Genomic DNA, 121,896 nt, shown 5'->3' with positions numbered 1-121,896 from the left:
TATATAAACTCCAACATTTGCATGGCCCAAGAGAGCGTATGTGCAGCTAGTGGAGAAGACACCAGACCTGGTGGATAGGATGATTCGGCTGCAGAGGCCCGGGTGCAGCTGGCCCAGGGCAAGGGCAGAGAACTTCCCGAGTCCCTCAGCTGGGCACCAGAAGGTGACAGTGGCCAAGAAATTTGTGGAGAAGAAAACTTTATAAGGATAGCCAGACCATTCCATTGTTTTATTGGAGACATTAAATAAAAGAACCAAGAGGTCTCATGGTTTATGTTTGGATTTTGTTTGTGTGTTTTTATAAAAAAGTTAACACATCACCAGTTCCCTTACAGGTTTCTTCTCTATGGAGCAATATATACAGCTTTTCATATATATATATTTATATATAATATATATTTTCAATAGATAACTACATTCAAGTAACAAAACATGGGATTTACAATCTCCCTCCTCAACCAGAGGAGTAGAAAATTCACACATGATTCACAGAGGAAGGTACCTAAAACCCCAACCATGCAAAAGCTCTGCTGCCTATGGGCACGGAGGCAGCCAGAGAAATAGTTACAATCACACTGTTGCATATTATGGGGGTCCAGGACAGGGCTGAGAGGCGGTCAGGAGAGATCCTAGCCCTATTCACCCTGGGGGACTGGTACACATAGCTAGCTAGCACTGGTGGGCTTTTGACCAAGGGGGCAGAGGGTTCAACAGAACACTCATTTCTCCAGGAGCCGCTCAAATTTGGGATTGACAAAGGAGAAGCCGGCAAAGGCTGACTGGTCCATGGAATCGATGAGGTTCTTGTCACTGAAGGAGAGGCGGGCCTTCTCGCTTAGGAACTCTCGGTCAAAATTGTTGTAGTCACCGGCTGACTTCTGTGATAGGGGGTATGAAGATAAGGAGTAGAGTACGACAGAGGTCAGAGTGAGTAGGTGGCAGGACCCTTAGGCCAGGAGAAGGCCATATACTTGTCCCATAAGTCCCCAGCATGACTATGGCCATGATCCTAGAACCTCTCTTAAGAGTAGGGTATGGTGGAGGGAGAGGAAAGGAGGGCGCTAGGTACCTAGGAGAATGAGCAGATATGGGAGACTAGAAAACCTCTCTAGTTTTCTGCACCTAGCCTTTCAACAAGATGGGCAATCTCTGTTCTAGACATGCTCCCTCCTTTAGTTATGAAAACCTCTAGCTGTCCTGTTAGTTCCCCACTTGTGACATCAATGGTAGGAAGCCAATCTCAGAATGTGAGATACCCTTCCCTTCCCCATAAAATCCTCTATCTTTTCAGCAATCTAGAGAAATGCCCTCTAGAACGATAATAGATACAGGAGTTCCATCTATTAACCCCCAGAGGAGTGGTGAGAACATGGCCCAAGTACCATTGGGTAGCTTCTCTAGGGAATATGGTGGATTCCCTCCTTTTGCCCTGGCCTGAAAACCTCATGCCCTAAACTCTGGTTACATTCCTGCCCCAACCTTCAAGTCCCACTTTTGGATGTATCAGCTATGGCTCCTTTGTGGAAGACGGCTGCTGTTCTAGCTTTGGAGGTGGTGGCTGATGTCCTACTTGGGCAGGGGGGATAGTGGGTACCGTATTAGTGTCTTTTCATTTCCCCTATTATCTCCCCCTTCTGTGCTCCCACCCTAGGGTGTCCTAAGTCAAACCGCAGATGCTTCCCTTGTATGAGTTAAAACACACTACATAAAGGCCTAGTGCTTTGCACAGAATGGCTGGTCTAATTCTTATGTGAAGCCCAAGTACCAGAACAGAGGATAACTCTAAGGCAAGTAATAAGAATGCAATGTCACAGAACAGCATGGATTTGATTGAGCCCCACATCATCTCCTGTGTAGGAGAGCTAAACCTAAGATAAATGGAATAGCAGGGAGAAAGAAAAAGAATGTGTCGAAGGGGCTCGATGGTGGTGGTGGTGGTTATACATCTTATACAGATATATAACTCTTGCAATGTATATGGCTTTTCACGTACATTTGTCCCACCCCCTCTGCTCAGGAAAGACTGCCAGCTCTTTAAAGTCAGAGACTGGTCCCTATGTGTCTTTGGATCCTTCAGAAGATCTGGCTTGAGGCTGGGCACAAAGGAGGCACTCAATTACCAATATCTTCTAATTTAATTCAATTCAACTCATTGGCATTAATGGAGCATCTATTATGTGCCAGGCATTGTACCGGGTCTGGGGATATGAAGACTTCATGCTAAGCACATGATGGGGACAAGAAACATGTACCCAGCTGAAGAATGAGAGAGAACAGAGGGACTGAGGGAGGTGAGGTCAAAGTCAGAGAAGAGAGCAGAATGAGAACTTGAAAACATGAGAGGTGGTGGATGGAAGAAAGACAGGAAAGCCTGAAGTTTGGAGATGGATCTGGGATGGGGGTGAGGGAGAAAGGAGAGTCAGTGCCAAGCTACTACAAGGCCTTGGGACCACTTACCACTTTGGGCTTGAATGGTGGGTCCACTTCCCGCTTCTCCAGGAGAGTCCAGTTGATAGTCTTGAAGAACGGATGGACTTTGATGTTACCTGTCACCCCCAGTCTCTTAATGGGATCCCTTTCAAACAACTGTAGCCCAAAAGAACACGGTTATATTACAAAGTTATATAAACACATTTATTTAAGTTTAGGCTCAGGAAGGATTTAGGCAAGTTTGAACAGATCAGACCTACAAAAATCAATCACTGGGGGCCTTAAGTAGGGGATAGTGCGAGGAGAGCATCAGAGAAGCTGGCCATGGTCTCCCCCGACCTGGTTCTAGGTGCCCTAGCCAGAGACAGAAGCTTGATCTGGAGGCAGATGTACAGTGATGATTATGGCCTGATGAGTGAACCAAGAAGTTCTTGTTGGGAATAAGGTTCTGTTTATTTTTCTATGATGCTTCATCCTTACAAAGTACTTTTACATCCATTATCTAAATGAGATAATCTTCAAAACCATCCTGTGTTTGGAATTATTATCCCCATTTTAAAGATGAGAGAAGTAAAGCCCTGAGAAAGGGAAACTGCCTACGGTATAGGGCTTGCACACAACAGAGCTGGGGCTAGAGGGAGAAGAGGAGAAATCTCAAAAGTACGTGGCACTCGACATGGGACATCTTGAATGATGTTATTCCCACTAGTTTGGAATATTCATCCTTGCTTCTCTACCCACACAAATTCTACCTTCCTTTGGGGCTCACCTCAAAACAGGTATCTTCCAACAAGCCACCACTGACCAACCCCAGGCAAAAGTGATTTTTCTTTTTCTGGGCTCCTGCAGTCTTTATTGTCTGGACCTCTCAATCCAGCTCTTTTCTTAGTAGTGTGAGTAATATGTGGGTGAATCTTGTCTCTTGAGTAGACTGTGGGCTTTCTGAGGGCAGGCACCTATGTCTGCCAGTACCTGACACACAGGAGATAATCTGGCCACTTTGGTAATCTCTAAGATGGAGTGAGATGTGCGTAGAAGGGCTAACATGTTGTAAACTTGCATGAGCTCTCGATTTGGAATTGGAAACCCAAACTCAAATACTGGCTCTGCTACCAATGACTTGTGTGATCTTAGGCCAGCCACTTATTGAACCTTTCTGGGTCTCAATTTCCCCATCTGTAAGAAAATGATAAGATGTGGAGCTAGGTGATCACTAAGGTTCCTTCCTGCTCAGAAGTCTATGATTCTTCCAGGTAATGGGTAAAAAGCAATTGTGGTTGAAGAACCAAACATCACTGATTCGGACAAATTAACTTCAGGGGTGACGAAGCCAAGCTGGCTGGCATTAGGAATGATGGAATATTTCTAAAGACATATGGCTTTAGTATTATGGAATATATATTTATTTCTATATTCTATATAATATATTTATATATTTAATAAATAATTTGTGTGTTATAATTAACATATCTTAATATATTATATATTAAATTCATTCATTCATTCATATATATATATATATATATATATTTATGGAATAGGGGCTAACAAAGACAAGCCAGGTAGCAGTCTCACAGACCTGACTTAACGAATGGACAAGAACCAACTGCATTATTTTTCTCAATTTCTTCAGTTAAGTGCTGTCTTGGAAGTGAGTCTGAGGGCTTATAAAAGACTGTTCTTTTAAGTAGGTTAACCCCACCCTCTCCCCAGTGCTCTTGAAATGATTCCTTTGCTCCAAAATAAACTTTCCCCTCCTTTCCTGCCCCCACCACAGCCTCTCTTCACCAGACAGAACAAATCCCATCCAGCCCAGCTCAGTGGCTTGGGAGTTTAAGAGAAAGAGGTCCCCCAAGTCATGGCTCTGACAAGCATGTAGTGACCAAGGGGTCATGCTTCTGGAAGGAGCCCGTGACCAGGAATAGATGCTGTCCCTAAAGGGAAGAATAGGAACTCAGGCCCTTTCTGCTTCCTTTCCTCCTCTCATGCCTTGGAGAGTAGCATCCATGAGATCGTGAGCTCCCTGAAGGCAGGGACTATCTTCTGCCTTTCTTTGAAGACCCTGGTGCTTACTTAGTACAGAACCTTATGCACAGTAGGAGCTTAATAAATGTTTACCGATAGATCTCTAAGCAGCTAAATGACTCAGTGGTTATAGTACTGGGCTTGGAGTCAGGAAAACCTGAGCTCAAATCTGGCCTCAGACTTAATAGCTGTGTGACTCTGGGTAAGTCCTTAACCTGTCTGCCTCAGTTTCCTTACCTGTTGAATGTGAATAATAATCATACCTACCTCCCAGGGGTGTTGTGAAGATAAAATGAGATATCTATCAAGTGTTCTGCAAACCTTAAATTGCTCTATGAAGGCTAGCTTTTACTAGCTATTATCTTCCTCCAAATCTTGGCACCCTTATCTAGGCTCTCTCTTCCCCCTGACTATGTTCTCTCGCCATCAGTCGGGGTTCGCATACCTTCTCCAGGATGTCTTTTGATTCCTTGGTGATCCATCGTGGGTAGTGGGGTGTGTCCACACGGATGGACTCAAAGAGCTCATCCTCATCATCCCCATGGAAGGGGGATTGCCCAATGAGCATCTCGTACAGGAGGACGCCGAAGGACCACCAGTCCACTGAGAATGTATACTTCAAGCCCTGCAGGATCTGTAGAAGCAAAGTGGGAGAGCTGGGGTCAGGGCAGGTGAAAGCTGCCTCTGGGATGGGCACAGAATGGCGCATGTGCTGCTGGAACTCCTTTCTATTCACAGTCATACCCAGTTAGACTCCCTGAGTCCCTTCAGGTCTAGAAGGGACACTAAGAGATCATCAGGTTCAACTTCTTCATCTGACAGAGAGGGAAACTGAGTCCCAGCCAGAAGAGAGAAAAAAATGGCTCAAGGTCAACAGCAGGTTGGTGGCAGAGCTGGGACTGGGACCCATGTCTCGGGACTCCTAGATCATCCTTCCTAAGGTCTCTTCCACCTCAGACATTCTCTTGATTGTTTTCTTACCTCCTCTACTAAGGGATCAGAAAGCCAATCCCCCTGCCCCCAAAATTCAAAGCACTTTCTCAAAGCTGAATTATCCATCTGGTGGGAGCAGGAAGACATGGGAAAACGGGGCCCAGAGGGAAGGAGGTGCTCATCAAAGATTACAGAACAATCCAAGCATCTCACAGGGTGACAGTACTGAGCCAGGGACAGAAAAGAGACCACCCCTTCTCCAGCTCTGGGACACCTAGTCCAAGATGGTGCCTTCCAGCACTTAGGGCTGGGAATATGCCACTCTGGTTAGAGGTTAAAATATTTGGCACTCCCCTGGGGCCACCTGGTGACTCAGATAGGGCAGATGCTGGGAGGTCCCCAGGCAGACCTCTCAGTCCTGGGGACCAGGCTTCAGATGGTTCTGGAGGTTTCTTGTCAAGGCCTTACAGGTAGACACTGTTAGGTGATGATCAGCCTCTGGCCAAAGCTGCGTGTGGGGGACCCCTTCTTGAACCACCTCATGCTCTGGGTTTCACAAGGCAGGTCTCCCTCCTGGACTGGGGCAGGAATGCCTACTGCTGAGACCCATTCTTACCTCGGGGGCAATGTAGTCTGGTGTACCACAGAATGTGGTGGCCCTGTTCTCCCCCACCACATTCTCCTTGCACATCCCAAAATCAGCGATCTTGATGTGGCCGTCTTTATCCAGCATCACATTGTCCAGTTTGAGGTCCCTGTGGGACAGTAAGATGAAACAGAGGGATCGGTGAGCCAGCCTGATACAGCAGAGGAGACCCTGAGGCCGGGCCTCCAGCTTCCCATGTTCTTCACTCTTGGCAGAGATGTCCAGCACTTAGGGTGTCCTCTTCTCAAGTAGGGCATCAGAGGCCAAGGAGAGATGGACAGACAGACAGAGACAGACTGAGACAGACCAACACAAGCAAACAGAGACATGGGGGTGGGGAGGAAACAGAGAAGGGAGTTCTCCTTGGGGGGGTGGGAAGAGAGGGAGACAGAGACGCTTCTCCATGGAGCTGAGACAAAAGGGGTTCCCAGTGCCTCTCTAAGAGGAAGAGTGATTAAATGGATCCTTGATGGACCCTTCTTCCTCTTCCTTTCCCCTTCCTCAAGGAGATCTGCCTTTGGTCCCTGGTCCTCAGCTCTGTTGAACCTGGCCTGTCTGCCCTGGGTTCAACTCACCTTAATGAGTAAATTAGGCATCTACTGAAGGTAGAACACGGCATTTCAAACTGGGGGAACTATAACATTTGGCTAAGAAAGGTCCCTGTGTTCTTGGAGCTCCCAGTTGCTTTGTATCCCTAGCCCCTGCCCCTTGGCCACTTCCAGCCCATGACTCACCTATAAATGATGCCTTTGCTGTGCAGGAACTGTAAACCACACAGGATCTCAGCACTGTAAAACCTGTCCAAGGGAGGCAAAGGGGAAGAAAGAGAATTGGTCACTGTTAGAGAAGGTGGGGAGGACTACGCGGCAGGTCAAGGTTTTGGGGGGAGTTTAGAGTCTTGGTGGAAGACAAAAGCATGGTTCAGGGCATGCAGGGGGTTAAGGCCATCAAGGAATAAGGGATAGCTATCAGAGAATTGACTGTTGGAGTTAGAGGGTATTAGGACTATTTTGGTGGAGAGGTTTAGGGCCATGATGAGGTAGGACGGACATTAGCACCATTGGGAGGCTTAAAGCTACAGTGGCATTTAGGCTCATCAGGAAAGGTCAGGGATATGGAGGGAACGGTTAAGGCCACAAGGAGGTATGGCAATGAGGGTGGTATGGCCACTAGTGTTAAGATCACTGGGATGGAGGGTGGTAGAATAGGGTCATTGGAAAGGTGTTAGGGCCATAGAGGAAGTTACCATTATTGGAAGAGGATTAAGGCTAAGAGGAGATAGGGCCATCAGAAAGTGTTAGACCCCCTCTATTTCGGGTTTTGGTCATGGAGCAGGGGAATTAGGTTCATGACAGGAACTGACCATAAGCAGTGGGCTCTAGCCCCACTAAATTGAATACGGCCATGTCGAAAGAAGTAATATTAATAGTTATCAGAGGTTTAAGGTCAAGGGGAGAGGGTTAAGTTTATGGAGGATAAGTTAGGAGTAAAGAGCAGGTTAGGGCTCTTTTGGGTGTCACGGGAGTAGGATGGGGTAGGCTCACCCTCTGGGATGGGGTAGGGACTGTCTTAAAGATTTGCCTCTTCTGCCCTTCTGGCCCCTTTTTCATCTCAGGACCCACACCCCTACCTTTCTCTCACTACCAGGCCAACTAAAGACCATGGGGAGAAAGCAAATCTTGAATCCATATAGTAGCGTGGGAGGGTTTTTATGGGAGCCACAACTCAGACTGTGCCCCAGAGATCATGCTGGGCTAAGGGCCAATCTTATACCCAAACTCTCTTTCCCTCTAAATCACTCCAACTAAGATCGATGACTTTTTTCTCTCTCTCCTAAGACAATCTGGATGACCGAGTTCCTCAAAGGCAGGACCTGACCAAGCTCAGCGCCAAAGAATCAACCCTGGGCAGAAATCAGGAGTTAAAAGCCCAACCTCTAGTTTCATCTTGGTCCCAGCTAGATGTGTGACCATGTAATCAAATACAATAATTTATGTGAAAGTGCTATATAAACATAAGGTGTTATTATTGTCTCTCCAGGCCTCCTTCTTCTCATCTGTAAAAAGGGGATAATAGTCTCTGGCTTGACCCTTTGGGGTGAGGAGCCAATAGGAGAGTGAACATGAAAGGAAAGGGCTCTTTATGCACATAAGGAGTCATTATCATTCCTCTGCACTGCCAGGGAAGAGACAGGACATTAGAGCAGGAGAATCTGGGATTCTAAGATCAGTTGAGCCAAGTTCCCAACCCCTGACATTCTATAGATGAGGCAACTGGGAAGGGACGCCTTAAGGTCACAGTTAATCCTAGGTAAGGCTGGGACATGAAGCCAAAACTTCTGGTCCTGGGCTCCTTTTCTAATAGCTTCTAATAGGGAATGATCTGAAGGGTGCCAAGAATGCTCTATCTGTTACAAATCTTTCCTCTGTTGGCCCTGATTCGTGGGGCTCAGACCAGGGTAAGTACGGTTTCCCAGGAGAGAAAGCTGGGGTAACAGAGAAGGGTCCAGGGGCCACTACAATGCCTTCCACTACATAGGGGGAATCTCCCTCCCATCACCCAGGAATGGCTGACCCATCACTCACGTGGCTCGGTACAGGTCAAAGCGTCCCTTATCCTGGATGTGAAACATCAGGTCACCTCCATTGAGGAATTCCATCACAAAGAACAGGTGTTCCTGGCCAGGAGAAGGGAAGAGTGGTGAGCACAGGGACCACAGCCCTGCATATGGTGACAGATAGGTAGGTCCCCTACGGAGTACCCCTGTGGGCACCACTCTGTTGATGGCGGACATGGTGATTCAAGAAGCACTTATTATTTGCCAACTATATGCTAGGCACCGGGATAAAAGACAAAAAGAAACAGCCCTTTCCCCTCAGAAGGTTAAGTTCCACTGGGGCAGAGGAGGAGGGGAGTGGGAGGGATCCGACGATAAAGGAGATGGTTTGCAGACCTTAACGTGCCACATGGGTGTCCAAAAGTCTTAGTGCAGTCTTCAGCTATTAAAGCTAACTGCTCTGAGACTTTTGGGACACCCTGTATAAGTAAGCAGCTACTCTTGTTCCTCATCCTCCTATTACTACGATTACTGCTGCCGTTGCTACTACCATGGTAAGTGTAAGATAACTAAAGGTGGGAGAGAATATTACCAACTAAGGGGCCTGAGAAAGGCTTCCTGGAGGAGGTGGCACCCAAGAGCAGCCTTGAAAGAAGCTAAAAAGGCAGGACAAGGAAGGACACCAGTCTGGGCACAGCAAGAAGGTGGCAATGACTGGCCAAGTGTGGGCAATGGCTAGTCTGGTAGGAATGGAGTATGAGAAGGAAAGAAATATGAAAGTAAGGCTGGACGGTGCCAGACTGGGAAGGAATTTAAATGCCAGGAGGAGGAGTTTATATTTTATCCAAGAAGGAATAGGGAATCACTGAGAGATGAGTGTGCAGGAGGCAACTTGAACAGGAGCCGATTGTTAAATTTTCAACATGAGCATTTACATCTCAGAAATCAGCAAACTACAAATCAGGAGTTGATTTATTGTTTTGTTGACTGTCTAGACTTAAGAAAGTGGTGGAGAAAAAGTTAATAATGCTGATAAAACTTATATATGTGCATGCACATATTCCCCACACCATCACCCCGCCTCCAGAAAGCTGGTTGTTAAACATTTGCCAGCACAGCTCTGGAACCATGGAAAATTCTTGAGTTGGAAAGTGATATGGTTAGTCCTGGGCTTTAGGGGGATATTTTGCAGGTGTGTGGATGGTGTGGGGAGGGGAAAGACAGAAGGTAGATCAGGTGACAGAGAAAGAAGAACATCGACCCCAAATCTGGTTCTGAGATGTCCCATCCCTGAGGGGCAGATACGGCTCTGAACTTGGGGATCCTCCAGGCTAAGTAGGGAGGATGGGACACATGTCTGGGGAAAGTACCTTGGTTTGGAAAGTACAGTAAAGGTGCGTCAGGAATGGGTTCTCCCAGGCGAGTGCCAGCACTCGCTTCTCCACCATGGTGCACTCCACATCATCGTCTATCAGAACGACATCTTTCTTCAGAGCCTTCACGGCAAAGAACTCGCCCTTTCCCTTCAGCTCAGCCAGCAGCACCTGAGTCACCAAGGAAGAGAGGCAAGGGGCCTGAAGCAGGACAGAGGAGGCGGAAGAGACCGCACAAACAGTCTGGGCAATTTCCCTTTGGTCCCAAAGGGTGGTTGTGCAGTAGACACTTCTGCTCTAGGCACCCCCTCTTCCAGGGCCCAGCACCCTCCAAGACACCTGCCCATGTCTGACCTGCCTCCCCAACAGCACACATGCATAATGCTTCGTGCCATAGTTGTGCAGATCTGAAAAACCTGTGTGCAGACAGACACTGTGTCTATTTTCCAGCTGCCTTACAATTATGTTTTTTGAGCTGGCTCATTTCTAATGGATCTTCAATGGTTCCCATATGTTTTAGTGCCCGATTTTTCATGAACTTTCTACTCCAACTAAGACAGAGAAGATACCCCCCCCAGAGCTTGTCTCTGCCAGCTCCCCCCTTCTCTCTAATTCTCATTCGAACTCAGGATTATCTTCTTGGTATCCCCCAGAATCAGCTGATCTAATCTAACTATGCTCCATATAGAGACAGGATGCCTCTCTCCATTCCCAAGGAGCAGCTTGGATTTTAACCATGGGACCAACATTCAATTCCTGGCTTTGCAGTTTACACCTCTTTGGGACATCATTGGATGAAATGATCTCTAAGCTCGCTTCCAGCACTGGTGGCCAAAGGAGGAGGCCCCTCACCTTCCCAAAGCTGCCCTTGCCCAGGACTTTGTGGAATGTGAAGTTGTTGATGTTGAACTTGGAAGATCTGCCTTCCCAGATCTTCCCATAGGTCCCGTTATCTGTGGGAACAGAAAGTAAACACTTCAGATCTTTACTCAAGACCCTTAACCACACTCCAGCACCTACCCACATTTAACTTGTTTCAGAGGGGCATGGAGGGATTCTTAGGAAGGTGCTCCCCCAAAAGACTGGCTGTTCCCCACAGGACTGGGTGGGGGAGGGAGAAGGGGCACTAACTCCACTGGGGCCACACAGGGAGCTACAGAAATGTCCAGAACAGAACTCTAGCATCCTTATTCACAGATGGACTGTATCCACTGACAGCTGATCAGTGCAAATATATACTGTTCTCCACCAACACACACTATGCCCCTGACAACCCTCAGACTCAACATTCGATGACCTCCCAAAGCCACCTCCTCACCTCCTATTTCAATGTTGCTGAAACTGGCCAGAGGAAGTCACACAACTGCTGACTACAAATCTATGTCATCTAATCTCAACTGGCCCTCGCTGCAATGGAATGGCTAGCCTCTCATTTATTTCCTCCTGACTGATTCTCACAGTCCCAAAAGCAGCTGTTTGAAAACCTCTCCTTTCCCCAGGTTCCCTACACCATTTTTTTTCTGAGGGGGGAAGGCAGGGCAATTGGGGTTAAGTGACTTGCCCAAGGTCACACAGCTATTAAGTGTGTCAAGTGTACGAGGTCGGATTTGAACTCAGGTCCTCCTGACTCCAGGGCTGGTGCTTTACTCACTGTGCCACCTAGCTGCCCTGACCCTACACCATTCTTATCAGAACTGCTCTCAATATATACTTGTCTGCTACTTTTAATTTTTTTTTTGGAGAGGGGAAGTCAGGGAAATTGGGGTTAAGTGACTTACCCAAGGTCACACAGCTAGTGTGTCAATTGTCTGAGGCAGGATTTGAACTCAGGTCCTCCTGACTCCAGGGCAGGTGCTCTACTCACTGTGCCACCTAGCTGCCCCTTGCCTACTACTTTCAGAGGAAAATCTAAATCACTTGTTGTGACCCCTTTGATCTTCCCTGTTACACACTTGAAATTCTTCTATCTCTTCACCAATCTTCTCTTTCTTCACTCTAGTCCCTGAAAAAAGTGGCCCTCTTTCACGTCAAGGCCAGTTCCTTCCTTTGTACCCTTCTGAGAGCTTGTCCCATCAATCTTTGTGCCCTCTTTCTCATCCTCCTTCTTTCTGTATCTGTTGGATCCTTTTCCATTGCCTACAAACATACACAGGTCCCTCCCCTCCATCTTAAATCTTCACTTGGTCCCGGCCATCCTCTTAAACTCTCATTCGATAGCTCTCATCCCTTTATTGCTGAGCCCACAGGCCTCATCAACCACTCCCTTCTTAACTTTTTACAGTCTGGCTTCTGAGCCCACAACTGCCCTGAAGCTATTCTCTCAACAATCTCTTAACCTCAACCTGTTGGCTTTTTTCTTTGTCTCTATCCTCCTTCACCTCTACACCCAGCTTTTGCCTGTTGCTTCCCCTCCTTCTAGATATTCTTTTGGGAGTCCCTTGGCTTCTTTATCAGTGGTATCTCTTCCTACGTGTCCTTCCAGGATCCCATCGTCCATCACCTACCCCCTAAATGCGAGTGCCTCCCGATACTCTGGCTTAGCTTCTCTTCTCATCAGTTCCCAAGTGTCTAATTATGCTATCTGTGCAAACGATTCCCAGACCTGAACATTCGGCCCTGATCTCTGGTGAACTCTGGTCCTGCCTTTCCAATAGCCTACGGATGTTCCCACTTGGATGGCTCATGATCGTCTCCAACATAAGAAGTGTAAAATAAAACTGAACATCTTTCCCTCTTAACTTGCCCTTCCTCCAAATCTCCCTGCTTCTGTTGGGGGCACCATAGCCCTTCTAGTCATGCCGGTTTGAAGGGTAGGAATCATCCCTGACTCTCCTCTCACTCTCACCTCCCTTATCCAATGAGTTGTTAAATCTTGATGACCTCCACAGCATCTTTGCCCCTTCTCTCTCTCTCTCCATTTCCCTGGCCATACCCAAGCTCAGGCCCTTCTTATCCTTCACTTGGACAATTATAATAACCTCCTAACTGGTTATCCTCTCTCCAGACGTCCAGGGAGCTGGTGAAATACTCTCCCTGGCACAGCTTCCCATGTCACTCTCTGGCTCAAAAGCTTCAGTGGTTTCCTGTTGCCTCTGTGGCAAAATCCAAATGCCCAGGCCTCAGGTTCAAAGCCTTTCTCAGGTTTGCTTCCATCTATCATTCTAGATTTACATCATAGCATTATCCTTCTTCACCTCTATATTTCAACCAAACTGGACCACTCACAGTTTCCTGAATTCTATGCCTTTGTATAAACTATTTGGACAGAAGCAGTGATGTAACACAGTGCATGGAGTGCTGGGCCTGCAGTCAGGGAGACCTGAGTTCAAATCCAACCTCAGACACTTACTAGCTGTGTGACCCAGGGCAAGTAATTTAACCCCTCTCTGCCTCAGTTTCCTCACCTATGTCTGAAGGTCACTGTGAAGGCCAAATGAGATAATAATTGTAAAGCACAGTGCCTGGCACGTGGTAGGAGCTTCCCCGCTTCCCCTGTGCCCACCCTCTTCCTTATCTCTGAACTTCCGAATCCTTAAGTTTCCTTCAAGGTTCAGCCCAGGTGTCACTTCCTCTATGAAGTTTTTCTTGATCGCCCCAACAATGGCCTCTCCCTCTTCAAATTTCCTTGTATCTATCGGTACATACATGTATCATTCCATTGCACATACATGTACATATATGTTGTATCCTTCAAGAAGAATATAAGTTCCTCAAGGGCAGGGACCGTTTCTTTTATTTTGCCTTTGCCTCTCCAATGCATTCCACTTAGTAGGTGCCTAGTAAATGTTAGCTGAATTGAATTCTGTTTTGAAATCTCACCTGCTGAATCTTCCCCAGGGGGAACTGCTTTCTTCTCAAAGCCCTGGTAGATGCCAAAGTTTTCCGTAGACCCTGTGTCTGACTTCCGGGAAGATTTCTGGAGAAAGGGAACAAAGGGAAAGGGGTCTACAGCCGCAGCCAGCTCCACAGCACCAGGCAGAGGGAGCTGGACCCTGGTCCCCCACAACCCGGCTCCATTACTAAGACAACATCCCAGAGCTGGTTGGGGGGGGAACCCCTGTTATTTCAACAACACAGATTTACTCCATTTTATTCAATGGCGGCATGGCTGAAAAGGCTTCATCAAATCCCAGTTTTCCACTGATGTTCTCTGTCTTTCTTAGGATATGTTCATTTCACTTCTGGTGGATCTTCTGTGGCCTCCTAATATTTCTGCTTGAAGTTTCTTTTCCCACCACCCTACAAGGTTTTTCTTTTAGCTCTTTCAGAGTCCTGAAATGTTCTGGGGAGCTCTCTGAATGAAGAAACCTATAGTCCTAAGTTAATGTGAATTATCTCTTCTCCCCCCAAATCCTAAATGTTCTAGTCTGCAAATTGAGGTACAGATTTCCTATCTGTTCTTATCTGATCAATGCTAGCTAGAACCTCTTCTTGTCCTAGCAGTAAGATCCCTCCCCAGCCCACCTCCCACAGCCTGGGGGCTGATCTCCTTCCCTCCATACCAGGCTGACTTGGTTCAATGCTTCAGCTAAAAGCTTCTGGTTGATGCCGCATAAATTTGCCACTTTGTTCTGACACTTATGATGCACGTTCATCCCACAGTCTAGAAGAGAAAGTACAGGCATTCGTAACCTCCCCTGAATCCCGTCGGCCTCCTCATGCTACAGACCCAGAGCCCCAGAAGGATTGAGATGGGGCAGTAGAGAGAGCTGGTGCTGTAGTTCAAATCTAGCCTCAGATACTTATTAGCTGTGTGACCCTGGGCAAGTCACTTAACCTCTGTCTACCTCAATTTCTTCAACTGCAAACTAGGAATGCAGGGTTGTTGTGAGTCTCAAATGAGATAAATATTCTTAGCGCGGTGTGTGGCATATTGGAAGTAATCAGTAAATACATGTTTCCGTCCTTCCTAGCTCAGAGAAATGAGATTTCGGGCTGAGAAATTTACATACATCCTGACCTACACTTCTGTCCAAGAGGCATAATAAAAAAAAAGTATAATAGCTAGCATTTACATAACTCTTCAAGGTTTGCAAAGCTCCTTACATACGTTACGTTATTTGATGCTCACAACAACCCAGTGGAGAAGGCGCCATTATAGATGAGGACAATGAAAATGCAAAGGGTTAAGTGACTTATCCACGGTCATACAAATAGTAAGTATCTGGGGCAAAATTTGAACTAAGGTCTTCCTGGCTCAAAGGCCAGCACTCTATCTACTGCATCACCTAGGTGACACGAGCCCCAGGCTGGAACACTAATGAGTAAACCCACCCCCTTCCTTCTGGACACTCTCTGCCCTCAGCTTCAGAGATACTGCATCTCTAACAGCTTCTCACTATCCTCCTCAACCCCTCAGTGTGGATGTTCCCCAAGGCTCTGCCTTAGAAAAACTCTTCTCTTGCACCATTCTTGTCCTCAGTTTCTTTCACTCCATGGCTTCAACCACTGCCTCAGTAGATGACCCCCCAATCAATGAGTACACCCCTGACCTCCCTTTCTGAGCTCTAGATTTGCACCTCCAATTACCTCCAAGATAGCTTCCCCTGGATGTGCCCCGGGCAGAGGAATAGGCTTGGGCCTTTGAGTTTGGAACTGTGGCTACTCATCCCCGAAATCTCCCTCAGACCCTGCCCCCTCCCTCTCTCATTCTCTCCATCTCCCCTCACTCTCCCCCACCCCACCCCCCACCCCCGCCATGGCTTCCTGCTCACAAACCTTCACACTTTAAGCCCTGCTTCACCAGTCCCCAGAGCAGGCTCCCACAGTGGTCACAGAAGGTGGGGCTCATGTAGTTGTACACCTTGAAGCGATGTGGCATGTCTATCTTGAAGCGCTCCTTCTGGAACTGGGGAGAGTATAAGGAACATGCCGTGAGTTCCTGCCACCTCCTCCCACCTCTCTGCCCCCGCCATCCACCCTTTGACAGCCAGATAGAAGTCCAGAGTCACAGACGGTCAGGATGGTCAGAGGATTTAAAGGCTGCCTAATCCATGCCACTTCAGAGGTGAAAACAGGCCCAAAAAGAAGGGATGTGCCTCAGGTCACAGCAAGGATGGCGCTGGGGGTGGGAGGAAGCCCAGAGGAGCACCAAACCTTCTAGGGATTTCCTCATGTTGTCTCTACTCCCACCTCCTAAAGGGCATCCCTCCTGAAAAGTTATAGGAAGCCATTTCAGAGGCTGCTGGGAGCAAGCTCCTCGCCAGGAGGAGCACAGAGTTTCCCTGCAATGAAGGCCTCAGATGGGGACACCTAGCACCATTCAGAGCCTTCCCTACCACAGCTGCTTTGAAGAAAGGCTAGGTTGTATGTGGGTGCCAACCACACACATGCTGAATGCTTTCTCTTTCCCTTGAAAACAATCCCATGCCCCCCAATTCCTACAAAAGTCCTCCCAAAGGACTCTGGGGCCCCTCCCTAGCAGTTCCACCTGTTCTCGCTATGATGTCCCTAGTTTGCCCCCCTCTCCTCCATGTGATGCCCTTGCCCTGGTCCTGTCACCACGAAGGTCCCACCCTGCCCGCGACATCCCTTCTTACCATGGTATCCCTGCTATTGGCCGCTGTGCCCGTGCACCGACCGATGATCTTGTCGATGCATTTCTTGTGAATCGCCGCATTACATTCTTGGGGAGGCAAGGCCAGGGTAGGGGGGGCGGGAAGAGATGCAGGGCAGGGGGCAGAGACTGTGAGCAGGCGCCCGACACAGCCCAGCCCCCAGGCACAAAGCTTGCCGTTCTCCTGGCCTCCCACACCACTAGGGAGGCATCTGGCCCGAAGGACTGATTCTTTGCCCCTCCCCACCTCCTGCCTGCCTGGCTACCATGAGCCGTAAGGAAAGGGGGGAAGTGGGAGGGAACTAATGACCAAAGGAGGGGGCACAAAGGGGATGGGGAGGCCACAGAGGGATCCAGAGGGAGAGTGGGACCGGGCGGACAGAGAGCACCACCTAGGAGCACAGGGAGAAGGAGACCCTGAGCAGGTGTGGAGGAGGCTGGTGGCAGGGAGCAGTACAGGGCTCTCTGGGGGAGGCTACTGGACAGAAGGGGTACCTTTTCCTTTCTCCTTGGGACAGGGTTAGAGCAATCCCCTCCATAATTTACACATTCACACATTTGTACATTGGCACACACAGTTACATGTGTGCACACAAATGTGCCAGGGACACACACAAACACACACACACATATACATCAGCACACACCCCCACCCTCACACTTACGTCTGCATTTGTAGCCTTGCTTGTTAAGGCCCCTGAAAAACCAAGGCAGAGAGACCAGGTGAGGCATGGCCTTTCCTACCTCCCCTAGAAGAAGTCCTAGCCTCCAAAGGAGCTGTTCTAATCCCTCCCCCCAGTTCCTCAGACTTCTCAAGGCAGCCCCTGCCCTACCTCCCCAACTCTCCCCCAAGCCATCCTCCGAGACCCTGAGACCCTGACTCCCCTTATGCCCCTGGGAACCTTCCTTGCCACTCACCAAACAAATTCCTTGCAGACGGAGCAGAAGGTGGGCTGGCCGAAGAAGGTGGCGATGAACTCGTGGTTCTTGATATAGTGGATCTTGGCCTGCTTGATGGCCCCCCGCCGGTTCATGGTGGGGAATTTGCTCTCCTCCTCCGTCTTCATGGACTGCTTGCAATCTGGGGAGGAGACCAGAAGGGACAGTCTCACCTTAACCTGGAGATTCCAGAGTCATTAAATCAGAGCACAACAGAGCCTGGAAAGGCACTCAGAGCACTTAAGTCTCATTTTAGAGGCCAGGAGGGGAAGAGACTTATCTAAGGTCACACCATGAGTGAGTGGTAAGTTTTCTGAATAGGAAATAGGAGGTGGGGGTGGGTAGAGACAGTCCGCCTCAGAGGAGGTACTGGGTGTAGGGGAGGGTGAGGGAAGTCCACTTGGGTAATCCATAGTAGGCAACAGCAACTGGTTCCCCAAAATCTTCTGCTCCACCCACTCTAAACCAAACTGGAGGAGGAAACAGGGTGATGGTATCCTGCTAGAGAGTGAGGACCACACACAGAGCTTAGTGAGTCTAGGAGACTACATTATGAGCCGGTGTTTGTCATTCTCCTAAGCTCTCTTGTACCTCTCTTCCTGTTGCTACAGGATAGGCACGTCTACTCCCCCACCCCACCCCATTTCCAGCAGGGCCCAGGCACGTGACATGAGGCCTGGCTTAACCATCTCTTACCTGCGTCTTCCAGGAAATACTGGACAGACATGAGGACCTTGGCCTGAGGTTGCAGGTCCAGCTGAGGAGACAAGAAGAAGGTGTGCCCGTGAGGAGGGGGAGGAGTCCCCAGAGCCAGCTGGCCCTGGGCCAGCAGGCCTCCAGCCCTTGACTTCTTTCTCAATCCGGGCACTGCATTGCTAGTCATGCCCAAGCATGGGTCAGGCTCCCCTGATCCCATCCCCTCAGGCTGCAGCCCCACCAAAAATCTTCATCCAAATGGATGTCCAACGGAGAGGAAAGGGTCTTTGAAGGGAGAGGCAGGGTCCCCATCCCCCATGAAGCATTGTTACATTTGGGGAACTGAAAGGTTCTAACCCCAGCCAAGGCCCAGGGGCAGAATGAGAAGGAAGGGAAACTCCCCACCCCCACTCCCGCCCCCACCCAACAGCTGCTTCGATGAGGGGAAGAGCCCAGATGGGAGGCAGGGGGTCCTGCAGAGAGAAGGCCACCCAACCTAGAACATCACAAACACACTCTGGAACGCAGGGACCCCAGAAAGGGCACACACATCCTCTGGCTCACACATCTGGACAGTCTAACAAGCTCACCTGTTTCAGGGATCCTTCCCTTCCTGACTCTACTGCAGCCCCTCAGCCCTGCTCGCCCCAGGCTGGACTACGGTCTTGGGCACCTACGGCTCATCAGCTCCTCATTATTCTCTGGCCGTTTGTTCTCCCCAACTACATGCGAGTCCCCTTCTTCTACAGTCTTTTTGTCCACTATAGCAAGCAGAAGTAGGTGCAGAAAGAGTATTCTGTGTGTGAATTCAGGACTCTGCCCTGAGCCTCTGACGAGGTGAGAGGTCAGCGGGGGCCCTGTCTCACAGCCACCCTTTCCCCTGCTCTAGCTTGTCTGAAGTTGCTCTTAGTGGGGCTGGAGGAGTGGACAGTTATAAAGCCTTTTCCTGTTGAGACATCTCTGCTTGGGGGGAACAAAGCCCAGTGACTTTGTGTGGGTCGTATCAGCTCCAACAACATGCATCTACGCTCACACAGACACAAAGACACGTATATACACATGGATTACACACACACACACACACACACACACACACACACACACAGAGTAAGACTGCAGCTCTAGAGCTGAAAGGCACCTCTGAAACCAGCCTCCTCATTTTAACAGAGAAAGAAACTAAGGCCCAGAGAGAGTTTAGCAACTTGCCCAAGGACACAAAGGGATCATGAATTTAGAGCTGTAAAGGACCCCAGAGGTCATCTAGTCTAACCCCCTCACTTTTACAGATGAGGAAACTGAGGCTGAAGGAGGTTAAGTGACTTATCCAAGGTCATACAGATAGTCAACACACAAGACAGGATTTGAATCCAGGTCCTCTGATTCCCAAACCAGTTTTCTAAATAAAAGAACACAGAGACACATGGAGATGTGCTCAAATGTTCACACATGCACGCACACACATTCATTCATGGGCATCTACGCAGAGTGCTCAACCCCGACGATTCCCTCCTCACCCCTGAGGACAGCACCCCTCACCCAGAATTCGGCTTTGCCGCTGTTCTTCTTGCATCTCTCGGCCAGCACAGACACGCCCACGGTCACCTCCGACAGGGGTTCCTCAGCTGCCTTCATCAAGACGATCTGGATGACCCGTCCCTCGTAGATGTGGGCATCAAACGTTGATGCCCAATCTGGGTACATGGTGGGCTTCTTCTGGACCAGTGTCTTCCCTCTCTCTGAGGTCCACATAGTTGTGGGTGGGGTGGGGGGACACAAGGTACAGAACACATCTTGGAGCACAGCCCCCTTCCAAGAAGGTATCTCCCCACCGGCCAGCTATTGCTAGCTCACGCCAGCCCCATCTAATTATCCACCAGGGATAATGTGCAATCCTCATTACTAGCAAGATCTCCACCACTGCCCAGCCCCGCCCCAGCAGCTACCAGGATGCTCTGCCTTCTCCCTCCATTAAGCTAAGCAGTAGGCATGACGCAGCCAGCACAATGGAGCAGGGATGGGGTCTGGTAGATGAAGGGCAGTCTGTGACCCCCTGCAGGTTCATCCATCCTGACCTGTCCCTTCCTTCTGCCCCACCCTTTCTCCCCAGCCTGGGAATTCTGGGGCAGGAAGGTTGGCTTAGATGCCCTCCCTATTCACTTCCAGCTCTAGGATCTTGTGATTGGGAGGTTCCAGGAGTGAATCCTTTAGCTAACCCCTTTCTCCCTCATTTGAGTCCCTGGAAAGGGCTTGTTCTGGGGCTCCCTCTTACCTGTGGTCAGTGATTCTTTCATTTTGACAGCACAGAACGGTTGACAGTTTTCCTCAGGAGACTGGAGGGATCCAAGCTCATAGGAGTTGAAGGAGATGCGTAGAAAGGGGGCCATGGCTGATGACACTGGTCACACACCTGTTAGAGAAAGAGTAAGTCTGCTAACACGGACAGGAACAGAAGCGAAGAGTATTTATGGCTGTGAATAAAGACGAAAGTAAGCAATTAGTGGTGTAATGGAAAATGCCTTAGACCTGAAGACTTGGGTTCTAATTCTAGCTCTGACACTAACGGGCTGTGGGACCTTGGGGAAGTCACTCAAAGGAACAATTATCTTATAAAGATACCTTAGGCACTGTTTTGTTTAATCTCTTCCTTTTTTAGAAATGAGGGACCCAAAGAGGGTAATGAAGACAGGAGTAGAGCCGAGATTTGAACCCAAGTCCTCTGACCCCAAATTCCCTTCCACAATGCCCCATGCCTCCTACTTTTCCCATCTGTAAAATGAGGGGTGTGAACTAACTGGTTTCTCAGGCAGCCCTCTAGCTCTGAGATTCAATAATTCTAAGGCGAAAAGCAGTCATGGCAGAGCAGACAGAGCTCCGGCTTTGGGGTCGGGAGCCCGGATTAGCCCCTGACTAGCTGTGTGATCATTAGCAAGAAACAGCTTCTCCAGACTTCACTTTCCTCATGTATAAAATAAGCATGATATTTGTACTGCCTACTTCCTAGAGATGTTGTGGGGAAAGCATTTTTCAAGCCTTAAAGAGCTCTACAAATTTGAGTTACTACTATTTTTATCATCAATGCAATCTCATCAGGTCAGGAAATGGTGAAGAGGTTGGCCCTGGCAGGAGGTTGAGGTGGGGGTAGTGATGGTGGAGGGGAGGAGCTGATCCATGGCCATTCTCAGGGAGACAGACATCATGCAGTCATACAGCTGGGAGATACTATGCTTCTTCTTTCTTTTTTTTTTTTTTGAAGGAGGGGAAGGCAGGGCAATTGGGGTTAAGTGACTTGCCCAAGGTCACACAGCTAGTAAGTGTGTCAAGTGTCTGATGTCTGATTTGAACTCAGGTCCTCCTGACTCCAGGGCTGGTGCTCTGGCTCACTGTGTCACCTACCTGCCCCAGATACTATACTTCCTTTGCATATCCCAGGGAACACTCAGAATACTGGAAGGGCTCCCTTAAAACCAAACTCAACGTTCTAAGTGCGAGCCTCTCCCTCTGATGAGGGGATGGCTATGGGGAAGGTCTGATTCTTCCTGTTTTCTCTCACATCTGTGTCACCTTGGACAAGTCACTGGATTTCTCTTTGCCTGTTTCCTCATCTTCAAAATAAAGGGATTGGGCTAGGTGATCTCTTAAGTTTCCTTCTGGCTCTAAATCTTGGATCCGACCCAACAGCCCATGAGAAGGCTTAAGAAGGTCTGAAAGAGGACTCTTAGCTAGGAAACTCAGGGTAGGTCATTCAGGTGGCTTCAGGACAAAAGGATGGTAAGATGGAATCGTGTTCTCTTTGGCTGGTGTGGCGGAGACCGAAACACCAGGCTGGCCTTAGGTTTCCCCGTCTCCCCACCTGGAAGATGGCAATAACAACTCTGACCCATTCATCCATTATCACTCAGTACTTGCCAAAGTCTCCTCAGATCCACAGCATGCCCATCAGTGGGATAGGTCTATATGACTTATAAGGTCCCTTCCTGCTCAAAATTTTCACAACAGCCCCATGACAAAAGGAAGTCAGGGATAATTATCCCCATTTTACAGAATGAAGGTTCAAAGAAAGTCATACAGCAAGTTAGTAATAGGGCCAGGACTAGATCCTGGAAAGAAGCTAGTTCTTTCCAGTTTGGGCTGCTTACCACCCTGTCCCCTCACTACCACTCCTCCCAAGTCATATTATACAGTCCCTCATCCCTTTGAGATTTACATAGTACAAGTATAAATAGAGGAAAGGGGAGGGGAATAAGCATGTATATAACACCTATTGTATGCCAGGGACGCTGCCAAGCACTTTACAAATATTCTTATTTGGTTCTCCTGACAACCTTGTTGGCAGGATCACGCTGTCTGAGAGCAGATTTGAATTTGGGTCTTTCTGACTCTAAGACCAGCACTCTACCCGCCCACTGAGCTACTGCTGCCTTGGGGGAGTCTGAGATTCCTGCTTCTAGGATGTCCAGCTATTTCCTCATTAGGAAAGGACATAGGAAATACATAAGAGGTTGACTCCAGTCTCAAATACATGGGGAGTAAAGATGGATGGGGAATGCGGTGGGACCGGCTCAGAGTGATGTATGTCTACAAAGAGACTCCTAAATTTGCAATAAACTCAAGGGGAGGACCAAGGGCTCTTCCTTCAAGAAAGAAACAAGCCAAAGGCTCCACTGACCAAGACTCAGAGGTCACAGAAGCAATGGAAATCTAGCCTTAGGCCTCCTGGGGCAGGGGCACTTAAACCTTTTTTGTGTCTTGGACCTCTTTGGCAGTCTGGCAAAGCCTACAGACACTTTCTCAGAATACTGATTTATAAATAATCGAAAGACATGCTCAATTTCAGTCAGAGGTTAGTGAAGATAAAGCTGTAATTTTTTTCCTATCCAAGTCATAGACCCCTTGAAATCTATACATGAACCCTAGTTTAACAATTCCTGATGTAGGGATTGACTTTCCCATTGGACATTTCTCCTCTGGGAGGTAGCAGCTGGTTTTGGAGCACCTCCAATTCTCTTCCCTGGCTTCTGACCACTCACTTCTTGGGACAATTATGAGAGAAAGGATTTAGAAGCCAGAGGGCTGGGAGACCAGAGGTCCAGGATGGGGGATGTAACGAGTTTGGGGACCTTAGAGAGGGTGGAACCTAGGGACTCATAAGGATCTGGGGAGGTTAAGGAGCTGGTGAGGGCTCTGGGGAGATCATAACTTGGGGAGTCCAGTTAGGGGTTGTTTTGGGAGGCTGAGATTGGGTTTGAAGAGGTATAACATTGATGGACAGGCTTGGGAAACTAGTGGGTCAGTCTAGTCAGGAGCAGGTTGTGGGGACTGACAGCCCTTACCTACTTGGGTGACAGAAATGAGGTTCCTAATCTTGGATAGAGATCATGGACCAACAATACAAGGGCCCCCAAAACTGGAAGAAAAAACAAGAGAGCCATGAAGGGTGGAGATGCTGTGGTGTCAGGGCTGGAGGAGGAGACTATAATCAACCCTCAGTAGTGTTTCTTCCTGGACTGATTTCCTTGTCCCTCTCCCCTCCCCCTAATACAACTGGGGACAGACTTGCCTTCACCCTGCAACCCACCTGTCTTCAGAAAAGACTGATCATTTCAATTAAATTTTGCTTGGGATATTACTTTCAAAACTCAACATAAAGCTTTTCGGTTTATCCAGGCTACCCTTCCCCCAAAGGTAGCCTTAGGTTGCAGATACTCAGGAGAGCCTTGAAGAAAAATGCTTTCAGGATCAGTAATTTCATAAGCATGGGCATTCCCTCCAACTAACCCAGTGCCAGCCCCTTCATACTTCAACAGGCAATTTTATGAGCTGCCATGGTCAAAAAACCTTCCTTTCCTGGTTCCTCTTTGTACTTAGCAAGGCTCCCACACAGTTCTTCTCTGGGCCCATCCCCAAAGCTTTTCCAGTTTGGTGGGACCCGTCAGGGCTTGCTCTCAGCTGGCATAGCCTTTGAGAAGCCAAGGTCACCTCAAGGCCACAAAGAGACATCTGAGGAAGACCTCAGTGAAGCTCAAATAGGAAAATAAATTTTATGAGAACAGCCTGAAAGTCGGAGATGGGGGTGTGTGGGGGAGGGAGGAATGAAGGGAAGTCCCCCTCTACTTATACCACCCCTGACTTGGGTCTGATGGGGAGGGCTCCAGGCTGACACTACAGATATAAGCCTTATAGTCTTTTCAGCATTGGTGGATAGACCCATAGCCCTCTTCCCTCGTCCACCCCTCTCTTCTCCCTCCCATTTGTTTCCCTGAGTCACAGCCCAGTAACTCCAGGGTACTGCCTAGTCACCTCCAAGGGCAAAGCTGTTTGGTTTGCTGTAGTGTCAATCACAGAATTCTAGAGCTGGGAAAATTCAGCCCCATGCTTACCAAATGTACCTGGCTGCAGAAGACAAAAGGAACAGAAAATATATCAATAGAGCATGGATGCATTAAGTCTACGGAGGAGTTCCCCAGGATAAAGAAAGGTTGAAGAAATCTGGAAATCTATTTTTAGAGCAAAAAAAATTAACACTTGTAATAGCTATCTTAGATACATAACTTAAAATCCTACTCTGATACCTCATCATGAAATGGAGGGTCCTGGATTCTCTAACTGTAATAACTAGGATTTCTATCGCCTCTAACTTGTGCCAGGCGTTGTGCTAAACATTATACAAATATTATCTCCTTGATCTTGACAACAATCCTGGGAGGTAAATGCTATTATGATCCTCACTTTACAGTTAAGTGACTTATACAGAGTCATGCACTTAGTAAGTATCTGAGGCTGGGTTTAAACTCGGGTCTTCCTAACTCCAGACCCAGGCGTCTATCCACTGTACCACCTAGCTGCCCCTTAATTCTCACTAAACTCACCATAAATGAAATCAGAAGATGTAAGGAAGCTGCATCTGAATGGAAGGGTGAACCCACAGGCTCTTCTCAAGGAGGTGAGAAAAGGAGGTGATTTCATTGTGTATCCAAGGGAACAAAAAAGAAACAACTTTACGGAGCAGTGCTAGGTCACCTCTCCTTAGTGCTTTTTGTTGTTCAGTCCTTTCAGTCCTACCTGACTCTTGGTGACCCCATTTAGGGTTTTTTTGGCAAAGATACTCGAGCAGTTTGCTATTTCCTTTTCCTGGTAATTTTACAGATGAGGAAACTGAGGCAAACAGGGTTAAGCAACTTGTCCAAGGTCACACAGCTTGAAAGTTTCTAAGGCTGGATTCACTTGAACTGATTGAGCATAACCAAACAGACCGCTACAAAGATCCTGCAGTTTATGCACCTACATCTATCGTAGATGTCCTTCTAGAAACGAGGAACTTGATAGGATGCTCCAAACCAACTCAGCATTAGAGCTCAATATTCAATGGCTTCAATGTGAATACCATTCAATTTAACAAGCATTTATTAAGTGTCTGTTGTATGCTGGGCATTGTGCTAGACGCTGGGGATAGAAAGACAAAAATGAAAGCAGCTTACAAGAAGCTTACATTGTACTGATTGGAGGCAGACACAGTGAACGATAAAGGAAAAGGCTGGAAAAAAACAAGGTTTAAAATGAAGAAATGAAAGAGCCCAAAGGCCAGGGGACAATCCAGAAGCCTCACATCCGTACAGTCAGAAGACACTGGATATGGAGACTAGCAAACAGTATCACGAAAAGTGAAACTTCTATCTTTTTTAAGGGGACAATACTTTTATTATGAGAGCTTGTTTTCCATAAACTGCTCACAAATTTTTGTCCTCTTTTTTTTCCCCTTTTTCTTCTAGTCCAAAAGACCTCAACTATGGTTATAAGAGACGATGCTCAAGACCACAGACGCACCAACCACATTGGGTTTTACATAGTATTTTAATGGCAACTGACAAGATAGCTAATATAGATATCAGATTACTGGTATAACATGATTGCAAGTTATCTTCATAGGATCACAAATTTTGAGCTGGGGATCATCTAAGCCACTCTCCTTATTTTAATGAGAAAAAGCGATTATAGCTTAACAGACAGGAAATAACTAGTTATTGATAACTGGAGTCAGTCTGTGTGCAATCAGACTATTAATTTGTTAACACAAAGGTAGAAATTAATATCAAATTAAAAGAAAGGTAAAAGATGGGAAGACACTACATGTAATTATAACTTCAGCCTAATCTATCTAGACAAGCAGCTGATTCTTCTGAAAAATGGGAAATAGATAAAAATAAAGACACTGACTGATTATTACCATAAGACATGGTTAAAACAGTCACATGAAGGATCCAAAAGAGCCCAGAGACACCCTCAATTAAAAATACTGCTGACGGGAGAGAGGTGGCTGCCAAGGTTACCCTGGTTTGGAGCATACATTCATTTGCAACACCTTACACAGAAGGATAAAATAATATAACAGATATTGTCTCATAAGACATTTGAAATCAGTAGAAGATATAATTAGCTTTCAGAAAAGTTGATATGAGACCCCATTAAACCAGGTTATCCCAAGACCATTTATAGATGAAACTGGAAGGAAAGTAACAAATATAAGTGAAGCGGAATAGACCCGTCAATATTTCCCTAGCAATCTCATCAGCGACTCACCATATCTGGACTCTAAACATCTCAGTCCCTGGTGTGCCATATGAAGAAGCAGAAATGGCATTTGAGAACATGAAATCAGGGGAAATGGCTAGACCTGACCAAAGTATATATAGAGGGGCAATATGACACAGTCTTAAAGGCAGCCAGAAATAGGTTTTTGAAATATCTCCAAGAAAGAAAGACCACAAAAAGATGGAAAAATCACAGGTAGTTCTGATACACTTCCTGCCCCCAATGCTACTTCTCAGTAACTATTAATCCACAGTCAACTTTCGCATCTCTATAAAATCTTTATTAGTGTGGTCAAAATATGAAGAGCAACCTTAATGAAAACATGAGTCGGGAACAGGGCCCGCTTTTACAGACCATTCTCTTCAGCAGATGACATGCACAGTCATCTAAGTGACAAAGGAGCCCAGAGAACACAAGGGCCTACTCTTTTACTGTTGGTTGGTTGCAAAGGAGCATTTGACTCTGTAGAGCAAAACAGTCGTAAAGCTTCTCCTCCAAAAAGATGCCCCTAGCGCATGTGTTGAGGTCATTGAAGTTTCCTTGATAGGCACAACTAGCAAGGGCTTCGTTCAACAATCCTTTGACGACAATATTGACCATGAAAGAACCAGGAAAAGCACATATGGTGACTAAAGAAATGTAAACAGAAAGTACAAAAATATGAAACTGAACACTGTTTATCATGACTAAACACGGCCTCAGAGGAGACTAGAGAAAAAAGCATCTCCCTTCCTTCTTGGCAGAAAGGGGAGGAGACTCTGGGGATGAAATCTTGCATATACTGTCAGGTGCAGCTGATGTTTTGTTGAAGTCTCTATCTTTTATCTCTATTTTAACAAATCTTTGTTGCAAGGGATGGTTCTTGGAGAGTGGAGAGGGATAGGCCATATTTGAGAGGGAAGGTGAAGTAAAAACAAAAAACGCCAGTGAGAATAAGATTTTTTAAAAATTAGCAAGCATAAAACAGAGACATATGCTCTCCAGAGGTGTTTACCAGGGTTGTGGAGGATTCCTTGCACAAAATACAGAGAGAAAATTGATTCCTTGTAGATAGAAAGGTTTTCCAGGATCTCTTGTTTGTAGGTACCACTGTGCTGACTTCACTGAGCCCCAGAACGCTATTAGGCCTCCTCAGGGGCATTTCTGGCCACTCAAAACAAACCAACCTACCCAGTTTAGGTGGCAAAGTTGATAGACTGCCAGGCCTGAGGTTGGGAAGATCTGAGTTCAAATCAAGCTTCAAACATTTCCTAGATGAGTGACCCTGGATGAGTCATTTAACCTTTGTCTTCCTTGGTTTCTCTAACTGGAGGATAACAATAGCAACTCCCTTCCAAGTATGTTGTGAGGATCAAATAAGACAATATTTGTTTATTAAATTGTTAGCTCCTTGAGGGCAGGAACTATCTTTGGCCTTTCTCTGTATCCTCAGCATGTAGCACAGTGCCTGGAGCATAGTATGTGCTTAATAAAAGTTTTTTGATCAGTAGACCCTGGGGTTAGGAAGACCTGAGTTCAAATCTGGCCTCAGACACTTGACACATTTACTAACTGTGTGACCTTGGTCAAGTAACTTAACCCCAATTACCCTGCCTTCCCCCTTCCCCCCCCAAAAAAGAATAAAAGTTTATTGAAAATTCACATAGGAAAAACCAAGTGGATGACAAGTGCATATTGCCCAGCATGCAGCTGAATGGAAGCTCAATGAATTAGTGCATTGGTACCTATATCTCAGACATGTGCTGCAGTCAACTAGGCTCAAAACTGAACGTGAGAGGGAGACTGGGCTGAACTGAACTTGAAGAAAGTGCAGGGAAAAGGGAAGAGAATGAGCATTTATGTGCCAGGCATAATGCCAAATGCTTCACAAATACCTTATTTGATTCTTACAACCCCGCTGTGAGGCAGGTGCTGTTATTATTCCCATTTGACAGATTTTATAGACAGCAGTCACATGACTTGCCCAGGGTCATATGGCTAGTAGGTATCTGAGGCCCGATCTGAACTCCAGGCCCAACACTCTATGCAACGCACCACCAGGCTGCCACATGCAATGCTTTCAATCTGCTCTTAGTATATTTTTAAAAACATTAACATGCTCTCCACGATGCCATATGGCTGCAAATCATGGAATGCCACAATCACAAAAGAATAAAAATTACAGTCATGGACAGAGTGTGGTGAAGCATATTACCACGGTTGATTTGCATTTGTGGAGTGATTTTGGAAGGCGTCATCAAGAGCATTTGCGTATACATATATAAACAGACGTGGATATGTACACATATATGTATACACACACCTACATAAACCTGTATGCACATGTAACATACATATACTACAGCATATTACTTCATACGTACACCAGCTAGATAGTGCAGGGGATAGAGTGTCAGTCCTGGAGTATGGAGGACTCGAGTTCAAATATGGCCTCAGATAATTACTAGGTATGTGTGACCCTGGGCAAGTCACTTAACCCTGTTTGCCTCAGTTTCCTCATCTGTAAAATGAGCTGGAGAAAGAAACAGCTAATCACTCCAGTATCTTTGCAAAGAAAACACCAAATGGGGTTCCCCAAACGGGGAAAAAAATGACTCAACAACAACAAAACAGCAACGTACACACAGAGACATATGACTGGTAAAAGGTGGTGAGCCAGTCAGGTAGCAGGAAGAAGCAACGGCAGACAGACAGCTCAAGTGTCATCTGGCCTTTGGTAAGACATTTTACCCCTCTGGGGCTCAGTTTCTGTCTCTGTAAAATGTAAATAATGCCTACCGGTCCTGCTAACCTCTCAGGCTGTGTCGAGATTCACATGACAGAAATGGTAAGCAGGCCCTCTAAAAAGCCTAAGATGAACACAGATACAAGTTATAATTACTCCACATAGGAAATAGGACAGGTTAGCTCAAGGGCTCAGAGAGAAGCATCTTTAAAAGTGTCCTGGGCCTTATGAAGCACTCTGGGTCTGAGGCCTCGGTGCGAGGCAATCAGTTTTCAAAAGCAAGCTGGGATGCGTTTGGTACAATGGAAAGAACGCAGGCTCTAGAATCAGGGATTGTGTGTTCAAATCCCACCTCTGAGTGACTGCAGACGCTTAACCTCCAAAGGCTTTACTTTTCTCATTTGGAAAATCAGGCGATTATATTAAATACCCTTTGAGGTCCCTTCCTTTTCTATAGCTCTTGTGTAAAGGGATCAGCCCTTTTAGTACTACAGCTTTCCTCTGATACCTAAACCCCAATTCCTAGGCTTCCAGATCTTCCCGACCCTTCCTGGCCCCAGTGAGCCACAAGCCCTTTAACTTGATCGTTCCAGAGTCTTGGTGAGGGGAGTCTTAGCATCTTAGACTTCTTACTTCTCCTTCTGAAGAAGGAGGATTGCAACCTGGTGCTTATTCACAAAGGGAAAGGGACTCTACAGATTCTACAGATAATTAGAGGAAGGGCTCTTAAAATGTGCATAATAAGAACAATCCTCTCCCTGCCCTCCCCGTCCTTCATAGATACCCTAAAGTGAACTTTCTATGCTGATCCTTCCAAAGCTTCTCTAACCAAACCTGGCCTAGAACCCTTAAATAACAACTTCACTCTCAGAACCCTATCAATGTGGGAATTTAGATGCCAGGCCGATGGGACTCCACCCACATTACTAAGTAATCTCTTAACCAAATAACTGTCCACCCCCATTTCTGTCCCTCCCACACACAGCCAACAAACAAGGACACAAGCAGGCGGATAGGAGAAGGTTCCCCTTGCTTCAGAAATCAGAATAATTTAGGCCCCCGCAAAACCCTCCCCACAAAGCTCACCACCGATATGCCTTTCTTTCTATTTTGGGTTTCAATGACCCCAAGCCAGAAACTCCTGAATCTTTTTGCAGAAAGATCAAGCTCTCTGCCTGTGACCTCAGGAACTCTTTCTCTGTCTTTTTTTCCTGGTGCATGTCTGTGTTACTTGACTCCTCTCTATCCCTCTCTGTGTGCCCATCAAGTTCTATGATTCTTTCTCTGCCTCTGCATAGGACTCTCCCTCTGTCCTCCCGTGTCGGTCTCAGTTGTTCCTTTTTATGAGATTCTCAGCGTCCTGATCTGTTTGTGTCTGTTTCTCTTAGACTTTCTTCTCGTTGGCCTCTGCCTGTGTCTCTCTGTCTCTCACTGTGTCTGTCTCTCTCCCCTACTCTGGTGGGAAGGGGAAGAAGGAACCTAGACTTTCTCTCTCAGCAAGCAGAAAACAATTCCTTGCAGAGGGTGTGCTCTCCTGACAGGATTAGAGTCCATGGGAGGTTCTCATAAGGAGCCACTCACTCTCCTCAGTTCCTTGGGGGCCTTGCCCCGAAAAGTAGGGGCCCTTCCCTAAGAGGCACTAGATTATATAGACAGAGACAGACAGACTGAGATGAGAGCACAGATACAAAATGCAAGAGGTCAGAGAAAGCTAGAAACAGAAACTGAGATAAAGTAAGGGCATAGAGCAAGTAAGAAATTCCAAAGGAAGAATGGAAAGAGATGCCCTTGACATAGGTCCAGGTGGTCCCTCTCTCCAGGGCTAACAGGTGGAGTTCAGAAGGGCTACTCATTCTCTCAGACAGGCCTCCTCTCCCTTCTGATACCCTGTACCTAGAAGAGCTGGACTTCTCTTGGACCTAGAGAAGAACCACTGAAATCTCCCAGTCTCCCTTCTTTGGGGTTCCATAGTCCCAGCCCAAAGCCAGAATTCCCATCTGTCTACAAAGGATGGCCTAAGCTCAGCTCAAATCAGAGGAAAGAGGGAAAGGCCTCCTTCCCTTGGCCATCGGTCCATCAGGTCTGGCCTGTGGGGGAGACCCAGCTTATCTGACTCTGCCCACCTCCAAGGGATTTCATTCACTGCCTTCTGCCCAGACTTGTCAGCTCAGTTGAGAACCCACATGAAGCAGTATGTAGGATTTTTAGTCAAAGACCTAACTCTTTAACAGCACTATTCCTATAGAGATGCTTTAGGCAGCTAGGTGGAACAGTGGATAGAATGCTGGGCCTGGTCAGGAAGACCTGAGTTCAAATCTACCCCCTAGATATCTACTAGCTGTGTGACCCTGTGCAAATCACTTACCCCTGTTTGCCTGAGTTTCCTCATCTGTAAAATAGGGGTTGTTGTGAAAACCAAATGAGATAATAGTTGTGAAGTACTTTAGCACAGTGCCTGGTACATGTAAATGTCAATTATCGTTATTAATTTATTATTATTAATCCACCTAAGTCATGGAATATCACAATTCCCAAAGGATTAAAACTCCAAGCTGCCCAAAGCACAGTGGAAGGGTACGTGGTAGGCATATGCAGATGACAACAGCTTGCCTCCGAGGGGAGGAGTAGGAGAAGCGACTTAAAGATTGTCATCAGAGAGATGCATGACTAGGAGAGGAGGCGGTAGGCCGGTCATGTGTCCACAGCAACAGATAACCAATGGACACATGCTCTGTTAGTATCTACCCAGTATCAAGAGATCTAGAGGAAAGTGCCCAGACATTGAATGGGCTTCCTGTGGGGGATTTAGGACAGGGCATGAAGATGGTCGCACAAGAGAAGGTGACGTATAATCTCTCCAATTGGAAGGAATACCCACATTGACAAACACTGCATATCTATCAAAGTATCAAGGTACCCTCAGAGATGAGCACAGTGCTCTGCACATAGTAGGCTCTTAATAAATACTTGCGGACTTTTCTTTTGTCATCACAGAGAACTGGAAAGAAAGCAGATGCCCATCCATTGGTGAACAACTGAACCAACTGTAATAGGTGAATGTAATGGAAGGCACTATAATAGTATATAGAACATAGCGTAGGTGCAGCAAGAAAGGAGCTGGGAAAACAACGTATACAGTGGTTTGTTCAGTCATGTCCAACTCTTCATGACCCCAAGGACATACTGTCCAGGGGGTTTTCTTGACAAAGATATTGGCGTGGTTTGCCATTTCCTTCTCCCATGGATTAAGGCAAACAGAGGTTAAGTGACTTGCCCAGGGTCACACAGCTAGTAAGTATCTGAGGCTGGATTTGAACTCAAGTCTATCCTGACTCCAGGCCCAGCACTCTCTCCATTGAGCTTCGTAGCTGCCTCCTATACTATGGCAACAACAAGGCAAACGCAAAGAATAACCACAAAACAACTGAAATGTAAAATTACAAACTGCAAAAGAATGTGATTGTAAAATCATAAAAAAAAAAAGAAACCCCAAGCTTGTCCTAAGAGGAGATATGGGAAAACACTTGCCACCAATTTTCTGCAGAGATCAGAGTTCCATGGGCATGGAACTTTGTTGAATGGTTCTGCTGACTTTTTTTTTCTTTTAAATCATTCCTTAAGAAAAAAAAATGCTTTAAATCATTGCTGATGAGAGAAATGCAAATTAAAACAACTCTGAGGTACTACCTCACACCTAAATGAGAGAAAGGAAAAATGACAAATGCTGGAGAGGGTGTGGACGAACAAGGACACTCATACGCCGCTGCTAGGGTTATAAACTGATCCGACCGTTTTGGAGAGCAATTTGGAATTATGCCCCCAAAGTTATAAAACTCTATATATCCTTGGACCCAGAAATTCCACTGTTAGGTGTGTTTCCCGAGGTGATCGGGGAAAAAGGAAAAGGACCTATAGGTTCTAAAATATCCATAGCAGTTCTCTTTGTGGTGGCAAAGAATTGGAAATGGAAGGGATGCCCATGAACCGGCGAATGGCTGAACGAGCTGTGGCGTATGATTGTGATGGAATACTATTACTGGGCTGTAACACGATGAGCGGGCTGATTTTAGAAAAACATGGAGAGTCTTACACGAAATGATGAGAAGTGAAATGAGCTGAACCAAGATAACATTGTATACAGTAACAGCAACATTGTTCAAAGGATAGCTGTGAATGACTAAGCCACTCTGAGTAATACGAACGTTCAATCAACTATGAAGGACTTACGAAGGAAAATGCTATCTACCTTCAGAGAAATAACTGACATGTGGAAGTGGGTATTGTACGGGTTTCACGTACCTATCTATATTAAATGTTGGCCTTCTCTAATGTGGGCTTGGCAGAGAGAGAGGGAGGGAGGGAGACAATCTGCAACTCAAAAACATAACAAATAAAAAAACCCTACTTGCTACAATAGATGGCTCTCTAGACAGGAGAGAGGAATATTCAGGGAAGTCTTAGGGATGTGAAAACAAAAGAAAGCGATAAAATCTATTTATTTAAAAATAAAATAAATGTCTGCTGTATTGATCAGCACATTCACCCACATAACCACCTTTGGAAAACAGGTACCTGAATATACATAAATGCATATATGTATGCACCCACATGCCTATAAAACATATGTATGTATACACTTTCAAAAAAAATTTCTTTATCCTTATTGTTTTATTTTGTTTGTGTTTTCTTTTGCAACATGGCTAATATGGAAATATGTTCTGCATGACCTCACATATATAATTGAAATAAAATTGCTTGCCTTTCATAGAGGGGGCAGGGCAAGCAGGGAGGCAGAGAATTTTGGAACTCAAAATTTTTAAAAAATGGTTTAAAAATTTTTTTACATTAATTGGGAAATAGTTAACAAAATATATAAAAATATTATATACATATATACATTTATATAGCTATATACACATATACTTGCATAGACCATCTCATATATGTGTATATAATGCCTTATAAATACACACATCTTGACAGTGTGGAGCAGACATTTGCTCTTGTTTGGGGAGCACTACAGTGCTGGGAAAGGCAGGGAGAAGGAGAAGCAATGACTCCAGAAACTCTCCCTCTCTCTCTCCTTTGGACCCTTAGGATGGAAGCTGATGCCTCAGCAATGGATCCTTGGCTGCCTGATTTTGGAGTTCTTTGCAAACTGTAGAGTGCTATGAAAGAAAGGGGAGCTCTGGCTACTCCAATTTACAGCTGTCCTCTGTCTCCTCAGCTGGAATGTGAGCTGCCCAGGCTAAGGATGAGTCTTCTGTCTTCCCGACAGGCTCCTGCAGCAAGATGGGGCATACCACACAGGAGGCGCTCAGGAAGGAGCCGATGAATGACCGTGGGAGGGAGGGGCTCCTGGGAACAACAAGTTCTCCCTCCCTTCCCCCATGTGGCCAGGACACAGCAGAGAGGGAAGCCCTTGTTGGCTCTTCTGCTTCATCTAGTTCCCTGCACAGAATTGCAACACCCAACCAGGCAGGCAGCCAGCAGATGGGCGGGTCGTCAAGTGGGAGCTGCCCAGTCCCAGGAGGTGAAGGAAGCTGCCTGGCTGGGTGCCCCTGTGGGGGAGCTAGGCCTTCGCGGGATAGCCTTTAATCAGAAAGACCTTGGGAGTTCTTCAGGGATGCCCAAAATGGGGTAGCTGGGGGTGGGGGAGAAGGCAGGAGAGGTTATAGATACAATGCCAGGCCTGGAATCAGGAAGACTCATCATCCTGCGTTCAAACCTGGTCTCAGACACTTCTTAGCTGTGTGACCCTGCACAAGTCACTTCACCCTGTTTGCTCAGTTTCCTCATCTGCAAAATGAGCCAGAGTGGAAATGGCAGACCACTCCAGTATCTTTGCCAAGAAAACCCTTAAAGGGGTCATGAAGAGTCAGACATAACTGAAAAACAATAAGTCCCTATATTCATGGAGCTTACAGTCTAGAAAGCAGATACGACACCAACATATAATAAATATATTGTTAAAAATCAGGACCTGTGATCTTATGGTATAAGGAATTTGCTGGGTGTAAACTGACTGATGCTGGCCAGCAATAGGTTTTGAGGCTATAGCCTCAGTGTCAGTTTTCAAACTTTTTGGACTCAGGACCCCTTTACATGCCTAAAAATCTACCCTCCCCACAAAGAGCTTTGTTTATGTGGCTTTTATCTGTAGATATTTACCACGGTAGAAATTAAAACATCTTAGTTTATTATATTCGAATAGGTGTGACCTTGTAGGTCCTCTGCAAGAATCTTGAGGACCCTAGGTCTAGATGTTGAGAAATGCTATCTTTGAGGACTGCCTGGGGGCACTGAGAAGTAAGGAAACCAAGTCTAGGGGAAGACAGGAAATGAGACCTAGGCGCTGTCTCAAGGGAGCTCAGGATCTAGGGCCCTGTCATTAGGGGAGGGGTCACAGTCTACAGGATAGAAGGAGCAGCAGAGAACAATACAGAATAGAATGCTGTGCCATGACATGTGTTCAGATGAAAGGCTGGTTGGAGAAGGCAGGGAAGGCTTCCTTGAAGAGACAAGGCTTAAGTGTGCCTTAAGGACAGATGTAGGGTTATCGAAGTCAAGGGTGGGGAACCTGCAACCTCAAGGCCACATGTGGCCTGCTAGGTCCTTGCATGCAGCCTTTTGACAGAGTCCAAGTTTTACAGAACAAATGCTTTCATGAAGGGTATTTGTTCTGTAAAAGTTTGGATTCAGTCAAAGGTCTGCACTTGAGGACCTAGAGGGCCATGTGTGGCCTTGAGGCCCCAGGTTCACCACCCCTGAAAAGTGGAGGACACTCAGGGAACTAACTGCATAAGCAAAGCAGAGAAAAAGCCCAATGAATGGGGATCTAGGGAGCAGGGAAGGGAGGGAAGGAAGATGAAGAGAGGACCAGTGTGTGGAAAACTTAATGGTCAAGAAAGTCTGGCTGCTGAGAACATTCACAGCATCAGGGCTACCTGTGCAGGACAAGGGATTAGCCAGCACTATCGCAGCCCAGGCAAAAGGGTCAAGCAGGGCCTTGGACCAGCCAGGGAGCTTCTGTGATGGGCACACTTACCCCCTATCTACTCCACCCCTTAGGGGACACAAAGCCCTTCTCATGATGGGAGGGAGCCCTGTGCTGGCTCAGAGTACAAAACAGCCTCTGTTAAGGAGCAACAGGAGAAAACTGGCCAGAGGCTGGGATTGGGGGGACTGGAGCTAGCTGCCTCTGTGAATTTCTCCTTGAGCCACACTAACAGAGACATGCTGATGTCAACACACACACACACAAATAGGCACATGCATGGATAGACACATGTACACAAATATAAACACTCATAGATACAGTAATATACATACACACAAACATAAATAGGCATGAGCACAGATAGACACATGTACACAAATGTAAACACTCATAGATACAGTAACACACACACACACACACACACACATCTATACATCCAGAGATGGACCTTCACAGACACCCACACTCACACTCACTGGCATACACAGATTCCTATCCAGAGCCAACAGGGGGAGGGGATTACACAGCAGAGCAGCCCACCACCAAGATCACTCACTGTCACTGGCAGCCGCTCCCTCCCCCATTTCCCTCCTCCTCTGACTTTTGCAGCAGCAATAGCCCCAGCACCTTCAAGGAAAGGGAAAATGGAAAGACTCCAGGAAATCTTCAGGCCTTAGAGTCCTCCCTGTTTATAAGCACAGGACACAGAAAGTCACAAGAGGGGAGGGAGATAGAGACACATAGAAACAGAGAAAGGCACAAAGAGGGAGGGAGTCAGAAACAGAGAGATAGAGATTAAGAAAGTGAACTAGAAGAAACATAGTCAAAAGCGGAAAGAAAGAGGGAGAGAGAGAGAGAGAAAGAGAGAGAGAGAGAGAGAGAGAGAGAGAGAGAGAGAGAGAGAGAGAGAGAGAGAGAGAGAGAGAGAGAGAAAACGGCCCACCCAGGGAGAGAGAGAGACACACAGAGATACATGGATGTTGGGGGGAAGGGAGAGAAACATTTAACAGTATGGAAACAGCTCTGCAGAAATGCTGGGAGAGGGAAAGGACAGCAGAAAGAGGCCCCCTCATTCAGGTATCCGACTCTGGTTCTCCCCAGAAAATATCCAAATGAACATTTTTCCACTTACAGAGCAAAACTGAGCCTCCATCGGGAGGGGAAGAAGGGAACTTTGGGGAGGAGAGGAAAAAGGGTAGAGTAGAGAAGAGAGGAGAGAAGGATGGGAGGTTGAAAGCAGTGCCATCTGAAATAAACCCAGTCTCACAAGGCAAAGGAGTGGCCCGGATACAGTTGATATGGGGAGCTGTTCTCCTTCCCTTCCCCCTCCCCCATCGATGGCATGGAACATAGTCCATGTAGGCACCTCCAGCCAGTCTGATGAGACCAAAGGGAGCCTGTAGACGGGAAAGCCACAATTTCCGGATTCTAGGGGAAGGGAAACAAGATAGTTGCTTTCAGGACCAAGATGGGGGCCCAGTACGGGGTGGCAGTGGAGCTAAGAGACTTTGCCCACTCTGTCTAGACTCTGTACATGGACTTAGTGTCCAGGAAGAGACGGATGGCTGTAGTCTGACCCTAAGCAAAGGTAAGAAGATGAAATCAGAGCCTCCATGGACCATTTCCAAATGAGGGTCTCTTGAAGGCCTACCTTCAAAAAGAGGGGAGTCACCCCATGACTGACCACAACACAGAGACAAGATAGAGCTGTCATACATCCACAGCTATCCTGCTACCTGCTAAGAACCACCTCTTCCAGGAAGTCCTCCATGGTTTTTTTTTTTAAACAATAACCCCTTACATTCCCGTATTTCTTCACGTAATTCATAGGAGAGCCATTTCCCATTCACTCCCAGCCTTCTTGGAACCAAACTTCAATAAAAAAAAAATCTAGCCTTTCCCTCCCCTACCTCCCACACTGTCATCCCTTGCTCCTTTTCTACAGCTATCAGACTCTTGTCAAAGAGCCTAGGCCAAGAAACCGGATTTGGGCTCACAGTATCCCCAGCCCATGGGTCACTGCCCAGATCAGCTGCTTCTGTTTACCCAACATGGGCAGAGAAGTGTTCAGAATCTTCCAGAGGATGTTGTGAAATACAAACCCAGCCACAGTATGCCATGCATACACCCAAGGGGCCCCAACATCCTCGAACAGAACCTTCTTTCCTGGGTCCCCACATTTAGACACTAACCTCTAACTCTAGTTTATTCACTTGATGGCCCCATCAGAACTGAACCCCCTCACCTTCCTCAGAGCAATCTCCAGCCTTCACACCAATCCCTAGCCTAACCTGGCCCAAACCCCCAATCTTCTTCCAAACAATAACCTCTAGCCAATCCTACACAATAATGCCAAACTAAGACCGTAACCGTGACTTTTCTCCAAACAATAACCTCCAGCCCTCACCCACATCCTAATTGCCAACCTCCCTGACCCGTGTGTGGACCCAAACCACTAATATTCCTCAGGCCCTAAGCCTCAACTTTACCCTGCAGAATAACTTTTGCTGTCCCACTCCCTTCCCAGACAGTAATCCTTAATCTAGACCCCAAACAGTAACATTTAAGACCAGCGATTTAGAACTGAAAGGAAACATCCAGTCAAATCCTCTCATTTTATAGTGTTTCCCATTTCTGAACACTGCTGGATGCTGGGATTACTGCTTTCTCCCATTTCTGGGATATCAAATACAGTTATCCCTTACACATCACGGGGGGTTAGGGTGTGGTGCCCCCTCCCTCCCCCCCGCCGCAATCTGGAAAATCCACGTGTAAGTTTTTGGCCCTCCCTTCATACCAGAGAAGAAGTCTGAATTATCATGGTATTAAAAGATAAAATATGCTGATATTATACAATACTATACATATATTTTATGCATTTCTGAGTTTCTAAACTTTTTCTGTATTGTCTGCTGGCCTTCACATGTCATCTGCAGCTTCCACAAAACTCCAAGAAAAATTCTCATTTAATTTCTTATGCTGACCCATGATGAGGGAAGTCACAATGTGAAAGGGATAACGATAGGTACAAATCTATACATCTGGCTTCAGGGTCTTGGGCTCTGGTCTATTACCAACTGTGATAATTCTGTGTAACGCGCTTTGCAAACAAAAGTGCTATGTCAATGCTAAGAGTTGTTATCATCATCTGCTTTTTGGATACCTCAAACAGGATGGCCTGTAAGCACCTCCCACTCAATATATCCAAAACAGAATTCATTCTCTTTCCCTCCCCAAACCCACCCATCTCCCAAACTCCCTTCTTTCCATCAAGGGAACCACCATTTTTTGGCCTCCTCCAGGTTCTTTACCTGGGTGTGAGTTTTGACTCCTCACTCTCTCTCTCACCCCATATACCCAGCCATCTGCCATTACTTCCATTTCTACCTATACGATCTCTCTTGAATCCATTTTCTTCTCTTTACTCATGTAGCCACAACCTTGGTTTAGGCACTTGTCAACCTCTTGGTTAGACTACTCCAATAACCTCTTAATTGTTGCAAATCTCTGCCCTTGGCATCCTATCTTCCACGCAAATGCCAAATTAGTTTTCCTTAAGTACAAGTCTGATCATGTCATTCCCTGACTCAAGAAACTTCAGTGGCTCCCTATTTCCTCAAGGATCAAATAGAAATTTCTGTTTCACAAGTGAGGGCTTCATAACCTGGTCTCAACCTACCTTTCCAGCCTCATACTGTATCATTCCCCTTCTTGAACGCCATGGTCTAATCAAACTGGCCTTCTTGCCAATCCTCAAACAAAGGCTTCGTCTCTTATCTCTATCACCTTGCCTTTAATGAGAGCTCTCTTTCTTCTTACCTCTAGTTTTTAGAAGCCATTACTTCCTTCAAGACTCAGCCTCCTTCTATATGAAGTCTTTCCTCATCTTCCCCAAACTGCTAGTGCCCTTCCCTGCTAACTATTCTGTATTTAGCATTACAGATTCTGTATATATTCATATATACATATATACACATATATATATATAGATAGATAGATAGATAGATAGATATAGATATAGATATATATATTACCTCTTCTAATAGAATGGAAGCTCCTCAAGGACATGAATGGTTTCATTTTTGTCTCTGTATTTCCAGTGCCTGGTATGTAGTAGGCACTTAATAAATCTGTACTGATAGGTTGCTTGGTTGATTAAATATAGTAAAATCTCAGTAATTTGTGCTCCACTAATTCATTCTGACAGGAATGAAATTTATATTTGCAGTGGACGTATGTAACTTGAGTTTTGCTCTCTAAGCAAATAAAGAATGTAAGCAAGACTGTTTAGAAGTTGATGAAAATGGTTAGGAGAGCAAACTACATAAGTAAGAGTTAAATTCTTAGAAGAGAATAAATTGACATGCTAATCATTAATTGTTTTTATTTATTAAGTAAAGAGGTTCCTAAGAACTGCCACTAAGCCAGAGGTTTTTAACCCGGGGTCCCTGAATTTGTGTTTGTGTTTGTGTTTTTGTTTTAGTGTTTTGATAACTGTATTTCAGTATAATTGGTTTCCTTTGTAATCTTGTAAAGTTTATTTTAAAAACCTTAATTTGCAGCAAAACTCTTTTGAGAAGGAACAGGGTGAAAGGAGAGAGAGAATAGAATAAACAGGAGTGGGGATAGGATGGAGAGAAATACAGTTAGTCTTGCACAACATGACTATTATGGAAGTGTTTTGCATGACTACACATGTATAGCCTATATCAAATTGCTTGCCTTCTCAATGGGTGGGGGGCGGGGAAGGGAGAGAATTTGAAACTCGAAAGTTTTAAAAATAAATATTAAAATTGTTTTTATATGTAACTGGGGAAAAACAAATTACTAAATAAATTTTTAAAAATAAAATTAAAAAACAAGTATAAAAAACTTAATCTGAGAAGGGGTATACAGGCTTCATCAGATTACCCCCCAAAATCCCTGACACATAAAAGGTTAAGAAACCCTGCGCTAAGCAAACTATTCAATAAACTTCATTCAAGTCATTTTATATATGTGTATATATATACATATATATATATATATATATACATATGTATTTGAAAGTAGGAAAAAAATATGTATCCCCATATTCATGAAACAAATACAGATGGTACAGTGGGAAGTGCTGGATTTGAATCCCAGTTCTACCATGTCTTGGTTGTATGACCTTGGACAAGTCACTTTGGGCCTAAGTTTATTTATCTGTAAAATTAGGGGCCTACCTAACTTCTAACAGTCTCTTGCAGCTCTAAATCTATGACCTAATGATCCCAACTCCTATCTCACAACTTGGCTCCTTGCCCCAAAGTCTGCAGCCTTTGGCACACTCTCCTCAATAGTCTTTTTTCTTTAGGTTTTCAGGACACAGCTCTCTCCTGGTTCTCCTCCTATCTATCTGACAGCTCGTTCTCTGTCTCCTTTGCTGGCTCCTCTTCTGGAGCAAACAAACCCTCTAACTGTAGATGTCCCTCAGGGTTCTGTCCTGGGCCTTCTTCTGGTCTCCCTCCATACTACACTTCACTTGGTGAGCTTATCAACTCCCACAGATTAAATTACCATCTCTATGCTGATCTGCCTTTTCTGCCCCAATCCCCCTGCCAACCTCCAATCTCACATCTCCAACTGCCTTTCAAACATCTCAAACTGGATGTCCAGTAGATGTCTAAAGTGATTTTCCTAAAACTTAGGCCTGATAATGTCATTTCCCTACTCAATAAACTCCTGTGGCTCCCTATTGCCTCCAGGATCAAATATAAAACGTCCTTCATGACCTAGCCCTCTCCCACCTTTCCAGTCTTCTTAACACCTTTCTCCCCACCATGGATTCTTCGCAGCGACACTGGCCTCTTGGCTGTTCCATGAACAAGACGCTCTGCCTCTCAGCTCCAGGCCCTTTCTCTGGCTATCCCGTATGCCTGGAATGCTCTCCCTCCTCAACACTTATTGCCTTCTCTGGCTTCCTTTAAGTCCCAAGTAAAATCTCATCTTTTACAGGAAGTCTTTCCCAGTCCCTCTTAATTCTAGTGCCTTCCATCCATTAATGATTTCCTTCTTATGCTGTATATAACTTGCTTTGCATGTCCTGTCCCTGGCCCCCATTTGATCATAAGCTCCTTGAGGGCAGGGACTATCATTTGCCTCTTTTTTTATCCCCAGCGCTTAGTACAATGCCTAACATACAGTAGGCATTTATTATATATATAATATATATAATTTACTATGTATATGTATATATATATAACATGCTATATAATATAATAGTAGTCAACTGATTGGTTGACTGATTGAGGGTCTAAGGAGGAGAGGGGACCAGCATCACAGCATTGGCTCTTGGGGTCATTTACTTTTAAAGTCATTTGTATTTTTAATTCTAAGTTTGCCCCTGGGAGAAACAAGATTGGGGAGGGGGGAGGGAAGGAGAATCTTTGTAGAGATGCTGATGGAGATCCAGCCTCTTCTCCACCCTGTACACTCCTCACATGAAAGGCATAATGTAAAAACAGTGGAATGAACATGGGGTTGGGAATCAAGAGACCCGGGTTTTAGTCCTGGCTCTCGGACACTGATAACCTATGTGACCTTAGGCAAGTGACTTGGGCAAGGTCTTTTTCTATCCCAATAAAATGGATAAGGTTAGACTACATGATCTCTAAGCGCCTCGCAGCTCCAACATTCTCATTTATGAATCATGACCCCAGGAAATTACATTTTTGACATAAATAACTGAATGAAAAATCTGGGCTTTGGGGAATGGTATCTCCAGAGGCACCAAATTCCTGCCTTTACCTAATAAGCAACTTCATGGTAAAAAAGTTCCATCTGTACAGGCACCACTAGGAAAAAGTTCAGTTAATTTCCCATTACGCCTTGCTCCTAGAGTCGCAGGCTTCGGGGTGGTGAGTTGCAACACGGTCATAGCTGATTGGTCTGGCCTGCTCCTTCCCAGTGTTCCTGGGCATGGCAGGGGATGGGGGGAAGATGGACAGCATCTGCCCTCCCCCAAGGCACTCAGCCAGCAGCTGGCTGTGGCGGGTGAGGGACTGTCCATCTTGTAAACCACTTCCTAGTTCGGCCCCAAAGGGAAATACAGGCCGGAAATTCACCAGATACCTCACTCCCTCTCACCAGTATTTCCAAAATGGGGAGTTGGCTAGGCATAAATTGGAAAGCCTGCTTGAGGTGCTGATGGAGATAGCCTTCTAAGGACCTCAAGGACATGCAATAATGATAGGCTAGTGACGGCTCACATCCCTATCTCCATCTGGGGTTTACTATGCCCTTTCCCATGACAGCCTTCTGAGGGAGGCAGAGAAAGTATTATTAAACCATTTTACAGATGACAGAACAGAGGGCTCAAAAGGTGAAATGCTTTATCTAGTCACATCCCTAGCTGGGGTTAGAGTCAGGGAACTCAACCTCACTCATGACCCTAGAGAAACCCTCAGGGATTCTTCAACATAGTTTTGCCCATCTTCCAGGTCTCCATACATCTCTCACCCAGGTCACTTTGAGCCAGTGCCTTCCCCAGAGTGCCCCTCCCCCCAAAAAGAGTCCCGGGCATGTGCCTAAAAGCCGAGGATGAGAAAGAACGATGGCAGTGGCTGACACCTGCCTCCATACATCTTCTCCATGTGGGTAGAGGGGCCTCCTACAGTGCCTGTAACCACACTCCCCAAGGCTTCCTCCCAGCTCTCAGCCACCAACGGTACTCAACTGCAGCTGATGGGGGCCTTCTCCTCAAGGCGGGGAGGGGGGAACACCTCCTCCATAGCAACCCAGGACACAAAGCTCTTCTCCTTGAACACACACACACCACACATACCACATAGGCCACACACACTAACCACTCACACGTCCCATCCTCACATACCCACATACCCTATATCATGCACATACACTTTACATATATACTATATATATAAAATACCACTCACCACACATCTCCCACACCACTCACCACAAATAGAACCACACATCATATACTTCCCATACCGCAGAGTCATATACTATCCATACATAGCCACACACCACACATATCATATACATATGCCACATACTATATACCCCCAAACCACATATCCACACACATCCAAGACATATTACACATACACCCACATATAACACTACACACATACCACATATCCCCCCCAACAATCACAATACTGTTTACACATACCCACACCACACATCTCATAGACATACAGCACACACTCTATACACACCCCATATACAATACCGCACATGCCTCATTTACTACACAATCTTCTGCTCACATATACCATGTATACATAAGCACACAAGACAAATATGCACATGAAATCCAATACCATATACCCAACACAGGCCCATATACCTCACATGTCATACAATGTATTCACACAAACACGTACCATTCATGCCATATACATATCACACACAGCACATATACATGTACTGCCATACCACATGTATCACATACATATGCACCACACATACCTCATGTAAGTACCAAACACAGAGACATAGACACCACAGACCCCAGACACATACCACATACTCTTACACACACCATAATTCTTATACCATACTCACTTATCCCACACACAAACACTTGATAACCACACACCACTAAAAGATAGCAACAAAGCCCTGAGGCCAGTGGGAAAGGTGTGGGAACTATTGCTCCCTGGCCTGCTCCCGAAAAACCCTGACTGCCCCCCACAACTAGGAAGTAGGTGATACCACCCACAGAAGGGATGGACAGTTGATGTTTCTTTCCTCATCATCCCTTTCCCCACCTCCTCTCTAGCCCAGGGTCTGAAGGTTGAAATGTCATCCATATGCTGTCTCTTCTACCCCTTGAGGCCAGAGTCACCTTCTCCTCACATAGTCCTCCATCTCTATCTGAAATTAAGACCTCACCCTCCCATCCCAGGGATGGAGAACCTTGAACATTGAATTCAGATCCCACGCTCCCAGGTTTTTTAACAAATCTGAGGAGCTGCCACCTCATGCTGACTGCTTTTTAGACCACAGACTGACAGGTCTTGAGAGATCCAATCTAATCCCTTGACTTTATGGAGGAAAACCGTGAAGGCCAAGGAAGGACTGGGACTTGCTCCAGCTCACATAGCCAGTAGAAAGACAAAGAGTAGACCCCCTGGTGTCCTAACTTCTCTGCCGGGACAATTTTCCCTGCACTCCACCTTCCATCTTCTCAGAACTGCAGCATCTGATCCTGTCAGCCGCTTACTCCACTTACTGCATGAGTTACACACTCTGGCCCGGTCCTAGTTTCTTAGGTCAGTGTTTCAAGAGGCTAAAGGAAATGTGGCTTTCGAACTTCGGGGCAAAGTCTCTGTCCATTCAGTCTAAGGTAAGTTTCATCCAGAGTGGGAAGACGGTTCTTTCTCTTTTAAAACTGCAGAGTCATAACAGCAGGCTAGCAGGAGCCTGAGGGGCCCACGAGTACTGGGGAATTCTGGGAAGAATGAAAGCTTGATCATTACTATTATCACCAGTAATAATAAGTGCTGATCATTTTTATCCAGAACTAGACCAAGGGCTCTTAGCTGTTTTGTGTTTGTGTGTGTGTGTGTGTGTGTGTGTGTGTGTGTGTGTGACAGATCCCTTGGGCAGTCTAGTCTGGTGAAATCTATAAACCTCTTCCGAAAATTATAGTTTTACTTACATAAAATTAAATATACAAAGGAAACTAATTCTATTGAAATACTTAAAAAAAAAAAACAAACAAGTTCACAGATCCCAGGTTAAGAACCCTTGCATGATACAGTTTCTATCCTAGGGTTAAGAAGGCCTAGAATCAGAACCAGAGAAGCAAGAAAGTTAGGCCCTTAGAGATCATCTAGTTCAAGGACGGGGAACCTGTGGCATTCAAGGTCATATGTGGCCCTCTAGGTCCTCAAGTGTGGCCCTTTGACAATTGGTCAATCAGGTTCTCCAACCCTAAATTCTAGCCTAACTGCCTCATGGCACAATTGTGGAAACTGAGGTCCAAAGAGTTTGAGAAGGGACTTGCCCAAGGTCATCCAGAAAGTGGCAAAAAAAAAAAACAACTGGAATAAACTAGATAACCAATAATCAAGAATGAATAAACAAATTGCGGCATATGAATGTAGTGAAATATTACAGGATACAGGAGAAATTTAGGCAATGTAAAAAAAATCAATATAAAAAGTCTTCTTAAAAGAAAGTTAGTGGCAGAGGTAAGACTAGCATGCCCCTAGACAAAATATACTAGAAGAGCCCTTCTCACTTGGCAAATCCACCAACTGACTCAGACCCATCCATCACGGATGCTCTCACTTTCTGTCCATGTGATGTTCCCAAAGAGTCTTCCAAGACCAAGATGATCCCAGAACTTCTGTCTGTGTGTCTGTGGGACAAACCTGTGTGCCTATTTATGTGTGTGACTATATTTCTGTATTGAGAGTGTATTTCTCTGTGTTTGTGACTTTCTTGCCTCTCTCAGAGCTATATCTTACAACCAACCCCTTCCCTTGACTCACCCTAGTTCAGTTCCTCACCTCTTACCAGAACTACTGTAGAAGCCCTGACTCAAATCTCACCCTTGTCCAACTCAGTCTCCACATAGCTGCCAAAGTGATTGGCTGAAAGTGAAGACAACCATGTCAACATCTTCATTCGATAAACTCCAATGTCTCCCTATTACACTGAGGGTGAAAGATCAACTCTTCAGTTTGACATCTAGAGCCCTACACAACCTGGCCCCAACCTACCTTTTGAGACTCATTAAGTACTATTCCCCTCAATGTACCTACTGTTTCTCATATACTACATTCCACCTCTGTATCTGATCCTTTGCATGGGCTAGCCGCATTCTTGGAACGTGCCCCTCCCACACACTGCCACTTAGAATTCTTAGTTTCCTTCAAAATCTAGCTCAGGGGCCACCTTCTACATGAAATCTTTCCTGATACCCTTAGCTGCTGACTTCCTTCCAAAAACGACCCTGAGCTTGTATCTTCTTCCTATGTACATATATTTATACATATATATACACCCTCAAAAATTACCTTTACCTTGTAGATCTTTTGCGTATGTATACATTCATACATACATCTAGATACATTCTCAAAAATTACCTTGTATTTTAAATTTCTTTTGTATATATATTATACATGCATGTGTATGCATGTATGTATGTTATTCACATATATATCACATGTACACATGTACCTACACATGCAACTATATACACAATAAGTGAAAGCATGTATGTACATGCGTGTATACATATAAATATATACATGCATCTTGTCTCCCCTAGTAGCATATAAATTCCATGATGGCAGGAATGATTTTGTTTTTTTTTTCTTTGAACCTTCAGTGCTTTGCATAGTGCCTGATATATAGTAAGCATTTAATAAATGCTTTTTGAGTGATTGGGCACATATTCTATGAGTATATAAGTAAGGGCTGTATTATATTGTGTGTGCCTCTGCATGTGTGTGTGTGTGTGCACACGCGCGCGTGTGCATTTTTGGGTGTGATATATTTAATGTGTGCCTATGTATGTGTTAGGTAGGGGGTGGCAGGGAGGATAACAGAGTGGCACTGTCCCAAGGCTAATTAACCTCATTAGCTAATGAAATTCACTTGGGAAAGGGAAAAGAAAGATTGATCTGAGTCTGGACCTGCATATATACTTCCCTTCCCCCCTCCTTCCTTCTTCCCTCTCTCTTCAACTCTGTTTGGAGAAGTTGAGGATTAAGCTCCTCAGAGCAAAAGGGAGAAGTAAAGGGGGGAAGTGGGGCAGGGCTGAACCCCTCCCCCACAAGTCTTAGGCCTTAAAGAACCATGCCTCTTCTCCTCCTCTCCCCCTTTTCCCATCCCCCAGCTGCCTGAATCACCAGAATCAGACTTCCCAGTGGGGAGCTCCCTGCCTGGCTCTCTAGGCCCACTGAACTGTGACCAGCTGGACACTTCTCGATATCCTTCTTCTGAAGGTCCTGTCTCCTACTATAAACCTAAGCATTCCCAAGCCCTCTATGACTCAGCATTGTCTCTCCCTATGTTCTCAGGACCCCAGCCTGGGGTCCAGATTCAGGGAAAGTCAATCCAGCCCCTGAGCTCTGGATCCCCAGACTGCTTTTCTGGTTTTGCCTTGGTGGGATGTACCAACGGTCAACAGGGAAAGGGAGGAGGAAGAAAGGAATAGGGAAGAAGGAATGAGGAGAGAGAGAGGGAAGAAAGAGAGGAGAGGAGGGAGGGAGGGGAAAGCACCATGTAAACTTCGGTTCTGATGAAGATAAAGGTGTCAACATTGTTCTAGTTTGGGAGACAGGATATAGTGATAAGGGTGTCAGTTGAAGTATTTAGTAAATATTTTGGGAAGAATATAATTGAAAAAGCATACAGAACTCACTCAAGAGAGTGTGACCTCAAGAGAGCCACTTGATAGTTCTGGGCCTCAGTTTCTCCATCTGTAAAATGAGAGGGTTGGACTAGATGATCTCTAGGGTCCCTTTCAGCTCTGATGACTTAAGAATCCATGAATAAACTTTAATGTACATGACAGGTTTTAAATTTTGTTCTCTACTTCCTTCCCACAGAAGAAAGAGAGAAATGATGCTAAGCATTCGAATGATTAAGTTAGATTGTGGGTGGAAGGCCCAAAGCCCACCAGCAAAATAGAGCTTCTGGACTGACTGAAAGTGAGCCAGGGATTGGGTCTAGTCCAAAGCACTCAGGTAGGCTGATCCCAAAGCAGTACTGGGTGTTCTGGGACAGCAGATATCATTCTCTTTGACCTGGGGGGCAGAGGAAGAGCTCCAGGCCTAGAAAGAAGCGTGGGGCCAAGCATGGTAAGGGGGATAAAGTGGGGAGGTTGCTTTCCCCAGCCAGCTCTGAGTGGTTTTCTTTGATTATACTCTCTTGTGGTGTGTGTGTGTGTGTGTGTGTGTGTGTGTGTGTGCAACTTTACCCTTGATAGCTCTGTTACGAGTCTTCTTCCTTGTGACAAACACCCAGAAAAGAAGGGAAAAAAGGGCTGGGTGACAGAACTGGGGACCATGAAGAAGAGGGACAGGGCCAGAGAGCTCACTAAGCTCAATTTTCTGACAAAGTTTCCAACTGAGTAGGAAGGAGAATCTGAGAAAGAGCAAACAACCCTAGGTAAGACTTGGAAAGGGACTGAGGCCCCAGAAAGTTGACATGACTAGCAAAGTTCCCACTCTAAGCGCCCTTCACACCAGGCATCCCACCCCCATATGTGGAAGACACATTAAAACGCTTGGTAACTAGCAAATAAATGTATCCCCAAATCTTCTGAGATGATATCAGGGAAAGGAGAGACTGGAGCAAGACAGAACTAGTCAGGGAAGACTTCCTGGAAGAATGGGAACTGGGGCAGTCCCAGGCAAAATCGAGAAGTAGCAAGAGTAGTAATCCAGCTTTCCTTGTCCCTATCTTTCTGCTCTTCTAGGACCCCCCTCCTCGTGAAATCTGCCCTAGATTGGACAGGGGCCCTAGCCTAATGGAATTTGTCTTCCCTGAAGGGATTAGCAAAGGGTCCTGCAAAGAGTAGGCGCTTAATAAATGTTTGTTAAATGAATGAATAAAAGCTTTTGGCAAATTCATCCACGATGCGCCACTCTTCTGAGGATTAAACTACATTGGCATTTCCCAAAAGCATCCTGGAAAGGGCAATGCTTAACCCACAGGAATGAAATGGTGATGGCAGAATTTACAACAATGGTGATAGGCCAGTGGAGGAAAGAAATGAGGTTGTGACCCTTCCCATGGTTTCTTTCAAATTCCATTCCACCCCAGTGGCCCCCCACCTATTTATTCCTACTTACTTCTTCTCTTGAGTTAGGCTAGGGGGTGGGTAATATAATAGAAAGGCACAAAACCAGCTAAGAAGGCATTCAGAGTCAGCAGATCAGGGTTGGAGCACTTCCTTTGGCACTAAGTCACTCTATGGCCTCCAGCAAATTATTTCCCTTTTCTGGGCTTCAATTTCCTTTCATGTTCAGTGAGAAGCTTGGTCTCTACTTTCTCTTCTAGCTCTAAGTGTCCGATCCTAGGATGATAAGGTTCTAACACTCTGAGTCTAGTATCCCCCAAAGTACAGCCCCTCCTTCAGATGCAGGACTCACCCCTCCCTCCTCAGCAAAGGGGACCTGCCTCAGGTTCCTTTGCCTACATGGCTAGAGAAGCAGAGGCTGGGGGCCACAGACCAGTGATGAGTGCAGTTTTACACACAGACTGAAGGGTAATATGTCATCTCAACAATGCCTTCCTCCTTCTCCTTCCATCCTTCTCTTCTTTCATCTACAATCTCCTTCCTCTAAACCAGTGCTTGGAAATCCTGAGGAACAAGACACCAAGCCAGAACCAAGCAAAGAAGCCACATATCAAACATAAACTGCCTGAAAGTGACATTAGGAGGACACTAGAGTCCTAAGCAATAGTTAGCCAATCCCAAACCCATCCCAGTCCTTGGCCTTGGCCAGCATCCTAGGGCCCAACACTCTAAACCAATATTCCAGAGGCAGATAACATGGCCTGATTCCCCAGACGGCTGATCTTTGACTTCAGAGGGACAGCAAAAAAGAAACATTGAGAAAGCAAAATTGCTCAGGAACTGAGGAGGCCCCTGGATCATCATTACCTTGTTGTTCCTGACTAGGATCTCACTCTTTGTCCAAGGTGATACAGCAGGTGATTCTGAGGATTGAGAAAGATATAGTCTGGGCTGGCACTAGGTGAGACCAAAGAGCATCCAATTCCCACCAGACCTGCAGGATCAAGACAGAAAGAGGGTGAGTCAGATAACCACTACAGAAATACCCTCTGAATCTACAAGTAGAGGGTAGAAAGGAGATTGGACTAGGAGCTATGAGATCTGGGTTTCTTCTAGTCTTTGTGTTGTGGCTGATTTGCTATGTGGCCTTAACTAAGTCACTTACCTGCACTGTCGATTCTTACACATCTATAAAATGAGGGAGGTCAAATTAGATAAAATTATCCATTTTTTCTATCATGGACCCCTTTTACCTTCTAATGAAGCCCATGAGTCCCTTCTTAGAATGCTTTAAAATGCATAAAAATACATAGGATTACAAAAGAAACAATTCTATTGATGTAGTCCGTCTATCTATCTATCTATCTATCTATCTATCTATCTATCTATCTATCTAAAACAAGTTCACAGACCCCAAGTTAAGAACCCCTGGATTAGATGGTCTTTAAGGTCCCTTTTGATTCTGATGATCATTCTATGCTGCAATGAACACCCACTAGGACCCTGGCCCTGTACTAGGCATTAAGGGAGAGACAAAGTTATATACACCAGGATCCCTTCTCTCTAGGAGCTCCAGACAGGCCAAGGAGAGAATACAGGGCAGCTGAATGTTGAGCACTGAATGAACCACTCCTCAACTTGTAACCTGATTCTCACAACCATCCCCCAACCCACAGACATACTTGCTCACCTATCCCCTTTGCCCTAGTCCAAAAGGCCACAGACCCAATCCCAGGGGCACAGTTGCATTCATTGGCTTAATATTTCTCCTTTTTTTTAACTTTAAATTATTTTAACTTTTAATTTAAATTCTAATTATCTCTTCCAGTTAAATGGTGTCAATCCCCTGCAGCCATAGCCCAGAAACAATCCAGAATAGGCCACTCCCCATTATTCAGGGCTTAATAACCCAATGTGTAGATTACCTAGACATCTAGTTTCCCCTTCCTGGGGTTAACTTCCCTCCATCATTATTAAGAGAACTTAGTAAGCCAAGCAAAGAGTTTCTGGAAGCATAGATTTAGAGCTGGAAAGGGCCTATAGTCCAATTCCCGAAATTTGAGGTCAAGATAGGTGAGATAATTTGCCCCAGATCACCCTGGTAGTAAAGGGGAGAGCTGGAATTTGAACCAAAATCCTGGGATGGCAGATCCAGTGCCCTTTGCACCACATCATGCTGGCCCCAGTCTACATCAGCACTTTGGGACTGGGGACTAGGGTGAGAGGGCCAAGAAGGAAAGAGGGCAGGGATCTCAGACAAAAATCAAGACTAGAACCAAATTTTGGCATAGATTTTATGTGTCTGGTTTTCCCTGTACCCAATACCTATCTAATTATAGTTTTCTACACGTCTTGTCCCTGTTTCCTTATCTCCACTCACATCACAGCCATCCCAGATCAGGTCGCATCACTTCTTGCCTGGACTATCTTAAGAGCCTATAAATCAGTCCTCCTGTCTCCAGTCTTGTCCCCACCCCCCACCCCCATCTCTATTCCCTCCTCCACATAGCCATCAAATTGGAATTCCTAAAGCGCAAATTGGACTGTGTGACTTCCCTGCTCCAGAAGCCTCATTGGCTCCCTATTACCCGAAGGGTGAAATCCAAACTCCTCTCTTTGACTTTTCAAGCCCATCACAATCCAGCTCCAACCTACCTTCCCTGGGTGACTTTACCTTGTTCCTCTCAAAGGCTTTTTTCCAGCCAAACTGGCCTTCTGATTGTTCACCTAACTCAGCACTCCATCTTCCACCTCAATGCCTTTGCATGGTCTGTCCCTGAAGCCTGGAATGTACTGGCCCCTCATCCTTGGAATTGCTAGCTCCTTTCAAGGTCGAGCTCCAACGCTGCCTCCTACCACAGGCCTCTCCCAATCCCTTGGGTCAGCTGGGCTCTTCCCCAGACCCCAGGAAATGACCGTATTCATTTATTTGTGTAAAAGTTTCCTCCCAGTAGAGTCTAAGTTCTTTAAGGGCAAAGACTGTTTTGTTTTTCACTTTTGACTGTCCCCAGAGCCAAGCATAGTACCTGGAAAGTTGTAAGAGGTTTAGTTCAGACCTGCAATTTCATAGGCATGATGAAAGTCCTTTTTATCAATATGGACCTTGGTCAATAAACATTTATTAAGTACCTACTATGTGCCAGGCATTGTGCTAGGTGCTGGGCATATAAAAAAAGGCAAAAGACAGCCCCTACCCTCAGAGGGATAACTAGGTGGCATGGTGCAGAGAGCACAAAGCCTGGAGTCAGGAGGGCTGAGTTCAAATCTGGTCTCAGAAATTACTAGCTCTGTGACCCTGCAAGTCACTTAAACCTGTTAGCCTCAGTTTCCTCATTTGTAAAAATGAGCTGGAGAAGGAAATAGAAACCATTCCAGTATCTTTGCCAAGAAAATCCCAAATGGGGTCACCAAAAGTTAGGCACGCTGATCAACAGCAACCCTTGAAAAGCTCACAATCTATTAAGAGAGACAACTTGCAAGCAAATGCATAGAAAGAAGCTATATATAGGAGAAACAGGAAATAATCAACAGAGGGGAGGTGTTAGAATTAAGAGGGAGTGGGAAAGATTTTCAGTAAAAGTTGGGATTGTAGATGGGCCTTGAAGGAAGCCCGCAGATGGGAGATAAGTGGCAAGATGTGAACCAGGTTCTCCTGCCTGAGTCTGAGCCCGCTCTCTTTCCCCTGCACCATCTTTAATGCTCAGTGAACTGTGTGATTGTGATCCAGAGAGGGTAACCCCAAGCCTTTTCTATTTCTTCCCTCCAATACGGGTCAGAGGCCAGAGCTAGGGCACTCAGATCTCCACCAGAGAAGCCACTTTCTCCAAGCATTGTGAAAACACAGGAATGCATGGAGTAATGCACATAAATACACACACACACAGTGTGTCACTGATTCACATACACACACAGTGTGTCACTGATTCACACACACACTCAATCCCAGAATAAAGCATGGAGTCACACTCTCACAGAGAGTAAGTCTCATACACTAATACAGCAGGCATTCGCACAGTCATGCACTCACACACACAACCAGACATACCCACACAGTAACAGTCACTCAATCACCAACAGTCACATTCATATTCACTGCCTCCCACACATTCAGTCGCATATTCGCCCTCTGCTGGCCTGTCCGTAGGCACTCTGGTTCAAACCATGTCTACCACAAGGAAGTCCAAATGACTTGGGTCTCCTCCTCTCAGTGACCTGGTCACTTGTAGCTATGTCATGCCTGAGGATATGTTGGGTAAAAAAAAGAACCCCCACACACACACACACACCACGCAGTCAGGTAGATACATGTATAATTTCACCATGTAGTATCTGCATGGATAAATTGCCCTGACACTTAAATCCCCAGCAGGATTCAAAGAGACAGGAGACAGACGCAGACAGAGGGAACTCAGAGTCACACTGGACACAGGGAATTGGGGCACAAAGAGATGGGACATGGAGCAGGCACAGAGACATGTAGGACAAACAGAGTGACAGTAGTCACGCAGGAACAGAAAGAATGCAGACACAGAAAAATGTATAGACTCTACCTAGAGCTAGATGTAGACACAGAAAGAGATTATACAGGGAGACCACCCCCCAAGAAAATTCACCTGAATGGTGGTGAGAAACTCCCTAGCCATAAATCTTTCCCTAGCCATACATCTTTCCCATTGCTGCCAGTCATGGGAGAAAGCCAGGGGAGGGAGAGGGGTGTGGAGGGGAAAGGAAAAGATAGATAACGATGGATCCTATTTCTCCACTCCCCACCAAAACTTAGAAATGCAAGGGGTTAAGCATGATGATGACTTCTGTGTGTGGGAGTAGATGGGTTCATTCTCTACACCCTTCCCCCCAACACATAATAGAAAGGCTGCTCATCAATCCAAATGTCCAGGGTTCCCTTCCAGAGGTCCTCTTTCGTCTGGTCCAGGATGAGCCCCAGATCTACGGTCCAGCTGAGATGGGGTGGAGGGCGGGGCACAACTGTCCCTTAAAATTCAAGAAAGGTGGTAATAGGAAGATGGGAGACAGGGACAGAGAAAGACAGTCTAGGGCACAGAAAGGAGAAAGAAATGGATGAAGGAAAAAAGGGACCCCAGGGGCAAGAGGATAAGAGATGTAGAAAGCAAGTAGTCAGCCAAATTAAGGCTCTTCTCCCTCTTTGTCCTGATGGGAAAAAGAGTCAGAAATAGCATAGGGAGGACATAATGTAGCTGGAAGGAGGGGAGAAGGAGAGGTACTAGGATGGAGTGGACATTGGAGGAAGGGTGGGAACACAAAAGAGGGCAGAGAAAGGAAGGGAAGCCGGAGAGGATAAGGGACAGAATGGTGGGTGGGACAAGGCAAGACCAAGCAACAAATTAACCAATGTGGCAGGAGAAACAACATAATGGTTGACAATGAATGAGAAGGCAATGGATAGGGGGGCATAAGTGAGGGTCAATGGATGTGGGATGACGGACAGAGGGACGTGGAAAGAGGATTACAGACTAGAGGACGGTGAATGAGGGACATCAAAATATTGGGATGATGGAACAGGGGGATGTTGGGAAGGGGACAATAGAGAAGAAAATGAATAGAGATGATGCTTTTTGGGGACAATGATGGGGGAGATGAATTTGGGATTCAATGAATGAGGGAATTATGGATGAGAAGACAAGCCTGGAAGACGAGAAATGGGGGTGGGGAGTGGGAAATGCCCGATGAAGCAGCTATCAAGCCCCTGGAGAGAGAGAGGTCTTCATCAGTCAAGGGAAGAGTGAAAGAGACACAAGGAGAGGTGCCAAGGAGAGACCCGACAACTGAGAAAGCCTGAAGAACAGTCACCGGGAAGGCAAAGCACCAGAAGGAGCCATCGGCTATAGTTTTCACTTGGTTCAGTTTCAGAAGGGACGCGAAACTCCCAAAGTCCAGAGCCAGGAGACAGCCTTGACTGCTCTGAAAAGACCCGAGTTCCTCTCCCAATCCCCAGTCCCGAAGGATGAAGGGCCCTTAGCCCTTCTCCCGGTTCCCTCCTACCTCCTCACCTTCCCGTAGCCAAGAAAGGGGGGTTACCTCTTCTGAGTGAGGAGTCTCTCCAGGTCCGATAGCCTTCGTCGCCTGCGAGAGCTCTGTCTCGGTCAACACGAGACGAAGTGGTCTTGGGAGAGCTCTCTGCTCTGAGGCTGGGGGTGGTCTCAGGTGTGAGGGGGCTTCTGCTGTCCGTTCTCACCGCCCCCTCACGATCTGGGACTGGGCGGGAGGGGATAGAGGAGGATTAGGGGTGGAGAGTCTTGCCTCCTAGTTCCGGGGGTGGAGAGAAAGTGGGGGATCTGTCTCTTAGTTCCAGGGGAGTCTCGCAGCCCCCCCAGCTCTCGGCGATCTGGAGAGGGGAGGGGGTGGGAGCGAGAGAGCGAAGTCTCTGGCTCTCCGCTTTGAGGAGTGTTGAGGCCCCTAGGGTGCGTCTCGGCGCTCTATGAGGGGGGCGGGAATCTCCCAGTCCTCTGGAACTTGGCGCTCTGGAGGTCGTGGGGAATCTTTCAGTTCTGGAGCCTGCTCCGCCCGTAAGTGGAGATCGCTGAGTTTCTAGGACGTCTCTACCTCGGGAGAGGGGGCTCTCTAGGTTCCCAGTGTGACTTCGCCCTGGGAGCGGAGGGATCGCCCAATCGTCTGGGGTCTCTCAGCCCTGGGAGTTGGGGTGGGGCGAGAACCTCTAGGTCCCTGGGGTCTCTCCGCCCCAGGAGCGGGGTGGATCACTCCGTCCAACGAGTTGCTTCCCTCGGAGAGTGCCTCGCTTCTGCTGGACGGAGGGGTGGCAGGCTATCTTTTGGCCCAGGCGTCTCTCGGTTGGGGGGGTGGGGAGGGAGAGGGGGAGAGGGGCGGGGGAGTGGATCCCTAGGGTGGTGAAGGGGTATCTCTTCTCTTCTGTTGGGAGGATCTCGCAGCCCCAGGATCCCCCTGCTCTGGGGGCCGTGGAGGTCCTCGATCGGTTCCGGGACCCGGACACCGCCGCTCCGGTCGCCTCTGGCTCCGAGTACCGTCACACAAGGAAGTGCGGAGTGAGGGGGGCGGGGCAGCCAAGACCTCACCCAGGTGCTGGGAACCCCGGCGGCCCGCCCAGTTCCGCCCAAAGCCTCCAAGGGCCGCCTCCGAGGCCGGCCTGGGGCCCGCCGCTCACCACACCCCTCCCCTCCTTCTCGCGTTCCTCCCCCAAGGTCTCCCTCCTTCCCTCTCTCCCTCCTGGCCGCTCCTTTCCCTCCGCCCCCCAAGCTGCAACTCTGCTGCCGCCCCGCCTCTATAGGCTGTGTTTCGTACTTTCTGTCTCTTGTAGAAGTGTGTGTGTGTGTGTGTGTGTCTGTGTGTGTGTCTGTGTGTGTCTGTGTGTGTGTCTGTGTGTGTCTGTGTGTCTGTGTGTGTGTCTATGTGTATGAGGATGAGTGTTCTATCTTCTGTCTCCTGTCAAGACCTAAGAAGTCTTGACTTTCACTCCTGCTTTCCCTGTATCTGTCCGCAGTCTCTGTGTGTCTCTGTTAAGTCTATCCTTACCCATTCCCCTCCATGTTTTTGTTTCTGTCAGTGTCTTTCTAGCTGTGTGTGAGTTTCCCCATATATCTATCTTTCTTTCCCCCTTCTTTTTCCTATGGCTGTCTCTGTCCTGTCTTCAGATCATAGCCTCATACATCTGTGAAAGACCTTAAGGATCTTTCTTCCCTTGTCTGTCTTTTTCTTTGAATATTTTTGTCTATGTGCCATTTCTTTTCGGTCGATCTCTTCTGCCTTCTACTCTCCTACCCCCATCCCCCGTCTCTCTGTGACTCTCTTACTAATCATTCTCTGTCTCTGTCTCTCTGTCTCTGTCCTTCTGTGTCTCTCTCTCTGTTTGTCTGTATCTCTGTCTGTCTGTCTCTCTCTCTCTTTCTCTCTCTGTCGCTCTCTCCCTCTCTGTCTCTCCAACCCCATCCCCTGCCTCCAGACACCCGCTCAGTGGGGGACAATCTATTCCCATCAGCTAGAAGATTGGGGGGAGGGGTCTTATCTCAATTTTGAGAATCTAGGGAGGGAATGAAGAGGGACCAAAGTTCTCTGTTCTTTGTTCCTCTTGCCTCCTGGCTGCCAAAAGACTTCCGAATCCACCACCTCAGTCTCAGAGATAAATACTCTAGCCTTCTCGGGTGGTCGTTCCTCCTCCCACCCCACAACCCTCCAAACTGTCCGATAGAATTCAAACTTAAACACAGTGATCCTGGGAGGAGCGGTGGAGACAAGAATGGTCGAGATTTTGTCCCAACTTTGAGCTGGGTGGGATTTTTGTCCATCCTTCAATTCCCACCTCCTCCATGAATCCTCTCTGATGAATCCAGTCCACGGTGAGCTGGGAATCACAAAATCATGGAATGTTAGAACTGGAAGGAACCTTGGAGAGCAGCCCAGTTATTTTACAAATGGGAAAAATGAGGCTCAGAGAGATGAAGTGACATGAGCAAGGACTCTTCTACCTGAGCTTTCACAACACTTCTGTATTTTACTTTATTGCGTCTCTTTGAGTGTCTATGTTGAGGAGCTAGACACAGTAAGTATTCAGTAATATGCTTATGTTCAATTGATTGAACAGAAACTAGGAGAAGGCAAAATACTGCCCAAAGAATGGGTGGCATCAGGCAGGAGTATCCAAGCCCATGTTTAAGCCACTGGCCCAGCTTGAGGCCCCAGCTTAGTGACATGGCAAGAAGGTTAAGGAAGGCCCAGGTATTATCCTAATTGTTTTGGGGGGTGGGGGTGGGGGTAGAGACCTCAGGTGGGCATAGGACTCAAACCTTATATGTAGTCATAAACCTCTGGGCTGATCTGCCTCAGACAGGGAAGGACAGAAACCCAGAGAAGGAAGGAAATGCCTACTCTGAATCAATCAGATCAACCCTGAGTAGGTTAGGCTGTGCAGAGGCTGAGACCTTCTGGGAAAGGGACTTCAAGGCAGGGTTTTCCCCCCAGTCTCTCCTCCTCTTGTTCCCTCTACCAAGTCACAGGCCTCTTGTCATTGAAGACAAATGCATGGCTGGAAAAATTCGAGGGTAATAGTGCTTGTCCCGGGATAACTATGACTCCTCTAGGAAAAAGTCTGGAATCTAACCTTTCCTAGGGATTGGGCTGGCCTGGAACCTCAAGGTCCCTCCCTGCTTCTCTCTCCTCCCTTTTTCTGTTTCATTTTCTCTTTTCCTTTTGATCTCTCCTGTTGGAATGCACTCTGGCTTCCTTACTTTCCCTGAGCTCTCTCCTAGCAACTGCAGCTTTACATCTCAGCAAGAGTTTACAAGGAATGGGTCACCTTCCCACTTCATTCATACCCCAGCCCCACCCCCTTCCTGCCTTGAATATCCCCGCTCCATGTATAGGGAAAACAGCTCTGACCTGGACTGTGAAGTTTTGTAAGTGACCCAATGTGGGGCTAGGGTTTCTTTGACTGCAACTTTTCCTTGGTTAATAGTACATATGGGATGTAGATCCCATAGGCCATTCCGAATAATCCATTAAGAAATGGGGTGACTGGATCTTTCAGCCTCTTTTGTCCATGGAGACTTTTAATATGAATCATTGACTTATTTTTCTCCAAGGATCTCTATCCTTGGTAGAGATCAAGAAGATTCCTGAGAGGACTCGAGTCTCGAGAGAGGCGTATTCTTTTGGAGGCAGAAGATTGGACAGGATGACCTTTGTAGTCATTTGACAACACTGGTCTTAGATCACAGGGTTTACATCCTTGCTCTGACATTTGACTTTGTGTCTCAGTTTTCTTGTCTATAAAATGAGGATAATATTTGCCTTACCAATTTCCTAGAGCTGTTGTGAGGCAAGCCCTCTAGAAATGGGAGCTATTTATTTAAATCATTGTCATTGTCATCATCAACATTCTCAATCAATATTTACTGAGCCCCTTTTAGGTGCAAGGGTCCAAAGATCCAGAAATAAGTAAAACCCATTCCCTGCCATCAAGAAGCTTATAAACGAAGGCAGACAACACAACCCATGTTCAAAGGGAGTTCGCGCTACTGGGAAGTCTATTGCAAGGATCAAATTAGAATTATAGTCAGTAAGTACATCAGTAGCTCAGAGGAGGAAGAACTCACTGATAGCTGGTTGGAGGTGATGAGGGAAGGCTTCATGAAGGAGGTGAGTCATCAGTAAAGCCTTGACAGGCAAAACTTAGATAAGTGGCGGGGCCAGGTGGGGGGGGAGGTAGAAGGATAGCGTGGATCTGTTGAAGGAACTAGATATTTTCATTTACCTTGGAGAAGAAAAGACTTGGGGGGACATGATAGCAATCCAAGTATTCTAAGATCTCTTATGGGGAAGAGATATTTAACTCATTCTGCTTGGCCCCAGAGAGTAAATTTAGGAGTAATGATTAGAAGTGGCAGAGAGGCAGATTTTAAGTCATTGTAAAAGAAAAACAAAAAAAAAAACAACAAAAAAACCCCTTCCTCACAATAAGAGCTATCCATAAGCAGAATCAGCTACCTTGGGAGTCACACCAAAGGCCTTCAAAGAGAGACTAGAGAGCCACTTGTCAAGGATATTCTATAGGGGGAGTCAGGAAGATCTGAATTCAAATCCTGCCTTAGATACTTACTAGCTATGTAACCCTGAGTAGGTCACTTCCCTCAGTCCCAATTTCCCTATGTGTAAAGTGAAGGGGTTGTACCTGATGGCCTCTGAGGTCCCTTCCAACTCAAAATCCATGATCCTATGATTCCTGTTCAGTTAGAGATTGGCCTAGATGACCTCTGAGGGCCCCAAAACATTTTGTGACTCTTTGGAGGGAGGCCATTAATAGAAGAGGACTGCATCACTACATCTTTTCTTTTGAGGTTGGGGGTGGGGAGTTGGAAGACAAGGGAAGAATGGGCTAGAAGAAGCACCCTGAAGAGGAAAGGGTTTTGGATTTGGAGTGAGGAGACCTCCTAGCTCTGCTACTTAGAACCTGTGAAATGATGGGCAAATCACAGAGTCTCAATTTCCTCATTTATAAAATGGGGATAGTAACATCTACCTTCAGAGGGTCATTGAGAGGATCAAATGACATCATAGGATCAGAGATTTAGATGTGGAAGGGATCTTAGAGTCCAACCCCATCATTTTACAGATGTGGAAACTGAGGCCCAAAGCACGTAGGTGACTGGCCCAAGGTCACATAGTAAGTAGCAGAGCTGAGATTCAAACCCAGGTCCTTTGACTCCAACCATTCTCTGCCCAACCACCTCCATTCCTGTATACTCCCCAGCCCCAGTGTACCACCACCACCGAGGTCCTGGACTAAGACAAGGTCAAGGTGTGAGGCAAAGGAAATGGGATTTAGAAGGGAGAAGCTGATGGGGCAGGTAGAGCAACCATGGATCCATCAACTCTACAGCTCTTCCTCCATGCCCCAGTGCTGAGTTGGACATATAAGAGATGTGAAAGTCTCCACGCAGTTCAACTTTCCACTTTGGAGCCAGAGAGCCAAGTGAATCCTGGTATAGTCCTCCCAAGTCAGCCTTGATTAACTCCAAGGTGAAGCTGGCAGGGTCAATCATTCTTCATCATTAGTTATTTCTGGGTCTCTTTCTGCTCCTTTTCTTTGTCTCTGTTCCTGTCTCAATCTCTGTCTCTATCCCTTTCTCTGACTTTTTCCATTCCAGTCCCTATGTCCAAGTGTCTGTTTTTCACTATATGTCTGTCTTTCTGTCCCTGTCCCTGTTGCACTTGGGGAAGAGGGGTGGTCAAGGATAAGACAGCTAGTGCACCAGGACTGGGATGTTCCCAGAGCCTGTGCCAAGATGATAGCATTGGGGGAATCAGATAGCGAGAGGGCCATGATTTGGACAGTCTGTCAACTCTGAGAAGGGACCTCTGTGAAGAAAGGGTTAACCAGAGTGAGACCCAGATTAAATCCACAATGAGAGAAGAAGGTCTCTGCTGAATTAGACACTGGAAAGAGAAGCAGATACTTTTTGTAACTTGAAATGATGCCTCATATTTGACCCTAAGCCAACCTGATAGTAATCTCCCCAGACATAATACTGAGACTAAATAAAGATGGGTGGTTGAGGGGAGCAAAGGGAGAGGCCTTGGCTGACGGATAAATAAAATAAAACAAGCTACTCAAGATCACAAAACTCAAATCTACCCCAAAAGAGGCATCTGGAACCAGAATGGGGTCAGAGTGTGCAGATTTGATTGTAGTACTGTTTCTGCAGCTAGTGCATTGTATGACCAGGGGAAGGTTTTTTTCATTTCTCTGGGCCTCTACTCCCCAGTTGTTAAAAGAGAAGGTCCAACTGGAAGGTCTCTTCAGAGTCCCTCCCAAATCTTATATTTTATGATTCAATGAACCGACAAGAAAGATAGAGCGGACACTTGGGGGAGGATTTCCTGACAGTGGGAGGTTTGGGTCCTTGGAAAGCAAGTCTGAGATTCTCCTTTCCAGGAGAGCTCTTAGCTCAAGATACCCTGCATACTGCCAACCCTCAACTTGGGTTCCTTCATATCCACTTTGTATGTTTCTTGCATATACCTATAAATGCACACATTGCCTCTCACTATTGAATGAAAATTCTTTTAAGGTCAGAGAATGACTACTCTTTGACTCCCACTCCCCAAACAGTGCCTGGCACATGGTATGTCCTTAATAAATGTTTGTTGATTGATTGTCCAGCCCAAAGGCAGGGGGCTATATAGAGCCCTCTCTACGTTTGGCCCTAGCCCATTTGCTTCCTTATAACCTTGAATTTCTGGAAATCTCTGTGCTTTCCTCCTAAGAACGAAAAGTTTGATTAGAGTAAGAAAGGGGACAGGATTATTCACTGGGACTTTTCTTCTTATCAGAAAATGATCTTTCACTCACACACAGCAGTTGCCCAGGCATTATCTCTCTTTGGCCCAAGACTGGCTTCTAGGTTCCTTCCTCCCTCACCCAGGAGTTATGCTGGGGACAAAGGTCTGTCATATTAAAAAGGAGCTGGGGATCTCCAGGGCGGATCCTGACATAGTTACCAGTCCTGCCCTCTCCCTTTCCCTCCACAAACGCGCTCTGGTCCTGATGACTCACTGCTGAACCAGGCCAGGCTTGGGGGTGACTTCACAGTAGCAGAAACACCCATTTCTCTTTCACCCAACCCTGCCCCCTCTGTTCTTCCATCCCCTCGTAGTTTCTGTCACTGCCTCTCCCCTTCTGCCTCTGCCTCAGTCCATCTCCCTCCTGTCACTGTCTCTGCCCCTCCCAGTCTTGCCCTCTGGTCCCCTAAAGAGAGGCAGACACACAGTCAGACCCACAGAACAAAGAATTCTGGAGCCAGAATGAAACTTCCATGATTTCATCTGCTCATGAGAGGCTGGTGGAAAGATCACTGGACTTCTGCCAGCTGGGTCACTTTGGACAGGTCAACATCTCTAAGGCTCATTTCCTCATCTCAAAAATGAGGGCCATAATGTTTGTCCTAGTCACTTTAAGAAAACTGCTCATTAAACATATGTAGATTTAAGTGATGATGATGGAGAGGAAGAAGTAACAAGATCACAAATCTTGATCTCCACCTCAGTAGCCAACTAGTCCAGCCCCTCCTCCCCTTCCCCAGCCTGTTTCCCATGACTTAGAGGTGGGATTTGAACCTGGGTCTTCTGATTCCTGAGTTAGAATTCATTCCCCCTCTGCCTCTATGAATTTGTCTAACTCTAGCAAAAGATCTAAGACTAGGACCAAAATTTACACAAAGGCATAATGGTACAGTGTAAAGGACCATAGACTTGGGGTCAAGAGTCCTGGGTTCCAGCAACGCTGCTGGGGTCGAAATTTAAAGTGACAGATCAAAGAAAAAGGAAGCAGATCTATGTGTACAAAAATATTTATAGCAGCTCTTTTGGGGTGACAATTCGAAATCAAAGGGATGCTCATTAATTGGGGAATGGCTGAACAAGTTGTAGAATATGATTGTGATGGAATACTATTGTGTTGTGGGAAAAAGGGTGGTGGTTTTAGAAAAACATGGCAAGAACTATATGAACTGATGCAGGGTGCAGTGAGAAGAACCGGGAGATTATTGTGCGCAGTAATAGCAATGTTGTAATGACGATCAACTGTGAAAGGCTTGGCCACTATGATCAATATAATGATGCAAGATAATTCCAAATGACTCATGATGAAAAAATGGTACCTACTTCCAGAGAGACAACCGATGAACTTTGAATGCAGATTGAAATCTAACTTTCTCACTTTATTTTTCTTGGGGTTTTTTTTAAAATAAGGCTAAGATGGAAATGTTTTAGGTGATTTCACATGTATAATTGATACCATATTGCTTACCTTCTCAGTGGGCTGGGAGGAGGGAGAGAATTCGGGCATCAAAAATTAAAGAAAAAGTTTAAAATAAATATTGTTCGTCCCAGCTGTTACTGACTCACTGAGTAAATCTGGGCAAATTACTTCTCTTCGGGTGCCTCAATTTCTTTATCTATAAAATGGAGACAATTAATTCCTGGCCTGCCTCCCTCACGGGGCTGTTGTGAAGATCGAATAAAATTATGCATACGAAAAAGTTTTGGAAACTCTCTGGGGATACATAGATGTGAGACCTGTGTTATGCATGCAGACAGACATGCATGCATAGAGACAGACACACGGATGCGCGCGCGCGGGCACACACACACACACACACACACACACACACACACACACACACAAACACTCCGAAGTCCCGCGCTAAATTAAGAGAGGCATCCAAAGCCCTCCCCTGGGGCCCAAAGAGCCCCCCGCCCCCAGCGCCCATTGGAGGCTATTTTTAGCCCAAGGCGAGGGAGTGGCCCGAATCCTTCTAGGTGACGCAACCAGTCGGAGCTATAAAGGCTAGGGCGCTATTCCTGGGCCAGTACCTGAGGGTTTTAGACATTGCCGGCTTCTCACCTGTAGCATGCGGGGCGAGGAGGAAGGAGTGGGGCGCCCCTTGGAGACCCTGGGTTCTGGGAGGGCTGAACAGGGCCAGAGACACCACCTCTTCTCCCCTCCAGGCCACTGAGCTCCGACCTGGTTGAATTTAAAGTGACAGATCTCGAGAGGGACAGAGACAGAGGCAGAGAGTCTGAGAGGCAGAGAGAGTGGGAGACAGAGACATGGAGCCCTAGAGGAAGAGAGCCAGGAATCCAAAGGAGATAGAAGGAAAGATGGAGAAAGTGAAAGATCTTCCCTCCACTCCCACCTCTCTCCTTCCTCCTTTCCTTCTTCCTCTCAGTAGTCTCGGATCTCAGGCTCAGACCCACGTTCTTCAAAGGACATTAAGGAAGATAAGGGAGGAATAAGGCCTGGGATCTGTGGAAGGAAGAGAAAGTAGGTGCAGGAAAGCATAAGCAGCCCTGCTTTTGGAGGGGAGCCAAGGTGATGGGACAGTTCCCTCCTTGGAACCTCCTTCCCTCATTCCCACCCTTTCTGTTCCCAGTGTGGACACTTTCTGATTCCTGGAGAGGGACCTGAGATCAAAGGTCACTAGGCCTGGGGGTAGGAGGCCAACAGGCTGCTTCTGGGCTACAGTGGGGGAAGGAAGGACAGGTGCAGAGACAAGTCTCTCTAGTTTTTCAGAATTGTTCAGGAAACAGACATCACAATTTCTTAGTCATTTTATGCAAGTTCTGCAATCTAACCTCCATCCCTGAGCTGATGATCACTTGCCTTGCAAGCGATAATGGGGGTGTGGGGAGGAAGGAGAAGTGTTGCTAAAGACAGTGGAGGAGGTTATAGGGTTCAGTTTAGGGGCCCATTTAATCAGATTTAATCGGCTCTGTCATTCAAGAGTCATTTAGACTTTTCAGAGTACTTCCCTATACATTATTTTAATTGGCTCTTTTAAGACTAACAGGACAGGATAGGTATTTTTTACCCTCATTTTACACATGAGGAAACTGAGACCCAAAAACATTAGGACCTAAATTACATTGTTAATTAGGTGTCGAGGCTGGATTAGAATCCAGGACTTTCAATCCAATGTGGAGATTTGTTCAGGATATCTGAGTTTGTTTCTTTTTCTGATATTTACCAGCAAGTCACTTAAACTCTGAGTTTTATTTTCTTAATCTATAAAAATGTGTAAACTATGTAAACATAACATTTGGACTACTTAAGTCACAGATATGAAGAAAGATGTTTGTAAAATGACCAAATTTGAGAGCCAACTTAGATGTCTGCCCCAGGGAGATAATGTCATTAGAGATGGGGCCACTGGTGCCCATCATGATTACCCATGACAGCATCTTCAGGCCCATCTCCAGAAATTAAAACTTGTTGGAACTTGGAGGCTAGACTCTCAATATTGACTTTGTCCTATTTCCTGGACATTGGGGCAGAGATGGGTTGGGTGGAGTTAGGATGGTAGACTAGATGACTTGGGGTCAGACGGGACCTGGATATCTCCCTTCTCTGGGGAAAACTGAAGGGGTCTGCTTTGGGGAAGCTATGAGGCACAGTGGGAAAACTTGAGTGAGAAAAACTTGAGTTCAATCTTACCTCAGATGCTACCTTTGTGACCCTGGTCAAGTCACTTAACCACCGTCTGCCTCAGTTTCTTCATCTGTTAATTGGAAACAATAATAACACGTATCCTCCAGATGGTTGTGAGGATCAAATGAAATAATATTTGTAAATTGTTTTTTTTCTAAGTTGAAAATGTTACAGAAAGGCTACTGGCATTGTTGTTGAGGGCTATTCTAAGGTAGAGGTAGTAGTCTGGATTTCACAAAGTATTCAGCAGCTCTGGCTCCTAGTGATAAAGCTAGTATACTCAGCCTGGGTGGGCCATCCCCTGCCTGACCTTCCTCCTTGTCACATCCTCCCCAACCCAAATGGCTTAGGCCAGGCAGGTTTTTCACCATTTAGAGTCCCAGGAGTCAAGATTGTTAGATCTGAAAGGGATTTTAGAGTTTAACAAGGTCAGCCTCCTCATTTGAGCTTCTAAGGCACCCCAGAGATCTCCTGGGGAGGTATAAAACCTTGAGAGACAATGGGATGCCCAGGGATGAGAGAACAGAGTGGTATCTTTCTCAAGCGGAGCTCATAGGACTGAGTACTTCTGCCCCCAAGCAATGCCAGTAGAGTCAGGCACAGAAGTTGCTACAAGACACCTAAATTGTTGTGGGGTTCCCTGAGGATTTTGAGGTCATCCTCCTCAGGGCCTCCCAGTCTATCAAGCCTGTTCAAAGTCACAAAGGGTTAAATGGCCACATACTTTCAGTCTCAAATATAGATGGAAATGGCTGTTTGTGTGTTTGTGTGTGAGAAAGAGGCAGGCAATACTGAGTTGGCCTGAGTGTCTATGGGAGCTCCAAGCAAGCCTGCACACTCACCTCCTTCAAGAAGACTTCTCTGATTAAACCCTGCTCTAAGGGCCTCATTCCAAGCTCTGTTTGTAACCTGTGGTTTAGCATTTTTTGCACACAGGTTAGAAAGTTTTCTTGAGCCTTTTTTTTGGGGGGGGGGGTAGTCCCTTCAGCTGCTTCCTCTCCCAGCTCTGAGCATGGTTCAACAAGGATGGAGCCAGAGATTAGAGCTGTGATTTCATTGATAAAGGAAACTTCCTTTACCAAAGCAGGTTGGAGCCTTCTCTGTAACTTAGAGTCTCAGAGTTTCCCAAGGTCCTGAGAAGCTAAGTGACTTGTCCAGGTTCCCACAGCTAGTATTTAACTGAGGCAAGACTGGAACTCAGGTTTTCCTGGCTTTCAAGACCATTAATTCTGTCTTGTAAGTCTCTCCCAATATTGAATATGCTCATTCCAATCTGCTCAGTAGTATCCATGGCAGCTCAGTTTTTTATAATGATTTACAAGATATAAAGCTAAAGGGCTTTCCTGCAACAACCTTGTGAGGAGGATGGGACAGTGCCCCCCGCCCCCCGCCATTCACCTATGGGGAAGGGTCCTCACAAGCTAGAGTCAAAAGAGCAGCCTTCCTTCTCCCTACCCCCAGCCAAGGCTCTGCCTAGTTCTAGTTCATGCCAGGAGATGGGGGAAGTTCTCTCTAGGGATGGTGGGGAGGGAGAATGAAGCAGAGCCCTGAGGGTTTCCCTTCCAACATTCAGGGAGAACTAAACTGGAGACTTCTCCAGAGCAGTATGGGTGTGGAGGAGCAATGAGTTTGCTGGGCTTGGGACAAGAAAGGGCAGACAAAATCTGTTGTGGAGGGAGTAGAGTCACTCACTCCTACCAACACTCATGCAACTGTAAGGGTCAAGGATCTGCCCGACCCCTGCCCACTAGGGCTGCCCTCAAACCACCCCACCTCCTGGCCCAGCAGGTTCCTAACAAGTCAAGAGAGTATACGGCCACAAATAACAGGGTCTGTGGCCAGATCCATGGATTCTCAGCCAGCCAGTGCCAGGCAGCCTAGCTGAAGAACTGGGGCCAGAAGCCTGTGGAGGGCAAAGAAATCCATTATTATATGCCTGGCCTGATACTAGGGCAGACCGCTTAGGGTCTGTTGTTCCAGTGCAGTAAGTGGAGATGGGAATATGAGCCTTGGAGCCACCCGCCCCACCACCCAGTTCCAGGAGGGAGACAGCTCTGCTCTCAGGGAGCCCTCAATTTGTGGGGAGAAAGTCCTAAACTCAGAGAGCCTGCAGTTTGAGGGAGGAGACACAGGGAGCTCCCCACACACTCTAAACAAGGAAGAGCAGCAGGGCTCAGGACATCTGGAAAGAATATGGAGATGGGATCAAATATCTTTCTCTGTCTCTCAAAGGTTTGGACCTGTCTCTGATTTCCCTGCCCCCTCAGCTTTTCCCCTTTCTTGAAGTTGCTCCCAAGCCAAGGTCTCCACTGCGTTCCTTGGTCTCTATCTCTGGTTGTCTTCACACGGGCTCAGCTTCTACTCCTTCCTTCATTTATTCATACAACAAACTTTTATTCAGTGCCTATGAGGTGAAAGACACAGGTCTAGGTGGAGGGAATCTAAAGACCAAAATAAAATAATTCTGGCCCTCAAAGGGCTTATATTCTACTAGAGGATTTAACATTTATGTAGATAACTAAATAGAAAATGCATATATACAAAATAATTACAAGAGCGGCAACCAGAGAATGAGGAAAAGCCTTGAATGGGGGTATCCTAAGAAGCAAAAGTGATGAAAGAGAACATTTCAGGGATGAAGACCACTCTGCCAAAACACAGGGGCAGGGAATGGAAATGCTGCGTATAGGGAGCAGCTACTAAGTGGGCTGATTTGCCTGGAACACAGAGTTCCAGGTGGTGAATGAAGAGAAGCAATTTGAAATGACTGGAAAGGTCGGCAGGTGGGAGGGAGATTGTTAGGGCACTTTAAATGACAGTATTGGAAAGATCACTGGACTTGGGGAGGTGAGATGTGTGTGACTCTGAGCAAAGCTCTTTACTCCCAGGAGCCCCTGTTTCCTTATCTGTAAAACAGAGATGCTAATACTGATAGTACTTACCTCATAGGGCTGCTATGAGGATTAAATAAGATAATGCATATAAAGTGCTTTGCAATCCTTATAACCCTATAAAAAACAGTGACGATGCTGATGGTCATAATGTTGTTATCCCTGCCCCTCCCTTCACCCCAGGAGCGTTCAGACCTTAAGAAGTGGAGCCTGGAGAGGGTAAGACTAACCTCAAAGGAATAATAGTCCACTTCTATAAGTCTCTTGTCATTATAAAAGGCTTTGACATCTATTATCTCATTCCACACTCATAACAGCCCTATGAGGTAGACAGGCAGGGCTGATTATTTCTATTTCCTCCAATCAAGAATCCAGAACTGGAAGGGACTTTTTTAGAAGAGATCTAGCCCAAACCCCTCATTTTCTAAATGAAGAAATCAAGGCTTTGAGAGGTGGTAGGTAAGCAAAACCAGGATTCAGACTCAGGTTCTGTGACTCCAAGGTCAATACTGTATAACAGTACCTTTCAGATTGACCCAGAAGCCAAGACCAGAGAGCAGGGGAAGAGCCTGAGGTGGAAGTCAGGAAAGGGGTTCTCTTCTAGGTCTATCCTGTGATACATGTATTTGGCAAGTCTCTTCCCATCTTTGGGCTTTCACTTCCCCATAGGTAAAAATGAGGGGGAGCCACCCTGGGTCTCAGTTTCCCCATCTGTAAAAATCTCTATGATCTCTATGATCCTGTATAGTCTGATGTTCTAGAATTCTGACACTCTAACACTCCCAAGGTTACATAGAAGGTTAATAGCAGGATGAGGAGGCTGGAAACAGCAGAGCCTAAACTCCAGGCCCCTTGGTTTCAGGGCCAAGCCACCTGCTGAGCAGTTGGATGAGGGGAGGGAGGATGTATATCCACCCAGTTTCAAAGCCTCAGATTTGGGTTTTTCCTAGACTGTGCCAAAGTTCAGAGGACCCAGATTTGGTATGATACCATGGTCTAGAACCCAGGAAAAAGACTCAGTAAGAGCTCTGAGTTTGTCCCCACTTTCTCCCTGGAACCTCATTTTTCAAACTGGGGCTTATATCTGGACCCACCTCCTCAGGGAAGCCTTTAGGGATCCCTCCTAGTTGCTAGTACTCTTTTCCCTCTGCAAATTAGCTGGTTTATTTCCATGTTTACATGGAAAGCAGGGGTTGTTTTTCATTGTATCCCTAGAACTTGGCCAGGTACCTTGCTCACCCTTGGTGATAACAAAACTAATATTTGTTGGACTGAATTGCGTTGAATTCTCTGGTACACCATAGGCACTTAAACTTCCTTGATTGACAGTAACTGGTAACTGAGTCTGCTTGGAGATGGGGGGGAGGGGAGAGGCAGGACCAGAGCAGTTCATGGTGTATGGCACCACAAAGTGGGTCTTGGTTAAATGGAATCCCTCTGGGAAAGGGAAAGGAAACTTCTGGTCTTAGGACTATAACATTGGGAAATTCAGGAGTCTTTTCACTCTTCCTAAGGACTTCTCTCCCTCCCAATCTTGGAGTAGGCTCAGGCTCCCACTCCTGAGATGGTTACTTTCAAATTCAGACTATCCCTATCTTGCTGCACTAGGGATGGAATCACATCCATCTTAAGCATTCCCCCTGTTCACAGGATCTATAGCTCTAATCAATAGATACTTCTGTTCCACCTACTCCCCTTGACTAAGTGTTGCTTCCTCCAAGTCCTATGGAGGCCCCTCCATTAATCTAAATGAATTCCTAGACATGAAAAGAAAACATTCAATCCACTCCAAGGAAGAGAATGGAATGGAAGCAGAGGGGAAGAGGGGGAAAGGAAAAGCAGAGGACGGGAGGGAAAGAAAGGATACTGGAGAGGAGGGGAAGGGGAGTTGCTGAGGTCAGTGTCCCTTAGGGTCCCAGCATTCCTGCAGGAGGAGGAGGAGGAGGAGGAGAGAGGGAGAGAGAGGGAGAGAGAGAGAGAGAGAGAGAGAGAGAGAGAGAGAGAGAGGTGTGTGTGTGTGTGTGTGTGTGTGTGTGTGTGTGTGTCTTCCTATAAGTAACTGAAACTACCAGGGGATTAACTGGTGATAGCTCATAATGAGAGCAGGGTCAGACTATGCTAATGAGATTCTAGTCTGAGAATATGATTGGTAGGTATTAACCAATGCAGAGTGAAAAGAGTAAAACCAAAAGAATTATAACACAATAACTACAATAACGTAAAAGAAAGTTATACTGAAATGGTGCCAAATGCTGATTAATTACAATAACCAATCTCGGTCCCCAGAAAAAAGAGGATAAAATATACTTCACTCCTTTTAATTGAGAGGCAAGGGATGATGGGTGTGGCATGTTTGCCTACACTATCACATAGGGTTGCTTTGTTGTTTGGATTTTGCTCTGATTTTTCTGGGTTATAAAGGAGATTTCAGTGGCCAGAGTTTATGTTGGGGATTAAGGAGAAAAAGGCATAAATAATAACAGGTATAGGCATCTTTTGAGAATCAAGGGGAAGGGGGAGTGATATGTATGTAGAAACTCTCCTACTCTCCTGGCAGGTCTCCCAGTAGTCAGCTACCCTAAGTTCAAGTATTGTGTGGGTCCACTTCCCCTCAAACTAAAGCTTCCGTTAATATTGTTTACCTTTAATAGCTAGCCAGAGGACAGAATTTATTTAAAGGAAAGAAATTCACTTAAATAGCTTGGTAAGAAAAGTAACTCAAGAACTTTTCCCCATAAAGCTAGGGTACACTCTTCCCAAAATATATACGGCATCATTGAGATGAGCAGACACACATAGAGAACACATATGAAGAGGCCCCAGTACAGGGAAGTCGTACGGTCTCCACTGTCTTCAGTTTATAGTTCAGCTGAACTATTGACTATTATGTTCCTCAAGGAACAGCGGATGCTAGCTTAAAGTCAATGTGTTTAGGAGAAAAACATGAAAACCTTTGCCCTAAAATTGGAGGGGGAGAGTGTTCCCTGTTGTGTTCTCTCAGAGTCTTCAGTATGGAGACTTTTCCTTTCCCCAGCAAGAAAGCCTCAGCCCTAGTGATCAAAGATTAGAGTCCTCAGAGAGAGCTAATGAAAATAAATTACTCTTTTCTTTGGATTCCTCTTTTTAATCCAGGCCTTGAGTTATCATCAGAGACATCATCTTAACTTATAGTGAACATCTGACATATTTCCCAATTTTCAACCTCCGAATGCTGGGTTATAAACCAGGCAACAGTTATTTGCCTAATAACTGCCAAACAGCTCTCTGATTTGAGTTCCCTCATTTTCAAAACCCCTGGCTCAGAGTGAATGTAAACATTAACTGTTTCTCTTTTGGTCAGCAACCCTGAGGGTCTTCCCCTCCCAGTCTGATTTTTTTTTTTTTTATTAAAGAGGTCATCTCTTGACTCAACTTCTTAAAGAGGCCTATTCACTGAATGGGTGTTGCCTCACTCAAAGTGAGAACCTGGAAAGACCCTAGCTTAAAAGGGCCAAGGTCTCCCACTGCCTCCTAGGCCTTCTCCAGTTATCCTGATCCATATCTTGCCACTCAACCCCGATGTCTCTGGGGGAGAAAGTGAAGCTGGTGACTTTGCACAGCCCCCCCTCGCTCAAATCAAAGTCAATTGCAAGTCACGTCATCATCTCCCAGATGTCATGGTCCTTTTCTAGAACAAAGGACAAACCACACAAACTCCTAAGCCTCTTCTCTTTTCTCAAGTAAAAGAGTCTGAGAGGGATATCATAGCTCAGCTGCCTTCCTGATCCCTTCAAATGCAGATTTGGCCAAAGTCTGAAAAGGGCTTTCCCAATCCTCCCATTGCTCTCCCCTACCCCCCACCCACCATCCACATGTACGTGTATATTTTAGTGAATGAAGGACAAACTGGGAGGTTGGGGTAGAAGTAACCGTGTCTGAGTAGTTCTTAGTAAATATAAGTACCTAAATGTTTTAATGTGTTGGAGTATGTGTGGGTATGTAGTATGTTTCTCTGAGTATATGATATACCTCTGTGTGTCTGAGTGTTGAAAGTATGTGATATGTTTTGCATGACTGTACATGTATAACATATCAAATTGCTTATTACCTAAAGGAGGGGGGATGGGAGAGAGAGAAGGAGAGAATTTGGAACTCAAAATTAAAAAAAAAACCTTAATGTTAAAAATTGCTTTTACATGCAGTTGAGAAAGAATAAAATATTATAAAAAAGAATGTAAGGCAATTTAAAAAATTCTTCAAAGCATTATTAAAGAGTTAGGAAATAAGTACATTAAACTCTTAAATTATAGGGCTTATTAAAAGCATTTTAAAATTTAAAAAAAGAAAGTACATGTGAGGGGCATATAAAGGGTAGCAATGGTGGGAGATCAGCTAGGAATGAGAATTTCCTGGAGAAGATGAAACCAGAGGTCCTTCCCCTTGGTGCCTTCTCAGTTTCTTAGCCCCTAAAAAATACCCCATATAGTCTCCAAACTCTAAAACCTAGCTACCCCATGCTACTGAGATTCAGATAAAAAAGCAGAGAAGCTACCAACATCCCCTATCCTGTCTGGCTATAGCAAATTGCCAGCACCAGTGGGTGTGAAATGTTAAATTTTTTTTCATATTTAAAGTTTTTTTTTTTAAAGGAAGGCGAATTTCACAGCTCTCCCAACTGGAAGGAAGGGAGCTAGTATGGTCTCCTTCCCTTTTTCTTGTCTTAGCCTAAATCAAAACTCAGCTCCTTCTAGACAGGGCTGGGCTGCCTGCTACTCCTGAGACCTCACACACATAGCTCCTATCCCCCCGTGCTGATTCATTCCCCACTTTGGATGAGATCAGGATCTCTCTCTTGGTTGGAGCTAAAATCTTACCTAGCTCTCTGCAGAAGAACTCATTTACTCTTGGGTATTTTCTGGTATATTCTAACCTGTAGAACTCCAATTCTGGCTTGCTGCTTTCTTTAGATAAATGAGTTTACCTGCTATTCACTATTTGTGATAGTCTTTTGTGTAAGGTATGGTAGTGAGGAGCTAAATTTGTGAGTCTAAACCAAGGGGTTTCTTCCTCAAAAGTGAACGGAGAATCAGCTTCCTTTTGAATCAAACTCATACCCCTAAACTACTAGTACTTGAGGAGACAGACAGATATAATATTCTAGCCCAATCTCTCTCTCAGAGATAGGCAAGGGAAGGAACAAGCACCCAGCCACGGCCCTTGTCTTACTCTCCTCAAGGTGGAAATCATAGTTCCCCTGGTAGAGGTTGGCCAGATGCCAAAGATATCTATCCATGTCATTCTTGAGCTGCATCTATCCATTTAGGCAAAGCAAGCAGACAAACCCATCTTACATTTCTTTTTCACATATTTTGTATTTACCTATCTCCATAATGGGATCTATCCGTCCTAAGGGAATGTAACCTTCCAGAGGGCAGGGGATGTTTGATTTTTGTCTTTGTATACCCAGTATCTGGCAGTGTTAGTGCATAGGAGGTGCTTAACAAATGTTTTGAAGAAGGAAATGGCAAATCACTTTAGTATCTTTGCCAAGAAAACCCCAAATGGGATCACAGAGAGTCTGATATGACTGAAATGACTCAACAACAACAAAAGCCAAATGTTTCTTGTTATCATCTAGCATTGAGATTTAGTCTTCACCCTCGGGACAGTCGCCCTCCATCACAATATTCGATCCTCCATCCCCAGTACTTAATCGTTTTCTCTCAGATCTCAGTTTCCTCACCTGTAAAATGAAGAGGTTTAGACTAGCAGGTCCCTGAGGTCTGGAGCTAGGATCCTATGAACTTAACCTCCCATTCCCCCCATATTTAGCCTCTCCCACTTTTCGGTTTCCAGTGATATTAAGAAACAGTTTTCGCCGTTGAGAATGTTTATTGGGGTGCTCTGTATTTGTATGTGGAGCCCAGGGCTGAGTCAGGAGCACTGCAGGGACTGAGCATACCAGGTTTTGTTGTTTTCGTTCTTGTTGGTGAGTTGTTTTCAGTCATGCCCGCCTCTTCCTAGCCCCATTTGGAGTTTTCTTAGCAAAGATACTGCAGTGATTTGCCATTTCCTTCTCCAGCTCAATTTACGGATGAGGAAAGTGAGGCAAATGGGGTTAAGTGACTTGCCCAGGGTCACACAGCTTAAGTAAGTGTCAGAGGCTAGATTTCAATTTGGGAAGACCAATCTTCTTGACTCCAGTCCCAGCACTTTACTTGACCCAACAGTATTCTGAAACTTATTCCCTGGCAGCTTCATTTCTCCCAAGAAAGGGCAAACAAGGAGGTAAAGTGCAATGGGAAGAACCTTGGGCTAGGAGCCCCGAGACCTGGATTCTAGTCCTGGCTCTGACACTAACTTGATATGTGACCTTAAGCAAGCACCTTCCCTTCTCTGGGGCTCAGTTTCTCTGTTTGTAAAATGAGGGAGTAAGGCATCAAAGGAATCTAATGCTGGATCTCAGGTCCAATTTCTTTTCAGAGTCTATGAGAAGAACATCTCCCAGGAATGGGTGAATTGCCGGTGGGGCAGGAACAGAGGGCAGGGTGATGAGTGCTGGAACATTTTTTAAATGTGTCTGGTTCTCCCTCTCTCTGAAAATGAAGGTCCTAGACTCAGGTCCCAGCTGAGGCAAAGAGAAGGTCACTCCCAAGATGCCCCCATATTCACTGGCATAGTTAAGCCAGGCCTAACAATAAAGAAGAAAGTCCTGGAGAGTCAGATTCCTATTTGCCACCCTCCTATACCTGGGACAAGGTCCCTTTTAAACCTGGATACAGTTTCTCAGAAATGGGCATCCATCACAGGAGCTTCCAGAATTGGCCCTCTATTAGAAACTTCTGGAAAATTGTAGACAGATGAAAACTAGGAGCTTGAATGTGTGATAGGGGAGGGTTTGAGGAGCTCTAAGGCCTGGGGTCCATCTAAGAAGCAAAAAGGATGCTGGGTGCTGATCCAGGACAGAGGCTTCAAAGGACTCTCCCTTACTGGCCCCTCCAGCCATGGAGTCAGAATCAGAGCCAGACACCTCTGCCAAGTCCCCTCCAAGGACGACAGGGGAACAGAAGCCATTTAGTCTGACAATAGTCATTGGTTCTTCCTCCTTGCTTCCTACCCTGCCAGAATCTGCCTCATTCTCTTTTGTAGCTCACGGCTGGGCTCCTGAAGAATCTGTTTCTTTGGCCCTATTTAGAATTCTCCATATAAAAAGGAGGTTCTTTCCAGAGCCCAGCCACCGCTCCACCTTTAACTTCTCCAGCTGGGGAACCTTGTCTTGTGCTAGTGTTTCAGGGCTGGGGTTCTGTTCAGCAGCATTGGAAAGGGCAGAAGCCGCCTCTGCTTCCCTAAGTGTCCCCCAGAGGGGCGAGGGGGCTGGCCCAGAATGGAGGTGGCAGCTCCCAGTGCTGAGTTAATCACAGCTGTTACAACGTTGGCAAGCAAATGTGGGCAGGGCTGTGCAAAAACCAAAGTCATTTGGAAGTAGAGACAGTTTCTGCTTGTTTGCATCTACTCACAAAGGCCTGGGCTCCATTTTTCCTCTAAGCCTGCCTACCATGGGCCTGAGTGTCTAAGGGTTCAGGCTCCTACTGTCCCTTTCTCCTGGAGGGGAGTCCTACCCAGGGTAGTGCCCCCACCTAGGTATCCTTACTTAGTCACACACCCCATGGTCCCAAGAAAGAGGCTCTCCTCTGACAGCCATAGAATCCTGGAACCTTGGAAATGAAAGGGATCTCAAAGAGCATTTCACTTAATCCGTATATGACCAAGAATACTCTCTGCAGCATTCCAGACAAATGGTCATCCAGTCTCAATTTGAAGACCTTCAGGGATGGGGAACTCAGTACCTCCCAAGACAGCCTATTTTACTTTTGGATGGTTCCCATTTTAAAGATTTTTCTTGTTCAATACAAAATTTCTCTCTATAATTTCCACCCTTTGTTCCTAGTTCAGTCCCCTGGGGCAAAACACAAGTCAAACCCCTCTTCCAAATGACAATCCTTCAAATACTTTAACACAGTTACTAAATATGTCTTAAGTTATCATTTCTCCAGATTAAACATCCCTATTTCCTTCAATCAATCCTGATGTTTTGAGGGCTGTCCCCCTACATGTAGCATGGGGCTGTTGTATGGCTTAAAGGGAGACAGAATAGACATCTCTAGTGTCTTCTCTCCCCTGCTGTCTTCTCCAAAGGAGACTAATTCCTGCCAGGAGGGGAAGCAGGAGGTTGAGGCCAGAGTCTGGCCATCCTATTCTCCTCAGAGAGAGAGAGAGAGAGAAAGAGAGAAAGAGAGAGAGAGAGAGAGAGAGAGAGAGAGAGTACTGGACTAGAATTATATTTATCTGCTCTCTTAAATAGTGTTGGTCTAGGGGATGAAGTTTTCAGATGCAAGCTAACATCTAATTGTTCTTTTATCAATGGGGAAGCCGGATCCCAAGCTTTATATCCAAACCTTGACCCTTTCCCACCAAATACCAGTTCTACATCTAACACACAAACCAGATAACAAATAATGCTCCCAACATGTGCAAGGTAATAATTCAACCAAGAGAGAGTCCTCTTATCTCACTCAAAGAGTAAGTTCCTTGAAGTCTCTAGTATAGCAAGCTGAGCATAGGAACATAATGGAGATTATCAGCTCCTCTCAAGTCAGCTTCTTCTCCAAGTCTTTCCTTCGGTAACCTAAAGTGGAGTTGACATTGTCCATCTTCTTACTCAAAGGTGGAAGCCAGAAGAGCCCAAAGGGACTGCAGAACCTGAAGATGCCCTTGAGATCATAAAGGAGTGAACCTCTCTCTCCCACTCTCATGAACACCACCCCTCCCCTCATGCAGGCCAGGGGCACTGATCTCCACCAATGGGGAGAGAGTCCCATAACAGTGGGCTTTGGGACTCAGGTTACACTAATAAGGCATGGTCTTTAGTCCCTTCTTCATCCTAGTCACTCCCTTCTGGGCAGTTTATCTGTGGTACCCAGAACTGAAAGCAATTGTTCATATGTCCATGCTCTGACCATAATTAGAAGAAAGTCAGATGACATCCTTTATTTGTTTTGGCTTTTTTATGTATCATTGATGCCTTATTTTTTTTCACTATCCCTTCCCTGAAGCCCCCCTACCCCCTTAAACCTCCATAACAAAATAAAACAGTTAAGAAAAATAAACTGATAAAGCGACCCACAATTGATAGCGTATACAGTATTTCTTGCCCGTAGTCCATAGATTCTCTATTAAGAGGAGGGAAATGTGTTTTGTTATCAATCCTCTGGAATCAAGATTGGTCAGTGTGTGTGTGTGTGTGTGTGTGTGTGTGTGTGTGTGTGTATGTATACATACACATACATACACACATCTATCTATTCAGATATCTGAATTCAGATTCTTTTACTGTTGTTTTCCTTACTTTATTGTGATTATAATGTATCATGTTCTCTTAGTTCTGCTTTTTTTTTGCTACAGTATGAGTTTCTACAAATCTTTCTATTTTTCTGAATTGTTCCTATTCATCATTTCTTATGGCACGATAATAATATAACATAATATAATATAATATAATATAGTCACATACCACAATTTCCTCAGCTGTTCGTTATCCAATAGATGGTCACCCAATTTGTTTCTAGGTTTTTACTAACATAAAAAGTATCTCCTTTGATCTCGATACCGTATCTCTCTTGATACAATTTAAGATTGAATGAGCTTCTTTTTGGCTACCATTGACTGATGTCAAATTCATAGTCCATTAAAATCTTTAGGACATAAGAATTAGGTCAATTTCACATGGTCTCACCATCATAAACCTTTACTTTGCTTATGCAATTGTCTTTCATTTGATTAGATTCAGTCAACCATTCCAGCTTGTTCATATCTTTTGGATGCTGAAAATACTCTCTGAATCTTAAAGTGCTATAGGAATGTAAGCTTTATAATAATAACATTATTAATACTGGTCAGCCTGATGGTTGGTTATTTGGTTGATGAATTGACTCACTTAAAAAATGTGGAAATCCATCCTTTGGAATGGAGGTGTGGATAGAAATTGGTCCTGGGATCCAGGAGCCGCAAAAGTTACCCAATTCTGAGTTAGTCAGCCAGCTCAGAGCCCAGACTAGCTTAATCTAGAGCACACAGCTCAGAGCCTAGTCCCCAGAGTCAAGCCTAGAACAGAGTCCCAAGCCCAGCGCTTAGCTCAGTCCAGCTTATTCCATCAGGTTCAAGGCACTCGGAAATCCATTACTATCTTCTCTAAGTTGGAGGAGATCCACCCATGATGACCCAAAGTTTCAACATGGGAAATTGAAGAAAAAGCTCATTGCCTCATGGAGGGAATAGGGAAGCTACTGATATATGTCCCTATGAACTACTGATTTACTTCCTATTAATTCTATATCTGACCCCTGCCAAAATGACCCACTTAACACGAAAAATAGGCTGGGAGGGGACACAGTCGACTAACAATAATTTATTAAGTGCCTAGTATGTGCCAGATCCTGTGCTAGGAACTGGGAATTAAAAGAGAACAATGATATAGTTTTTGTTCTCAAGGACTTCACATTCTACCAGGAGCGATGTGTACACATATAAGCATATAGAGAATAAATATGCCAAAATAAACACAAGATAACTGGGGAGAGGGGTTGGGAAGTCACTTGGAGGTATTGGGTGAAAAAAAAGCTTCATGTAGAAGGTAATGTTTAAGATGAGTCCTAAAGGAAGGAAGGGATTCTAAGAGGCAGAGGTAAGGAGGGGATGCATTTTAAGCATGGAGCACTTTCAGTGCAAAGGCATGACGATGGGAGAGTCATAGGGAAGAACATAGAGAAGACCAATTTGGACAGTGTATAGGAAGGGGAATAATGTGTAGAACAAGGCTAGAAAGATAGGTATGGGCCAGGTTTCAAAGTACTTTAAATCTACACAGGGAAGTTTATGTTTTATTCTAAAGGCAACACTGGATTCTATGAGTAGAAGAATGATATGGTCAGACTTATGCTTAAGGAAAATCACTGGAAGCAGTATTGGGGGTGGGGTAGAATGGAATGAAGAGGCGCTTGAGACAGGAAAACTAATTAGGAGGCTACTGCAATAGTCCAGGTGAAAGGTGAGGAGGGCCTACATTAAGGTGGCGCTTATGTGAGTAGTGAGGAGAGGACAGATGTATACAAGTAAAGGCTCACACTTGATGGGCAGCTAGATGGCACAGTGGATAGAGTACTGAGCCTAAAGTCAGGAAGACTCATCTCCCTGAGTTCAAATCTGGCCTCAGACACTTGACTTTGGGCAAGTCGCTTAACCCCGTGTGCCTCAGTTTCCTCATCTGTAAAATGAGCTAGAGAAGGAAACAGTGAACCAGTCCTGTAGCTTTGCCAAGAAAACCCCCAAAAGGGGTCACAAAAAGTCAGACACAACTGAAGTGACTGAACAACAGCAACACAAGGCTCACACTAAGCTGTACAGATAAGTAATCCTTAGGTAAGGGACATTCTGTGTTACTAGCTCAGGAAATATGGCTTACAGGTAAGGGTCAAGCTATATTATCAACTTCAGGGAATGTGGTCATAGGTAAGAGACAATATATGTTTCCTACTCAGATAAGGTGATTACAGGTAAAGCACACCCCGTGTTACCTCTTAAGGTGGCAACAGGTAGGGAACATACTATATTGTTTGTTTAAGTAAAAGACACTCTGTGCTGTTTCTAATAGGATGCTTGTAGGTAAAGTAGAAAGCTGTGTTACCTGTTTCAAACAAGGTAGCTACAGGTCAGGGATAAGCTCTATATTTCCCATTCAGATAAAGTGGCCACAGATAAGGAGGAAGCTATGTTACTTATTTAGGCAAGGTGGTTATAGGCAAGGGACAAATTGTATTACCTATTCATGTTAGTTAAGGGACAAATTGTATCACCTGTTCAGGTTAAGTGGTTGCATGTAGGGAATAAGTTCTCTTATCTGTTTCATATAAGCTGGCCACAGGTAAGGAACAAGCTGTAATACCTGCTGAGATTATATAGTTATTGGCAAGGGACAAAGCTTATTATCTGTCTAGGTAAAGTGGTCACCAGTTAAGAACACCCTGAGATACCTGTTAAGGTAAGGTAGCCTCAGATAAGGGATGTACCTTATTACTTGTTCAGGTAGGGGCTATTTTATGTTACCTAGTTAGGTCAGAATAAATTGGCTATAGGTGTTCCCTGAAGCTAGAATTGGAGATTTTGTTGGCAGGGTCCAGGACTTGGCTCCAAAGTCCTGGATATGTCTCATATACGAACTATAGCCCAAAGAATTCTCTGGAAGCCTGCAGGGTGTGTACAGGTTTCCTCAAACACCTAATCCCAAAGGATGCTACTGAAACTCCCCATATAGGCTCCCAGACTTTCTGAGAACCTTGACCAGGGCTCTGGTTTAGCCTAGGAAGTAACATTTTAAGCTTTTTCTAATCCAAGATTTATGAGGTATCCCATTACACTTGCCCCTTCCCACCAATCCCAGACAACAGTGGGGTTGGCTGCCTTCGTCTGGGTCTCTATCAGCCCAAGCAAGGCCTTTGTGATGGGGAAAATAAAATTATGTTTACATGAAGCCAAGGAGGATGTGGGCTTCCCAGAGGTGCCATGTTAATGTCACTTCCTTGCTGCCTGCCCCATCCCCCATGTTGCTTATAATGAGTTCAGGAGGCATTTCTTGGAGGGCTCAAGGGTAACCCCAGCCACAGCAGGGGAATATTGCAGAAGTATGCCTATGGGTGGGGGGAGGAGGGGAATGAGAGTCTCCCCAAGGTCTCCTGGGCTTAGCCATAGTAGGTCAAATCCCAAATCAGAAAATCCAAGGCCTCTGGTCATTCTGATCCCCCTACCCAGTCACACTGAACCTTTCCCTTCCTCTTCAGCGCACATTTATTTCTCCCTTCTCTGAGCTGTAGCTGCCTCCACAACTTAGTTTTAATTGTCCTTTAATTCTTTCAAATGAATATGTTTTTTTTATGTGCCTCTCTTCTTTCCCGGACTGAATTTCCTATGGCTTCTTCACCTACTGTCTCAACAAGATCTAGCTCAAAGCTGGGTGCATAGTATATGGCCTCAGGAAATGTGAAGCAAATTGACTTTAATAATAACTCCCATTTCAATAGCTTCAAGATTCACAAAGCACTGCCTTACAACAGTCCTCTGAGTTACATCGCACAGGTGTTATAGATGAGCAAACTGAGGCTTAGAGTTAGCCTGCCTTAGTTGGATAGCACTGACCTCAGCATCAGGAAGACCTGCATTCAGTCCCAGCTCTGCCACCTATTATCTGTGTGACCCTGGAGAAGTCATGTAACTTCTCGGCATTCCAGGCAATTCTCTAAGAATACATATATTTCAGGGGCAGTTGGGTGAGGCAGTACCAGAGCACTGGCCCTGAAGTCAGGAGGATCTGAGTTCAAATTCAGCCTCAGACACTTACTAGCTGCATGACCCTGGGCAAGTCACTGCCTCCAACACACACGTGTGTGTGTGTATATATATATATATATATATATATATATACACACACACACATATATAAACATACACACACATATATACACATATGCATACACATACACACACACATCTATTTCAAAGCAGATGCAGAATGGTAGAGGGAATCTCCCATACCAATAAAATGACAGGCCTAGTCTAAAAAAAATCCAGCTGAGATGTAGAGAGGTTAAGTGACTTTGTCCACAGTCGTGCAGCTAAGAAAGTGAGAGATGAACCTGGGTTTTTTGATGCCACTTGTTTTCTGAAACTGAGACAAGTTTTCTTTCTTTCAACTGGATTTTAAGGACAAACAGTTGGTTTCCTTGTGATGTAGCCTTCTCTTCCTGTCTCCACTCTTCTCCATCCTAGACCTCTCTGCTTCTCATTCTGAAGTTTCACCTTCCTTGGGGCTCCAGAGGTAGAAAAAAGGACTCCCCTCATTCATACCCCCAGAAAGAAGATGAAGTAGGGGGGAAGTGGGTAAGAGGAATAAGAAGAGGCAGAATGGGAACCAGCAGAGGCAGCTTGAGCTTTGCTTCACCTCAGGTGCCTCCCCAGAGCTCCTTTCCAAATAATCACAGCCACAGTCAGCTGACCAGGGCACCTGAGCTTGGAAGCACATTTGGAGTCAGCTGGGGCATCAGCAGTGAAGTCAGTGAGCCCCAGTTGTTATTCCCTCCTCCCCCCCTCCCCTAGTGAACTCAGCCCTAACCCTGTCTTCAGCTGTCCTCCCTCTCCACTGTGCCCTCTGGAATCCTCCTCTATTGTTAACCAGTTCGATTTCATCTCCCATCTCTTCTGTCTTCTGGTGCTCACTGCAACTTAGCTTTCTCTGGAAGACAACACATCTCTTTGGCAGTCTTTTCCAAGCTGTCTCACTCATGCCCCGTGACTGGCAGGGCCAGGAAGGGAAGTTGGTCTATTCCATGCTCCCATTGTCTCTTTCAGAACCTCCCTCTGCCACTATCACTCAGCAACCACCTCTCTCTCCTCTGTTAAAGCTCACTCCACCCTATTTAGATTCTCATCGACATCATCTGTGGACTTCCAGGCCAATCTCCCTTCTTTCCAATGAGTTCAGCGCCTGGCTAATACATCTTTCTCTACCCCAGTCACTTCCCCCTTCACATACTCTGGCCTCCCTTCCCATGATGCCCTTTTCTAATCTCTCAGTCACACACAGGAGGGGTCATACCTTAGTTCTCAGTAACTGAATTCCTCCCCCAACCCCACCCCCATGCCACAATTGTGAGGTATGGCTTTGGAAGGAGAAAGGGTCCATGATTTGGAGATTTAGAATTTAAAGGGACCACAGTGGCCATCTAGTCCAACCCATTCATTTTAGAGAGGAGGAACTGAAGCCCAGAGAGATGAAGTAACTTTCTTTTTAAAAATTTTTTTAACTAAATTTTATTTTTTTAATTAACAAAAACCCACCTCTCCATCTCACTCCTCCCCCTTCCTCCAAATGAGAAAGAAGGAAAATAAAACCCTGTTACAAATATGTATAGTCAAGCAAAATAAGTCCTCATATTGGCCATATCCAAAAAATATACATGTCGCATTGTGTACTGTCATCCACCTCTCAGTAGGTGGAGGAGGTTGGCAGTATGTTTCATCATGAGTCCTCTGGAATTAGGATTGGTTATTTGCTGATCAGAGTTCCTAAGTCTTTCAAAGCTGTTTGTCTTTACAAAATATTGTTGGTTCTGCTCACTTTGGTGTACAACAGTTCATGTAAGTCTTCTTAGGCTACTATGAAATCATCTCTTTCATCATTTCATATGGCATAATAGCATTCCATCACATTTATATATCACAACTTTTTCAGCCATTCCCCAATGGATGGGTACTTTCTGATTCCAATTCTTCACCACGATAAAAAGAGCTGCTATAAATATTTTTGTACCTTCTTAGAGTTTGTTTTGCTTATGGCTAAAATCTCCCTTAATTTGCCCTTCCTTTTATTTCTCCTCTTTCCCTACTTCCCTTTCCCACCTGTTTCTTTGTTGACCGAAATGTGTTTCTGTACCCAGCTCTGTGTCTTTGTGTGTTCTTCCCTCCATTGACTAGTTCAGATAAGGAAGTTCAAGTTCAGCTGCTCCTCTCTACCCTTTACTCCTTGTTTGTACAGACCTCTACTTGCACACCATGATTATGTGAGATAATTTCCCCTAACCTTCTTCCCTCTTCCCCTCCCCAGTATATTGCCCTATCTTTGCCCTCCCTTTATTTGAAATTCTCTGAGACATAACAGAATCACTTTCAGGCCTCCTGTGTAACTAGACTCTATGATCCCTGATGATGATAAGGTTCAGAAGGGTATCATCTCCCCATTTTAGAATGTAATCAGTTTATCCATATTTAGTTCCTTATGGTTCTTTGCTCATATTTACCCTTTTAAGTTTCTCCTAACTTCTGTGTTTGCACTTCAAAATTTCTACACCGTTCTGGTCTTTTTATTAGGAGTGCTCGGAAGCCCTCTATTTCATCAAAGATCCACTTTTTCCTTCCTAGGACAATACTCAACTTTGCTAGGTAAGTTATTATGGGTTGTAAACCTATTTCTTTTGCTTTCTGGAATATCATATTCCAAGTTCCCTGTTGGTTAATAAATAATGTTTAGTGTTTCTGTTTAGTCAGTATTTCTGACTATGGTTTCTTGATAATACATTTTTTTTCTTTCTGAGTACTCGTGGATTTTTTCTTTGACCTGGAAACTCTGGATTTTTACTATAATGTTTCTGAGAATTTTCATTTGGGAGTTTCTTTCAAGAGATAACCAGTATTCTTTCAGTTTTCATTTTGTCCTCTGGTTGTGAGAGATCTGGGTAGTTTTCTGTTATAATTAGTTGAAATATGATGGCTAGGCTCTTTTTGTTGTGTTGTTGTGGCTTTCAGGTAGTCCAGTAATTCTTAAATAATCTTTTCTTGATCTATTTTTCAGGTTGGTTGCTTTTGCTATGAGATACCTTACATTTTCTTCTATTTTTCTGTCTTTTGACTTTGTTTGAATATTTCTTTTTATCTCATGAAATCATTGACTTCTATTTGGTCCATTCTAATTTTAGGGAGTTTGTTGCTTGGGCAAAGTTTTGTACCTCATATACCAAGCTGTCAATTCCCTTCCCAATTCTTTCTTTCATAGCTCTCATTTCTTTTCCATTTTTTCCTTTAACTTCTCATTAGATTCATAGAAACATTTAAAAACTCTTTTCTAGTTGAACTTGTGCCCAAGCTGTGTTTTTCTTCAAGGTTTTATTTGTAAATATTTTGGAGCCATTCTCTTCTCCTGGGTTCATATGTTGAGTGTCTGTGTCACCACAATAACTTTTTATGGTGGGATTCTTTTCTATATGTATTCTTCCAGCCTACTTTGGATTTTATGTTATGGCCAAGGTCTGTACACTTCTGAAGAGAATGTCTGAGCTGAAAACATCCTGTGGATGTTTTCCTGGGATATTAAGTGTTGTATTATTTCAGAATCTCAGTAATATATCAGGATGGGAACCTGCAAGCTTTTAATTCTCTCAAAATGTTCTGAACCAGTCCAAAATCTTATTGCTGCTCTCTTGAGCTCTGAAAGTTCCTGATTTAGGTTTGGGTATGAGCAATAAGCCTGTGGGCTCATCACAGTTAGAATTCCAGTAGACCAGCCTCACTCTCTCCTCCGGAGCCATCAGGGTCCAGTGGCAAGATATAGATCAGGATGACTGGAGATGGTCCCTCTGAACCATCTTACTTACTCCCATCTAGGAAGACACAGATTGCTCTCTCCATTTTAAAAACCCAGATACTAAGGTCCAGACAGTTAAGTAGCTTGCCCATGGTCACACAGGTAGCAAGGGGCAGAACAAGAATAGAAATCAGGTCTGCTACCTCCAGAAAGTGAGATGGGGGGGCAGAGCCAAGATGGTGGCTGGAAAGCAGAGACTTGTGTGAGCTCCTCCCCAGGTCCCTCCAAAAACCTATAAAAATGGCTCTGAACAAATTCTAGAACTGCAGAACCCACAAAATAGCAGAGGGAAGCAGGACTCCAGCCCAGGACAGCCTGGATGGTTTCTGGGTAAGGTCTATCACGTGGAACTGGGAATGGAGTGGAGCAGAGCCCAGCGTGAGCCATGCCTGGACCAACCAGACCAGAAGCCTGGCGGAACAGGTCCTAGCATCCTTCAGTGGGCTGTGGCAGTTACCAGACTTCTCAATCCACAAACACCAAAGACAACAGAGAAGGTTAGTGGGAAAAACTGCGGGGGACAGAGTGAAAGGAGTTCTGCCACTGCCCCCGGGGGCAGCGGGGGTGCTACAGCTACAGAACTATAGCTGCAGTTGCTTCAGGCCCCAGGCCCACCTGGTGGAAGAAATTAAGTGGCAGATCAGAGTGGGAGGGCAGAGCCTGCTTAAGATGCGAGTCTGGTCCGGGTTGGCGGTTCTTGGGGGAGGAGGAGCACTGGTGTGGCAGAGTTGGCTGTATAGAAATAGCTCTGAAAACAACAGCACATCCTCTCAAGCTTGGAACAAAGTACTCTCTACTCGACAAGCAGTTATACCCCAATGAAAAACTCAAGGGTCAAGTAGTTGGGGGGGGGGGAACATGGCCAGGCAGTGAAAGTGGACTCAGATTCAGACTCAGACTTTGGAATCTTTCTTTGGTGACAAAGAAGACCAAAACATACAGCCAGAAGAAGTCAACAAAGTCAAAGGGCCTACATCAAAAGCCTCCAAGAAAAACATGAACTGGTCTCAGGCCATGGAAGAGATCAAAAAGGATTTGGAAAGGCAAATTAGAGAAGTAGAGGAAAAATTGGGAAGATAAATGAGAGTGATGTGAGAAAACCATGAAAAACAAGTCAATGACTTGCTAAAGGAGACCCAAAAAATACTGAAGAGAAAAACACCTTAAAAAATAGACTAACTCAAATGGCAAAAGAGCTCCAAAAAGCCAATGAGGAGAAGAATGCCTTGAAAGGCAGAATTAGCCAAATGGAAAAGGAGGTCCAAAAGACAACTGAAGAAAATACTACCTTAAAAATTAGATTGGAGCAAGTGGAAGCTAGTGACTTTATGAGAAATCAAGATATTATAAAACAGAACCAAAGGAATGAAAAAATGGAAGACAATGTGAAACATCTCATTGGAAAAACCACTGACTTGGAAAATAAATCCAGGAGAGATAATTTAAAAATTACTGGACTACCTGAAAGCCATGATCAAAAAAAGAGCCTAGATATTATCTTTCAAGAAATTATCAAGGAGAACTGCCCTGATATTCTAGAGCCACAGGGTAAAACAGAAATTGAAAGAATCCACTGATCGTCTCCTGAAAAAGATCCCAAAAAGAAAACTCCTAGGAATATTGTAGCCAAATTCCAGAGCTCCCAGATCAAGGAGAAAATACTGCAAGCAGCTAGAAAGAAACAATTTGAGTATTGTGGAAACACAATCAGAACAACACAAGATCTAGCAGCTTCTACATTAAGGGATTGAAGGGCTTGGAATATGATATTCCGGAGGTCAATGGAGCTAGGATTAAAACCAAGAATCACCTACCCATCAAAACTGAGTATCATGCTCCAAGGCAAAATATGGATTTTCAATAAGATAGAGGACTTTCAAGTTTTCTCAGTGAAAAGACCAGAGCTGAATAGAAAATCTGACTTTCAAACACAAGAACCAAGAGAAGCATGAAAAGGTAAACAAGAAAGAGAAATCACAAGGGACTTATTAAAGGTGAAATGTTTTGTTTAAATTCCTACATGGAAAGATGATGTGTATGATTCATGAGACCTCAGTATTAGGGTAGCTGAAGGGAATATACATATAGATAGACAGATAGATAGATAGATAGATAGATAGATAGATAGATAGATAGATAGATGGCACAGGGTGAGTTGAATATGAAGGAATGATATCTAAAAAAATAAAATCAAATTAAGGGATGAGAGAGGAATGTATTGAGAGAGGGAGAAAGGGAGAGATAGAATGGGGTGAATTATCTCACATAATAGTGGCAAGAAAAAGCAGTTCTACAGGAAGGAAAGAGGGGGCAGGTGAGGGGGAATGAGTGAATCTCACTCTCATCAGATTTGATCTGAGGAGGGAATAACATACACAGTCAATTGTGTATCTTACCCCCCAGGAAAGAAGGAGGAAGGAGATTTTAAAAAAGGAGGATGGTAGAAGGGAGGGCAGATAGGGAGAGGAGGTAATCAAAAACAAACACTTTCGAAAAGGGACAGGGTCAAGGGAGAAAATTCAATAAAGGGGGACAGGTTAGGAAGGAGCAAAATATAGTTAGTCTTTCACAACGTGAGTATTGTGGAAGGGTTTTACATAATGATACGCATGTGGCCTATGTTGAATTGCTTGCCTTCTTAGAGACGGTGGGTGGGGAGGGAAGAGGGGAGAGAATTTGGAACTCAAAGTTTTAAAAACATATTTTCAAAACAAAAGTTTTTGCATGCAACTGGGAAATAAGATACACAGGCAATGGGGCATAGAAATTTATCTTGCTCTATAAGAAAGTAAGGGAAAAGGGGATAGGAGGGGAGTGGGGTGACAGAAGGGAGGGCTGACTGGGGAACGGGGCAACCAGAATATATGCCATCTTGGAGTGGGCAGGAGGGTGGAAATGGGGAGAAAATTTGTAATTCAAACTCTTGTGAAAATCAATGCTGAAATAAAAATATATTAAATAAATAAATTTTTTTTAAAAAGTGAGATAGGCTATTCCTAAAGGTCACCTCTTCCCAAAGCTGACCAAAGCAGTCTGGTGCAAGTGAGGTCTACTGCCTAATGTCCTTTAGCATCCCCAGCTGGGGTTCTCAGATGCTTATGTCCAAATTCTCTCAGTTGGAGAAAATTAAACATGCCTTTGATCATTGCCTGCTGTGGGTCCAGTTGGGATCAAAGGGCCTGGAACAGGCCTGAAGGTTATTTCAAGACCACATATCCTTGGCTGTATGTAACCAAGATGAAAGAGCTTGAGGCTAGGAGTCAGGAGAACTGGGTTCAAGTCTAGGTTCTGCAAGAGGCTGTGTTGTCTCAGATAAGTTTTTTTCCCTTCTTTGGGCTTTATTTTCTTCCTCTGAAAAGTGGTGATATTAATACCTTTAGTCTGTACTTCAGAGCCAGTGTGAAAGCCAGAGTTGTGTAGCAGAAAGACCACTATGCCTAGCATCAGGAGAAACTTCATTTCCAATCTCAGCTCCCATCTGGACTAACTTTGTGACTATAGTCAAATCTGTTAACTTCTTAGAGTTTCAGTTTCCTCATCTGTAACATAACAATGCTGTCCTTGTTGCATCTAACTCAGGGACTGAAGTGAGGTTCAGATGAGATAATGGATGTGAAAGCATTTTGTTAATCTTATAGCTTATAGCAATTTCATCTATTAACAGAGCAAGAGTGAAGGCCTAGATTGCTTCTATGGCCTCGTCCCCCTTCCAGCTCTGACTTAATATGCTTCTGGGAAGCCAGGCTGGAAAGGAAATTCAGACTATAAAGCATATGATGTCTTCCCCAGAAACAGCCAGGCCAAGCATGAGGGTCCAGGACTCAGGATCTTAAGGTCCTGGTGTTACCACCACCACCAAGTCCCCTGGAGCGCTTGTCTCCTTTGCCCTCATGGGAGTCCAGCATTAGAATGAATTTTAAGAACCACTAGGCCCCTTTTCTCTTTGTCCTCACTGTTGCCTGCACCCCTCCCCCAGTCTCTGGCAAGTGGGACTAGCAGGTTTAAAAAACAATTAGCCATAATGCAAGCGTGGAAGCAGCCCTTTTGATCTCTATTTTCCTATAAAGAGGCTGAGGCTCCCCATTCCCTCACAGAAACTGCTAGGCTGGGCTCATCCTCATGACCTTCTTTGGTCTGAGTACAATGCTCGGTCTGAGTACAATGCTCAGTCTGAAGAAGAAACCCAACCCAGGCCTCGTTCCAGTCCAGCCAGGAGAGAGCCAGGAGAAATGGGGACAGAGAAGGCAGGGTCAGAAAGCTACCCCAAAGCAAACAAGGCTGTCCCCAAGTTGGTGAGCATAGCCCTCCTGAGGGGGATAGGCATGGCTGGCATCCATGTAGTACTTTCTGCTTATAATGAGAGATACACACACTATTTCATTTTATTTTCACATGGAAGAGAGGTACCACAGGTCTTCATATCCTCTTTTTACAGTTTGGGAAGCTGGGGTACAGCAAAGAAAAGTGATTTACCCAAGGTCCCGAGGCTGGTATATATGTATGTCTTGATCTCAGGTGTAAGTCTTGTTATTCCATGTGAGAAGTCTTTGCCTTACATTGCTCTGTCTGATGGTACAGAAAATTGGAGAGAAGGAATAGTGCAGATGGGACCTAGAAGGTGGGCAGAGACTCAGAGAGGCAGTGGGTAAGAGCCGGGTACAAAGTGTACTTGGCTGTAGGCTCCCACCAAGGAAAGTCCCTGAGGCCAGGCCACAGGACTGAATGTCCAGGGGCTCAGAATAAGGATGGACAGAGTCCACAAGACTGGTATCGACCCCCACAGGTTTTCTCTCTCCAGGGGCAGGACTGTTTCCATTCTACCATGTCAAGTCACTAATTTGCTGAGTGACTTTAGGCAAAGCTTTCCTACTGCACTCAGGCTCTGCCACATTCTAGCTCCTCTCCCCCCTCCCCCCAAAACCCACTAGTTTCTGAGGTTCATGATAAGCAGGTCCTACTACGTCACTGTTTTACTCAAAAACATGCAAAGACTTCTCATAGACTATAGGAAAAAATACAAGTTCCTTAGGCTGGCGCCAAGGTACCCCCAAATATGACTCTGTCTTCCTTTCCATTTTCTATACATAATATTCCCCTCCATGAGCTCTGCATTCTAGCCAAACCAGCCAATTAGCTAGCTGTACCCTGAGCTAGCCCTACCATTCTCTGACTTTGTGTACTTCTGCAGGCGTCGTGCCCCCACGGCTGTTCTCTCCTCTTTCTTCATCGATGCCTCTCAGATTCCTTTCCTTTCATCAAGGATCAGACCAGATACCATACCCTCCATAAAGCCTTTTCTCATCTCCCCCTCAAAATCAATCAAAACAAGCATTTAGTGGGCACCTACTATCGATGGTCTCTGTGCCAGATGCAAAGTCAAAAATGAAACAGTGCCAGCTCTCAAGAATCTTACAGTCTATGTGGCTCAGTAGAGAGAGTCAGGAAGATGTGAGACACTTACTAGCTGTGACCCTGGGTAAGTCATTAACCTCTCTCCGCCTCAGGTTCCTCAGCTATAAAATAGAGATAAATGTAATAAATATAAATGGGGATTAATATAGCACCTATTTTCTCAAGGTTGTTGTGAATAAGTAAGAATAATAGAAAGAATAAGTGAGATAATATTTGTAAAGTGGTTAGCAGAATTATCTGGTACATAGGAACTTAATAAATGCTTGCTTTCTTTCCTTCCTTCTTTCCTCCCTCCCTTCCTTCCTTCTTTTCTTCTTTCTTTCCTCCCTCTCTGCTTTCCTTCTTTTCTTCCTCAAATTTTCCTAGAGCACTTTAGTTCTTTTCTATCTTCCCATCGCTCCCTACCTTGTGTCACACTCCTTTTTATACATGAAGTATTTTCCCTCAGAGATGTTCAGTTCCTTGAGGGCAGGCCCTGTATCATTTTTTTAGCTTCGTATTCCTGGTACCTCTCACAAGGCTCTGCACTTGGAGCACTTAATAAATGTTTATTGCTGAATCAAACTGAAAGGCAGCTGAGTAGAAGCCCAAGCTGGCAATAACATTCCCTTTTGCCTGATGAAAGGTTAATGAGCATGAATTAGTAAATAGTGACTTTTCTTCTAGCTCAGATCTCTAAGGCTTCCACCTAAGAGCATGTTCCCCAAGGGGTACTCTGCCCAGTAGGTACTCTGCCCAGTAGGTACTTCCCAAGGGGTTGGCAGAGGGAATCATAGGAGTCTGAGCTCCTGGATTTACAATCATAGAACCATAGAATGTTAGAAGGACCTTAGGGCATACCTAGTCCAAGTACATCTTGTTACAGAGAGGAAAACTGAGGCCCAGAGAGGAAAAGGGACTTATCCAAGATCTCACAGCAAGTCTGCATTAATTTGGGTAGACTACAAACATTCTTTAAGTGCTTACTAGGTTACCATACATTGTAGGGGAATACAGAGATGAAGAAGACACAGTTTCTGTTCCCCCAAAGAACTCACAGTCTATAGAAAAGACAAGACTTGTTCTGAGATAACTGCAAGATGAGAAAAGATGTGATAAGCCTATAAGAGAGCTGTAGACAAAATGCTGTGGGGGTTCAAAGGGTATAGGTATATTCTGGTTAGGGAGAGCAAGTAGGGTTCTGGAGGAGGTAACATTAGACCTGGATTTTGAGTAAGTAGAATTTTGATAGGTGGAAGTTACCAACCTCTTTCCGCCACATCCCATGGTCCATAGCAGAAGGGCACTGAAATGGAAGACCTTGAAGAGAGGGGAGCTTGTCAATAAGTAGAAATGGGCAGGGGGAGGGAAGAGAATCTATGCCAGGTGTGGCTATGAGCAAAGACTCAGAGATGGGAGAGGGCAGGCTGAAAAAGAGGAGGAAGGATGGAGAATAGTCTTGGCTGGAAGGTAGGGTAGATGAAGGCATGTAGTATGAGTTCATGCTGGACAGTAGATTGGAGTCAAACTGTGAAAAGTCTTGAATGTCAACATCAGTAGTTGATTCAGAGGTTATTGCAGTGCCGGGGGTGGGGGGGTAAGGGGAAGGAAGAATGAGGACCTGAACTAATAGCGTTGCCATGGGAGTAGAGAGGGGAAACTAGAAGGGACAGGTGTCACCAAAGGAAAAATGATGGGACTTGGCACCTTATGGAGTAAGGGGTGGGGGTGGAGGGAAAAGCCAAGAGGGAACAGTCAGGGATCTCGCAGCTTTGTAAGCTCTCTGAGCCTCAGTTTCCACATAAGAGCACATATGAGAAGTGTTCTCCAAAGCGAAAACCTTAAATGTACAGTCCAAATGTCAGGGATAAGGAGCATTCCATAGCTGCCTCCCAGGCGGACACAACTGCTGACCTCTTCTCTGAGGGCCCACAGTAAAGAGGAAGAAATGGTGGTCTCCAGGGGAGGAGGGAGAACGTTCTTCCACTACCCCGCAGGCAAGACTCTTCCCTCTCAGTGCTGCCATCTGTAGGTCTCTCTTTTACATTTTATGTTTCTATGAAAGTTTGGGGAGAAGAGAAGAGGTAAGGAGACTCCTGTAAGCTGCCAATCAGTTAACCAATCAATTAAACTAAAAGCATTTAAATGATTGTTATTTATCAGGCCCTGACCAGTCATAAAATTCTATATTTATAATATAGTTTTCCATATGTTAATTTTTAAACACTATTATCACCATAAAATCAACCTTCGCAAAAAAGACAACCCAACAATGCAAAAACACAACAAATCAACAACTGTACCTAACATAAGGTAAATCTCCAAATCAAACATTCCAATTTTGACTGAATTATTATTTTTGATACAATATTGTTACAGAGGGCAGCTGGATGGCAGTAGACAGAGTGTCAGGCCTGGAGTCAAGAAGACTTCCTGAATTCAAATCTGGCCTCAGATACTTACTAGCTGGGTGACCCCAGGCAAGTCACTTAACCTTGTTGGCCTCAGTTTCCTCATCTGTAAAATGAGCTGGAGAAGGAAATGGCAAACCACTCCAGTATCTTTGCCAAGAAAACTCCAAATGGGGTCACAGATTGTAACACGATTAAAACAACTAAACAATAATTGTTGCAGGACAAGACTGTTTCCTGCTCTGGGTGGACATAGCATGATGTCTTTTAGGTATAACAGAAACCCTCTTCCACGCTGCTGGAAATCCAAGGGAGAGAAAGTGCCAGCCCTCTACCCTATCCAAGAACCATGGGTAAGGAACTACTGTATCATCTCAGCAAAGGGCATGTCCCACAGAAAGGGGTCAGGGCACATTCCACGGGAGGTATATGTCCTTGTCCAGAAAACTGGGGGAGGTAGTTTCCCTTATTCCAAGTTAATTCCTTGGAGTATGTCTAGAGGAGGGCAACAAAGATGGTGAAGGACCAGAAAGGGTCCTGCCATATAAGGATATAAAGAATCATGACATATAAAGTTTGGTTGAAGAAATTAGGAATGTTCAGCCTAGAGAGAAGACTTAGGAAGGACATGATAGGTGTTTTCAAATATTTGAAGGGCTACCTTCAACTGTGGAAGAGGGATCAGCCTCATTCTGCTTCACCCTAAATGGCAGAACTGGAAGCAAAGGATCAAAGTTCAGAGATACGGACTCTGGCTCAATCTAAGAATAAATTTCCTAATAATTAGTGCCATCCCAGGGTAGAGTGGACTACCTAAGGAAGTACTAAATTCCTTATCATTAAAGGTCTCCAAGCTGAGGCTATAGAACTAGTTGTCCGATATACCAGCTAATCCATTTCTCTCCTTTTTGCAATTAGCCATTAATTTTTTTTTACATTTTTATTTAAAGTTTTGAGTACCTAATTCTATCCTTCCCTCTCTCCCCTCCCTTCTCCCTGAGATGGTAGGTAAGCAATCAGATATAGGTTATTCATGTGCAATTATGTAAAACATTTCCATATTAGTCATTTTGTACAAGAAGACTCGAATCTGAGAAAAAAAAATGAAAGAACATGAAAAAAGCATTAAATAACAAAAAATTTCAAAAATAGCATTCTCTATTCAAACTATCAGTTTTTTCTCTGGAAGCAGATAGCATTAGTCTTTTGGGATTGTCTTGGATCATTGTATTGCTGAGAATAGGTAAGTCATTCATAGTTCTTCATCGAACAATATTGCTGTTACTATGTACAATGTTCTCCTGGTTCTGTTCACTTCACTATGCATCAGTTCATATAAGTCTTTCCAAGTTTTTCTGAAATCATCTTGCTTGTCATTTCTTATCATATAATAACATTCCATTACAATCATATACCACGGTTTGTTTAGCCATTCCCCAATTGATGGGCATCACTTAAATTTCCAAGTTAATGGGTTTTTAGGACTATAACTTCTGAGCCCCTATTGGTGTGCTTCTTGTTAACAATCAACTAGCTGATTCCACTAGCTTATAGAAAGAATATTTCCTATGATGACATGGTATGAATGGTTGGTCAAAAACATTATACCCAGACTTGGGTACACTGCCCCTCTCTACACAAAAGTCCTTGGGGTGAGTTCAAAAGTGATAGTAAGGCACTAGAATAGAGAACACACGTGGCAAAGGGGTACCTCCTGCTTCCTGCCCCCTGCCCCTGAAAGTTCCTTTTTCCTTCTGTGGAAGTCTCATGAAGTTCACTGTGGGGTGAAGTAAGTGAAGGATGTCTTCTGCTGTTCTCCTAGGCTGGTCTTTGAAAGGAGTGGCATCCATCTCTGCTGGACAGGTCAATTTGCTATTGGGCCAGGCCAGGCTGTTTCTCTACCAGGTCTGGTTACTTCTGCTCCTACTGGTTCTCTCTTCCCCCTTTCTGCGTAAACGCCAGGAGAGGAAAAGAAACCAGCAGTACCTGCAATCTCTCCAGACCTTGAAATGCTTTCAAGGTCACTGCCTGGGCATGTGCATGTCAAAGTTACTACTTGATCACCTGATCAGGGAAACAAACATAAGAGAGAGGAAGCCCATGCTCACTTCAGGCCAGTTGGGAAACTGGGCTACAAGTCCTCCCCCATCAGATCCTTAGGAAAAACTCAAAGCTGCCTCCTTGCAGCTATGAAGGAAAAAGAGAATATAATCATTGACAAATTTATTTATTGGCCTCTGGACAAATATTCCCCACTTAGAGAGCCCACAATTAAGTTAATGTTCATATGTGAATTTTTTTTTAGGGCCCTCTTCCCCCTTTTCTACCAGGCCATTACCGTCACTATAGAAACAGAAAGGAACTTTGGGAGAATATTGGTGCTGAAAAATTTTGTGAGAGTGTAAAGCAGCAGCTTCAGATTGTTGAAAGCATTGCTTGGTGTGTGAATGCAATCTAACCTACTCTTTTCCTACTATTTAATTCCTAATCCAGCTTATTGTATATTTGTAGTTCCTGTCAAAGATATCTATACTTAAACCTACATAAGATTGCTTACTATCTCAGGGAGGGGAAGTGCAGAGAGGAAGAGAGAGAATTTGGAACTAAAACATTTTTTACATGTTAGAAATTGTTTTTACATGTAGCTGGGGGAAAATAAAATATTATTAAAAATATCTATACTTATATACTAACTCAATGAACTGCCCATCCAACATTAATTAATCATTCATTATCTGGACACTAGACATTCTTCATCTACTTGGTTTTTCCAATGAGGATTGTTAAGTAATTAATAACTTCAACAAAATATACTCAGATACTAAAAGAAGAAGAAATTCCATTTAAAATAACTATGAAATGGATAAAATCTCTTAAAGTTAATCTATCAAGACAACATACACACAGAACTTAAATAAATAAAACTACAAAACAACCTTGAGAAATAAAGACCAAAATAATTGGAGATATATTCAATGTTCATGGCTGGGCTCCATCAATGTAATTAAATGACAATATTACCTAATTTGACCTACACATTTAGCTCTTTGACAATCAAACAATGAAGAGAATACTTTATAAAACTAGACTAAATAATAATAAAATTCATTTGGAGGAAGAAAAGATCAAAATTTCAAGGGAATTGTCAAGGGAAAGGTGAATGAGAAAAAAAGGAGTCCTAATTTTCAAATGATGTCATGAAGTAGTAGAATTATCAAAACAATTTGGTATTGGGTAAAATGTAGAAAAGATCTGTGGAAATGATTAGGTAAGCAAGACTCAGACACAAATTCACATAGAAATCCAATGTGTGAAAAACTTGCAGAAATTCCTAAGGAAGTACTCATTATTCAACAAAAACTGATGAAAAACTGTAAAATAGTTTGGCAGAAAATAGGTTTAGACCAGCATTTATATCATTTGCCACAATGAATTCCAAATTGGTAGGTGATCTAAATATAAAAGGTTACATAATTTAAAAAAATAGAGAATAGAAAGTCAGACCTCACAATTCTGGTTACTGAAAAAAAAATCCACATTCAGGTAAGGAGTGGAGATGATTATAAAAGATAAAACCAGCAATTTCAAGGATATGAAATTAAAAGGCTTTTTCATGAACAAAATCAAGGCAGCTAGAATAAATGAGAAAAGTAATAGATTGGGAAAATATTTTTAGTTGACCTCTTTGCTAAATGAAGTGGCAGTGTTGGAGAAAGGGAAATGAATCATTTAGTAACTTTTCTCTAATGATTCCAAATTGTTTTCCAGAATGATAGCTGATCTCCTTTGATCCCAAGAGAATCATTGAAGAGAACATTTTGTGACTCATTGTCAATTTGCTCTCCAAAAAGTCTAGTACTACCAATAATTTAAGAATATCTATTTCTCTACAATTATGCCAATATTGAATTTTGTGGATTTTTGTCAAGTTAGAGAGTGTAAAATAGCATCCTGAAAGGCTTAATGCGCTAATGCCATAACGTCAGCCTCAGAGTCAAAGAGACCTGAGGTCAAGTCTCACCTTTAAAACATATTTGCACTGTGAATTGTGAACTGTGAACTGTGAACTTTGGGTGTTACCCTAAAGCAATCTGGTGTAGTGAACAGAATGTTCAGTTTGGAGTCAAATGACTTGGGCTCTGCCACTTACTACCTGTGTGACCTTGGGTAAGACTTAACCTCTCTGGTCCTTAGTTCTCTCATCTTTAAATTGAGATAGTTAGACTAGATGAATTCCAAGGTTCTATCCAACTGTATATGTGTGACCCACTTATCTCTCAGTGCCCCAAGCAACTCTCTGAAAGTATAAGTTGTAGAATCTACCAATCTACATTGGTAGAATGGGCTTGCTCACTAGTATTTCTTTATATATATAAACCCAGTAACAAAACATAATATCTTGCTTGTCTTAATGGGTACTTCTTAGATTACTAAGGAATTTGAATATATTTTCATGTGGTTATTGACATTTACATATCCTCTCTGAAAAATAATCTGTTCATTTCCTTTGATCGTTTCTCTACTGGGAGTAAGCATTACTCTTACAGATATATAACAATTTCTTATTAACTCTAGATGGTAGACCTTTATCTGCTACCTATGTTATATTCACAAGATGTAGACATATATATTAATAATAGTATTTTCTAAACCATTCTTTTCATTTTAGAGATATTACTTTTTATCCTTATAAATGCTTTTTCCTTTGTATAATCAAAACCATCAATTTGGTCTCAAATTCCTCCATTTCCGTTATTGACAAAAATGTTCTTCCTCTCCACTACTGAGACAAATTTCTTTTTCTTCCAGTTTTTAAAAGATTTTTTAAAAATATTGAATCATTAATTTGTTGATTTATTATAGTACGCAGTGTGAGGTATTAATCTAAGGCCATCTTTTACCACCTAATTTTCCCACCAATTCTATTTCATGTGCTTTTAAAAATCACATGTTTTTGGACACCAATCTCTTATAAAATTTGGTTTTACTTCCAGGTTTTCTATTCTGGTCCTTTGCTCTATTTCACAATTTTTTTTTCACTATCAGACTTTTTTTTTTTGTAATTATTGCTGTATAATACATTTCAAAATCTGGCTGGGCAAGTTCTCCTTTATTTTTTTCATAGTTCTTTAAATGCTTGTCCATCTGCTTTTCCATATGGATTTTATGCCTTTACTTCTATAAAGTAACCTATTGTTATCTTGATTTAGATTGCATCAAGCCTAGACATTAATTCTGGAGTTGATATTTTTATTATAGTTGCTCAATATAACCATGAAGAGGGGCTATTCTTTCATTTCTTCATCTCTTTCTAATTTTTTCAAAATCCTTTTGAAATTGTCTTTTCTGCAAATATAACTTTAATATATCTTGAAAGGTTAATTACCAAATTTGATGCATTTTATCATTAGTATGAATGATATCTTTCAGTTTCTTCTATGCCTCCTGCCAGACTATAACCTCCAAGAAAGCAGGGACCATTTCTTAACTAGTTTTTCTATCCCAGCAACCAGAACAGGGCCTGCACAGAATAGCACTTAATAAATGTTTAATGAATGGATGAATGGTGACCAAGATAATCTGAGCAGGAGAATAAATCCTCAAAGTGACTCCATTAACGGGGGGTAGGAATTGGGGGAGAGGCGAGCGTTTTCTACTTGGACCCCAGTCTCTACCCCAGGCACCAGTTCCCAGAAGTCAGTACAAAAATCAAGATAAGACAATTTGTTAGGGTTTTTACCGGTCTGTTTTTGCCCTGCCGGTCTGATTTGACTCAATCCTGGGGTGTGGACAAGCTTTAGCAATTGGCTGGCTCTGGCCAAGGATGCCCTGAGAAATGCCAGGAGCCTAGCCCTGGGAGAGGGGTTACTCTAGCTGGCCCTGCTCCCCGACTCCAGGGGCGAGAAGAGGCAGACGATCAGGAAGGGGACACGTCTATATAAACTTTCCTCCTGTTTGGTTTTTGCAGAAAGAAGCCGCGGCCGGTTTTTCAATGAATGAAGCCTCCAGCCTACACCGGTTACTCACTCAAGGGAAAGTCGAGGAGCCAGAATTCATCTGCAGATGCAACTTTTAGGAAGTGGAGGGGGAGGAGGTAGCAGCCCCTTTCCTGCCACCCCCGGCACAAACTCGGCACATGGAGCCACTCTCACCCACGCTGGCTCCGGCTCCGGCTCCGGGCTCCAGCCCACGACTCCTCCGTTGCCCAAGAAGGAGGAAGCTCGTTCTGGTCTCAAGCCTGTTACTCAGCCTCACACTGGGGGAGGGGAGAGGGTGTGAGGGTGGGGTAGGAATAAAGTTAGGGCTGGGGCTGGGCTGTAGCTGACGCTCAGGGCGGGCCGAGAAGATGACGACATCTCTGGAGAACCGCGGCCTGGACCGTAGAGTTCGGTGAACTCTGGAAGGCGTGGAGGGCAGCTGGGGTCGGGAAGGGAAGAGCTCAGCAGCATCTCTGTTCTCTGGCTCCCGGAGACTACTCCAAGAACATAGGACCAGCGAAATCTAAAATGTCAGAGTTTAAAGGGCTCTTAATTAAAGGTCATCCAACCCAAAGGGCTCTCTCCCCGTCTCTAACGATCCCTTCCATCGCCACTGTTCCCATTATACAGATCAGGAAATCCAGGGCCAGAAAAAAGGAAGTAACTAGGCTGAGATCACCGTGTGAGGCACTGAGCCGCAAAGCCAGGTCTAGAATCAAGGTATTCTGACTGCCAGCCCAGGGCTATTTCCTTTACACCCAGGAATGCTGCTGACTCAGGGTATAGCCCGAATTCTTCAGGGACGTTTGAGTAAGAGAGGGGTTGTAGGGTAGGGGCTAGAGTGCGGAATTCAACTAACTGAAGCTTCCTGGCTGTGAGTCCAGGAACAAAAGTCACCTAATTTCTCTGATAATCAGTTTCCACATTTCAGTCATTCAGTAAACATTCTACGTGCCAGGCACGGTGCTAAGTGCTGGGGATACAAAAAGGTGCAAAAGACAGTTCCTGCCCTCAAGGAGATTACAATCTAATCATATTTATAAAATGGAGGAAAAATAGCTTTAAGATTTATATACACATACATATTTATGTATGTATACACATGCATATGTGTGTATATATGTATATGTGTATATATATGTATGTGTCCATACACTCATATACATACATATATTGTTTTGCCAACTTTAAAGCAAAGCACTATTTAAATGAAAGTTATTATTACTACTGGGTCCAGTAGATGGCCTGAACTTGTATATGGGGCCAAAATAAGTAGTAATCCATGTAGTATATGTAAAGGACCCTGTTCCTGCCCAAATTCAGCCAATAATAATTCATTCCTTTGGAGTAAGCCTGTGCTCTCCAGGTATCCCTTTTACAATGCAAATACTCCTAGGAAGGATCACACATTAGATGACTCTATGAAAATTAGTTTAGCCTATAATGTTAATGCTTTGGGGGGCATTTAGTCTAACATTTTTAATTTTTCTGATGGGGAAACTGAGGGGCAGGTAGCAATAGATAGAACCCTGGACTTCCAATCAGGAAGACCTGAGTTCAAATCCTGCCTCAGACCATCCTCACATTAGGGGTTTGACCCTGGGAAAGTCACTTAACCTATGTCTGTCTTCATCTGAAAAATGGAGATAATAGCATCTACTTCCCACAATTGTGAAGATAAAATGAGATAATATATTTGTTTTGCAAACTTTAAAGCAGAGTTGTCAAACCGGAAGCCCGGAGGCCTAAATATGGGCCCATAATGCTCCAGAGAGAATATATCCCAAATCAGATTAAAATGTAATAAAATAAATAAAAATAAAATAAAATAACGTTAATATACTGTTTTCTAATTCAATAGCTTGCCTGCTGGGATGGTTAGGTGCAATCTTCGTGGCCCTGTTTCTATTTGAGCTTGACACCACTGCCTTAAAGCGCTATACAAATGCTAGCTATTATTCTAATGAAAGGGATTTGGCCCAGGCACAACCAGGACTGGACCCCAGGTTTTCCAGACTCATATTTTAGGTCTTTTTCCACCACTCCATGACAGTGAATCTCTCCTTTATTATAAAATAAACAGCAAACAGAAAGAGGATTTTGCATCTAGAGTGGGAATCCTCTAGAGGACAAAAGGAAGTTTACCCAGGGAGCTGCAGTATCTATCCCCTGCCTTTCTGACCTTTAGAGGGAGGAGGGAGACAGAGCAGCAATGCCCTGGCACTTGGAGATTTGACCTGATGGGCTCTGGTACCCAACCCTGCTTCATTGCCTGCTCCTGGTTAGCACAAGTCAAAAATCACCTGGCAGGGCAGTTGAGGGGGTATTTTAGGTAGCACCTAGCACAGCTTCTGGCACAGTATGGGCTTATGAAGAATGCTTATTGATTGATCATTACTCTATGCCCTTTTGATTTTTAGTCAGTGGCACTTAGAGCATGCTCAGTAATTAGCACTTAATTGCATTGCCCCTCCCCAGCTGGACTGTGAACTCCACAAAGACAGGACCCATTACATTTATATAAGCTCTAGAGCCAGGGAAGGATAATGGAAAAAGTACTAGAGTTGAAGTCAGGAAGACTTGAGTTCTGCCACTCACGAACTGTGGGACTCTTGGCAGGTCATTTCACCACCACATGACTTCCTAGGACTTAGCTGCTGAGTCCTGGATGAGTTATGATTTGCATTGGAAGAAGGAGGTCCCTATGAGGAAATCATAGAGTGAGTTCATTGGTGAATTCCTCTAAGAATCTCTATTTTGAGGAGGGGTCCAGATCAGCCATCCTTCATTATCTGGACTTCTTCATCAAGCCTCTGTGGGTTACCTCTCATGGCCCCTTCTCAGCTCCCTTTTATATGCTATTTTCCCCATTAGAAGGCAAGTTCCCTGGGGGCAGGAATTATCTTTCATTTTGCTTGTTTTTGTATCCCTGTTGCCTTGGCACATTGTAAATGCTTAATAAATGCTTTTTGACTTGACTCTGAAGATCTTTCCTTCCAAGAATGCTGAAAATAGGTAATTATGGCCATTTAACAAATGAGGAAGGCGAAGTTGGGAGGTGTGAAAGAACTTGCCCAGAGTCTCCCAGCTTAGTGTTGGAGGAGAATTTGAATCCAGATCTCTCTTGATTCCCAGTCCAGTCTCTGACCAGTAGCGTTCTTCTCTTCCTACTCTGAGGAGCATAGGGGCACAGCATGATTTAGTGGGCTCAGCACAGATTTTTCTAGCTGCTTATGTGATTTCTCTTGTCTTGCCAAGGTTTGGGGGTGCAGCCGTGGCTCTTTTCAGTCCTCCACAATTCAGGCTAGTGGCCCAACCCTTGAACAATAGGATGGTCACAGGTGGCTGTCATGCTGGGGCCCAGGAAAGCACAAAGCACTCATCACGGTCCCCTAAGTGGCTCCCTGCACACCAAATCACTTCTCTACCTCCTAGGCATAATGATTTCTCAGCATTGTAATTAGCAACCCACTGGGAAGACTGTCAGAGGACAGCAATAGGCTTCCGGCAGGGAAACAGAAAGCTCTAAGCTTTTTGAAAGTAGCTGGTGGGCAGGAAGCCTTCCGAGGCTGGTGGGAGTTAGCTTTGTCATAGCAATCACATCAACATTATCATAATTTGCGTTTTAAAAACAAGACATCTTTTTCCCTATTTGATGCCAACTGCCAACATAGTAATGTTCCAATCCTTATATACATAACCGTTTCCCCCCTTTTCTTTCTCCATCGTTATCATCATCACCACCATCACCATCACCATCATCATCATCATGCCAATTCCATCATTATAATCATCATCATTACAATCCCACCCCCGCCACACTAACCTCCCTCTCCCTATCTCCAGTGTCCTCATCATCACCACTTAGACGACTGTTGTGCAAAAACCTTCACTAGATGCCAAAGAGTGTGGTGCTGGGGCTCAGTGTCAGGTTAGCTCTTATGAGCTCACATTGTATGACAAACAATAGAGGAACTGGTATCAGGACAAGTGAACATGATGAGGAGGGAGGAGGGGGTGGGTAAGGGGAAATACGGAATAGGAGTGGAGAATAGGGAACTTAATCCGTGCAGAGCATAGCTCATTGGGGATAATAAGGATAATGGGAAAGGGAATAGAATGGAGATTTCAGATGGGATAGAATAGTGAAGATGTTGTGGTGGGAATGATGAGTATGATGGAGGGGACTAGAATGGGGATAGGGATGGAATGGAAACAGGAGTGGAATAATATAATAGCTATCTAGTATTCACATATTACATATAGTTTATATGGTGCTTTATATTCGTGTAACACTTTAAAGTTTGCAAAGTGCTTTATAAATATTATTTCATTTGATCCTCACAAAAACCCTGGGAGGGAGGTTATTTTCCCTATTTAAGATATAAGGAAACTTAGACTAAGGCTAATCAACTTGCCTGGGATCACATCACAGCTAGAAAGTGTCTGAGGCAGGAGTTGAAATCAGGTCTTCCTTATTCCAACTCCATCTCTGCACCACATAGCTGCCTGGGATAAGGTCATGATAGTGGTAGGGATGGGAATGCTAATAGTGAAGATAAAGATGAAGATGGGGATTGGATGGAGATGGGTGGGAAATGGGAATGGGAATAAGGATGAAGAAGGGGGCTAGTGATAGGACTATGGATGAGGTGGGTATTGGCTTATGATAGTGATGGTCCTAGAGGAAGTGATGGTGATTAAATTAGTAAGGGTGATGGGAATGGAGACAGTCATGAGGATATGGATGGGATGGTAAGAGTGATAGGGATGGCGATAATGGTGAGAATGGGCAGGAAGATGGTACGAATAGTAGTGATACTGAGGTTGAGTATCCTGGAAACAGTGATGAATAACATAAGTATGTGATTTGTCCAGGGTCTCACTAACCATGTTACCTGGGCAAATTACTTAAACTTTCTAAGCCTCAGTTTCCTCAGTCTTAAAGTAGGAATAATATTATTCTTGCTCCCCTCCCCCCATCTTATTGTTATTAGAAAAGACCTTAAAAATGAATTATGGTGATGATGAAAATAATAATTATGTTATTATTAACAACATTAGGAAGGACAATGAGTCATGGTGGAGAGATAGCTGGTCTTCAAGTCAGGAAGATTTGGGTTTGGTTCCCACCTAGAAAACCTAAAAAAGCCATTTAACTTCTCAGCACCCCGTAAGCAATTCTCCAAGACTATAAATTGCAGAGCATGTGTTAATCTTCATTGGCAGAAAGAATTTCCTTACTGGGGTGCCCTATAACAGTGAAATCATAGATCCAGTCTAAAAAGAAAAATAATAGTGTTAGGGATGGTGAGAATGATGGAAATGTGGGAAGACTTGTATGAACTGATGCAGAGTGAAGTAAGCAGGACCAGGAGAACGATTTGTACAATAGCAGCAATGTTGTAAAGGAAAACAGCTTTGAAAGACTTAAGAAATCTGATCAATTCATTGACCATTACAGAGGACTGATAATACAAAAATGCTATCCATCTCCTGAAAAATAAAGGTGAGAGATTCAAGATGCAGAATGTGACATACATTTTGGCCATGGCCAATATGGGGACATGTTTTGCTTAACTATGCATATTTGTTTCAAGACTTTTGTTTTTCTTTCAACTGGGAGGAAATGGGAGGGAGAGAAAAGTAATACTTGTTATTTGAAAAAATAAAAATTACATAAAAGAGTAATAATATATGAACAATGATAATGATGATAGTGATGGTGATAATAATAATAATAATAATAATATGATGATGATGATGAGACTGAAGAAGAATAGGGACCCTACCGTGGGTCCTTTTTCCAAAGGGAGAGAACATTGAAGACATGAACCTAGGACCTTCACTTCATCTCCAAGGAAGGGTGACCTCTTTGGTCATCAACAGTCCACAGGAGCATATGGTGGCACAGAAGTCACTGTCTGGACATCAAAAATAAAACCTGAAAATTGCTATTCCCACCCAGCAACCAAACGGGCAGCGCCCACCACAAATCGTTGGGCGGGAGGTAATTACAGGCAGCCCTAGAGACGATCTAGTACTGCCCATCCGGAGCTTAGCCAGACATGGGGGACCTCAAGGACCCAGCCAGGGCTTGGGCTAGGGTTGTTTCCAGCCAGGCAGAAACTTCTCTCCAACATCCCTCACCTCCCGCTACCATTCCCATCTTTCCTAGCCCAGAGGCTTCAGAGAAAGAAATAAAATAGAGCCCCATCCACTCTGCCTCTTTGGCGACAGCTAGAGTGGTGACACCCTGTTTACTGGCGATTTCTGAGTCTGACTGGGACATCTATGAGGCCTGTCCTTTTGTATTAGGACACTGTAGGTGGTATGGTAAGGGTGGGTTTTGCATAGTTAGGTGCCCTCAAGGCCAGATGTTCCTGACCTAGCAGGGGTTAAAAAGTAGTTATGTTTGGAATCAGGATGGAATAAAATGCAGTGTGCTGGCAAATGTTCAACAAAGGACTCTCTTGAGAGGTGGAGGTGGGGTGAGGGAAGTACACCTGACACACTTTTAAGTTTAAATCTCCATTATTAAAATTTTCTCCATTACTTTCTCAAGTCAAGACAATCAACAAAACAATAAATTGAGCCCAAATTTGTAGCATTTGCCGATTTCAAAGTATAAATGTCCACACTGAAAATTTAACAATTGGCTCTTGAGAGTTGGTTTGAACTGGCTCCAGCACACTCCAGAAATGCTCCCATAAGAGGTTTCCCACCCCTCTGCCCTGTGTCTTCCCTCTCAGGTTACCTCCCATTTCCTGGGGATGTACATAGTTTTTTGCACACCCCATTAGAATATAATCTCCTTGAGATAGAGACTGGGTTTTTGTTGCATTTTTTGGTTTTTGCCTTTCTTTGTATCCTAGCCCATAGCACCATAAACCTAATAAATGCCTGTTGATTAACTGAATACCTGCCTGATTAGGAAATATAGTCCTGTTTCCTATTTCTGGAAAGTTCTGAGCTTCACCTGCCCACCCCCTGAGCTTCAGGTGTGGGTTCCTCCCCCTCCCTTTGTTCAGGTGTTGTGACTTTAGGTCAGTGACTTACAGAGGCCGTGTGGTGGATGGAGAAGCAGGGAAATCTTGGTTCAAGGTCTATCTCTGTGTGACCTTGGGCAAGTAACATCCTTTCTCTTAGAGCTTCAGTTTCTCTCTCTATAAAATGAGAATAATGACATTTGTATTATTGACCTCAAAAGGCTACTGAGAGTAAAATGCTTTGGAAACTAAAATACATGGTATCCCCAAAGCCTCAGTGCTGTTTTAAACCTTAATAGCTTAAAACTACACTAAATATAATTATACAATAATATTATGTTCATGGTAGACTAACTTGCTCCATGACCCCTAAACACCTCAAGCTCACAGTTCTCTCTGTCTTTGTTGATGCCATTTCTAGAACTTTCTAGCCCCAAATCTTCCCACTCTTCAAAATCCACATTGAGTCCCCAGTCCTTGAAGAGTCAGTATGGCACTACTGGGCCCATAACGATGGCCTGCAACACCCCTTGTCTACACCTCTTACTCAGGAGTTACCATACACTGGCCAGTGTTATCTGTTTCATGTGTGTGATCCTGTCTCCCTGGCTACACTGTCAACTCTTTGGAGGTGACAGTTATACCTTATCCCTCTTTACATTCCCCTCAGTACTTAATACAATGCTAAGCATGTAAGAGATACTCAAGAAATTCTTGTGGAATTTAATTCCACTGAATCAGACAAGTACACCTTCTAGGACTGACTGCCCAGGACTCTGCTGAAGATGTGATTGGAGGAATGGACTTTGCCAGAGACCAGCTTCCCTCAAGGACATCTGTGATACTAACCCCAGTTCAGTTGGGAGAGGAATGAGCTGCTAGGAAATGGTGGGATCACCTATTCCAGAGCCCCAAGACCTAGTGTATCACGTATGGAGGACTCACCCGTAAAATTATCCGTTGATACCCAGCCTCTGAAATGCACCAGTGAAAACTCAGTCCCCAAATAGGACAAACTAAGCCCTTTCTGGGTGACCAGAGCAAAAATATCTTCCCCTGAAGGCCAGATCACAGCTGCCAAGACTTCTCTGTCAGGAATCTAAATTCTCCTCACCTTATCCTCTGTGCCTGTGGAAAAGAGCCAGCCACCATGCCTGAATATAACACTGCTTTGGTCTGAATGTGGGCCACATCCCTAAAGTAGGATCTCTTTGAAAGAAAGAAAAATAAATCTACAGACATACAATGAACAATACTGCCAATTATAGGTCACCACACTCAGGTTTATATGAACCAGATTTAGGGAAAAAGTGTGACCTAAATTCAGACCAGTCCAGTAACTTTTCCAAGACTCAAAGATTCCCTAGGTAGTGGTCTACTCCTCAGTTTCTCTTTTCTAAGATAAATAAGAACAGTTCTTTAAACCTTCAGATGAAACCAGTGAGACTGAGACTTTCTGGGCCTGCGCTTGTGATAGGCACCGGACTGTCATGCCTACTTCAGCAGCCCAATTGGGTGTATTGATGAGAAGTGGAACAAGAGGGTCAGATTAGAACTCTTCACACCACACCCCCACCCCCCACCCCAGACTTTACAGGGTAGTTTTCCTACTGAGTCTGTATCTGGGTCCCACTACATCACATATGTCCTTGGGGAAGTCAGTGCTGTTAGCTGCCTGAGGTCTTGGTCCCACTATTTCCTAGCACCTCATTCTTCTCCCCTCAAAATGTTTTGGCAAGGTTGACATTGTCCCAAGGCTCAAGAGATAGTTATATCTTTGAAGACATGCTCTGACCTCATTCTTTGGAGAATATTGAAGTCAGAGTCCACAGGACCCTAACAACAGCAACTCACATTTATATACAGGGTGTCCCTAAAGTCTGGACACATGGGAAAAATGCATATTTTGAAATATTCGGAATATTAACAGACCTTAGCCCCCTTGACTTCTTTTTCTGGGGTATGCTAAAGGAGAAGTTATACTCAATGAAAATCACAGATGCAACGCACTTGAATGCGTAAAGAGTGAATGTGCTAAAATTGACGGCAATGTGGAGTTATTGCATCAAGTTCATGTGAATCTTGCAAAGCGCATCAACCTTTGCATCACAAATGATGGAAATCATATTGAAGATGTTATTTATTAATATTCCAATTAAATAAAATGTGGTTGAAATTTTCATTCATTTCATTTCTTGAAAATATGCATTTTTGCCTACATGTCCAGACTTTAGGAACACTCTGTAGTACTTTAAAGCTGCACAAGTTGTTTTCTCTACATCAACCCTGTGAGTTAGAGGGTGTAGACATTCTAATCTCCATTACACAGGCAAGGAAATTTGAAGGCAGAGACTTTGTTTTCTTTGTATCCCCAGGGCCTGGCACATAGTAGGCACTTAATAATGCTTGATGATCTACTGATTTCCCAAGGTCACACAGCCAGTAATCTCACAGCCACAATCTCACACTACCATTCCACCGAGTTCAGTCTTGGATTTGATGGGAGAGAGTATGGTTCTCTCACTCTCTCAGAATTTCTATTGCTCCCCATAGACCTTTCTATGTTCTTCTAGCCTGTCTTTAGATCAGCAGGGCTAAGGCATAAGATGAAAGATAGAAAAATCACCCATGTGGTATTTAGAAGAGGGGCAGTTTAGGAATGAGGACTCCATGGATGTCCTTTCTTCTGTCCTATGTTTAGATTTTTTTTTAATGAATCATCCTTAATCTGCCATTCTGTGTCACTTCCTAAGGAAGGTCAGAGAATTCAGACAAGACTATCTATCTTCTCCCCTTTATTCTATAGCAGGGATGACCTAGCAACCCAAAAGAGCCACAGTGTTTTTTGAACAAAAGGCAACTTGGCCTTCAAAAAAACCAAACCAAACCGGGTACAAAGTTTATCCTTTAGATTTCGGGCTTGTTAGACCCTGTATCCCTTTGCAGAGCCAGGGCTGGGCTACAGGTGACCATCAGATTCAGCCTGTCTGGCTTCCCCAAGGTTCTATATTATTTATGAGTCAGCAATCAAATATTTACATGAGCTTCCGAATGATTTATGTTATTTATTCCCCTAAGCTGGGACTCCCGACAAGTAAAATAGGTGACCTAGAGCTGCCCTCCCCCCAAGACAGGAGGGGAAAGAAAGCGGAGAATGCTCCAAACTGGGTCGGGAGTGAGCCCAGCCAGAAACGAGGACAATACTTGTTGTTCTCAGTGGTTTCTCTTTCCTTCGGTACTGATCCAAGGCTGCCCCTGGCCTGGGGCACCTGCTCCAGATAGCCAAGAGCAGGCTATGTGAGAGCCAGGCACTTAACTAAATACCTGGCATAAGGAAATAATTGGAAGCAATGAATCCCAGCTGCTGAAGAGTTTCTCCCTAGCAGCCCTCCACTCTAGCATATATGATCCTCAGATTTTAGCAGCAACTCACCCCACCCTCCTGCCCCCACTCCTACCCAGACTCTCTTGACTTTGAAAATAAAATGGATGGTCTGGGAGAGGGGAGTGAGTTCCCTGTTGCTGGAGGTGTTCAAGAAGAGGCCCGATGACCATTTTCAGAATTACTGCAGAGGGAAAGTCCACTTTCAGGGAGGAGTGGATTTAGATAACTCTGAGGTCCCATCCCGTCATCTGGGAGATCTAGGATTCTTTTGAAGTGGAAGGACTCACCTGCTTTAGAGATGAGAGACCCTGGAGGTTGGAAAGGTGTGGGGGGGGGTTGCAGAAGTAATAACCCATACTAAAAGCAATGAAAGAACATTGGTTTTAATGCAAGAGAGTGTGGATTCAAATCCTGTGATTGCAGGTAAATCATTTTACCTATTTGGGGCTCAGTTGCCTTGTCTATATATTGAAGGGAGTTGGACTTTGATGATCTCTAAGATTTCTTCTAGCTTAAACCCTAGGAATAGTACTTTGAGCTTCACCAAGCTTTTTCTTCACCACAGCCCTCTAAAGTAGGGAGAAGAAATATTATCTCCATTTTACAGATTGAGAAACTGAGAGTCAGGGGCAGCTAGGTGGTGCAGTGAGTAGAGCACGGGCCCTGGAGTCAGGAGCACCAGAGTTCAAATCTGGCCTCAGACACTTGATACACTAGCTGTGTGACCTTGGGCAAGTCACTTAACCTCAATTGCCCTGCCTTCCCCCCCACCTCCAAAAAGAAAGAAAAAGAAACTGAGAGTCAAAGAGGTTATGTGACTTGACCATTGGTTATAGAGCTATTCAAGCCAAATTCAGGTCTTCTGTTTTCAGACTCCACACTCTAACCCCACTAACACACTGCCTAAGAACAAGAGATCTTCCCCTGAAGTGATTTCTCCAGTAGTGTTCCACTGGGGCAGCTTCTTAGAACATAGATCCTATTCTTTGGGCATATGAGTCATTCTTCCCCGAGAGCCATGCCTGGCTTCTGACTGGGTGCCTGGGTTTTCTGGGCACCAGATACAGACGCAGGCTCAGTCCTTAGTGATCCTGGAATTATACAGAGTTTACCAGGGGTAGAGCCATGAGCAATGGAAATGGGAGAGGAATAGGTTTCTGGGTTCCTGAAGAAGGCATGGAGGGATAGGATGGAAATCTGAGGAAGAGTTGTCCAGACAAATCAAGAGAGATTCTCTTCTCTTTGACCTTAGACTCAGAGATGGAAGGGAACTTGGAGGCCATAAAGTCCAACTCTCCCCTCCCCCTTCCCATTTTACAGATGAAGATTCCCACCTAAGAATTTAGTCCATTTAGCAGAGGTGGGGAGTCTGTGCCCTTGGGGCCACATGTGGTTCTCTAGGTCCTCAAGTGTGGCCCTTTGACTGAATCCAAACTTCACAGAACAAATCCCCTTGATAAAATGATGTGTTCTGTAAAACTTGGACTCAGTGAAAAGGCTACATGCGCCCTCAAGGTCCCAGGTTCCCTACCACTTATTAGAGTCTCAATCCCTTTCCCAGAGTCAGAGTTGGAAGGGATCCAGGAAACTTCCAGTCTAAGCTTAGCTAGGCTTGGTACAGTACATAAAGTACTGTAGATAGAGCACTAGGCCTGGAGTCAAGAAGATCTGAGTTCAAATTCAGCCTAGCTATGTGGCCTTGGGTGAGTCATTTAACCTGCTTTCTCAACTGTAAAATGAGGCTAATAAAAGCACCTGCCTCTCAAGGTTGTTGTGAGGATCAAATGAGATACTATGCCTGGCATAGAGTAGGTGTTCTATATAAATGCTTATTCCCTCCCAATCCCCCCATTTTATAGATGTGCAAATAGATCCAGGCAGGAGAGGGGTCCTCAAGGTTGCACAGCTAGCAGAGCTGAGAATCAAACCTAGGTGTCCTAGCTTCCAGCCCATCACTTTCTCCCCTATCTCATTACACCTCTCAACGTCATTGTTCACTGTCACAACCTCCCTGTAAGAAGCCTGGAAGATGGTCAGGCCCATTCTACAGGTGGCTGAACTGAGGGTGAGAGATTTGGATAATATCACTCTACTTCCTGCAGCAATGATTCAATTGAACAAATATTTACAGTTATCCCTTCCACACCACAGGGTTAGGGGTATGGCACCCAATCAATCTGGAAGATACACATAAAACTATTTGTCCCTCTCTTCATACCAGGGAATTATTATGATATTAAAGGATGAAACATGTTGATATTTTACAATACTGTGTCAATACTTTCAGATTATTTGAACCCCAATAATCCAAACTGCTTTTGCTCTATTCCAAAAATCCCCTTTTCCTGCCTCAGCAACTTCAAAGACCACGACTATCTTAATTTTCTGCGGTGACAGAAAGTCTGCAGCCAGTGCTGTGGGCTAGAAACATTTGCATCTCCAAGTGACCCTACCTCGTCAATTACCTTATACCTAAGAACTACCTTTCTTGGATATGGAGATCATAAACTGCAGCTCTGAATTGTTACTTAAACCTTCTCTCTCTCTTGTTCAAGTTAATCAGAAGCTTGCTTCTGGTTCCATGATCATGTATCCGCTAACTCCAAGGGAATAAATCTATACTAATTTTATTTCACCTAGTCTGTTTGCCTCCTTTAACCAAACTCTAGGTTAACAACTGTAATATATTTTGTGCATTTTGGGATTTCTAAACTTTTTCTGTGTCATCTGCTGGCCTTCACATGTCATCTGGGGCTTCCAAAAAACTCCCCCCAAATTCCCATTTAATTTCTTATGCCAACCCATGATATAGCAAAACTGTGACGGGGAAAGTCGAAATGTGGAAGGGATGACTGTATTAGGTTCCTACTTTGTCCCAGTGCAGAGGGTACAAAGATGAAAAATTACAGGCACTGCCTTTAAGAGTTGAGCATGTAACACTTATTCAAGTAAATATAATGGGAGATAGAGTGTGAGAAGGGCAAATTGAGGTTCAGACAGCATTCCAGGAAAACTGAGGAGAACACACTTCTAATTGGAAGACTCAGGGTAGGCTAAATGGAAGAAATAAGACCTTAATTGAGTCCTGAAAGAAGAGAAAAATTAGACAAAACAAGAAGAGATGAGAGTTCACTCCAGGCATAAAAGATGGCCTGCTGAAATGCATAGATCAGTTAGGGGAACAGTTAGGAGTCCAGTTTGGCTAGAAGTACACTAAGAGGAGTATACACCAAGGAGAGAAATGTGGAGGGGGAAAAGGGTGGAAAAATGGATTGGAATCAGATGGAAAGATAGGCTGAACTAACTCCCTAAACCTCACTCAGACCTCAGCAGGTATGAGAGCTGAAGTTAAGGCTTGGTTTCCTGCTCTAAGAAGATGAAATCTCTCCAGAAACCGGTCCCAGGCAGCCCCCCAAACCCCAAACTTTGAATGAAAAGGAGACAGTAGAAGAAAGGGCAATTGAAATGAGGCCCTATTGCTGGCTTTCCCTCCTCTTTCCCTCTCCCTAGTCCCTATGGAAACAAGGGCTCTGAGCCCAGGAGTGGAGAGAGGTGGGGCAGCCACACAGCTGGAATCACATCTGGTCTTCAAAGCCACGCGTCACCTGGGCTGTGAATAGCTGGCTGGCCAGACTCGCTGGTGTCTGGAGCGAGGAGGGAAGTGTAGTCCCAGCAGTGGGGAGGACCAGGCCAGGAGCTAGTGGCCGGATGGAAGGGTGGGGACGACAAGGTCATCCAAGGTGCTTTCGAGGAAGAGAATAGAGGCTAACTAAAGGAGGTCCCATGTTGCCAAGAAATCAGGCAGCAGCACTTTAAATACTGCTTCCCTAGATAGGCCAAAGGGAGACAAGGAAGGAAAAATATTTTAAGTGCAAAGGGGAGGACCTGAACTTGTAACGTCCTCAGGTACCATTTAATCCAATCCCCTCATTTTATGAAGGAGGTACCTGAAGGCAAATTGGTGAAAGAATTTGCCAAAAGTCATGCTACAAGGTGCCATGCTGCCCATGGAGTGCCCTATGGAGACCTAACCTCGTTCCTCAATTCTTAGGACTGAGAGCAGCCCTGAAAGACATTTAGTTCAGCCTCCTAGCCTGGGTCAGAATCCCCCACCCCATTCCCATGCCCCACAATCTCTCCAATGGCGGTTTCTTAGCCTTAGTGTTGCATACTTCCAGTGGCACCTCCAAATCCTCTGGCTCCTTCAGCTGCCCACCATCTTCCCTCAAACCCAATCCGAAGTCTACATCCTGTAAGGGATAGCCCTAGGGAGCAGGTAATGAGTCACAGATCATTTAAGAGTAACTGTACTTTCAAGGTGAGAAGCCCACACTCCACAAAGCAGGCCAGATTGTACCCAAGAGGTCAGGCCATGAGATAAGACCCAGCTGTGCCTCCTCTCAGGGATTGGGTGGGACACAGTTGGTCCTTTCTTCACCACTGCCATTGAAGGTAGGAATGGATGTGCAGAGTGAACAGAGCCAGCTCTAAGAAGATGGCATAAGATAAGGGAATTTTACTTTCCTTCAACAGTGTAGGGTACAGGAATGTACTGGAAGATGGGCTTTTGGCCAGGGACAGAGTGCTTCTGCTAGGGCCAGGAAAAATGTATTTGCCTGTGCATGTGTTAAAGCTTTTCCCTGAAAAGGAAAGAGAAGAGGGAGAGAGAAAAGTGAAGACAAATCCCAAACCGAGGAGAGCAACAAGTATCAGATAAGAAAAAAACTGTTTCAGACCAGTCCAGGAGTTTGCAGAAAGAAATAAATGGAAGGAAATTCAACTACAATAACCCTGACCACTAATGTCTACTATGCCTAAATACTGAGAATCTGAATAATCAAGCAAAGTATAGACTATAATGGAAAGTAGTAAATATGACCTCAGAAGCATTCCCCAAGACCTGGTTGGATGGACAATGGAAAGCTACATCTTATTCACAAAGAACAAATTAGATCAGCATTTTCTGCCCTGTGGACCACAGATCCTTAGCCATCGACAGGTGTTGAAAAGGGCCCATGAATCCATGTGCAAGCAAAGTGCCCCTTGGATTTTTCCTTAGTGCCAAAAAAAGATGCAGTGTCACTGTCACTACTGCCTCATGGGATTTCATAATTCAGAGCATACTTGAAAAGACTGGGAACCACTGAATTCCATTAAAAGAGGAGCAAAATGACATCCTATGTCATGAATTTCTTTTCCTATGGGTATATCCACAAACCTGTGAGAGGAAGCACAACAGGAAAAAAAGGTAAACACAGAAAAATATAAAGAGAATGCATTGTAGACTGCCCAGACAGAAGGAGGAATTGGATTACTAGCTCCTGATAATGTAGCATCACCCTCCCCCCACCAATCACTGTCTTCCTGCCCCTCCCATCACCGTGTATTTATTTTGCACACATCCTGTATTTACTATGTCAACATGTTGTACTCTCCCCTTGAATGTAAGCTCTTCAAGGACAGGAGTCTTCACCTTTGTTTTTGTATCCCCAGGACCTTTCCCAGTGTCTGGCATATAGTCAGGACTTCATAAATGCTGGTTTATAGACTGATACAGTCATGCCATTCAGTTATACAGATCTGCTAAAGGTCCCTCTGCTATAAAACAATAATAATAATCTTGCCTTGCTGACAACTTTGTCCCTACCTCTCATCTTTTAGAAGGTGGAGGAAGTGGTGGAGGAGACTGCCTATGGACCTTTTCTGACCAAAAAGGAAGTAGAAATACCAGGAATCTTAGGGGGAAGTGGCCATGCCATCTTAGAGTTTATAATAGATAAAGAAGGGGAAAGCCAGGCCCATTCTGACAAGCACCCTAGGTTCCTTAAACCTGCAACTGAAATGAGAAATGAAATGAGGGAAATGAGCTCAAGAAGGATGAGAAGCTTTCAAGAATAAAATCCTTATGATGCAATAAATAATTTTTCCACTAAGGAAGAAAGGGAGGAGGTGGCTGAAGAAGCTGAGCAGAGAGTTCCTCTGAGAAGTTTGATCTTAAAAGGACATTTTCAGAGATGGAAGCAAGGGCAAGTAACCAAGGGGGAACCTGAAACAGCAGCAATGCCTTGTAAAACAGCACTGGAACGGTAAAGCTAAGAACGAGCTGAAAGCCCAGACTGCTCTGGTTGCTAACCCTTTGTAAATTATCTCTAAGGAATCAAGGAGAATGAGAGAGGGACCGTGGGACTAGAATATGCCAAATGTGGCCCCAATTTTCAAAGTGGGAGAAGGTAAATCCCTCAAATTATAGACCAACAAGCTTGACCCAGATACCCAGCAAAATGCAAGGATGAATTATTACAATCAAGTCCAGTCAATAAACATGTACTAAATGCCTACTATGTGTCAAACATAATGTCTAAGAGTTGGAGATATAAATTAAAGTAAAAGACAGTCTCTGCTCTCAGAGATCTCACAGTCTGATGGGGGAGAAAGCATGTGGACAACTCTGTGTGAACAAGCTATATACAGGATCAATTTAAATAATCAACAGATGGGAGGCACTAGAGTTAAGGGAGATAGGGAAAGGCTTCCTGTAAAAGGTGGGATTTTAGCTGGGACTCGAAGGAAGCTAGGGAAGCCAAGAGTCAGATGAGAGGAGGGAGAGCATTCCAGAGACTGGGACAACCAGTGTCCTGGCTGGAGAGGGAAATGGAGTGTCTTATTCCTTGAGGGGGAGGGGGTAAAGCATAAGAAGATTGGAAAAGTGGAGGGCACAGGTTACAGAGGGCTCTGAATACCAAACAGATTCTACATTAGATCCTGGAAGTGATAGGGAACCATTAGAGTTTACTGAGTAGGAGGTTGACATGGTCAGGCCTATGCTTTAGGAAGATCACTTTGACAGCTGAATGGAGAATAGACTAGAGTGGGGAGAGATATAAAGCAGGAGGACCAGCCAGAAGGATCCTAGGCTCATAGATTTAGAATTATAGTATTAATATTATCTAGTCCAGGAGTTCTTAAACTTTTTTGGTCTTGGTACCACTTTATTCTCTCAAAAATTATCAAGGATCTCACCTCCTTCCCTCTCTCGTGCCCACACCTCCCCATCCCCAGCTTTCATTTCTGTGGGTCATACTTATTGATATTTCCTGTGTTGGAAATGAAAATATCTTAATACTATTATGAAAACAGTTTTAATTTTGGACTTCCTGAAAGGGTCTCAGCAACCCCAAGGGGTCTCCAGACCATACTTTGAAAATTGCTGATCTAGTCCAATATCCTCATCTTTTAGTTGAAGAGGTTTTGGCCCAGAGAGGGTGTGACTTGCTCAAGGTCACGCAGATAGTAAGAGTCAGAGCTAGAATTTAAACCTAGGTCCTCTGATTCCAAATCTTGTACTCTTTCCATATCACTGTTCAAAGAGGGATTTGTGAGCACTTAGGAGAGGAATCAATGAGTCTTGGTTCACCAAGAATAGGGCCAGACTAACAATCTTGTCAAAAAAAAAGCAAAATCTACCAGTATTGGTTGAATGTTGGGGGAACGCCATAGACATACCACACCTGGATTTCAACCAGGTTCTTGGCAAGTCTCTCACAACATCTTTGTAATGAAGAGATGTGGCTAGATGAGAGTACAGTTCAGTCTTTTTTTTTTTTTTAGTTTTGTCAGACTTTTCCTGATCATATTTGGAGTTTTCTTGGCAAAGATACTGGAATGGCTTGCCATTTCCTTCTCCAGCTCATTTTACAGATGAGGAAACTGAGGCAAACAGGGTTAAGTGGCTTGTCCAGAGTCACATAGCCAGTAAGTGTCTGAGGCCAGATTTGAAGGAAGATGAGCCTTCTGACTCCAGGCCTGGCACTCTATTCACTGTACCCCTCAGCTGCCCCAGAGGAGAGTAGAGGTAGGTGCATTAGGAAATAGTGAAATGAACACCCAAATAATGGATTAATGTCAACTCAGAAGGAAGGTTCCAGGGGAATGACTCAGGGATCCATCATTGGTTCCATCTGGTTCAATATTTTCATCAATGACTTAGATGAAAACACGAATGGTATGCTTTTCAGCTTTATTTAAAAATGTGAATCTGGAAGGAATAGCTAATATATTTAGATAATAGATTCAGAATCCAAAGAGATTTTGGCAGGCTCATGACATGCTCTATCATTCAGCTGTATAAATTTAAGAGGGATAAATGTAAAATCCTACATTTGTAGTCAATCAGTTAGTTGACGAGCATTTATGTACTTTTATGTGATTAGGGTGGTCATCTACAAACCATGCCATGTGAGCAGCAGTTAAAAGGAGATCCAGGAGAGAAGACTCATGATTAGTGGGGGCGGGGTGGAAGAGATAGAGATATGATGGCTATCTTCAAGTACATGAATGGCTCCAGATGGGAAGTGTATGAATCTAAGTGGGTATTTGTTTTGTTTGGTCCCAAGAGACAGAACTAGGAGCCATGGGTAGAAATTACAGACAGACAAATTTGAATGGGAGGGAAAGGGGCTGGATTGTCCTTGAGTTACTCTATCTTTGCTTCGATAAAGCAAAGGCCCATTTTAAATACTACTATTCCTATGGTGATGTTATATGAGTGCAAGTTATGAAATACTGTGGTCTCTGAAAAACTGATGCTAAGGTCATCCAAAGGGTAATGGAGAGCTACCTGGTGGTGATCGCAGGTCACAACACATTATAAATGAGGAATTACCAAGGAGAAACAGTGTAAAAGTGTCATCAAAGTGTAATTGAAAAAAAAAAAGATGTATTGGTCATATAGTGAGAGTAAGGGATGACTGATGGGCACAGCCTCTCGGCTCTTTTGGTTTCTACATAATATAAAGAGAACATGAGACAAGCCTCTAGCTTGTTGGGGAAAAAGAACAAGAATCACATAGGATAGTTAGGCGTGGGTGGATTGTGCATTGTTGAAGACAGTACCTCCATCAGCGAGCTAAGAGATCTAATGGAATATTAGAGTATAAGGGGGGGAAAAACCCAAAGTCCTGCTAACAGTGAGAGTTGTCCAACAAGAGAAACGGTTGCCTTGGGAAGAAGTGAGCTGTGATATATAGGGCTCTAAAACTACCTCCAGAGGTGATGAGGTAGAATGTCAGGTGCCATATCAGACATGCAGCCTTAAGCTGTCTCAAGGAGGCATTATCATCATAGACTCCTCTAAGAGAAGACTGGCCTCCAAGCAAGGGAGGAAGTGGTTACAATATATAAGATGTCTATGGATAGGGAAATGCAAGTATAACACCTATACATAGGCTCTCTGGATAACTTTCCAAGGGTCAGCATCCTGGGTTAGACATGTAGTAGCATGCTTACATCTGAGAGGTCTTCTAAGAATCCCAATAGTGTAATTATACTTTTTTCCAAATCCTAAAGCAAAAATTCTTGCCCTTTTTTGTGTCATGGACCCCTCTGGAAGTCTGGTGAAGCCTTTGGATTCCTCAGAATATTTTTTTAAATGCATAAAACAAAATACTTAGGATTACAAAGGAAACGATTATATTGAAATATAGTTATCAAAATTCTTTAAAAAACAAAAAAACTAGTTAAAAGATCCCAGGTTAAGGACCTCTGTCTTTTTAGAGGCTCACTTGACTCTGAATTGCCTTCCTAAGGTAACCAAAATTGCTCTGAAGCTCAGTAATAGGAGCCAGTCCATAACTGTTGGCTCTCAGGGCCAGCCTTCCTCATCCTTAAATTCCCCTCTATGTATTTCCTCTCCTCAGGCCTTCAGTGGTTGTACTGGCCCTTGAAAAGTTCTGACTCAGTTCTCAACCTCCTTTTGTCCCTTACCAGAGTGCTGATAAAAGATCTTATAAACCTACAAGCTAGATGATGACTCGATGAGGATGTTGTTGGAGGGATTCCGCTTGGGTATAGGTTGCATTAGACATTCTTTGAGGTTCCTTCCAACTTTGAGATTCTCTTATTCTAAGCCTCTTTGTTTTCCACTGCTGACAGGACAAAATGTAAACCCAACTTGGTATTCTAGGTCCTCCAAAGTTTGACCCTAACCCACCTCTCCATCCTTTTCTCCCAGTACAAGTTATCTAGTCCAGACAGAGTATAGACTTCATTATCACCTCCAAATAATAGCGCATTCCTAGTTCTACACCAGTGGTCCCCACATAGCCCTTTAAAAGCCCTTCAGAAAAACAAACAAAAGAAAAACCAAAAAAAAACAAAAAATGCAGCAACAAAAGCCCTTCAGAGATTTGCATTGGTGGTCCAAAGGATTCCTACTAAGAATTGTTTTGTTTTATTTTAAGAACCTTTGTGTTTTTACTGTTAGGATCCGGGTTACTTAAGAGGGATGAAACTTGAGGAGTGGATGGCTCCAATACCCGGCCGGCCATGTTTCACTGGCTTGTAGGTGCTAAAGAATTCACCCAGGTAGTGGCCGATCATCTCGGGCTTAATTTCTACCTGATTGAAGGTCTTGCCGTTGTAGACCCCCACCATACTTCCCACCATCTCGGGCAGGATGATCATGTCTTGAAAGTGTGTCTTCACTACCTCTGGCTTTTCCATGGGGGGCGCCTCCTTCTTGGCCTTCCTCAGACGCTTCAGGAGGGAATGCTGTTTGTGCCGCAGACCCCTGTTGAGTCGCCGACGCTGCCGAGCGCTGTACAACTTCATGAGCTGTTCGTAGAACATGTCCAGCAGCTGATCCAGGTCCACACCGCAGTAGGTGAACTTCTGGAAGGTTCACTTCTTCTTCTGCTCCACTTCCGCCATCTTGTCTGCTGTCAGGAAAAAGCCTACTAAGAATTCTTTAATGGCATTTTAAGCAGTAAATAATTTTCCAATTATGTTACAAATATATTTTTCCTCTTTGATAAAAAATCATATGCATGGTTGAAGCATTATAGGTTTGTTTCTTGCAGCACTTCAAAACCATCACAATCATGCATGTGATTTTGGTATTTGTACAACAATTACAT

The 121,896-nt window shown here is 44.7% G+C and overlaps 1 protein-coding gene and 1 pseudogene across 3 annotated transcripts; both read right to left on the bottom strand.

Annotated features, from left to right (window-relative positions):
• Positions 1–214: 214 nt before the first annotated feature.
• PRKCD (protein kinase C delta) lies at positions 215–107,691 on the bottom strand. 3 transcript variants are annotated; one of them, XM_036738918.1, is made up of 19 exons: positions 107,669–107,691; positions 51,090–51,216; positions 20,425–20,562; positions 19,692–19,891; positions 18,156–18,216; positions 17,439–17,601; positions 17,186–17,217; positions 16,504–16,589; positions 15,683–15,812; positions 14,467–14,567; positions 13,784–13,880; positions 10,817–10,917; positions 9,962–10,135; positions 8,620–8,711; positions 6,769–6,831; positions 6,005–6,143; positions 4,901–5,089; positions 2,458–2,586; positions 215–878 (listed from the first exon to the last, which is right to left on the bottom strand). In XM_036738918.1, the coding sequence occupies exons 3-19, from the start codon at positions 20,537–20,539 to the stop codon at positions 720–722; spliced, it is 2,031 nt and encodes a 676-aa protein (XP_036594813.1). In that variant the 5' UTR covers positions 20,540–20,562; positions 51,090–51,216; positions 107,669–107,691; the 3' UTR covers positions 215–719. The 3 variants fall into 3 exon arrangements, with proteins under 3 accessions (XP_036594813.1, XP_036594812.1, XP_036594811.1); XM_036738917.1 differs by lacking the exon at positions 107,669–107,691 and adding an exon at positions 56,252–57,079; XM_036738916.1 differs by lacking the exon at positions 107,669–107,691 and adding an exon at positions 56,280–57,079.
• A 13,561-nt stretch (positions 107,692–121,252) lies between these two features.
• Positions 121,253–121,702, bottom strand: LOC118832026 (annotated as a pseudogene).
• Positions 121,703–121,896: the final 194 nt, after the last annotated feature.

This window comes from Trichosurus vulpecula, chromosome 9 (assembly GCF_011100635.1).
Source record: "Trichosurus vulpecula isolate mTriVul1 chromosome 9, mTriVul1.pri, whole genome shotgun sequence".
Taxonomy (NCBI): domain Eukaryota; kingdom Metazoa; phylum Chordata; class Mammalia; order Diprotodontia; family Phalangeridae; genus Trichosurus; species Trichosurus vulpecula.
Note: the sequence above shows the minus strand (reverse complement) of the source record. Positions and strands in the feature narration are given on the sequence as shown.

What these genes read in the sequence shown, in the direction of transcription:
- PRKCD (XM_036738918.1), bottom strand. Translation starts at nt 20,539, where the DNA reads ATGGCCCCCTTTCTACGCATCTCCTTCAACTCCTATGAGCTTGGATCC. An exon ending in GCGGCAAAGCCGAATTCTGG is followed by an intron (nt 18,217 to 19,691) that starts GTGAGGGGTGCT and finishes TTGTCTCCTCAG; the next exon opens with CTGGACCTGCAACCTCAGGC. An exon ending in TTTGACCTGTACCGAGCCAC is followed by an intron (nt 6,832 to 8,619) that starts GTGAGTGATGGG and finishes TCCCTTGGACAG; the next exon opens with GTTTTACAGTGCTGAGATCC.